Below are 111,990 nucleotides of genomic sequence, written 5' to 3' on the forward strand. Positions count from 1 at the left end.
ATTTATTTTTTTCTTTGTCCCGGGATAACTTGCGGGTTGCTCTTTGTCCTGGGGAGGTGGGGGGTAAAAAAAAAAGCTATCCGAGGGGCTCGCTCGCCTCGGCGGCAGGGGAAGCGCCGTGTTGTGAGAGCTTTCCACCTGATGCGTTGCATTTAGCGAAGCTGAAATATTCACACGCCGCGTCGGCTGACGGCTCCTATAGCCAAAGTCCCGGAAAAAAAAAAAAAAAAAAACCCAAACCCAAAATAAACTTATTTTTGTGCATATTAAAACCCAAACCGAACCCTGGCAGGTTGTTACCCTCCCCTTTCTAGGGCAGCGCTGCCTCTCTCCGGGCAAACCCCCTCAGTAACCGCAGGTTTGGGTTGATTCCTGACATTTGCGCTTCTTTTTGATTGGGTTGATAGAAATAATTGCACCTGGGTTGGAACATGGTTTTGGCCGGGCGGCCCTGCCAAGGGGAAAAGCCGCCCGACGGCTTCACCCTCTCAAATGCCCCCCGGGGGCCGGCAGCGGCCAGCCCCGGCCCCGGGCAGGGCTGGGACCCGGCGGGGCCGCCCCGGGGCCGCCCCGGGCTTTGGAGCGCAGGACCCGGCCTTTGAGTGCTTGAGGAATTTGGGGGCCCATCCTTCTTCCCCCGGCCCTTTACAGCCCCTCGTCCCCATGAAAATCAAAAGACCAAGGCTAAGGAGAGGGCTCTAAGCTCCGACACAGCAGGACTGGGTTTAAATCCAGGCGAGATTAACCCTTTGCTGAGCCGGCAAAGCTGCGGGCCCCGAGGGAGGGGAGCGCTGAATTTGTGGGGGCCGCTCTGGTGTCGCCTTCCCGGGGGACAGGGGTGGCTGCGGGGCTCCCGGGGCTCGGCGGGGCGGGGGCGGCTGGGCACCGTGCCTGGCCGGGGAGCGGGTTTGGGTGCGGAGGGGGGAGGCTGCGGCGGCAGAGCCCCGGAGATGCTGCAGCCTCCGCCGGGGGGGGCCCGGCCCTGGGGGGAGGCGGCAGGACGCGGTTGCCGTTGCGGGGAGGTGGGGGGGATCCACTCCGGCCCCTTTCACCCGTGGGCACAATTCTCGGCCTTTCCCACCTTTCCCTGGGAAATGCAACGGGGATGCGGGTTTGGGGACCGGCCGGGCTGGAGGGTGCAGCCGGGCGAACTTGGCCCTGGGTGCAAGCGGGGCCCGGCCCCGTGGCACGGATCCCCCCGGTTCCGTGCTTGGGGACCCTCCCCGGGATTTGGGCGGCAGCGCCGGCTCCTCCCGGGGCCTCCGGTACGGACCCGCCGGGCCGGGGATGCGGGGCACAGCGGGGAGCCGCGGCGGCTCGGAGCTCCCGGGGAAGCCCCGTCCCGTTCCCCCGGGGCCGCGGGGGCCAAACGCCGGCGAGCAGCGGGGGCTGGCGGCGTCGGGGCCGCCGATTTCGTTGTAAGCGCTCAGCGGCCCCAAAGCACCGCGTTTTCCCCCCAAAACGAGCGCGGGGAGAGGGAGGGGAGCGGGGCCGTGCGGGACCGTGCCCGAGGGTGCGCCCCGTCCGTGGGGCAGCGGGGCGGGATTTTCTGCCGGTTTCGTTGCTTTTTCGCCCTGCCTGGGGGCAGGTGCCCGGGTTTGGGTTTGCCTGAGCCGGTGCGCGGGTATATGTGTGTGTAAGCGTGTATATGCGTGTGCATGTGTGTGTGCTCGCCGCGTCCCTCCCTCCTCCAGCCACCCCACCCCCGGGGAGGGGAGGGGAGGGAGGGAGGGAAGAGGGGGGGGGGGCTCCGACGGCTCGCCTCGCTCCGGCAGCCCCAGTCTCTCCGCCAACGTCAGGGAGGTCATTAATAACCAATTAGGAGGGTCAATGAAGCTCATATATAGCCGGGCGGGAGCCGCCGAGCGGCACGGAGCCCGGCCCGCCGCCCGCGCCCCGCCGAGCCCGGCCCGCCCGCCGCCTCGCCCCCATGATGGGCTCGGTGCTGCCCGCCGAAGCCCTGGTGCTCAAGCCCGGGCTGAAGCCGCAGGGGCTCTCGCTGGCCGAGGTGATCACCTCCGACATCCTGCACAGCTTCCTCTACGGCCGCTGGAGAAACGTCCTGGGCGAGCAGCTCTTCGAGGAGAAGAGCAGCCCCAAGACCGCCTTCACGGCCGAGGTCCTGGCTCAGTCCTTCTCCGGAGGTGAGTGGCGGCCCCCGGCCCCCCCCCGGCCCCCCCCCGGCCCCGGGACCGGCCCCCGCCGCCCGGCTGCGGCCCCCGCCGCCCCGCTCTCCCCCGGGCGTGTAATAGCAGTTGACTGGGGAAGAAGGGTTTTAAATTCATTTGGTTAACTTGGGCTTGACCTGAGAAAGTTCCCACTTAAACCGCGGGCTGGGGGGGGCCGGGGCCGCCCCGCATTCAGCCGCCCCGGACAATATCTTTTCTCTCGCCCCGGCATCGCCGGGGCGTCCCGGCTCCCTTTTCCCCCTCTCGGATTTCTGTTCCTCTCTTAATTTACCATGAAGGCTAATTCCATTTCCATTCACGATATGTCAACCATCTCATCTCCCCATTTTGTAAGAGGAATTCCTGGGCCCTTTTAAACAAGCCCTTGCGCCATTCAGGCACAATGTACCGCTACAGCATTCCTAAAGGACTAATGAATTTAGAATTAGCAATTTCTTTCTAGTTGAGTTTAATGAATGCAGATCACTTTAACAGCATGACAAATTGCTGGATGGGCCGAAATAGACACCATTTAACCCCCTTTCTCAGCCCCGCTCCCTCGCCCAGCCCGGGCTGCTTTTCCCAGGTACCTCCTCAATGCCCCGGGGGGGAACCTTGTACCGCTTTGTAGGAGCTCGGCTGGGCGTTTAAAAGGCTCAGCCCCGGGATTTGGGCTGGGGCCGGGGCGGGGGTCCCCGCTGCCCCCCCTCCCGGGCACCCCGGCCCTTCCCCGCGGTGGGCTGGGAGGCGGCGGGTCCCTTTTCCGAGCCCGCTCCCGCCGCCCGCAGAGGTGCAGAAGCTGTCCAGCCTGGTGCTGCCGTCGGAAGTGATCATCGCCCAGAGCTCCATCCCCGGGGAAGGGCTCGGCATCTTCTCCAAGACCTGGATCAAGGCTGGTACCGAGATGGGACCGTTCACGGGCAGGGTCATCTCGCCGGAGCATGTGGACCTGTGCAAGAACAACAACCTCATGTGGGAGGTAACGACACCCTCCCCGTACCCCCAGCCCCGGCTGGCCCGAGGAGAGGCAGGGACGGGGTGCTGGGGCCCGGGGGCTTTGTCCTGTGCCCGCGTGCTGTCAGGCATCCTCCCCGTGCCTCAGTTTCCCCGTTCACGCAAAGATCTGGCAGGAGAAGGGCAAGGCTTCTTCAGCCCTCAGGGTGCAGCCAGCTCTCGGACAAGCCCCAAAACGCTGCTGCCCATGTCCCGTGCTGCAGGATCGCGCCCTGCCCTTCCCCGTCGTGGTGAAACACCCGGCTGGCAGCTGCCCGCACCGTGCATGGCGGGCGAAACCAGCTCTGCCCCGTCCCCCGCTTTGTCCCAGCCCCGGTGTGGGTAACCCCGAGTGAAGCCCCCCAAACGGGGGGATCTGAGCTGCCAGGACATCACGCATTAATGCCCACCTAGTAGAGGGGGTTTTCCTAATTTTTTTTTTCCCCACTGAGTGTCAGACTTGCATTTTTTAGTTATTATTAATTATTATTATAATTTTTATGCCTAATAGAAACTTGCCTCACCTTTCCTGCCACCCTGCCAAGCGTCTTTGCCTGAGGGCTGGGTCTGGCAGGCGCTTTCCTCCTCCACCCAGGGATGCCCCGCTCCTGTGGGCAGCTGCAGGAGGCTGAGGAGCCCCTTCGGGGCCGAGCTGCTGGAGGGGCTCTGCCGAAAGGGGGGATCGAGGCAGGGAGCTGGGTTACCCGGGTGGGCATGGGCTGGTGGGGCCAGCCGTGCCTGCCCAGCGAGAGCAGGGCACCCTTCCTCAGCCCCGCTGCGGATGCGCGGTCCAGCGCCATGAGCAGGAAGGGTTCAGGCAGCTCCCGGCCGCAGGCAGCGGCTCCCGGCTGCAGTCAGGGTCTCAGCCCCGAGGCTGAGGTGGCTTTGAGCTTGTCCTCGGCCGGAGACTTTATCCCAGAGGCAGGAGGTGGAGGGGCTCAGTCCGTTGCGGGCAGCATCGCTACCAACCGCTCTCTCCCCCTCCCAGGTCTTCAACGAAGATGGCACGGTGCGGTACTTCATTGATGCCAGCCAGGAGGACCACCGCAGCTGGATGACCTACATCAAATGTGCCCGGAATGAGCAGGAGCAGAACCTGGAGGTGGTCCAGATCGGGAACAGCATCTTCTACAAGGCCATTGAGGTAAGCGGGGCCGAGAGGCAGCCGGGCAGCCGCAGGAGGGGAGCAGGGTGCCGGGACCCCCCCACCCCACAGACCCTCCCTTGTTCTGTGGGCCATTGCTGGGGTGCCTGTGGGAGCACAGGGTGGCTTTGCTGTCACTGGCACCCAGATCCCCTGGGAAGGGCCATTGCAAGGGGTTTAGGGAGATCCCAGGGAGCAGCGAGTGGCCTTCCTCCTCTCTGTCCCCTTTCGGTGGGCTCATGGGGTGACGTGTGCTGAGCAGAGGGAGAGCAAACGCTGCCCAAGCTTGTTTTGGGGTGTAAAGCATGAAAAGAGCTGCAATCCTGGCCCAGCCGGGGCTTTGGGCAGGAGCGGGGTTTTGATGCTGTCTTGAAAAACAGGATTTTGTGCCGAACCTGCTTCTCTGTAGCAGGGAAAAATTTGGGGGGTTTCTGTGAAACCCAGGTGCTGAGTGCAGGCTGCACCTGACTCTGCACAGCTTTCGCCCAGGGGGTCACAAGCGGCTCTGGCTGTAAATGGAGCACGAGAGGGGGATCGGGGCTGCCGGAGCCAGGCAGGGAGCCGCAGAGCGGGCAGGGTGCGGCGCTGGCACAGCCGTGCCTTGGGCTGTCTGCAGCGGGCTGTGGGGAAGGGCCTCATCCTGCCTGCCTCATCCATGCGCTCCCTTACGAAGCGTTGGTGGGCACGGGCCCAGCGGGGAAGCAGGGATGGGCACTGGGTCCCAGGGCACAGGCTGCCGTGCTGCGGGGTGAAGGCTGGAGGTACCCCCATCCCACAGCTCCCCGCAGGAGATGCTGGAATGGAGGCTGGTGTCCAGCTCCCTGGCAACGTTGATGCTACATGCGTACAAGTCGCGCAGTGCCAGCGGTGTGATGGCGGGGACCAGCCCTGCTTGTGCACAGTGTCCCCACAACCCAACGCTGTTGCGGGTGGAGGAAGGTGGTAGCTCAGGGAGGTGTCCCTGTGCAGCTGCTTCAGCTTAGAGTCGTGAGAGGGAACATCTCCCACTCCGCTCCATCCCAGACCAGCACTGTGGGACCGTCCCTCTCCAGTATCGGGGCTGGAGTCTCGCACGCTCAGGAGGGTGGGCTCCCGTGGCTGCTTGCAGTTGGGAGAGGGTCTTAGCTGGGACAGAGCACAAGTGCCCGCTGGTTCCGTGGGCAGGGGCAGCTCCCCGGATCTATCTGGGCTCCTGCGCTGGCTTACAGAGGAGCAGATGCTTAAATGCTCCATGGCACAGGACCACGGCTCAATCCTGCACTGAGCCAGCATTGGGGCTGGGTTTAGGATGGCCGCAGCGGGATGGGAAAGGCGAGTGGGTGGGTAAGAAGAGAACAGGTATTTTCTGCTGCGGGAGGGTCCTGTGTGCCACCTCAGGGCTCTGCCGCCTTTCCCCGTGCAGCGCTGCAAGAGCCCCAAGTGCTTCTGTGCTGCTCTCCCCATCCTGGACACCCCTCCATAGGCTTCAGCCGTACCTGGTTTTAAGACCCGATATTCTTGTGGGCAGCTGTGCCTGTTGTGACAGCAGCTTAATTGCTTTTTATTACTGCTCTTAAATTATACAAAGAAGTAAAATAATTCCAGGTAGCCATGGTGTAATTAGGAATACAGCCATGTTTCTCACACCTTGTGCGTGCATGGACGATGGGGCAGGTGAGCCGATATTTGGGGAGGTGCATGTAGAGGCCCCGTACCGTCGCAGTCAATCTGCAGGCTTGCTCCCGGGGCTGAAGCACCGAGTGCCAGAGCAGGATGAGTTTAATTCCCTCAGCACAAGCAGCAAAGTTGAAATGTTGAGAGTGCTGAGGCCTGGGTGATGGGGAGGTGAAAGTGGTGAGGAAGGGTGCGTGCTGTCACACTGCGGCGTGCTCCCGGGCACGGCAGGCGCCCGGCGGTGCTGCTGCTCCTGCTGCCACCGGGTCGGCATGGGTCCCTCCGTGCCAGAGGAGCAGAAGGGGCCGGGGCTTTCCATGTGAAGGGAAGGGAAGCATGGAGTGTGTGAGGAGCTGGGTCACAACCGGGCGCGACAAGTCAAGGATCTGCGTCTTTCCTGGGCTTCCCGTTCCCGCCTGTGCAACACGCCTGCAGGCACGTGTGCATGCACGCCTGCAGTCCAAAATCCATCTCTTGTTCAAACTCACTGGGGTTTGCACCCAACAAGAAAAGGAAAAGCAAGAAAAGATTTTCCTTTTGTGGGTCTCTCTCTCCGCTTGCTAATCCCCTAGCGTGGAGTCGTGGGCACACAAACGCAGCATCTCCGACCCATGCGAGCTCCCCGCTTGTTACCCACGCTCCTGCCTTGTTGCCTCCCTCACCACAAACCCTTGGACGGAGAGCGCAGCATCAGGATACGCAAACACCGATCGGATCTTAGCGGCGCCCGCTCTCAGCAGCACGTGCGTCCATGCACGGGTGCTGTCACCCTCCATCCCCTCCGCAGCCTCCTGCCTCCGCCCGCAGCATCCCCTCCCCGGCGGGCACCGAGAGCTGCCTGGCTCCCGTCGCTCTGCACCCACCTCTGCTGCACCGCGACTCCAGCACAATATCCCTGAGGATGCTTTTCTTAGGATGCCTTTCTCACTTACCCACGACAAAATCAGATTTAGTGGGTGCCTTTTTCACTATTTGCCTTAATATTTTTACATGCTTTGCCCGTTCCTGCCCTTACTTGCTAGTTTGTTTTTTTTTTTTTTTTTTCCCCGTCCTCTTCCTCAGCAATTTCAGGTTGCCGCTGCTGGAAAATAAAGTGAGGGCAGTGAGTTTTGGCCTTTGATCTGAAGGCCATGAGATTCCTGGGGGGGGGCAATTTAAATTGCTTTGGGGTGCATGCACGTGGGTGCTCACCCGCTGCTGGCATATGTACACCAGCTCCAGCAGAATATAGACATGCATGCACACGTGCAATGTGTTTTATCCTTTTGGCAATATTTTATTCTATTTGCTTGTATTAAAAATAACTCATTTTCTGTTAAGAGAAAATGACACCAAGAAACAGCACCAGTTTGGGATGAGAAATGATATCAGCTTCTCCTGCCTCCCTCCCAAATTCCTACTCTGCAGCCCCAGACGGACACTTAAACATATGAAGCCAAATTCCCACTGCTTTCAGGTGCTTAAAACTAGGTACATTTTCAGTGCTTACGTGATCTAACTTAAGATCTGTGTTTCATGCGGATGATGCTTTTCTTGGACTACTCTGGGTATGGAAAGCTGTCCTCTGAAACGGGGGACTTTCCCATTTCTAAATTAGGTTCTTAACACTAGGGACCTGCAAGGGAAAAATATGTGTATTTTTTTTATTAAGTGATGTTGTTATCAGTGTTGCCTGAAGCAGCTGCTCCGGTGTGAGAGCATCCATCCTCCCAGCCACGGCTGCTTCACGTGGGGTGGCTTGAACGGCGTTCCCAGGCTGCTCGCTCCGGCCGCCCCGGCAGAGCAGGAACATAATGGGAACAACAGGGGAAGAAGAAGTGCCATCGTTTCAGGGAAACAGGGGCAGGGGTAGTGCAGAGCCCTTTCCTGGCCCTATAGATCTCCTTGGGCTGTTGCAGGCACCGGGGCTTTGGTCTGGGATGTAGGCAGCATCTTGCACCCGAGCCATGCTCTCCTATAGCAGCACCCGAGCTCTCCTCTGATCCCCGGGCTGGCGAGTCCTGCACGGGTGCATCTGCATTTCCACCTGCTAAAATAAGCCCCGGCGGGGCTGGGTGGGAGATGCTGCCTGTGCCCTACAGCAGGAGGGTGCCAACGGCTCCGTCCAGAGCCGAAACGCTCTGCAGGAGCACTGAGCCAGGGCTCTGTGTCATGGCTCCCTGCTTTGGTCTCTGTCCCTTGTGCCTTGCTGCAGTTCCTGAGTCCACAAATGGCTTATTTCTCCGTGTGCCTCCGTGTCCTTGTCTCCCTGAGCTGCAGGGACCTCTGGGTCCGTCACTCCAGAGGCCCCAGCTCTGTCTGTGTGCTCTGTAGCTGCTTATTTGCCTGTCACATTTGTGGCCCAGCCTGGGGGAGACCCCGGTGCCGGTTTGTGCTGGTGGTGGATGGTGCTGAGCCGTGCCATTGCCTCCAGCACTGCAGCCTGGGCTGTGCTGTGCCTGCCTGGGGGGTGCTGGGGACCGCTGGCAGGTCCCAGACGGCAGCAGGGTCTGGCAGGAGATGGGGTATGGCCAGTGCAGGTCTGAAGTGACTGGCGGAGGATGCACAGGGAGCCATTCACCGTCCCCTGCTGACACCCCTTTCTGTATCTCTCTTTTTAGATGATTCCTCCAGACCAAGAGCTGCTGGTCTGGTACGGGAACTCCCACAACACCTTCCTGGGCATCCCGGGTGTGCCAGGGCTGGAAGAGGAGCAGAAGAAGAACAAACATGGTAGGTAACAACGGAAACAGCCGTGGGTGCAGCATCTCTGCCCGTTCTCCGTTCACCCTGTCCCCAGCCCTGAGGCCCTGTAGTGGGCATGGGGCAGGGAAACCCCAGGGGATATGTCAGATCCCCCAGCTCTCTGGGGAGAAACACACAGACTATGAGGCAGATCCATACAGCCTGAGCAGGTCCTCAGTAATTTGAGGGGTGGCCTCCGGGCTGGTTTGCCCACGGCTATTGCTGGTGTGGTGGCCAGCAGTCGCTGCCTGACCCAGCCGGGCAGGGAGGAGCAGGGCAGACGTGTGAGCGGGAGGAAAGCAGCCCCAATGCACTGCGAAACGCTGAGTGGATGCAGCTGCCTATGTCCCCACTCTGTATTTAACAGATCTTTCCCCAAATCACCATCGCAGGAGGCTTTTCTCTCCCGGAGCTTTTGCTCTCTGCTTGAATGGTCGTTCCTCGAGGTGCTCCTCTGTGGGCAGGCACCAGAGCTCTCGGGCACTTTTAGGGGATGCTGTGTTCAGAGCCAGACCCCATCTGTGCTCCCCAGCCCCGCTCCTTGTTCTGAAAGAGCTGGGCCGGAGCCCGGTGGAGCAGGGGGAGAAGCCGGGACCAACGCAGGGACGGCGTGCTGCTGCCGAAGGGCCCAGGCTGGAGGCCAGGGCAGCGCGGCCGTGGGCTGGGGGTTCCTGTGCTCACTCGCTCCAGCTCTACTTGCAGCCTGGGGAGGAGAAAAGCGCTTTTTGTGCCCGTCTACGGGGGAGACAGGTCAGCTTGAGTTTTCCCCCTCACCTATATTTGGGTGAGCCCGTTCCCAACTCTGGCCCCGTCCCAAAGCCCAAAGTGCCAGCCTGCAGCCCCGCTCTGCCCGGGATGGGGGTCTCTGCTCATGGGCATCCTCAGCGGGCAGAGGAGCCAGCATGGGGCCATGGGGTGGTTATTTAGGACAGTCGGCATCTTGGGGGCTTGGGGGTGAGCTGCTGTGCCGGAGGGCAGTGCCTGACCGTCCCCTGTTGTCCCCAGAGGATTTCCACGCGGTGGAGACGGGGGCCAGCACAACGGGACGCATGCGCTGCGTCATCTGCCACCGCGGCTTCAACTCCCGCAGCAACCTGCGCTCCCACATGCGCATCCACACCCTGGACAAGCCCTTCGTGTGCCGCTTCTGCAACCGTCGCTTCAGCCAGTCCTCCACCCTCCGCAACCACGTCCGCTTGCACACCGGCGAGCGTCCCTACAAGTGCCAGGTTTGCCAAAGTGCCTACTCCCAGCTCGCTGGGCTGCGGGCACACCAGAAAAGCGCCCGTCATCGGCCCCCCAACGCCTCCCTGCAGGCTCACTCGCCGGCTCTGCCCGTGCCCCATCCCGCCTCCCTGGCCCATCACATCCCCACCATGGTGCTGTGAAGCCCTGGCGCGGCAGCAGGTTTTCGGACAGCAAAGACTGGCGCTGAGACATGCGATGAACTGGGGGGTGTTGGCCCTTGGCAGAGCTGGGGGGCAGAGGCAGGGCTGCTTTCAGCGTTGAAGGGGATGTGCTGGTTTATTTTTGGAGCATCGGGGGTTGGCAGGCTGTTCAGTGAGCGAGGGGACCCCCCCAGCTCTGCAAGCCGCAGCCGCATCGTGGGGGATCCTCCCCGGGGAGATGCGGTGCAGGGTGTGCTGCTGGTCCCCGGGGCTGGCAGGGGGAGAGGAGCGAGGGGACGCGGCAGGACGTCCTGCGTGGATTTGCTGGTGCACTGGGCGAGGGCTGGGGCAGCCTAAAAGCTGGGCCTGGATGAGTCGCGCCTGGGTTTTACAGATAATTTGATGGAAAGAAAAATTGCTCTTATCCTTCCTTCTGCGCTCCAGCGAGTGTCCAGCAGGCACATGCGCCCCGTTGAAAGGCTGGCACAGCCCTGTTGCGGCCACCTCCATTCATGCCCGTTTACCCCTGGGGCAGCTTTGGCCCTGGTGGCTCTTTCCAAGGGACACATTTCCCTCCTCGGGAGCCCTGATTTAGCAAACGGTTGCATTTCCCCCCCAAAATCCCCTTGCCTGCCCTCCTCCAGCCCGAGCCACGCGTTGGGGTTTGCCCGACACCTCCGAGCGATGCCACGGGCAGAGGGGACAGGCCCTGTGCCACAGGGACACCCCCAGCACGATGTGCCGGCTGGAAATGCCCATCCACAGGCAGGTTTTGTAGGGGACCCTGTGCTCTGCCAGGCTGTGCCTGCTCCAGCCCGGGGAGCATCATCGCTCCTCATCGCTCCCCATCGCTCCCCGCAGCCGTGAGGGAACATTTCGGCTGCTAATTCTGCTGCCTGCTGGGGACAGAGAAAACCCGTCCCTGGGCCAGCTCTGTCCCCAAGGACAACTCTAAGCGCCCTCTGGAGTCCTGCCACATGCCAGAGGAGGGCTGTGTATCATAAAGCTTAAAAGAAGGTATTCTAATATTAATTATAAGTCTAAGATGTATAAAGTTCTCACAAACTGTGTTTTACTTCCAGAAAAAAAAACAAAAAACAAACAACTGTCACTTTAACTTTGTAAATATTTATGTAAACATTATTTACAGAACTTTGATATTATATATTATTTGATTGTATATGTACACAGTGTAAATACATTTGTACCTCTCTCTTGTATTCTAAATAAAAATTACTTGGAACATTTATCATTTAGAAGATGGACAGTTTGGAGAGCTTTATTTCGCTCTGTGCCGGGGGAGGGATGGAGGAGCGGGGATGAGCGACTGTTTAGACTGGTACAAGGTGAATAAAGGGGTGCAGCACCGTCTGTTGGACCAAACAGAGTGGCTGGGGCGAGGAAAGATGGGCTTTGGGCCACAGAAGCCCTTTTCAGGTGCGGAGGAGAAGGGGTGAGCGCTGGCAAACCAGGGAGCGGGTGGCGTTACCTGGCCTGGTACCCCCCCGTCTCCCCGTGTGCAGCCTCTATCTGAAGGAAGAGCTCTGGGTGTCCTTTGGTATCTTCCATGGATTAAGGGTCACCTTGCAGCTGTGAGGGGCTTCAGGTGCAACTCTTACTTGAAAGAACAACGTTTGATTTTGGTCCTGAGGAAGCAAAGCGTTTGCTGGAGGTCGTCGCTGGCTTCTTGCTCCTTGGTATTTTCTCAGCGGCTCTGAAAGTCCAACTGGTGTTGGAATTAAATGAGTAAAACTTCCACACGAGGGTATTATTTACCATTGGAACAGCTTTGCCGAGGGAAGGGGTAAATTCCTCGGCGATGTTTAAGCCAAGCCTAAGCGCCGTCCTGGCGTAACAGCGAGGGGAACAACTCGTGTGCGCACACGGGCACCCCCAGAAAACGGGAGGCGCTGCTTCCCTCCAGGGCAAACGCCCCCGCCGCCCGCAGTGCGGCCCCCCGAAGCGGGGTGCGGGGGGCGCAGGGAGCGGCCGCCTTCCCCGCCCGGCCCCGCGGCCCGCCCCGGCCGGGCTGAGGCGCCTTGCCCGCACTAAACATGGCCCCCCCTCTCCCTTCGGATCCCAACGCAGTGAAGCCCACGATTCCCTTTCCCGCCAGGAACCAAAATGGCCGCCCAGCAGCCTCACGGTTTTCCCATCGCCGCTGTCCTCACTCAAGATGGCGGCGGCGGCGGCGCTTCAGGCGCGCTCTCGCCAGCAGCCAACATGGCGGGCGGAAGGCGAGTGCGGACGGGATCGGCGGCGCCGCGCCGCCCGCACTCAAGATGGCGGCCATCACCATGCGGCTGCCGGTGGCTCGCAGGGCGGTGGGGCCGAGCGCGCCCCGGGGCGGCGAGAAGCACCTGGTGGCGCCGGGGGACACCATCACCACGGACACGGGCTACATGAGGTGGGGGCAGCGGCGGGGCGGGGGGACGCGGGCCGGCCGGCCTCGGGCTCTCCTCAGGCGGCCACTCTCTCCGCAGGGGCCACGGCACCTACGTGGAAGAGGAGAAGCTCATCGCCTCGGTGGCCGGCGCCGTGGAGAGGGTGAACAAGCTGGTGTGCGTCAAAGCGCTGAAGACCAGGTGAGCGTGGGCGCCTCACCCGCGCAGGGAGCGGGAAGCCCGCCATCTGCGCTGCGCGAGGGCTGGGCCCTTTTCCGGGGAGGACGAGGCGTTTGACGGGCTGCGCTCTCTCTGTCCCGCTCCCAGGTACAACGGCGAAGTTGGCGATATCGTGGTCGGGAGGATCACGGAGGTAAAGCTGGAGTTTGCTGACCTGCGGTGGAGGAGGAGGGTGGCCCGCTGGCCGGCTGCCAGGCTGGCGTGTCCCGGTCCGATCCGGAGTGCTTCTGACGTTCCTGAATCACATTCGTGTCCCTGCACTGAGGCCCTGCGAGTGCCTGGGTTTTAAACAAGATGAGGTGGAAGCAGTCGGCAGAGCTGTCTGCTCCTGCAGGCTCAGCTGGCTGCAGGACCTCCCGCTCTGCTGAAGAGCTTCTGTTCAATTTTTGAGTGTATATCAAATTATTTTTCTTCTCCAGGTTCAGCAGAAACGATGGAAAGTGGAAACGAATTCCAGGCTCGATTCAGTCCTGCTGCTGTCGTCTATGAATTTACCTGGTGGGGAGCTGGTGAGTGTAGCTCACGCAGAGCGGTGCCACAGCCCTGTCGTCTTGCGCTGCCGTGGCAGAAGCTGGGGCACTGGGAAGCTGGAAAGCCCTGGAGCCCTTCCCACAGTCAGCACAAGGGTAGCGCTGGGTTTTGTGGGTGGGTCTGTAGTGCTGCGATATCTTTAACTCTTAGTGTTATTTAACATAAACACATCAGGGATCTAAAGATGTGCTAGTCTGCCTGATTTTCCTTTGGTGACCAGATTACGTTTTGCATGGCATCCTAAGGTCCCCCCGCAATGTAGGTATTAACTGATGTTTTCTCATCCTGAGCTACACGTAACTTTTTTTTTGTGCATTTCAGAGAAGGAGATCAGCAGAAGATGAGCTTGCCATGAGGGACTATCTGCAGGAAGGGGACCTCATCAGCGTATCCTTCTGCTGCTTGCACTCAGACAGAAGAGCCAAGGGTGTGGGGAGAACAGCCAGACCTCAGCTAGTCTGTCTGGTCGTGAGAGCTCTCCGCCGGGGGCAGCCGGCGGCTGTTGGCACTGGGCAGCATTAGGGACCTTGTTTCCTTAAGTGGCACTGACAGGCGGAAGTCCAGTCTGTATTTTCTGATGGGGCTGTCTCACTGCACACCCGGAGTCTGAAATATGGGAAGGTAAGTTCAAAAGCACTCAGTCTTGGCCTAATTCTGCTCCAGTTCACTTGTATAAGGCCTTTTGGAGGGATTTTTAAGAAAAAAGCTCTGGAGTAGAGCAGGATGTCATTATAACCCATTCCTGCAGGTTCGGAAGAATCTTAGCTCCTACATGGGGGCACTGAGCAGAGTTTCCCCAAAGCAGAGGGAGTGCCCTTGAGTTGCCCTTTGAGCTGCTGCTCTCCCTGTCCACAATTACAGCCTGTGAGTCCCGTTTCCCCCACTAGCTGCTTGGGAATTAAGCCTTGGGGAGAAAAATCTTCTGCCTCAAACTTCATCACTACTCTTCTGCAGGCCATTGCCCCTGTGACTTGTTTCTCTCTCCAGGGCTCTATTTTAGGCTTTATGCAGTTGGCATTTATCTCTGGTTTTGTGCACTGAAATAAGCCAAGGGGCCATTGGAGCGTACACTGCAGTTTGGGATTACCAGACCAAGGGTATTAGCACTTAAAAGATGAAAGCAAAGTGTGCTTATTGCACAAAGGGTGAAGGACAGCGACTGGATTAAGAGGGAGAGTGTTCTGCTAAATTGGGCCTCTCACTTCTCATTTTTCTGCAGGGATGGTTGATGTGTAGTTACGATCAAGATATTATTAACATTTGCGCTAAGCACTTAGAGTATTCTTCATCTTCAAAGGACTGCACAGGCATTAGCTAATCCTCCCAGCACTCCCAGAGGCAAACAGGTCTTATATTCACTGTTTCACAGGAAAAGGTGCTAAAATTGACTGGTTCCTAGACCAGAAGCGGAGTGCATGTCGGTGATTTGATGTTATCTACGGTGGCTCATGTCTCTCATGCTGTGTCTCGTGGTCTCCTCTTCAGCTTGGCCAGGGTGTGCTCGTTCAGGTCTCGCCCTCCCTTGTGAAACGCCAGAAGACTCACTTCCACGACTTGCCCTGCGGTGCATCTGTGATCCTCGGCAACAACGGTTTCATCTGGATCTACCCAACGCCAGAGCAGAAAGATGAAGAGGCAGGAGGCTTCACCACCAACTTGGAGGTGAGGGTTCAGGGAAGATGAACTTTCTCCTGCCAACGATGTTTTGTTAGTCAGAGGCACGTGAATAACCTAAGACTTTCAAGATTCAGTATTAGGTTCATGGCAAAGCTTTTTTACAGTAAACTTGCGTTATTTCCCAGTGTATTCATCTCTATTTCCTCTGTCCTTCCTCAGCCGGTTCCCTTGTCTGACCGGGAGGTGATCTCACGGCTCCGAAACTGCATCGTGGCTCTGGTCACTCAGAAGTTGATGCTCTTCGACACCAGCATCCTGTATTGCTATGAAGCATCCCTTCCTCATCAGGTACAGAAACCGGTGTTGTTTACTTTATTCCACACTGTGGGGAGGGGGTGGAAAGGCGACATCAGTTGCTGCTGAAGTTGGTAAGTTAGGTGGTCGGGCTTCCTTTCGGCTTCCCAAAGGATCCTGTAGTAAGTGACAATATGAACCTCCTCCCTTCTGCATAACATAAATTGCCTGGCACGTTTTCAGGGATAGTTTGAAGGGTTCTGCCTCTGGCAAAGCCCAACTAGTCCTGTAGAGAAATAGTTCATTTTTTTTGATATGTATCCCTTGCTGGGATTATGGACCCTCTGTGATTCCTGTGAAAATTATGTTAAATTTGGGATTGTATGAGGATAAGGTGCACTTTCAGAACAAATGAAAAAGCAAGTGTCATGTCTCGTACAGAGACCGGTCTTCTGTTTTTATCCACATCTTGCACTGCTGGAAGGTGCTCTCAATTTGACCTCTTGCTGTACAGCTTTTCTCTGTGATTTCTGCCAGCACGATCACTGGCAATTCTCTTCTCATAAATGGCTAAGATCTGAATTATCTTCTGCCTTCATTCGCAGTGGCAGCCTACTCAGCTAGGTGGGATGTTCTTTTGAACTATACTTCTGTTTAAGTCGTCTCTTCTCTTCCCAAATACTCGTGTGTGTCCTTCAGGAAAGATTAGGAGTTGTCAGTAGCATCTCCTTTGGTTTCTTATGGTCTCTGTATGAATTGCTAACTCTGGCAAAGTTGACTTTACTTTGGACACTCTGCCACGATAGTCTCATTTGACGGCAACCCTCTAAACTCGCTTGCTGCTCGTTGCTGCGTGCCAGGGACCCTTGTCCCCACAGAGCGTGCGATAGTAGTAGTTGCTTTTTGGTGCCAATGTTACTCTTCTTTCCACTCCAGATCAAGGACATTCTCAAACCAGAGGTGATGGAGGAGATCGTTCTGGAAACCCGACAGAGGTTGCTGGATCTGGAGGGATAGGGCACGTGGCCAGAAGCAGTCATTTGAAGTCCCAGCATGGCAGCTTTTGATTCTCAGTACTTTTTTTTTTTTTTTTCCTCCAGTGTTCTGGTCCCCAACATTCATTCCATGCTTCAGAAACCACCAAAATTCCTCATTTTAACTCCTGGGATACCTCCTGAGCCCTTTTAAGTACAATAGTACTAAATAGTACTTAAGTACAATAGCCTTTTAGTGCAGCAGCCTGAAAAATTGATATCTGACCTTTATGAAGATGCAGGCGCAGCTGGGACATATAGCACGTGTTGCTGTGTCTGGTGCCCCTGAACTTTGTGCAGAATGATAGAGAGGATGTGTTCTGTGATGTTTCTCTCTCCCCAAAGGCTTTCTAAATGGTTTTCATTTTTGTTTACTGTGATATAGATCTGCCAGTCTGTCCTCTGACTGAGAGCTCTTGTTTTTCCCTTTAAGACGGCAGATCGCAGGTACAGGTCTTTAGAGGCCAGGAGTATCCACACCCTTGCTAACCACATTTTGGGTCTGGCTGTTCGTGGCTTCTATGTTTCAAGGGTATGAGACTGGATGTGGCATGATGTGAGTGTCCACATGAGCCAGGAGCCATGGGCAAGCAGTGTCTTCTCAGTCTGTGTGCATCCTGCTGTTCCCTTTTTTTTATGCCTGATGTGGTGAGCTCCTCCTCTGAGGAGGCTCCAGTATTATTTTCTATTAAATATTTTACATTTCAATAAATGTTTTGAGACAGCTCAGTCATTCAGGAGTGTGTACATTGGCTTGTCTTTCTCCAGAATGAATTGGGTCTAGCTTGAGAGCTGTGGTTGGCTCAAGTTTCCTTGTGCCAGGACACTCAGAATGGTTGCAATGTCCTGGTGTCTCCTCTTCAGCTGTTGCTCCTCATCCCATTAAAGCAGGACTTGACCTTCCTCTTCAGCGTATCTTCTGTGCAGAGTTCCTCTGTGAGTAGATTGCCTGGCATTGCTCACGGTGGCTCTCTCAACATTGCTTCCCTGCAGGATCCCATGGAGAGGTGAGTCATGCAGCAGCTGTGTCTGGGGGATGATGGGGAGCCCAGTAAGACACTGGTGAAGATCCTCAGGCCAGTGGTTAGAGGCGGGCATGCTGAGCCAGATGTTGGCAATCAGTCACTTGCCTTCTCTGTACAGAATGGGTGCGATGCTTTCCTTGGGACATCCTCTCAGATCTCTGGTGCTATATTAGAGCCGTTTGTATTATATATGTATTCTGTGTATATATTGTATTTGTATTGTATTAGAGCTGCTTGCACCACAGTGCTGTAATTCTTTAAAAAAAAAAAAAAAAAAAAAAAAAAAAAAAAAAAGGCAAAATGTCTGCCCTAATTGTCCCTGAATCTAATTCTAACGTTGCAAATTCTCATGCTTGCCCCAGGCAAAAGGAAAAATTATTTGCTCAATCTTTTCTTGGGAACTAGAAATACCCTTCGTTGCAGACTGCTCTGCCTGCGGTCTAGAGTAAGCACTAGGTGGCAGCTTCGGATCGTGTTTGTAGTATTTCTCTTCCCTGGCAGCTCTGCCTCATTGCCCTGCCAAATAGCAAAGGCTGGATGTCTGCTACCTAAATACTAGAGCATTATGGAGCTCAGTGGCTAAGGACAAGCAAGGACATGGTTAATCCATTCTGCTGCTGCACAACTCAAACTTCTGCCTGTGCTGCCTCTCTAAAATAATACCTAACTTCCTGGGGATATTGGTGGGATGCTCCACACAAGACCTGGGAATTCTTATTTTTGAGTTTTATGAGGATTCCCTAATAAGCATTGCAACAATCACATCCTCAAGATGACTTGGGAAATTGAAAACTAAAGCTTGATGGTGACACTTCCAGGTCTGTGCACGAGGCTGGTAGCAGCATTATCCACATCTCTGTGGACAGGAACAGTGCAAAAAGGCTAAAAGCTTTAGCAGCCTCTACATCTTTCAATTAGAAAAGTACCTCTTTTTTTCCCTACCCAATTGCTGTAGTTTAGCAGCTGCTTATCTTATTACCATATGGGGAGATTCGGGGATTTCTGCTATGAGGTTCTAAGTATAAGCAGATTGGGGATATACAAGCAATGAGATAAAGTATCTTATGTTCCCTTTTTTTAAAGCGTTTTTGAAGGCTGATGGAGAGGTCTTTATTTAATCTAGCAGATCTCTTTGCATCTCTGCCACTTAAGTTTAAACAACTTTATGTCAGTTAAAGGGCAAAGGGGTGAAGAGACTGTACCTTACTACCACCCAGAGAGAGCTGATAGCTGGAAACGGTTCTGCTGAACAGGTACATGAATGCAAAATGCTTCTCTGTCCTCAAGCAACCTCTCTGCAGGCATCTAACAGGCCAGAAAGGGGTTGGGGGGCTTACGAGGCTCTTGAAAGTGCTGTTGGTAATGTGGTGGAAACGTGCTGAGGAAGTGTGCTCTGGAGGTGGTTAATTCAGAGCTGGATCATGCTCCTGGGTGCCGAGCATAAGCTGTCAGACCTGCAAGGTGAGACAGTGCCAGGTTCTCATAACACAGATCTTAGGAAAAGGGTGCTGATCTCTCTACAGCAGGCTGCGTGGGCTGCACAGCTGAGTTGTTATATATTTTTTTTTTTCTTTTCGTCTCTCTTTTTTTTTTTTTTTTTTTTTTTTTTTTTTCCCCTCTACATAGCAGTCTTTAAAACCATGGTCTATTTCCAGGCTTCTTATGCCAGCCCTCTCTCCCCATTGTGAACCTTTTTTGGTCATTTATGCTCAATAAATGAGTATACAACCTGGAAAACAATGAGCTCAAGATCTGGACTGCTTCAGCTCTGAGCTTTCTGATTCCTCCTGTTGCTACAGCATTCCTGGTATTTTGGCCTTGGGGATGTATTAAATGGGAGAGAGTATGTGACTCATCCAGTTCCCGTGCTCCGGAATACCTGGCACTGTTTTTAAGCCTGGGAACAAGAGCACCAGCTGGTCAGGTTTGGTTATGGACCTCTGCTGATGGGTGGGGGCAACTGAAGGTCCCGGTATTTTCCTCCCTGGCCACGAGGGGTCATTACCGTTCTTCTGCAAATTCAGGCAGGGCTTTGCCAAGCCCAGACCTAAATTCTGTACAAAGCTTCAGCGAGGGCATTGCTGGCAGTTCTGCAGCCCTGTTAAGCAGCGCTTTGCAAGCCAGCAGGTGACAAGAGATGAGAGCGACAGACTTGTGTGAGGAGGGAGAAACTTCCTGAGCAGTTTCAAAGGTGTCTAAGAAAGGTACCAGGCCAGCTGCCAGTTACTGGTGATTTGGCTGAATCCCTGTGACTTAGAATCATAGAATTGTTAAGGTTGGGAAAGACCCTTAAGATCATCGAGTCCAACCGTTAACCCAGCACTGCCAAGCCCAGCACTAACCCATCTCCCTAAGTGCCACATCAACACGTCTTTTAAATACCTCCAGGGATGGGGACTCAACCCCTGCCCTGGGCAGCCTGTGCCAGTGCCTGACTGCCCTTTCGGTGAAGAAGTTTTTCCTAATATCCAACTAAACCTCCCCTGGCGCAGTTTGAGGCCGTTCCTTCTTGTCCTATCGCTTGTTACTGGGGAGAAGAGACCGACCCCCACCTCGCTACAGCCTCTTTTCAGGTAGCTGTAGAGAGCGATGAGGGCTCCCCTCAGCCTCCTCTTCTCCAGGCTGAGCCCCCCCAGCTCCCTCAGCCGCTCCTCATAAGACTTGTTCTCTAGACCCTAGACTTCTTGCTCTCTTGATGAATGTTGAGGGCCACCAGTGCTCATCCATCTCGAAAGCAACCGGGTGTGCTGCTGGGGCTCACGGTTCCCATATGGAGAGGCTTCGAGTATCGCTGTTTGGTCGTGACCCACAAGATGGCAAATGACTTTTCCTCAGAGATGAGCGAGGAGTCAGACGGGGTCTGGGAGAGGCTCTGGCGTCTCGGGTAGGTGGGGGAGCCGGGGCCCCTTTTTCCGTAGGTGGGTCTGCACGGGACTATGGGCAGGCTATATAAAAAATGCTTTTGAAACGGGAAGTGCTCGAGATGTAAAGGACTCCTCCAGCAAAAGCAGTGTCCTCTTGAATTCTTGAAATAGTCTGTGGGATTTTGCTAGGCAACTTTAAGCAGGAAGGGTGAAAAGGAAGAAACTACGGCTTCTCTGGTTTAAGAAAAAAAACATAGTTGAAGTGGTGTGGGAAAAACCTAATAAGTGTTCATTTTTATATGGGGAACTAAAACGCCCATGCAGGCATTAAAACAGCTTAATTCGATTTGATTTCTTTGGTCACCAGTGCCTGACGGCGTGGAGTCTGTTTGTAAACCAGCTGTAGCACCTGCCTGTGCTGCTTACGCCTGGGTTAATAGATGGCACAGACGTGCTTGAAAGTGGAGCTAGTAAATGGTTCCCTTGCTGGTGAGTGCTGCCTGCAGAAACGAGAACACAAAATCACTCGTCTGTAGAAGTAATTTTCCTGTTTCTTGGTGGCCGTGTTTGATTCATGTCCTACTATGAGGAATGGCAACCCCTCCCTTTACTCCCAGTAATAACCACTGGGATTTTAAATTTGTGCTAATGGGTTATTAATCCAATTACTGCTGCTTATTATGTTACTTCTGTATCATCCGCACGCAGTTTTGCTGTTCAGTTGAAGTGAATGGTATAAATACAAAGCTTTGAGCAGACCCTAGAAGATATTGAAACCCCACTGAGATTATAGGCAGTCTTGAAATGGTTGTCTCAGGTTCCTGAGGATTGCTGATTAATATGCTAAGGTTTATTATTTGGTAAAGAGGTTGAAGCTTTAAGATATTGTTATGGAGGAAACATCACTGCAGCTGTGGGGCGTAAAACCCCACACTTAATTGGAGGTCTTAATAAATAACTTAATAAAAGAAACAGTCTGTAGATTTTTTTTTTTATTTATTCTGCATTCACACAATCTTTCTGTCTCTGTCTTCTCTAATAATTTCTGAACCCACTGGGAAGCTTCAAGTTTGTTAACATGAAACAATCATGTTCACAGAAACTGGCAGCAGGGTAGAGGACAGAAAATATAATACCCTTCAGGAAGGAAAAGAGGGCAGATTTCTTGCTACGATATTTGGGAGTGACCAGCTGGCCCATCTGTCTGTGTATAGCCCCAGATTATCTACAGCACTGCTTTGGGAAATGGGAAATGCTTTCGGAGCAACTGCTGAGTGGAAAGAGGTTGGGGACTGCTGGCAAAGAACCTGCCCCGCTTTGCTGCTTATGGCTGCAAAGCGTCAGAAGCAATACCTGACTGTTGACCTGAATAATAAATTCACCTAGTCTGTTAAATAAAAAGTAAGCACGTTCATTTGTATAGATCTCAGGTGAGGCAGGGAGAAGCGTATATACAGCCTGTATTGTCCAGAACACGAGTCCTGCTTATTTGCGTATTTTGGTCAAGGTCTTCTGAGTACCGCGGACCTGTGGTAGTCTTCTGGAGTTCACTCTGCTTCGGCCCTGCCATGGTAGGAGAGATTTATCCAGGATGCTCCAGTCAGACCCAGAAGGGAGTAACTTTTTCAGTAAAGGATGGTTGGTATTGTTTTTTGTAACCAGTTTCTCTCAGGCTGCTCGGCCTGTGTTGACAGACAGCTTTGTTTCCTCAGTTTCCTTCAATCCGTGGGAGCTGAGCAGGGGGTTAGATCACAGCAGTGAGCAGCTCATCTCCATTGCTGAGATAAACCTCAAGAAATTCTGCTGAGTTCAAGAGACGTGACCCTGGATTTGTCTCGGCATAATGTACCAGAATTTCTCTCTCTTGCGTGTGTGTAGAACAAACAGCCTCAGTCCCTGCAACTTGAGTCTCTGATGGAGAAATGCAATAGAAAAGGTTTGGGATCAGTCTCCTGGCTAAGAATTAGTGGTGTAAGAGCAGACCGGCACAGCAGAGGTGGAGGGTCCCGTAGGGCCGTATGAAGTACTACATTTCAGATGGTATTGTTGGGAAGATGAAAAATACAGTCTGCCAGGGACCTTGAATATGGCTTAGGAGACATGGAGTACGTTTGGATTTGTCACAAGGGAGGAGTCAGTATAAACAAGCCGCTCTGTGTCCAGATGGTTACCCTGAGCAGGAGGCTACTGCACAAAATTGCATTTGTGTGTTCCCCCGTTGTTGAGTGGGAGCAACCACAGACCTTTGACCAAAGCACCCTGACCTCAAGCTGCTGCCTCAACCCCCTTCTATTCCCAAGGTGAACTGGAGAACGTACGAGAAACTAAATATCTTCAGCGTCACCGTCTGTGCTCTTCAGCTCAGGGAACGCTCGTGCTGCACATCTAAGGGCGCCACCGTGCAGGCTGAAGAATTTGGGGGTTTAACTTCATCGTTGTACCAAATGGTGCCCGAAAGTAGATCAATAAAATACTTGTTTTATTGTCACGTTCATTGGCCTCTATGGCTGGTTTTGGTATCAAGTTCTGCATGTGCTCTGACAGCATCAATAAGGAAGTGAAGTCCTTTGTGTAAGCGGGGTGACTGATCCCTGGTTGTGGAAAAGCTGACGGCTGTGCACACAGCCGGCCCAGTAAGGATCTCTTCTTCCCTGTCCGTCTCTGCAAGAAATCCAGGGTCCAGAGCTGGCCAGGGGCCTCAAGGCCCATGCGCAGGAGGGGGTCTCTAGCTGGCTTGAGGGCCAGCGAGCTCTCCTTGTCAGATCCAGGGGAAAACAACTTGGGTGGCCCTTGCAAAGGGGTAAGGGATTCACCATGAGCTTTCTGGGTCCTTGGCTAGCATTTGTTAGTGATGTTATACTAGCAAATCCCTCTTCCACCTGTCATTTCCACCATCTTCCCCTTCATCCCACTCCCCTCATGGCTCCCCTTCAGTTCCCCTCATCTTCCCCTTCGTGCCCTCTCCATCCACCTCACCTTCCCCTCAGACCCCTTCATGGCACCCCCGTTTCCCTCACGGCTTCACCCTGGAGACATCCTCCTGTCCCCCAGCACCCTGTTCCTTCATCCGCCCCCCCACTCCCCTCATGGCTCCCCTCACCTTCACCCCCCCTTCTCCTCACGGTCCCACCAACCCCTGCTCGGCCCCCTCACAGGTTTCCCCGCCATCTCCTCAGGGCCTTCCCCCTCGGAGCCCCCTCACGGCCCCGGCTGCCCTCGCTGCCCCACACCGCCCCGCTTCCCCCGTGGAAAGGCTCCCGTCATGGCGGCGGGCGCGGCGCCCGGCCAGGGCCGGCAGCGGGAGCGGGCAGCGGCCGGGCCGGGCGGGAGGCGGGGGCGGCGGAGGAGGAGGGGCCGGAAGGGGATGTGACCGCCCGCCCCGCCGGCCGGGGACGGGGCTGCGCCGCGCCGGGGGTTCCGGGATCTCCCTCGCCGCCTGCAGCCGCCCCCCGCCGCTCTCGCTCCGCACCGCGGGTGCCCCCGGCGGCAGCCCCCGGGGTACCCCCTCCGCCCTGCGGCCCTTCGTTCTCCTCCTCCTGCCAGGCCTGGCGGGGCCCCCCCTGGGCGTGCGGCCGCCCGGCCCCGCCGCCCCCCGCCCGGCCCCCTCCGCGCGTCCCGCCGCGCCCGGGCCGGGCTCCACCCCGCTGCCGCTGCCCGCCCGGGCCTTGCCCGCCGCCGGCCTCCCCCGCGGGGATGCAGCCGGCCCGGTCACCCCCGCTTGACCTCTTCTGGCTGCTGTGCAGGAACCGGCCTCCCGGAGCGCGTCCCCGGCCTCGCACCCCGTCCCCGGCGCCGGGCTCCGCCTGAGGCGGGAGGCAGGCCGGGAGGGCAGCCACCTGCGCCGGCCCGGCGGCCCCAGCGTTGCTTCGACGCCACCATGGCCCCCCAGGCCCCGCCGGCCCGCTTCGCCTCCGCCGGTGTGCGGGAGAGGTAGCGGCGGTGCGGGCGGCCCGAGGCCTGCGATGGGAGAAGGCGAGGCGCTGTGAGGCCGGACCGCAGGTGCCCCCCGTCCCGTTCCCTTGCCCCAAGGAGCGTGTGGAGCCTGCCGGGCCCGGAGCTGCCTCTGCCGCGCCTTGCGAGCTGGCATGGTTTCAGCGTACTTGATCCTGCTCGACTTCAACGATACTTGAAGCCAAATACGTGGCTCTTTGGCCTTTGCTAACTCAATGCTATGCAAAAGAAAAGGAGGAAAAAAAAAGAAACCTTGACACTGGTTGCAGTGGGAATGGCTGTTTCCTGCCCTGGGTGAGCCTACATGTGGTTTCTTGCTTGTGAGACGAACTAATTCTCCTTTACCCGGTGGAAGACGCACTACATATGGCAACCTGAAACTTTGGTAACTCTTGGTCATTGCTAAGCAGTTGGAACTTGTACTCATTTTTTTTTGCGTAAAGTCACCTAAGGAGCCTTGTTGCCATCTTCAAAAGCATTGGAGGGATCTGCACTTGTCTTAATTCTTCACCTCAAGTGACTTTATCACGCAGCGAGTGCAACCAGCGCACCCACCTTAAATACGCTCTCCTTCAAAGCTCCTTCCCAACCTGGAAGATCAGGGATCACAGACTTCTTCAAAAACTTCTCGTCCTGGGAAAGGCTGCCCATAGTTACTTTATGGGGCAGCAGCCTGGAAAAGTTCTTGGGGACCAAAGGAGGCCAAGTCTGCCTGCCCTGCACTTTATCAAAGGAGCAGGGAAGAAGGAGTCATCGAGGCATGGGGGCCCACACTGTAATGTCTTCGTTGAACATGGTAAGAGGTTTCTATTGGTATTTCTTTTGGTTTAGTTTTGATTTGCCGAGCTGGATGCAATATGGATTTATTCAAGGGCATGGCGCAGATACAGAGGTACTGTACTTTATGAAAGTCTTGTTTTCTCTCCCTTGCTTCTTAAGGCAAATCCTCTGTGATTGTTTATTAAGAAAATACTTAACTTGGGTCCGATTGCTTGAAACCTGGGCAGAGGTTATTACACAGCTGAACGCAAAATACGAGGAAGTAACTTTTTAATGTACAAGTTTCTTATTTCTGCCTTAGATATGTTCCGTTCAAAGTCTGGGAAAGTGTTTCATCCTTTTCGAGTTGTCTGTTTTGTAGATATAAACTAAGCACACCTGATGGTGATGGTCAGTGATAAGTGTTCTTTAATTTATGAAAGGGACTCTGCTACTTGGGGGGAAAAATAGGCTTCTTTTGGAAAGTTTGTGGATACTGCTGTTGTGACGACTGGTTGGAATAAAATAGTTTCTTGTTAATTTGCATGGTGTGTTTACAGCACCTCGGGTTAGTGGCTTCTCATAGCTGGTTAAGCCTTCATCTCATGCTGCGATGGATTTAAGTGCTAGAGGCTAAAAGTGGCCAAGCTAGGGGTACAGCAACCCTGTCACCTGCTCGTCTTCCACAAATAAGAGGGACCTGAGAATTTCAGGAAAAAAGCTGAGTGAAAAGCTCAGTAGGAGCCAGAGGTAGGTTTAGTAACTTTCAAATGTTGGGTTGGTTTTTTTTTTTTTTTTTCCTTCTATTAAAAAAAATTACTAAAGAAATTATAAACTGAAGGCATCTCTACAAAAGTGAGATGCAGAAATGTGTTGTTCCATTAAAACTTTTTGGAGTAATCCTTGCATTTGCATAATGCCCTTTCAGTTCCAATGTTCTGTGAGAAGACATGCTACTGGCCGCTATCTTCCGCTGGAGAATGGGATTTTGACAAAGCTTCTTCAACAGTTTTGTCCTCTCGAGGAAGTTTATCTGTGAACAAAAGAAAACTGCATTTATAATCATCATATAATTAAAAATTGAAATATTTGCTGTGTCTGAGAGCGCAATCTAGTAGTTAATAGAAAAGTTTTGATTCAGTTCTGTTTTAGCTGGCCTTTGCTTTCAAACTTTCTCTCATCCTTTGTTTCTAGAAGGGACCAAGAAATCCTGTGCAGTGCTCAGCACAGACACAGACAGAGATGCTGTGTATGTACTACTGTGTTGAAATGTTGTTTTGAGTTACATCAGTGTTATTTCTTCTGATTTCCCCCACAATGTTTGTGCGCTGAGGTTATTTGGAAATGGAAGGTAGTTAAGAGAAGGTTAGAGAATGTAAGGGCTAACTTGGCCCTCTGATGATAAACCCACGGCTGGCTTTTTCCAAGCTCTGCTTTCAGTCCTGTGACATACCCACTCCTCCACCCCCAGTTTGGTTGCTGCTTTTACTACTTTGGACAGAGTTTCAAGGTCAGATGAGATACAGTGAGAGCGCCGACTGCAAGCAGTACAATATTCTACCTACCTTCGGTGTTTTGATGTAGTAGAAGAGCCAGAAATGCTCCTTTTTGATCATCTAACAGGAATAGGCAGATGGTAACTTCTTGCCGGTATGACCTGAGGTCAGAAGATCCTAGCACATTTGCAAAGAAAAAGAGCATCTATAATGTCCATACACCATATGTCCACAAGAGACCTCAGTGTCTTGATTTAGGAAAGAATAAACTTGAAAGGGGACATCAAGGCCAGTACATCTGTTAAGAGAACTGCAAAAGATCAGCCTCGCTTAGCCACATGAGGAAAAGTTTCTTCCTTTGAGGGTATTAAATGGTTCTTCGAAGTGCAGACAGTAGGAGGCTGTACCACCATTGTTTGTTGTTCAGCTCTGTTCTGAGTTTGAGCTGTGCCTATCCTGAAAAATGCTGTCTTAAAATACCTGGAAAAATACAGAGGAAAGAACATTCGTTTTAGAAAGTTCATCATCTCCCTCATTTTTTTTATTTGATAACTTGTCTTATATATAGTCTGACATACTTTATAATTAATGGACAGAATAGTATTTAATGTTTTCAGTCCTATTCAGAAATGGTTCCATAGGCTGTAGTTCATAAAGATAGATTGGCATTTTTTCCGGGCTTAAATTTCTGCATGTTTGTCTTTCAGTACTTTGGTTACACAGTTGCTTCTAAATGCCAAACACTGTATCTGGATTCTCTGCCACACTGTGGGAACTAGCTTGTCCCAGGAAAATCATGTTTCTTGCTTTTCGTAACTAAGAAATGTTTAAGGAGAAATTCCAGGGTGGGCTGCTTAAAGCAAACCAAGCAAACCCCTTGAGACAGTCGAACTCTTAAAGGTACTTGTTTGAAATTCTTGTATATTAAAACCCACGATAAAACAAAAAAATGCAGAGTTGGTAGTAACGTGGCTCTCCTGTTATGGTTGTGTTTTGGTAAAGCTGTTTCATAACCCTGTTTCAGTGGGACCACGACCTGCTAAGCTCTGCTAAGGCTGATTCAGCAAACGCTTAGCAGTGATTTTTCAGGGCACTGAAGATCTTAATTGCTTCAGTGGTATTGAATCTTAGCTGAAAGGGTTAGTAAATATTATAGGCAAAATAACTTTCGGGAAGTTATTTTTTCTCAGTCGTCGTGCTCTCCATAGCACTCAAAGCAATGCATTGAGAGACTTCTGAAAAGCAAGGAGGCAACTGGCCAGAAATAAGCTCTGCTGGTGGTCAAATGTTCTGTGAGAATAACACAGAAAGGCTCTAAATTTTGTCATGAGTTGACAATTGAGGAGTGCATTAAGGGAGAAAAAATAATCTATGGGCAAGTTTTGGACTTCTTTCTTTGTCTTGCTGCTTTCTGCACCGAGGGTGTTTTGCAAGCTGGAGTTCACTCTGATGTAGTTACCCTGGGCAGCAGAGTAACCCTTGACGGGATTTTATAGATTTCATCTTCACACAGATTGCTCCATTTCTTAGAATGCTTGCAAGCTTGAAATCAAGAGAAAGTATAAAGGCAATGTTTGCCTCTTCCCCTGTGCGGTTCTTGGCTGAGAAATGAGTCTATAGTCACTGTTTTTTGAGAACATCCAACTGAGAGAAAAGCTGTGGTCAGTAGACAGTTAATGGGAAAGGCTTTGTAAATGCAGATCGAAGTTTGCACACTAGTCTGTCTTGTGCCTTTCCGGAACATTAATTTCAGCAAAACTCAGACTTCTGAAAAGAAAGAAACAAATTGTTAAGGTATATTCCCACAGGGCTCAACTCCAATCCCAGGGTTGGAAGTAGTTAACTGGAGTGATCGGCGAACGTCACACCTTCTCTGACTGTCTTGGATAGGTGCTGCTGTGCTGAATGATGAGCAGATCCCCTGAATCATCTTGGTAGAACAGTATCTCCCAAGAAAAAGCAGCACCTGAAAGCTTAAAAAATGAATTCTAATCATTAGACCTGTGATGCTGAGGTGAAGAAGAGATGCTAGGATAACTGTTTAGCAAGGTGGTAGATTTGGTCCACAGCTTTGAATTCCAGTCACTGTGCAATTGACTGTCGTGGTGCTGCTTGGTCAGCAGCAGAACAGTGTTCTGAGAGGTGAAATCCTGAGCAGCATCTCTGCTTGTGCGAGCCCAAAAGGTTGGGTTTTATATGTATTCTTTAATGCATAGATTGTGATGCTGACTGGGAATAGGGACCATCTTACCATGGGCACGTTGGTGGGAACTGGAGTGTGACTTTTGGATTTAACAGTGGGAAATTATGGTAAATAATATCTTGAAATACAGGTTTTTCAAATGATGCTACAGCTTGGATGTACATATTTGCTGTCATTGGTGCCAGTTTTGCTTTGGCAGTCAGAGAAATAATTGATTTGGGAAGAAGGAGAAACCTTCTGAAGAGGTTTTGAATATGAGACTTTCTTATATGCTGCTTCTTGTGACATGCAATGGATCGCTGATAGAGATCAACCTGATCGTATAACTTTTTCATTGTTTTGTGTTTGATACATTCTGCAAAGTAATACAAATATGGCTAACTGTAAAGTTGGTAGAAAGAAAAGGAACTTTCTTATTGAATCTGTGTTATACCTTTATGCTACCAGGGAGTGATAGCTGTTCAGCTTTGAGCTTTATTTTAAGTATCTTTAGAATATAGTTGATAAAGCACTCACACAAGAATGTTCTTTTCTTATTGTCTCATAGTGATAAAATGTGGTCTTTTTGATAGTTCATCTTCCAGCAGACAAGCGATAGGGAAGCTTAAACGAGCTGCTCACATTACTGTAGAGATGAACTCCAGGAACTGGATCCATTTTTCTTATACCTTTAGTGCTGAATATAGTTGAAGTAAGCCTACTATACAGTCTCTTTCATATTAGATCTGAACTTTTCTTCTTACAAGGGTGCTGAAAGTTTTAGTGCTTTAACTAGGAAATAATTGTACAATATAGATCTATAGCATAAGCTTGCCACAGCTACCAGTTGGAGATATGCCCTATGAAATTCACTATTGGAAAAAAAAAAATTAAAAGTATCTTGTCCTACATTATTGATTAAAAATTGATTTTTTTTTTTAAGAGTCTCTAGGTTTAATTATCTTGTTTTATGCTGTTAAATTTCATGTTTCAGCTGTTTGGATTGTGAAAATGAGTAAATTACTTTATAACTGGTTCCTTCCTCAGTACTTAGTGATTGATGAGCATATACAACTATATACTACAATATATACTGTTATAATTATGTTGGTGTTTATTATTTTTATGAAATGCCGATTGTTTTCATACCATGTAGGAAAATGCATAATTCCAAGAAGTTTTACTTATATTTTTGTTGCGAGTAAAATGTTATTAAGAACTGTACGGCTTTGGAATGTACTTTTATCAGCTGGGTGGTCCAGAGCAGGTTGTGATCAAGCAGTAATATATGACTTTGTACTCATCATCCTTTATTGTACAGGTGAGGTCAATATATCTTATTTATATGCAATATACATTTATTAGATAGTCCATTGCCCATACATGAAAATGATTTAAATGAGAGTCCGTCCATACTAGAAGTCTGTTTCTTTAAACCCGTGTAGTTACAAACCCTGCATTTATCTCTTCCCATTGTTCCTTAGGGCATTTTTATACTCTGTGTCTGCTTTACCAACGGCAAAACCTGAGACTTGAAAGAAGCTGCTTTACTACTCCCGACTCTGCTTTAGACCATTCACCTGAAATTGTATCGTTAGCATCGGCCTAATAGGAGTCCATTATTTAGAGCCTGCCTTCAGTATCGCAGGTCTGCCTTCTAAACTGACAAAACTTTCTTCGTTGTTAGGTTGGAGATTTGGCAGCTCCCAAACTTTAATTTCCCTCTCTATTAGGAGAGACTTATCCCCAGCTTTTGGGATCACTGCTTATGTATCCGACTTGGATGTGCTTCAGTATTAGTCTGGTTAATGCTGACATCTGCTGCACACCAAATGCAGATTTGTTTACTGCCTCTGACTATATCCCTTTTCATCATACAAAGCTCTTGCTGTATTTTTTCCTGCTCCAATTATCAAATAGTAGGTTTTGCTAAGAAGCTCCTCCACAAAACTTGATCTAGGGTTGGAATATGTTAAGAAAGAGACCTAAGACTTGCTAAACTGCTTTTCCACACACTGAGGTGGAAGATGATGATGATGATGATGATGGGGAAGGCTAATCCTTTTCCTGGGCAAAAGCAGTTCTCTTTTGTGCACTGGCTAATCTTTGATAACTTGCCATGTTTAAGCAGTTCATCCCTTTCATCACGGATAGGTAGTGGTTGCTCGTATGCCAAACTTTCATTAATAGATTGTGCTGGTTCTGCATTCTTATTTACAAAGTTTAATAGGAAGGCTATGTGAGAAGATCGGGACAGGGAGGCAAGAGAAAGCTGCAGGGTACTAGAATAGAAATCATTGCTTGTAAGCGATCATCTCTTTCAGCACGCTTCAACATTTATCAACGAACTCACAGTATTTTAAATTGAAGATTTAAAATCTTAAGCTCGAAAGTGAGGAGTTGACACGGTCCCCTGGCCGAGAGTTGGGAATCCTGAGTGTCACCCCTGGTGCCCTCTGCGATGGGCTCTGTGGGACGTGGCAAATCATGAGGGCACAGAAAGGTGAAAATGGCCTTGGAAAGTCTTGTCCTGTTGACTGTCATTTCAGGGTGGGGATGCTGTTGTGTTGTGTCTTGGAAGAACAGGGTTGTGTTTCCAGCTGTGCTGATAGGAACTCTGATAAAGCAGACGAAATAAATGGGTGAGTATTGTCAGGCCTGGGTGGTTGTGCTGTGTTTACTCATGTGGATGCGACTGTAGCCAGTGTCTTGGCAAGGTGTCAGATTAGGAATGCTGGTAACTGATACCACGCAGTCTGAATGTGTGGCCGCAGTCGTTAGTCCAGCTCTTAACATCCAGCCGACACCAGTCGTGTGTTCAGTAAAGGTTCATCGTGTGCTGCCGTAAGCCTCGTTCCCTGTTTGGAGCATTGTAGCATCTCCAGATTTCCTGGAACGTTACTGCAGCTCCATCAGTGTACTCGATCCACACCGTAAGGTTTAAAACGTGTATTGCCGTGGTACTGTGTGGGAGTGGGCGTTCGGTGTGTTACAGGTGCCATCCTTCAGCTGTATAAAATGCTCTGATTGATTTGCATCCATGCAGACCGAAGGAAGCATTTAAAATACTACTGTCCTTCTGGAGTTATTGTGGCAGATGGACTTGGCTTTCCTTTTTTTTTTTTGGCAGGGGGCTGGGGCTGCCTTCTATCTGCAATGACTGTTGATAGCTGTATGAAGAGCGCCAGTGTCTTCACCCGGCAGTCTTCTGTCATTTCAGATGTACTGTGCCATTCTTGTGAGAAGTATTACGTCTCCTTATAAAAAGGTCTGTTGTGAATCGCAGAAGTCCATTACTGTAGGAACGTGCAGAGCAGTTTCGGCAGAAGCAAGAGGGACTCTTGTTGCTTTGCTTTTGACTGTCTTATCAGTCAACTCTTACCCTGCTCTATGCTGAAGAAGATCAATCTAAACAACCTGTAGAGGTCATTAATCTGCTTACCAGAGTATCCATTTTATCAGTTTAAAGAGGAATCTTGGGCAAAAAGGGTAATGAACATCCAGACAATTGTAGTGAGTAAAGCCACCTAAGGCAATGTCTTTCCTTAGTTCTTAACTAAATTAGTTCTTCATTAGAACTTTCCTTAGTTCTTAACATTGTTCTTTCTTTGAACTTGCACGTTTAATGCCAGTTCTGCACTTAGATATTAAGCATAACTTTTCATGAAATGGCTGGAAGTTGCACTGCCCTGATGGCAAAATTTGATACGAGTCTGCTGAAATGGCGTGTTAGGCTCTGGGAGGAGTCCCTTTCCCCAGGTCTCGTTGTAATGATGGGGCGAGTGTGTCCTGAATACTAGCTTGCTTTAGTCTTTGCCTAAGGTACTTTCTGAAGTTAGTGTTGAAATCAGATTTAGGTTTTCTTGTTCTTTCCCAGCATTTCTTCCTTGCTATTATCGGTTAGGTTGTGAAAAGCATGAGCTTGCTTTTCCACAGAGTGATTGCTGCTAATTTACACGGACGCAAGCAAGATCATCATTCTTTCATGAGTGAGGAGACTGCCTGATTTATGTTGTGTCATCTCTGTGCACTGTTTTTACCTAATGAATAGAATTTCACAACAGATTATTAATCATTAACACTTAGGTTTCATTGTGTGTATTAAAGAATCAATATTGCTAGTCGTTGCCAGCCTTGAGAAGTTTCTTATCCATTAGTGCTGCTTTTCTAAGGCATTTTGGTGCATTCATCTTTTAGACTGACTTCAGTTCCTACCTTATTCTTACCATATCAACTCGGTGCTTCTCGTATGCCTTTCCAGGGCCTGAGTTGTGTTTGGTTTGCCTCTCCGTAGACTCGTCCTTCAAAGTGCCGTCTGATCAGTAGCAAATCCTGTTTGGTCCAGTCTCCCCATAGAGCTCATAAAATAGTGAACTGCTGAACCTTATTCTGCTGTGCTTTGCACTCCACATTGGCATCAAAGAGGGAACGGTGGCCTCAGAAGCTGGGAATAAGGTGGGATGAAGACTATATTGAATTACGTATTCTGCTGCCTGTTAAATGCCTGGGTTTTGGGATGGCAAAGCTTGCTGAAATACAGGATTCCCCCCTTTGCTGACCTGCTCTTTGTTCCCTGCCCAATGTCCATCGCCGTTGGAAGCACAACGTGACCTGGGCATGTTCCCTGTGTTTCCCGTCACCCTGATGCCATACAGGAGGAAATTTCACTTACTCTACGCATCCAGAATCTATCAACACACACACATCAACTCTCTCAGGTTTTTGCAGTGACCCCGATGGGCTGATCAGCTGCCAGTCCGCACCTGGTGTAGCTGATGGCTTTTTCATGGCCTTTTTTTTTTTTTTTTGGTATTTGTTCCCAGAATAAACAATGTTGTTTTTCCAGAGGCTGAATGTGTGAATGGTAGTGGGATAAGAACATGGAAACTTTAAATAGGAAATTGCTTGGGCTTTCAGGAAATGTTTACTATTTCATTTGTGTTCAAGTTGCCCAGTTTCAAAGGCTGCTTTTTAGGTGCCGTCTCATTTAATGTAACTGGTGAAGGGCTGTTCCTGAGTTCTCAGTTTTCTCAGTTTCTGCTATGACCACAGTGGGTTACCAACAGGGCTCTTATGCAATAAACGTAGCTGGTTTTGCTTGGATTTTTGCGATACCTTTATAATAACCCTTGAGAAAATTAAATTGTCATTTGATGCACTGGCCACCAGGTGTCTTCTTTGAATCTTTTTAATAACTTGCTCTGGTTAAAATGAACCCTCTGCACTAAGAAGTGTCTTGGAAATGAGCAGAAGTTAATGGCAAGAACCAGGGTGAGAAGTGGCAACTGTGAATTTCAGGAATAGTGGCTGTCAAGTCTTTTTAGTTACTTTTAGAGCCTATAATCTTTCTGAGCTTGCTTGCTGATGAAAAAGAGGTTGGTAGGTGATGTTTGCTTTTGCTGTTAATGGGAAAATCTTGCTCCCTCACCTCCTCAAGCTCCATTTCAGCCCATTCTTCATTTTTTTAAAACAGTCTTCAGTGCTGCATTCCTTTTCACTTATTGCTGTCTTCTGCATTTGATATCGTACCCCTACCTCTTTTTTTATGCCACACTGACTTTTTAAAACTATATACATATTTCTTATTTTTTTTAATAGTAAATTGTGTGGTCCTCTCAGTATAGAAACTGATTCTGTAAATCCTCTTGTAGCATTGTGTCCAGCATTTCTAAACATGTGAGCTTTTCCTGGCAGGGATGCTCAGGGAATAACTGAAAACAATATTCAGCCTGTTACAGCTATTTACACAGTTGGCGTTGTGTGAATATCAGAATTGCTATCACAAAACTAATTGTGGAGTTGAACTTTTATGAAGTCATAACAATGCTAGCAAAAGCGAAGCTGTAATCTAGTAATACTCTATTTTACTCATATCTCTTTTGGGTGGGAGAATTTTATAATAATGAAGATGATTTAGTGCATCTAGCAAAATAGTTTAAGGTATAAATATGTATGCTTGAACGGGTTTTTATTATTTTTATTAGCTCTAAGCTCTCTTCATATCCTCTGTAAATCTGACAACACATAATGTTCGTTTAAAAGGTACATTCTAGTTTAGCCAGAATTACCGGAACAGCTATTAGAGCTATTGTTGTCTGGCTACACCTAATGTTTGCAAATAACTTAGGAAAGCTCAAATGAAAAATTTTGAATTAATGCCAAGCTGTTATTTCTTCTTAAATATATTTAACTTGATGGATAAGAAGATGCATTTAAAATTCCCTGCAATCAAACCTTTACGATTGATGGATTGCACTAAATGTGTTTGCTATATACATTTTTTCCAAATGTGCAGCTCTTTAATACGAAATAGATGTCCTTTACTGGAAATTAACTGGCGGGAAGATGAAGCTATTCCCATCATTTGATACTGTTGATGTAGTAAGCTGCAGTTTCTTTGGGTTCTGTGGATTGTCGGTTATGTCTAAATAGTGCCTCCCACACAGAGGTTTGGATGTCAAGGTGCTATCATGTTTCAGGTATTAAGTAGTAATTACTGTTATGAGGTGATCACTTAAGACAGTGTAAGTGTTGCTCAACCCTTCACATTCCATGTCATTCGGAAAAAAATCTGTTGGGGAAACCTCAGTCTAATTAGACCTCACTGCAAGAATTAGTGGTGCTTTTCACCTTGCTCTTGCTAGAGAGTGGGTATGCAGCAAGGCTTTGTATGACAACAAGTACACCAGCAGATGCCTTGTGTGTTTTGTATTGCTCGCTAAGTACAGCTTGCAGATGTATTCTAGGAGTTCATTCCGGAACTGCTGCAGCGATGGGTCTGGAAAGGGCCAAATCCTAAAGGCTGTTACTGGGTGGCAAAATGCACAGTGCTAATAACACCTCTTAAATAAGTAGGTAATATTTTGAGCCAAGCGAAAGAATGAATTAGAATAATAAAAGTTGGATTTTTGGAGGCAAATGCTAGCTTTAGATGCTAATATAATCATTTTGGTTACTGCAGTTTTGCCTCTGCAAAGCAAAGGTACTGCATGACATTTCACTGAAGACCTGCCGCAATGTTGTAAGGAGACCTCTCCTGAGCGTCATTGCAAACTTCACTGAGCAGTAGCATGGCTTTGTAATCGTAACAACACAGGATTTGAAGAACATTAAATGAAAATAGTGTTCAGTGCTGCATTTAGTATCAGGTAAGGATTGAAAGAACCACGAAATGTTAACATGAAATATTTGCATTCCACTCATTGGAATAAGTAGCACAAATCCAGTGAGTATTTTTGTTCTTATTTGATAACTTAGGTTACTTTTCCCCAGAAGAGTGAACGTTAACAGCGTGTTGGCCATGTTCACGTCATTTAGTCTTGCATAACTACAGAGGCATTAAAAACATCAAGGTGAAAGATGCAGTCACCAACAGAGCAGATGCTTTCCAGCTCAGAAGCCTCCCTCATCTGCAGCGTTCCCAAATTAGGAAGTGGTGGGCTTCAGCTGGACTTCAGAACCTGATGATCTGGAGCCCCTGGTATGAGACACGTTTCATGGCCACCAGATAGGCTTGAATCACCCAGGGTTCAGGGTGCCTCATCCCCCGGGCTCGGTGAGTCACGGCAGCGATGGCGGAACGCTGTCTGCCGGTTGATAAAGAGTGGATGTTGTGGCTGAAATGGGGAGATTGCTGGTGACCGCATCTGAAATAACTATACCGTGTGGTATCTGGAGTGCTTGGTTGGGCTGAAATATTTTGGCCGTTCTGCCTTTGAATTAGTTTAAATAGCTCCGTGGATGTCACGGTTTTCAAATTCCAGAATTAGAAGGACGGCAGCTCTTCTGTGGTTCTGAGGCTTTCATCTGCTGAAGTTGTATTTCAGAAAGTTGATGTGCTGCTTTGTGAAATGCTCCCCTAAGGCAAATCAAGCCCTTCGGGGAGGGGGACTGAGGACTGGAGCGAATCAGACAGGCATTTTACATTTTAATTATTAATATAGTACTTTTTATGATTCTCAAATTGGAATTGCTAGCAGCTGAATTTTAAAAATGTACTACTTCTAAAAATTTTAGAAGTAAAACCAACCCCATGTAAGTAAAGGTGTTCCCTTCTACCTCGGAGACCTCTTTACTGCAGTCTTACACAATCACACTCGGATTTGAGTTCTCTTTATCCTTGCTTTGGTGTGTACTGTGGTTGTATCCATAGCCAGCCACCGTGGAGGCGCCCGTTTGTGCAGTGTGCGTAAGGAATGAGTCCATGAGAGCTTTGCAGCTTCCTTTGGAGAGGAAGGTCTTACTTAAGGGTAGGTGCATTGAAAAAGTAATCATAGGGTGCATTCCTGACTTGTAAAGAAATTCTGATTTATTCAACATGGATACAAATATGCAGTACAGTTAAAAATTATTATCACAATGCTGCTGAATGCAAAGCTGTATGGATTTCTTTAGACTATAACAAATTGGAAGAGAGTAGGTTGGGCACTTTCCCTTGCTCCTCTCTCCTCATCAAAAAAGTGTTAAAAAAAATCCGTGTAATACTTTAGGCAAAAATCAAAATAAGGGTGGGCAGGGGGAGGTCCGTGGGTGAGCTTTTGCTAAGAAGTTCTGTCCATGCACCTAAACCCTGACACTATTGCTGTGGGCCCAGCTGTTTTGCAAAGTTGTGTGGATGCAGGTCCTGCCTGAAGGAAGCCCCAGCAGAGCCAGGGACCTGGGTGCTGGCAGCTGCCTGTATTCATCCCCTTGCACGATGCAACACCTCCGACTCCTCTTGAGTACAAATCGCCCATCCTGGCTCTTGATTTCGGAGGCTAACGCATCAATCTGAGCATCCTGGGTTTGCTGCTGCGGTGAGAGAACTGCTTTTAGCCTGGGACGTACCTGGAACGTTTTATGAAAGGTTTGGCTTGAGGAGCTGGCCTCGCCAGGGGTTGGCCTGCGGGTGTTTTATGAGACGCGCACGTAAAAGCAGATAAGGCGGACGGGGGGAGGAGGACGACGGAAATGTGCGCGGCTTCGCCGGGGCTCTTCTGCCGCTTCCTGCTGCGGGGGCGGCTATGAGCCAGCCTGGATGACAGAGCTCCTGTTATTTTGAAACGTAGTGTACCGCAGATAAACCACGACAAGGACCTTCGCTCCTACTTTCCCTTATGCCACCTACGCTTTTCCTCCCACATCTGGCTCTTGCACACAGTAGAAATGAAAACTCTTGCTACCAAAACCAAACCAAATAAAACCGAAAAAAAGCCCATCACATGCAGCTTTTTCTTTCTGCCTGGCATCAGCTAGTGTTACGTTTGAAAGAATAATTGAGATTCCCCCCCCAATCATTTCCCCTCAGTGCGGGGATTGTCCTTGGATAAGAAAAATGTATATTTTCAGGCTGGGTAATTGAGGTTTGTGTAGGTAGTGATTCCAGGGATGCGCCAGTGCCAAGGCAAATGAAATGCTGCGTTCTTCCTTGTAGCATGGGACAGCAATGCACATCGTGGGTAGTTACCAGGTACCTGCCTGGTTTGTTTGTAAGTCAAAAAACAGATCCTTTGACTTTATGTCATGGTAAAACCGCAACTTCCAGCTCTATGAGCCCATGTAAATAGGTAATAAGACTCCTTCACAGGAGTGTTAGAGGGTTAAGAGAAGGGTGGGAGTGCCTGAAGGTACTCAGGGATGGGATAATTTGTGTTCGCTGGTTTAAATTAGAAGCGCTGCCTTTTGTAAAGGTAATAGTGCCCATAGACAGAATGCGATGCACATTCATTTTGCTTTGATTTTTCATTGGGGTGGGTGAAGAATAAACTCTTCCTGTAGAACACTTTCTGGTAGATGCCTATCCGATAGCAAATTTGTGTAGTATATCCCCTGACATTTCATGCTCATCTTGTAGCTGCTCACCTTTTGTCTTCATGTGCTAAAGCTGCTTTTTTTTGTCTTTGATTTTTTTTGTTTTGCTTTGGTTTTTTGTCTCTACCAAATTGTTGCTTTTTCTCTTGGAGAAGCAACTGTCCATCTTCAAATTGGATGCTCTTGCAGGTTGGCTGATTGCTTTCTATTCCGTCGGACTATGAAAATCCTGCTATTGAGCTGAAGGAACTGAAATCCTTGTTTAGAAAAGAAAATTATAATTTCTTACTGCCTGCTAGAAAAGCTGTTGGCCTGCACTTGCAGGTGACCTGCCAAGGATTTAAAAAAATAAAAATTTGATTTTATCCTTTTTTTTTTTCCCTGGTTTTAACACGGTCAAAGCTGGCATGAAAAATGGTGGTTTTCTGAGAGGGGCTTTGCCTGCCCTAAGCAGCAAAAAAGAGCAAACCTAATCTTGTTTTTCTTCTTGGGTCAGCTTTTAAGCTCTTGGCTTTATTAGCTTGCTATTGAAAATAGTATTTCTTTCTTTCTGCCCCTTTATGTAAAGGGAAAGAGATGCCTTGCCCACTCAATTTGCTATTTTGACATCTGCTTTCTATAGTTCTGTGTAGTTGTTCTTCCCTGCTGCATTTTGGGAAGATGGTGCTTAGAGGCTGATGGTGTCCTTTTTGGGGCCGCTGTACTTGAAATGCTGGTGGCACTGGGGTAAGTCGCTGTGCAGACATCGCTGCTCTCCTCCCACCGCAGCCTGCAACTCTTGAGCTATTGCTCTAATCACAAGTGTGTTGCAATCTCAGATTGCTGCTGCTTTAATTAAACATGTAAGTTCGTGTAACTCGTGAATAGTCTGATTTTAGTCAATACTTTGTCAGTCTCTAATGTGCAAAATATTGCCTCCAGCTGCTTAGTGGAAACAAAAAATCAGACCTGTGCTTGGGAAGCTTGCTTTTCAGCATTCTTGATGAGACTGATCAAAGTTTTTACCCAAACTCATCTGTATGACTGGATCATACTGTCCGAGTGGTGGACAGTGGACTGTTGTGCATTATAATAAAAAGCTTTCTTTTGAAAACCTGTATTTTTCTCTTAGATTGCGATACCGTGGGATGGGTCTTTGATTTCCACTTTGTTCTCGCCAGTTGTTGAGGTCTGACCTGGAGCTTGCTGGCAGGCTGGTGCTGTGATTGCAGCACTTTGGTGCGGGACAGACACTCACGACTTCCAGTTCAGACACCTTCTTTCTCGTTCAGCCTGCTGGTTTTTATTTCTATTAACAAACAGTAGCAGAAATTGAAGAAGCAACACACAGGTCCACCTCTCGGCAATTTCCCGTCTTCCGTCAGCCCTCACCAAAACATCGATGGGACAGAAGAAACATAATTGTAGCATAATGTTATGTGTCTCCTTCATACGTAAACCCTGTACTTGAGGAGACGTTGTATTGCTGGACTCAGTAGTCCAGAAACATTGTCCTTCCATTTTTTTCCATGTTGTCCCTTTCCTGCAAATATTTTCATAAGATGCTGTCTGAATTCATACCTTTTTTTTTTTTAAATGAACGATTGTCTTTCTAGTGTCGTAAAAAAATCCTTCCAGCTGAGACTGAGTTCGTCGTTCAGCATCCATGTTCAAAGAAAACATCGTAAGGATTACAGAAAGCTAAAAGCCAGGAGGAGGCCATCTTGCTTTTGCGATCCTTCGGGCTTTGAGATTTTGGTTCATAGCACTTGGTATTTTTTTTACCTCACGTCTAGGGACATTTTATCATCCTCCTCTTTCCCGTTCCAAGCAATTACGTTTATTTTATCTTCAAGCAGCAGCCTGTGGCAATAAATTTTAGGAAATTCCTTCCCGCCCTTTATTAAGCCCTACATAATAGCTTCCGCTACTCACTCATACATTCATTAAGAAGAATTAAATGAGTGCTGGCGGCCATTAGCAGAGCATTTAATAACCTCTCCAAGGGAAGGTGCAGCAGATTGGAATAAATGGACAGGAGCAAAAACAAATGAAATAACTTCATAGAATTTGCTCAACTAATTTGTTCTTTAAAAAAATAACTTATTTACATGAATGTAGTACTTTAAAAGGTGCCAGTTTGAGACCCCTGGCAGAAGAGTCCCCAGTTCAGAAGATCCGCAGGCAGTGACGGGGAGCACTTGGCTGTGGTGCCTGGTGGAAGGGTTGTGGGCTTTTTAGAGAGAGAAAGGGCATTTTAGTATGTCCTGCCCACCTCCCCAGCTGCTGAGGCCGTCAGCAAGGCTGACGGCTGTGCTTACAGACTGCAGTGAGGACGTCTGTCTTGTAGGACCTGGGCCATAACTAATAGCTCATCTCATCTGGTACCAGCCACGCAGCACCTTCGGACGCTAGTGATGGCTGATCCCTGCCAGGCTGCGTTACGTGAAAAGCTGAGACCTGTTACCAGTAAGCAAATTGCCCCCTCCTCCATCGGTTCTTAACTTCTGTTTTAAGGAAGATTCGCTCTCAGCTGACGTTTGGCATATGAGGGAGTCTAAATACCCCTGAATGGCTTTTCTGAAATAAAAGATAATTTAGCAGGTATCATTGCAAGCAATTTGCTTAGGAGATCTCAACTTGTAAAGCAGTGGGATGACTGATAGACCTGGAGCTGCATGTTGCAGCATGTGGAGTGGCTGAAGAGTTTTGCTACTAGCTCTAGTCCTTTCCGCTGTTTACACTATTTTAATGTCCATGTGTGTAGTCTGATCTGTGCAGATGAAGGACAGTTGCTGGGACTCGTGTGGATTAAAGTGCTCTTTTAATAGTTTGCGAGGGTGCTGAGCTGGATACGCGCTTCCTCTGGTCTTGACGGAAAATAAACAGAGCTTTAAGATGACACCAGCTACTGTTTCACCGGTCTACTCCTGTGTGTAAATTGTGATAGCTGGGCACTTAAAACAAACACTGTACACACACTGGGCTTCCAGTGTCATAGTAAGTGTATCTCAACCTTGCTCAGTAGGCTTTAGTGCTCGAGGATCTAATACTGGCACGTTGTTTTAGCACACTTCAAAGCTCCAGACTGACTTTTACTTGAAAAATAGAAAAATTCTAGTGAATAAAAAACGTGAAGATTGTACAGTAGTAGCTTTTATGGCTAGCGTTTCATAACCGAAATGCTGACAACCTTAATTTCATTTCACTGTTACCTGTTTTAGAGGTAAAAATATCGCGATTCAAATGTCATTCAGGTATTGTGGATGACAGATTTTTGCTGAGATTTTGTCGGTTTGTGTTTTTTTTTTTTCTGTAGTCATTTCTGATCTCATTTGAGGAGCTTGATGAGTTGAGAACAGTGACACAGTAATTGCTGTTATTGAACCGAAGGTGCAGTTTAAGACTTTTACCTGGATCACTACATTTGATTGATATTTTAATTGGGTTTTTTTGGCAGATGAAAGATAATGAGAATGAGTTTGCAGTTGGAAATATTTGCACTGGAGAATTCCTAAAATTTTGTATTATTATTTTTTTCCCCTACTTCCTAGTACATATGCAAGGTTCCTGCTTTAAATTCTTAAGCATCAACAGTATATGAAGGGAGCGAATCTGCACAAATAATATCAATATGTGATATGCTGCTAATAGGCTCAGAATATCTTATTCTAGTCTCTGTGCCAGATAATAACTCAGATAATAGCTTTCAGGCACATCGTAAATAACATTGGAGAGGGGTGGTATGGACATTTGTTTGAGGTGGTATGGACATTTGTTTTTAATGTACAAATGTATATATGAACCTGGTTATTTGCATTGCTTTTTAAATGGTCTAATCACCTTTCGTCTAAGGGAAGAAGTAACTGGGAGAGGGGAAGATTTTGATTGAGCAGATTGGTTTTGGATCTGTCTCGTGCTCTGAACCATGGACAACAAAGCGTTACTTACAGCAGAAATGAGCTGCAGCTTAGCAGAAGAGCAGGGCGAAATACTGATGATGAGCTAATGTATTCTTATGGGGTCACTCCCCTGCTAGTAAATAGCAGCGTTGGTAATTCTTGCTATTTTCTTGCAAGTTTGCAGTATTTCACAGTTAAGCCCTGGCTTCTGAATGCAGGCAGTAAAAAGCATTAAACACAACCAGCGAGCAGCCCTACCTCCGTCTCTGGTTGTTGCTTCTCTCCCCACCGCTCTCCTTGCGGTGTGAGCTGGTGGTACTGGAACAGATCTTTCTCCATTTTAATTACGCTGGAAGCTTTTTGTCCCGGATTTGAGAAACTTAGTTAAAGGGACAATGTAAATTGCAAATGGTTACCCTCATGCTAATAGAAGCTAAAAATTGTAATAATATCTTTATCAGTTTGAAACAATTCCCCGATCCTTTCCTCCCCTCAAGTAATATAAGCCATTCAGCACTCTGACATTTGATCAGGAGTTCAGGCAGCCGCAGAGGCGAGTGGCAGCTTGCTAATGGATTTCTGATTGTTCTCCTGGTCCATTCTCCTCCTGATGAATGGTGCAGAGTCGGCTCTCGCAGTCTGGGGAACTGATAAAAAACACTTTGCCGTCATGTCATTACATTTCCCCGGGAGAGGAGAAGAGCAGATTTCCTCTGCTGTCCCGATGGCTTGCTATCCTGCTCAATTAGAGAGAGATATATAGAGGTGCAGCCTCCCTATTTGAAGCTGAAATTAGTTTTACAGCTTATGTTACGTCTTTCCTGGACAGCTGGTGGAATCCCTGCTTACTCTGGGGAGGCTTGAGCAGGCTTTCCTACCCCCGTTTCCCTTCGCAAATGCCTTAAAGCGCTGGTGTTCCATAGCTGACCGATGTAGGGTTTCTCACGGGGAGGTGTGCGTTGGGGGGTTGTTTCTCTGCCTCCTGGACAAAACACCTTTTTGTGCCAGACCTCTACATTTCAGGCGAATGTAGCCGTGTCTGCCTGGGGTCAACATGCGGAGTCCCCCTCCAGAACTGCCTTCAATAGGGCTATTATGCAAGGAGCTCTTAAATGGGTTGTGGCTGTTGGTTTAGTAACTCGGATTATATGGGTTTGGGATGCCTATTTGAGGACTTGTGGGTGCTAATGGGGAAATTCAGGATGATCTTTTTATTTCAGTTGTTACAGGATAACAAGCATCTTTAAAATAAAATAACAATGTAGAAAAAACCCTTAATCTTAGGAATGATTCATTAAAATGTTTTTATCACCTTAAAAACAGCATTTGCAGCCCCTTTACCATCCCTAACAACTTTAACCAGCTCATTCTGTTCCCTTGAAGGACTGATTCCCTTCCCACTACTCCTGGTGAGCTGTGAAAGTGAATTTCGGGCTTTGTAATTAAGATATCTTGAGTTATTTCTGATTTGTCAACATGACTAATGAAAGGGTTATGCGTTACGGCTCCTTTCGCTGCTACGCTCTTGCACGTGGAGGCATTCCGGGGGCTTTGTGGCTGTAAATCAGCAGTGTGCCAGCCTGCCGACTGCTATTGCTGGAGTAATGGCACAGCTTAGCCCAGTCAGATCCCCTTCAGGCTGTGCACCTGTGTGTTTTGTTTTCTGGAAGACTCCGGGTTAATTTAGGCATGGGTTTTGATGTTGTTGAAGGTAGTTGGTGATAAACTGTGTTGTAACAGACCTACATGATAAACATTAATAATGCTTTGCAATACACTTCATTCCCATGCATCTGAGAGATAGCTGCTGTGTGATTTAGCTTGTATTTCAGTAGATATATCTTCTTCTCCCCCTCCCAGCTTTAGAAAAAATAACTAATGAATTGTTGGCTTAGTCAGTGCTGTTTTGTGGCTTAAAGATTCAGGCTGCGCGTTTCTTTCCATCACAATCTCATTATATTCCACAGCTACCTCTGTTGGCCTAGTTCAGCTAAACAGTATTAACTTGTATTAAAACCCAAACCCTGTATGCGCAGACTGTCCTGCCTTTCCCTTCCGCGTATGAGTTGTACCAAGGTTAAGTCCTTTCCGTGCAGGCAGTTGCCTCTAGGGAGAGCTGATGTACAATCCAGGAGCTCCCCGCGCTCGGTGGGTTTTCAGAAGCAGTATTTATTGGACTCATCTTCTCGTGAGGAGCGCGTCGTTTGCTCAGCAAATGCTGTCTGTTGGTAGGATGTTGAAATGCTAACTCCCATAGCTGTAAGAAGCTTTTAAGCGAGATCTTCATGCTTCTCTAGAAAGAAGGCCAGTTTATCTTCTTCTCTTGCTGTTACTCACTTGTTTTGACTGGTATTCTCACCGTTCCCATTTTTCCTCTTTTCATGATCTTTCTGCCTCTTTGTGTAATCTCTAGTCGCTTCAGAAAATGCGAGACGGCATGATTTCCTGCAAACCTAGTACGGCTCATGGATCAGTTTCAAAGTCATCGAATCTGGACCTACTGAGCACTCGTCACAGGAGGGCTAATGTTCAGGACGTAATATCTGACGGTGTCATGTTGCCCAGTCCAGTCCCTGCTGCGATACGCAGCTGTAGCTCTCCTCTCTGCTCTTTTGTTTGACTCCTTGATAAAAGCAAGTTGATTATGTTAACTTGTAATAGTTATACGCCTGTCCTGTGGACAGGCTAATACCAGCTATCTGTACGGGCTTCCAATATCTCTTCATTCATAGTGCAGAAAATGTGAAGAAATGTGCTTCTTTGTCCTGTGGATCCATAACGCTTTGGTTTAGTAACTGGTTTGGGCCCTTGTTTGCTGTTTGAACTACAGCCATTTGGGTTTTTTCTTTTTTTGAAAGGATGCCAGCAAAGTGGCATATTCAAATGTTTCCAAACTTTCCCAATTACGTAGAAAATAATCACTGTGCCAGAACCACCAGGAATCTTTCTTATCATACGTGTTTTTTTTCTTTGATTACAGTCTTGCTGAAAGGCAGTGTTTAGGCAAACATTCCTCTTTGTGTTCCCTGGGATGGGTTGTCAGTTTGTTAGACTTCCAGCAGTCCTGTTTATTCACGTGTGCCTTTGGAAGAGTTGGGACGCAGCAGGTCTTTTTCTGCCTTTGTTCACTGCTAAGCAATTAGAAAATAATTTATGTCTTTGTTTCTGCTTTCGAGTCCCTTAAGAAAGTGATGGCATATTCTTAACTCAAGAACTACGGCACTGAGACCGCTGCATCAGAGAGAAGCTGTTCCTCATCTGCGTTAGTACAGCACTGGGGCACTCTGCTGCTGATTGGGTCCTTTGGCTGTTACTTAAAATTAAATGAATAATGAATTTTCCCATTCAACCAGAACTGGGTAAGTGGTAGAAGTGATGTACGTGCTAGATCCCTGCCTGGGAGCAGCAATGTGACTGAAAAATCGAATGCAGTTCAGGCACGCTGGCTGACGTGCACGAGTAGTTGCGCGTACGTGACATCGTTACTGCTCAGGGTCTGTCTGCCCCCCGCTAGAAGGTAGTTGCTGCATGTAACAAGCAATTGAGGTTTTATCCTAACCCAGTAAAACATTTGTGTTGTGGGTATGGAATTAGTGCCTAGGTTTATTGATTATCTAATAGCGTGGTCTTCGGCTGTTTAACCTGTTGAAGGTTAATTAAAAAAAGGAATGGCCAACATAGTGACCTTATTAATGTGAGTATGACTGGGCAGAAGTAAGAAGTGCTTTGTGCGCTGAAATTGGTTTATAAGCCTTTTCTAGATTGCCTTCCCTCCGCCCCCTGCTCTGTGCCTGGCATTTTTTTCCCAGCTTGACATAAATATTTGGCGAAGGCTAAAGGGATGAACAGAATTACATACTATCAGCAAAATTGGAGGGGAAAAAAAAAAAACTACTTCTGCCAATCACATCACGCGCTGGGTAAAGCAAAGACTTGACTTAATGCATCTTATTGTATTTGGCATATGCTAAGCAGGATGAAGATACAGTGGGTGCAGGTCATCGCCCACCGCGCGTTTCCCAGGCTTTGGGAGAGCCCTCCATCCAGGAGTTTCGGCAAGCCGCGGGCTGGAACGAGCGGCATGTGTCGGTACCCGCTCTGCAATGTGACCCCTGCTGCATTCCCCAGGCTCATTCCTGGCATAACTTGGCCTCTCCATCCCCACCCCCTGTCCTGGCTGGTTCACGGTCAGGCTGGAGAACCGTGGTAACCCCAGCAGCATGACTGCTTCATGGTAGAGCCAGACCTGAGGCACACTTAACTGTTTGCTTGGAGGCTAGAGATCAGCTCAGGGTCTGAGCCCACCATGGCACAACAGAAATGTTGTGACAGGAGGGGCTGGCAGATAGAAAAGGCTCTTGTCCTGTGACCGTTGTGTACCAGGTGTGCTAAACCAGACAGCCAGCGTTGCTGTCCCTGTGGTGTAGAGCTCATGTAGCAGGAGAGGTGGAGAACACCTGAAAACTGCCTGGCTTTGGCAATGACTGATGTTAAATTTTATTTGCGTGGAAGAAAATAGCTGACTGTACCTTTGTTGGCTTGCCAAGCTTTAGACCTGTGCAACCTCACCATGTGAAGATGCTTATCCTTGTTAAGGGTAGGGTAACCTCTTCCAAAGTAATTTAAACAAAACAGAAAAAGAAATCCATAATGCCAAAGTACGTGTCAGATAATGGGTTATGTGTCTGTACGTGTGACCTTTGGATTATAGCAAAATGTCTAGCAGGCAAGACCTTTTGCCTTGGGTTTTCTTCTCAGGTGTGCTCATCGGCCTGAGAACAGCTGTTGGTATGAGACATAATTAAGACTTAATTGGAGATGTCCATTAGGAGGATAGAGAGGGTAACACTGGGAGAAAATAAAGATGAGAATACTCTGTGAAGGTTTGACAGAAGGAGGAGGTTTAAAGAAGAATAAATTGAGAAATGGAAGCTGATGCAATATTGGTGCAATGGAGGAGCAAAAAAAAGGGCTGAGGAGCCACGCTGGAGCCAAAGGGCATTAGAAGAGCTGAGCGGGCAGATCAGATCTCAGAAGTACAATTGCCTGAATTATTCTGGGATAGAAGAGAAGAGGAGCTGAGGAACATCAGGGCATGAACTTGAAGAGCTTGGAAGTGAAAAGGAGTGTTTTTTGGATGACAGAAGTATAAATGGAGAAGGGCAGGAGGCCTGCTGGGGTGAAGTGGCAAGTGGGAAAGTGGTTTGCTGGAGGGCCCTGCAATTCTTGGAGGATGTATGGTAATGCTCATGCCCCTATGAATAGGAGTGGGCGTTGAATTACTAGCAAAAATGCCTTTTCTCCAAAATATCACTGTTAATCTCCCTTAGTGTCAGTGCTGTGTTTAAATAGAAGTTTACAGCCCTTGTTTTTGTCACGTCGGAGTTTCAAGGGGGTTTGTTTATGTCAAGCATATTTGCAGTGGCACAAGGGAGGTAAATTGCTCTTCAAGTGGAACATGTCCCTGGTGCTGCTCTGGGAAAACAAAGCAACAAAACCCTACAAACCAAAAGCTCCACAGCCGATCAAAAAAATATGCTCCCGGGCCCTGCTTAACGGGCCAGTTTGTCCTGGTAGGAAACAGGGGTGGGAAAACCTGAGTGAACACTCCTTATCTTCCTTGTAGCTCTGCAGAAACTGAGTCAATGAGAAGTGCAACGGCTTGTCCTTGGCCGTGCGGGTAGTCCAGATTGGGACGAATTGAAGACTGACGGCTGTTGCAGATTGCCTAGGATGTTTTGCCCTATAAGTTCTAGCCAAAATGAAAATAGTTCCCTTAAACAAAATATTTAGGCAGACTCTATTTAAACATCCCCCGGAGTTTCCTTTCTTTTAAATTGCATGCTGAAATATGTTTGAAAATTCTGCTGTTGAAAGTGGAAAACTGCACGTTAGCAGTTTCCATTGAATTTTCTAATCGTGAGCATGTGCATTTAGTGCCTTCAGATTTTCATCGCGCCCTTTAGCAGAGCTGCTTCAAACTCTTTATGGAGGGAAGTGCCTTTTCCTAAGAATCCGAGAATGTTTCAAATGCTGAGAACAGATTTAGTATCTTTTGATGAGAAGGTTAGCCTGGTGCTTAGAGCAAAGCCCTGGGAGCTGTAAAAGTGCAGGGCTAGTGGAGCCAACTGACTTTCCTCTCTGTATGACCTCCAGCAAGTCCGCGGACCTCTTTGCATATCCTTCAACCCAGCTGGAAAACCCAAGTAAACAGCAGGAACCTTGCTGGAAGCCAGAAGCCTCGACTGACTGAGTTATTCTGGGGAAATGAAATAAGTCATGAATTAGAACCAGGTAAACAACGTGTAGATTGGATTGTTTTAAAGAGAAAATAATTCTGTAAATATCCAAAACCGCTTTAATTGGGCTTAGTTTGAATGGGTGAAGTGATTTCTCTGTCCTACTTTACAGCAAAGGGAAAAAAAAATTGTAGTTACAGTTTCCTGTTTCATCAGACTGTTTACAGAGTCTGTAGAAATCGAGTTAATCAATATTTCTATTAGACACATGCTTGGGCCCCATGCCACAAGCACTCAGTTTTAAACCCTTCAATCTTGTATCGTTTATGGAGATTGTATTGTCAGAAATAGTGCTGTAAATAATTTATGTTGCTGCCAGTGCTTTTCTAAAGGTCTCTAGGCGTGATGCAAGATTTCCTCCAGGAGCTGTAAAGCTTCCAAATCAGTTTGCTCTATGGCAAAGGGTTTTTTTTTTTTTGAGAGACAAGTAGGATGGTAGAAATGATTGGTTATTTCAGGGAGTGGCTGGCAGTTGTTTCTTTTGCATCGTTATTGTAATCTAGAGTAGAGCAATTAGTAAGTGAGGTTATTGCCATCTCGTCGTTTCACGGGTTGTGTGGAATGAGTGAAGTTTCTCGGCGCACACAACCTCCTGAACCCGCCGACGTCCCTGTCGGAGCGGGTGCGTACGTGCGCGGCCAGGACAGCGCGCGGCCTGCGGATGCGCTGGCTGGCTCGGGCGCTGGAGGTGGCCGAGGGCCGGCACGTGGTGGGCGCTCAGTCAGCCTGCTGTCGGCCCTGCTGGGCTGGGATGAAGGTATATTCATGCTGTAACAGGTAACACGTTTCAGCGTAGCAGATTGTGTTTTTCAAATTGTGTTGTGCAGCTACAGCAGAAGCGTAGAGACTCCAGTTTACATATTTGATGTTTCCCTCTCTCTCAAGTGACACCGTTTCTAACTAGACTGTCAGTTGCAGAAGAAATGTGGCACCGTCTCCTCTTTGTATTGTTCAGTGCAAATCCTTTGTGGGCTGCCTGGGTCCCCCTCCTCCACGCAGCCGGTAAATGCTCATCCTCAGCCATCCAGACCGACTGCAACTGGGTCTTCCAGCCTGCAGCAGAAGATTGAAATCTGTCAAATTTCTGTAACTTCCCAGAGACTAGAAACTTGCCTGATTTGAAGAGAAAACCCTATAGTGGGCCTAAATAAACATCAGCTATGGACTGGGAGGCTTGCAAGAAAGTCACTATTTCCAATTTACTCTTGAAAATCTTCCCAGGTTTGTTACGGATTTCTGGGTAATGAGTAGAGAGTGCAAAGAAAGCTTCACATAAACTGACTTGGTTTACTCTCCAAACAAATTAGAAGGCAAGTATCTAACAGAGAAGCAGGCACAGGTAGCCGAAACTATCTCCACAACCTTCATTTAGACCCAGAGAGCTGATTGAGCATTAGCGATGGTATATCAAAGCTCTTTGTAAAGCATTGACAGCCGGTTGTCCAGAGACCACTGGGGTATCGCGTGCTCCATCAGTGTGCTCTGCCAGTCTATATCCAGCGATGACCCGCAAAGATTGGTTGTTGCTGATGTAAATCTTAGTGATTCCTGGAAATGCCCTTGTCTGTCCTTACCTTCAGTTATGTGTAGAGAAGTCAACAACTTCAAATGAATTAAGACAATAAGCAATTTAAGAGAGAAACTCTGGCTTTTTGCTTGGAGGAATAACAAAGAGCACGGCCTGGCTGCTCTTCTATTGCAGATGACGATTTATGGGTGCCAGATGAAACAAAGAAATCCTGTAGTTCCTACCTGGATCGTGATGTGCCCGATGCAGCTGAGGAGCCCCCGTCCCCGTGGGCACGTCAGTGTCGTTTGCTAACAGCTCAGCTTGATTAATAGATGAATCCTCAAATGCCTGTTTTGCGTAGATGTATGTATTCTTTAAAAATTGCCTTTTTTAGTGCTTTGGGAAAACACTAAGTATAATAGTTAAAAATAACTTCTATCACTTCATGTCAGGTGTAAAACATTGCATTTTGACTCACGTTGTAGATTAAAGTGGGACGCTGTGTCTTTCCTTTTGTTTTAAACAAGCTGCATCCTTTATTGGCCTCTCCTGTGTGCCTCTGCTTAGCCCCCAAGGCGGCTGTTTCATATGGAGCAGTATCGTTAGACTTTGCTGTCAATGATTTTTATGCTTCAGACGAAAGGATCAGAAATTGAATTTATCAGTTTTTCTACTGAAAGAACAAACCTCACAGTATTTGAAGTTTTCTTCTTGGATTTGTTTTTTCAAGGCTTATTTTGGTTTTGTTGCATGATTTATCCCGACATTTCCATCAGTGTGCTTAGATGCAGAGGGCGTCTTGGGACGGTGGATTTTTTGATCCTGTCACTTCAGCTGATGGTGTATTTGTGGCTCTGCTTTTCCGAACGCCGCGGTGTGGTCCGCTGACCTCAGCGCAGCGGTTCGTAGCTCTGCCACTTGGTGACAGTCTTTCAAAATAAAACCATCACTGGTGAAATGAGGGTTTGAATTTACTGAGTAGTGTGCTTCTCCACAGCAAATCTCAGTATAAATAAGTACTGATATATAATAATTTATTTGTATGTGAAGTAGAGGTGTAGATACCTAGCTCTCCGATGCCAATTTGCTCTAAATGCCATGTTATCAGTTCCCATTAAATCACTCCCTGGAACACGATGTGCTGGCAGGACTTTTTTGTAAATAGCAGGTCTCCGTCGCTGGAGCGTTGCTCAGAGGGGTTGTCACCAGGGGTGACACGTATGTTCACACCTTGCGAGCAGCATCTTAAGGGCTGTTCAGGCCACCTTGCTCTATCTCTCCATAAATGCACACAAAGGCACGATCCAGGTGCCAGTGAGGTTTTTGCTAATTTGCTCTAGGCAATGAATCTGTTAGCTGGCCTTTTTTCAAATGAAGAAGATATGTTTTAGCCAGGTTTCCTGGGAGCTGTCTTTCTGCCTGTGTAGCTAGTCCAAAGCTAATAACTTGCAGCCAAATTTAACCCAGGAATAGAGGGAGAAGCAGGGAAAATTCAGCTGTCAACCTTCCTGCCCAGGTAGAGCTAGTCAGTCCAGCCTATCTGTCGTGCTGGATTAACCGCAGCATATCTTCCTGAAGTGGAAGGCCAAAAAGTCATAGGTGTTGGGGCAAGCTCTGCGTCTTGTACTGTGGCGAGAAGAGCCTACCAGGGAGTTGAGGGACGGGTGTGAGGAGAGACTGACAGCAGTCCCTCTCCGTTTCTCATGTCTTTTGTACAGCCCCAGAAAGCTGCTTTTTCCATGGGACAGACAGAGCTGGGGCTGTTTGTTTGGGGAGGGGAGTATGGATAAGTCTCTGCAGGGCAGGACTTTTGGGCAGTGCTTGCCCTCCTGGTCAGGCTTTCTGCAAGCTTTCCACGTTCCCATTCACCTTCCCACTCCCGCGTCTCCTTTTCCCCTCTTCCAGTGGGCCAGGCACATAGGTCCGTCCTTAAACTCTGAAATCTACCCACAGCCTGGTTTGAATTTCCTGGTAGTGCTCAGGACTTATAGTCTCTGTGCTCTCTACCTAAGGTTAAAGAATAAAAAAGGATGAGGGTTTTTTTTTTTCCTTTGAAAAAATCATATGTTGGCCGTTATCTAGGTTTCAAATACAGTTCCTAATAAAGGACAGTAGGTGCAATTACTCTGACAGAGACCAGTTGCTGTCTGAGTTGTGGAAGCGCTGAGGTCCTGCTTTTTAGGTCTTTTTTCCATTTATCTTCTCTCATCAAGAAAAACTGGTGCAAGTGTTTGAATCGCTGTAAGGTCACGGAAGATGGGTCTTGCAATGTATCCTCTGCTTTGGGGGGCTTTCATTTTGAGAAGAAAATGACCACCATTGTGTGTGTTTGTCCTGGGATTTATTTTGGCCACCAAAATTGCACGTATTTATTTTCCACCTTCCTTCTGTTTGTTGCACGTTTAACTCTTTCATTCCACTGTATTTTATGTTCTCTTTCCATTCAACTCTGGTAATATTCTCCCAGAATGTCAGAGCAGTAGAAGAAAATAAAAAAAAAATTAGCAGTTTGCTCTTTTTGTGCTTCTGTACAGCAACACTTTGGCTGTTGAAACATTCATGAACCCATCTAGTATTGAGCTATTTTAGTGGATTTTCTGCTGGTGGTGCCAGGAGAACCCTTCTAGCAGATATAGTCCTGGAGCAAATCAGTAATCTCAAGAATTCGGGATCAATTTACTGAGGTTCTGAAATCCAGTGTGCTACAAAGTGAGATAATTTGTGTTGTATTCAATTCAGCGCAGAACTGTGCAGCCACACAGTAAAGTCAAAGCACTAGTGCTTTTAGTATTGTTTTGTTTTGTTTTTAATTTGCAGCTATATCCCAGGATTATAAGAAAGACAGAAAGAATAGCTGGTAAAGACTAGAGTTTCTTCTAGAAAAAAACCAGCGTAGTGGGCTTGCTGAAGGCAACAGAGATTCTGATGTAGGGTCTGCTTCTCACCTATTGCAAGCCTTCGATTAAAACATAAACATTGCAGTGGCAGTTTCCTTGTTTGATTTTTCTTGTTTCTTAAATTCCCAGGGCAGGAACATTGGCGTTACAGAAAATGATTTTCCATTTTCAGAGCATCGCGAGACCTCTGTTTTTGAGCTGTGTGACCGGGGAGCGCAGATGCCCGCACACCACTGGCCAGTTGAGCAAGATTTCTCACTTAGCTGAGGGCTGGGCTTCAGGTGAGCAGGAGAAATTCAGGCTTCTGCAAACCGTGAGAGCAATCCCCTTAGGTTTCCATCTTGCTCAATTCCAGACAAAAGGTCATTCCCAACACAAACTCTGAGGGAGTCTTGGTTTTTTGCAACCTGAGATGCACCAGCCTGTCCTTGTGGTGTGCATGTCTGCTGGTCTCTGACGCTGGAGGACAGCAGTCTCTCTAAGCCGTCTTTATGTCTCTAGCAGCAGTGTATCCTCTGTCTGGGCAAAGCATACTGTCTGCTTCAGCTGCTGCTTTCAGACAGCGTCCGCTCTCGGCTTCTGATTCGTAATGGTTTGGAGAGGACAGAAGAGGGAGGAGGGGCAGAAATCCGCCATGCTCCTGATTTTTGACATGGCACCAGTGGTATAGGTTGGTTTTCATGCTGTATGTTTAAGGTAGGGCATACTGACTGTCGTGGTTTAACCCCAGCCGGCAACTAAGCCCCACTGCTGCTTGCTCACTCCTCCCCGGTGGGATGGGAAAGAGAATTGGAAGGGTAAAAGTGAGAAAACTCATGGGTTGAGATAAAGACAGTTTAATAGGTAAAGCAAAAGCCATGCACGCAAGCAAAGAAAACCACGGAATTCATTCCCTCCTTCCCATCGCGGGCAGGTGCTCAGCCATCTCCAGGAAAGCAGGGCGCCATCACGTGTAAAGGTTACTTGGGAAGACAAAATGCCATTGCACCGAACGTCCCCCCCTTCCTTCTTCCCCCAGCTTTATGCGCTGAGCATGACGCCATACGGTGTGGGATGTCCCTTTGGGCAGCTGGGGTCAGCTGTCCCGGCCGTGTCCCCTCCCAGCTCCTTGTGCCCCCAGCCTGCTCGCTGCTGGGGGGGTGAGAGGCAGAAAAGGCCTGGACTCTGTGCAAGCGCTGCTCAGTGATAAGGAACCATCCCTGGCTTGTCAACACCGTTTCCAGCACAAATCCGAAACACAGCCCCACACTAGCGACTATGAAGAAAATTAACTCTACCCCAGCCAAAACCAGCACACTTACCTACTGTAAATCTTCTGATGCAGAGAGTAATACTCAGAAAACAGATCTTTGTTACTGAAGGTGTAGGATGCTTTAGGGTTATTGTGTTGGAAACTCTGAGCTCACTACAATAAAGTGTATTTCTGGGAGCTGTGGATTAGCAGCACCAAGGGCACAGCCTGACCCTCTTTCAGGAGGCTGGTATCTGACTTTGGGTTGTGTATCTAATTAGTTTGGAATGCTTGGCACATGACCACAGTCAGAGGATGATATATTGGATTATTTAGACGGCTTGATGTGCCAGAGCTGAATTTTGACTCCATTCCTTTCAATCTTGCTCGTGCCTGTACACTGGAGGAGCAGGGGAGCAGCTTCTGCAGCTCAAAGCTGGTCTGCTCCAGGTGACCCGAAAGAGCACTCAGTCGTGGCAACACTGGAGACTCAACCCACTTGGAACCCAGGTCGTGAAGGATAACACTGTACCATTTTTTCTGTGTTCTTCCTCTTTTCTGCATTTCCTGAAATATTAATAAGCCGTTTTGAAGCAATTGACATCGGTTTCTAATCAGCGGTGTCCATGAAGCAGCGCTCCGTCGCTAGCCGTAATGACGTTGTTTGGCACGAGCGGCTGCCAGGTGAGTGAAAGTTGATCTGGAGTTGTGGAGTGAGTGGAAATAATGTGGCCCAGGACATGTGTATGTAATTTGTTCAGATGATTCAAGTGAGAACCATGGCAACTGAGATAAACAGAGGAAAAGATACTGGAAAACCAGCAGCAGCTTCATTTTAATAGCACAGCCTTTATTCCAGACAGCTCAGATGTTTACTATAAGAGCTCCATCTTCCTGTGCGTCTCTTCCTCCCCACCATCCCCATCGCTTCGCATGCACTTAGTCATGAGATCGGATGGCTCCTTGGGTAAAGCACCGCAGGCCAAATTCCACAGTTTCTACTGGAGCAAAAAGCCATCGGCTGTCTTCAAATATGGGCTGTAGAATTTCTCTCTCTGTTTGCACATCCATGATCCAAAGGACCCTAATAAAAACGCATCTTATTTGAGTTTCTTGTGGATCAAAATACACTTTCTGAAAGCTGTACGGATTATTTGGCGAAGCGTGTTGTCTGAGCTCAGGATGTGCTTTTGCTAGAGATACTGGGCAAGCATAAAGTCTGTGCTGTATAAAGGTAATGTCTGAAATGGAAAGAGTGGAATAAAGCGCACCACTGCCGCTCTTCCCGTGTGAAGTTAGAGTAAAGTTGGCTAATCTGTGGCTGTTGAATAACAAACGGCTCTTGAGAAGATCGAGTAGGACTTCCATGCCAGGGCTCTATCACGTGCTTGGCAGCGGGGCTGTGCTGGTGTGTGGGCTTCTGGGCAACTGAAGTCTCAAGCTGCAAGTGGAAACAACCCAGCAAGAGCAGCAGATGCCTTGCGCTGTGCTGTGGAGAGGGGATTGGGGACGAGGACCTGAGCTCTGTCTCCAAGTAAATGATCCTGATGTCTGTGTTTGCTGCCCGGGGGTTGTGTAATCTTGCGTAGGGCTACAGTTGGGTGTGCTTATCCCAAATCCCACCCCCCAGGGGAGCTGGTGGTGATTCACCTCCCTGAATCATAATTCCTGACACTCTTCTAATCGCTGTCCTTAGTGTGTCCTTGCTTCATGGGCTGCAAATCCAGTCTGATTGGAAGAAACAAGCTTTCAAGCAGTTTAAAAGCTGGCCCATTTCCTACACCAATACATTAATTCTGCATCAGAGTTCTCTCTTTGTGGCTCATTTCTTTTCTCTGTTGCTTTAAGGGTGAACTAGGAGACACAGAAATTTAGAAAAAGAAATTTAGTTAGCTGTAGAAATGTGATAAATGTCCAATAATTTGATTGTGAGAAAAAGCCTGCCATGTATACAGTTTTCAGTTCACAGTTTAAAACTAAGTGTATTTATCTGTTTAGCAAATCTGCTCTTTTTGTCAAGAATTGGCAGGATCCTCAATTCTCTGTCGTTCCAAGATATTGCAAATACCAATTTAAAAAAAAAAAAAATCTAAATCAAGTTGTTTGAGTATACTTACGCTCTAGATAACCTTTTCACATATGGTTCAATATATAACTCCCATCGTCTATACAGAGAATGTTAAGCTGTGTGTGCTTTTTTTTTTGAATGACTGAAAATAAGGATTAAAGCTAATTTTGCAAATATCCTCTAAGTCGTCATTTTGCAGTAGGAATGGAGCCAGGGCGCTGGTTGCTGAACTCTCGGTTAACTAACCATGTGAAGCCATCCTGCTTTTCTTAGCACGTCCATGCTCCAGTCCCTCTGCCTGCTTGCTGCCTGCTCTTCTGGTAGCTCCAAGCTCCCTGTCTGCTCCATACTCTTGGTCACAGATACTGCAATGTCTGTGACAACACTGCTTGTGTTGCTCTGCAATGGGAGAAAATGAGTATTAGGTGCTGCCAGTACGTCCCTTGCCTGCCTAGGTGCAGGGCTGGTGATGCTGCCTTCACTGTGGCTGCCGGCCTTGAGCCTGCAAGGCAACGGTCATGAACCCTCCGCTAGCAAAAGCGTTTGCCTGTGTGTTGCATGCTGTAGGGAGTCAAGTGTGAACAAGTTTGTCTTAGACATTTATCTTCCTTAACTTGGCTTGAAGGGAGTAAGCAGGCATCTCTAGCAAGGATGCCTTTTTCCTAAGATGTGTGTTATCGATGTTAGTGTAGGTGATAAAACGAGACACGTTCATCTCTCTTTCTGAATTTTTTCTCCACTTCATTATTCAGTTTTACATTTTTATGTCACTTCCAGTTCTCTTATCACAGCGAAATCTTTCAGAGTGGATAAAAGCTGAAAGCCACAAGCAGAAACCAAAATTTTTCAGCTGCCTTTGCTATCAAGCAGCAAACATAGGTCAGAAGCCCAGTGTTTATTTTGCTTTTGTTACCATTCCTGTATGAAAAAATGTACATAAAAGGTCTGTTTGCTGACTTGCAGTGCTTGGGGGAGCACGAAGAGCTGAGTGAAGGGATTCAGAAGGAAGAGATGCAGAGTTCAGTCTTGTCACGGAAGATGCTTTCCCCGATCCAGTGTTTTTGCATGCATCTGTCCCCGTGGTGGCTTCAGGTACCTTCACAGAGTCCACCCACTGGCACAAGTGCTCGGTCTGTTTGAGTGTTCCCTAAACGTTCCCTGCCGGAACAGATTTTCTCTTCCTTTACCTGCCTGCCCTTGCTGGCAGGTAGAATTGAGAAACTGGGAACCAGCATGGAGAACTTGGGAGGGATTTTAAATTTGCAGGGTGCTTTGAAAGGGTGCAGCTTGAGGTTTGCATGCACACTCAACGACGGAACTGGAACCACAAACCGACAGGGAGAAGGGGCTGAGCTGGACGGGTCAGAGGAGGTGGTGCGCCAGCTCTCGTAGGTGTTCAGTCGGGAGCAAACTATTTTCCACAGGATTTCAGAGTGGAAACATAAGCCTTCCTAGAAGTATTCCTGAGGAGCAGAAGTGCCAGTGAGTAATACATTTCCAATAAGGATAGGAGCTGGTTTGCTCCCTGCTTCGCAGAGGTGATGCCTGCTCAGGAACAACACCTGATTTATCTGGTTCTTTGGTGGCCAGTTTCTGACTGGAAATATTTGGAGCCTGTTTTGAAGCTGTGCAGAAGAGCGTGCTTGCGTCATCCAGAAAATGCAGTGAGTCAGTGGAGTCCTGAGGGAGCTGTAACGGCTCAAACAGAAACTTGGAAAACGAAATGGGGACGGATTTAAAGATACAGGATTTGTGGCCGCTGCTCTGTTTAGGGATGGTCTGCATTCGTCGAAGGCGTTGGTGATGAAGGGGTTTCAGTAAGGACTTTGCTGCTGTAAATACAAGTGGAGCTTTATAAGAGTGATCCACCCGGGGCAGGGTGTGGAACTGGAAGAGGGTGTTAAGCTAGTTCTGCTTGCCATTATACTCAGTATTTTGGTATTCAGGGAATCTCCATGAATTCTTCATTGATATGTGTGTTTTGGTATGTTAATGAATAACTTATTGCGAGGGACAGGAAGGAAGGCGGGGGGGGGGACACAGCCTCTCGGTTTGGCCCCCGCTCATCCTTTTCCTCAACATTTTCAACCGCCTTCGGGTTTGGGATGGTTTCTGCAGCATCACAAGCTATGCTATTGCTGCAGCGCAGCTGTGCTGGGATTGCTCCTGGGCCGTTTCAGCTGCCCTGGCAAGGCAAGGTCCTGTTAAGGAGCCAGCGTGTGGTTTGTAAACGCGTGCCCTGACCCCAGCTGGGTGGCAGGGGGTGGTAGAAGCGCTTGCTGGTGCCACCACCTTGGGGAGGTTTGCTGTTAATGGACGCTGCTCTTTCCCTTCACGTCCACCCACAGCTAGACAAAACGGACATGGGATACCTCCTACCTTCAGACCAAATGTTGATTCACAGGAGGTCATTTCAGGGATTAGGTGTGCTCTTCTTAAAGTGCTTTTGGTTCCTATTGCAGGTAAAATAGCCAACGTCTGTTGTGATACTGTTGGTGCATTGGTTGTTTTCTTTGAAAACTTCCTGTGATGCTAACCACTCTAGTATTTGGGCACCTCAAAACCACAGATGAATTAATCTTTAAGATATATTTCTGGAGGGAAAAAGTATCCATATAGTGGCATAACAGCGAATGATAAATGAAAGATAATGTCTTGTGCTTCATATATTCCCTGTTGAATCCCTATTATTTTTGCTTCAGAATTGAGAGCCCGTTTTCCTCATTTACAAGGCCAACAGACTGAGGCTGTTTCTCCCAGCAGAGGTACTAGAACGCAGCAAAAAACCCTGACGAATCTCCCCTCCAGGTAGGCTTTTCTACTGCTGGGACGCAGCACTTGTAATGCAGCTTCAGGTGCTGAACTTTGTTGATTTTATCTGAGCACGACAGCGTAAGATGCATCAAAGCTAGCTGTCCCTTACAGGTGAGGTGATCCTCTTTTCCGAAAATAAAGGAACCAGTTTCTGGAGATCCAAGAATGAAGAAAAGTGAGAAAACATGGCTTTTCCCATTTGTTTGGGTTTTTTGAGCAGGGTGGCTCAGTCTCTGGGCTCCCTTGAGAGTCCGGCCAGGGTGGGTCAGTAGCTGTGTTGCTTAACAGGGTGCTGAAGTGTTTTGAATGAATGTTGCTGTCTGTCCCACCAGCCTGGCCTTGTCCTGTTCTGCAAAGCTAAATCAAAAATCTTCTAGCTCCCAGGGTTTGCTGCTGTCTCTCTATGGTTAGCTCATGTCAAACTGTGGATGGTTTTGAGTGCAGTGGGATTCCTCGCTGGGCCTTCAATTCCCCTGTATTTGCTAATTCGCTCCAAATATACCTGTTCCTTGAGTTTGCTGCCCTTGGGTTGTATACTGGCCTATGTAGTCTCCTATGTGTATAGGCTCTTCTGACGCTTTATTATCAGGAATATAAAAATGTTTTGTGGCTGTGATGTGCATGCACTTCAATGTTACAGTTTAGCTTTTATGCTCTTGCTGTAGCCGTTATATTCAGACCATGAAAGCTTCATTAGTTCATTTTGATTGAAGAGCGATATGGTCCCCAGCAATGCTTATGCAAATTGATGACTCATTTATATCTTTAGATTTGACTTTAAATATCTACTAAAATTTTAGACTTAGGCAAGCAATTGCCTTAGTTTTGCAACTTGTGAGAGACTTTTTTTTTTTTTTTTTTTTACACCTAAGGCCATATTTCAAACCTGTGACCTCATTCCCATAGAGCAAAGCTATTTTATTACATCATAGCTGTGCAATTTGACTTTTGATAGCTGACATTTGCATTTATGTTGGATCCATTAAATATTTGTCTGCTTAAAAAGCTGCCAGGCATTTACATGTTAGCATGTAAATGTTAATAAAAAAAAAAAAAGTAAAAATTGGTATTCTTTTGGCCGCCTTGCTGGCAGTTTCGTTGAAAACAAATGAATTGTAGTTTTCCCTTCCATCATCACCCTCTGCTTGGTTTCCAGAGCAAATGATTAATGATATTTTTGCCTTTGCAGCTGCAATATTTGATTGCAGTCTGCAGTGATACATACGGAAATATTTCTGCAGTTAATTGGACGTTATCAGATCCACAGCAGATGACAAAGACCGTACTCAGCTGTAGTTGTTCTCCCTCTGTTGCAGTGAGCGGGATCTCTGAGGGCAGGTTGCCCTCCGTGGCACTTTCCCCCTTTGTATAGTGATACCAGTTCACAATTTACTTTTGTCTAAATAAATACTTGAGGAGCTTAGTGTCCAAGATCTGCTGCCATTCGCTTTGCTTTGAGGCACTGTGGTTTCCATGCTGCTCCGATTAAAGTTAGATTTCAGATAAGTTGGATGAGACTTGTATGAATCCTTTGGGGTGGGAAAGGATCAACATATATTTGAAACAGTACAATGTGTCAGTCTCTTGACAAGGTGCCTGTTTGCAGGCTTCATATAAATGTTGACTGTTTTAGCTTAATTTTTATTATCCTTAGCAGTGGCCAACCATCTTTGAATCCTACTGAATTCCAGCACTAGCTTCCCCTGCTGAAATGGGTTAAAACACATCTTTGATCACTCTGTAACTTTAAATTGCCTTTTTTTTTTTTTCCTTCCCTGAACCTCTTTGGTCACCTATCTTTTGCCAGCAAGTCTTGTGAAAGAAGCATCCCTTGTGATTCAGATCAACTGACTGTCTGGCACCAGGGACTGACGCAGTGCTAGGGAGGACCCCTCCCGCGGGGAGTGAGCCAGGGACGATTGCCTAACCCCCTGCGCCGGACCACACGTTGCTCTGTAGTAGGATGCTCGGTGAATGGGATTGAGAAAACCTCTGAGCACGCTGGAGAGGGCAGCACCGGGATGAATAGTAATGTTTTCTTGGCACTGTAGGCTCTAGAGCTGCAGAGTTAAATTCCTGACTTAAGCTTTTACCCCCTTGGTAACACCTCCATGCCACTGATTATTCATATTAAAAACAAAACCAACAAAGGGATAATTGCCCAAATTTTGAAAAATGGCTATTTTTGCACATTCAGCCTCAGATGGCGTTTGACCCTTAATACAGATGGTTTCACTTAATGTATTTTGTTTGAACAATCCCTGTTCCTGGAAGTGGTTTCAGAATAGGCTGTTCCTCATTGCTGTTCATGTTTGCTTTTTCTTATGATATTACAAGAAGCTTGAAGAGAATGGATTCAGAAAAGGGCAGTAATCGGTGTTAACAGGCATTTGTGGAAGCCTTTGTATTTTCCAATTAAGGTACTGCAACTTTGTTGACTCCTCACAGCTTTCAAGACTGAAGTGGTTTGGAGTCTTTTTGTCCTTAGGCTGTAGAGCTCACTACTTTTCTGTTATTCCTCCGTCTGTGTTAGAGACCCCAGGGAGTCCCAGCACATTTATGTGGAACGGCTTGTCATCTGAGATATCTGCTCTCCCCTGGCTTTTCCCCATGGGATAGGCTTCTTGGTGCTCCGACACATAAAAATCTTCTCTTTCTCTTGGATACAGACGAAGCGTTTCTGTGCGAGGGGAAAAAAAATTGTCTGTTATCCTTGGATCTAGCTCCTTTTCGTGTCTGTTGTAATTTCTGCATGTGCAGACTTTTCACAGATTGTGCAGGATGTGTTGTTGATATTGAACACGTCCTGGGCGAGCTGTGAAAAGCCTGCATCAAGCTCAACATCAGGAGTCTTTATATCCTGCCCTCTGCCATAGCCACGCTGCCGCGAGGCAGCTCCACTTGATGGAAAGAATGCGTGTGCCATTGAAGTACGTGGAAAATGTGTTTTATAAACTGGAAGTTGGTGTATCAGGCGTGTTACCAAATGTTTCACATTCATATAGTACCTTCTAACAGTGGATCTCAAGGCTGGGGCATGAAAATATTTTACGTTTGGAAAAAATGGAGGCACAAGTCGGGTAACTGGATTTCTCCTGTAATTGTAGATAAACCAAAGAAGAGTTGGAAATAAAACTGCGGCATATCTATTCCTACAGCATATGAATGGTTAATTTTCCCTTTATTTATTTTTTTTTTCCCTAAAATTATTTTAATCTTAAAATCCAGTCCCCGTTTGAGGGCTTGACAGTGTAAGCAAGCATGAACCAAGCTATTATCAGCTCTTTCCAAAGCAATAACCTGCTAATCCTCCTGATGACATCCTTTATATAACACTTCAGGTACAATTAAAAAATGAGAGATGACATAGTCTGTGGGGTTTTTCCTCTGTGCTTTTTCTTGATCTAATAAATGGTATGTTACATGGCTTAAAATCCTTTTGCATTATCTCTTCGGTACCTTCTATTATCCATGCAGTATGAAGCGATGCGTTGGCTTCATCCCCCACCTTGACTCCAGAGCTGCTGGAGATTTCTAGTCGTGTTTCTTTCTCCAAACCTTCCTGTGCTTTGAGGTTAACTTTAAAATAGGTTCTCCTGGCACCCTAACTGCAGTGCCTGTTGGAGGGAGGGATTAGGGGAACACAGCGTCTCTTTCACCCTGTGAAAATCCTCTGGCCACGTTCCAGGCACGAGACTTGCAAAGACTGAGCTGAACCAAGAGAAGGGAGGAAATTGGGACGTGTGGCCTAACAAAAACCAGTTGGCTTTTGCTCTGGGTTTTCCCTCCTCTTGTTGGTTCAAGCCAGCGCCTTCCTTCTCCTTTAGTGGTACACGTTCTAGGCTGCTTTTGTTAGTTCACTGCTTTTGTAGGCTTTAGTCTTTATTTTTGTAATAACTTGATGTAACATATCTAACTTGGCTGGGCAGGCAGAGGAGCTTGCACAGGGAGTCTGGAATACACCATGGACTAGTGAAGTTAAGTCTGGGATTTCTGCACTACATTTCAGGTATCATCCAGGTAAACCCTAATTTTTATATCAGATGACACCTGGTAAAGTCAAACAAAGGAGTGTCCATCGTATCCTACCTGGGAAGTATGTGGCGTTTTCCATTCCTCTTGCAACATGTTGGGAGAGAGATACAACTTCAGAAAGTGTTGGGTATTGTTTATTTTTACTGAGAGTGTTGCATGACTTTTCCTTCGTGGAGAAAGTAAGAACAAGAAAATATCGCACCAGAGGCTCACAATCTGTCAAAATAACATGGGGTTTAGCTGATCCATGTATCACTGACAAGACTTCAATATGGATTGGTGTTCCATCAGAAATAGGAAAAAGCTGTGAATTTAATTAGAGGGTTGTATCTTCTACTTGGAACTTCGTGGAATTTCATGGAACACCCCCAGAATCAGGAGAGGCTTACAGGGAAGCTACAGAGAAACTTCCCACCCAAGGAAGGGTTTCTCACAAAGCTGTATTTTCAGAGTGTTGTCTCTATTGCAGCACTGTTGCATATCTGGGTATCTGTCAGCTCTCTAGGAATTTGAGGCATTGCCTTCCCCAGATCCAGACTGGAGCACAGCCAGTTACTCGAGGCTGGCTGACGTATTTCCATTTCAGGTGGGAGCAAGTATCCCAGCGCTGAGTGACTCTGTGGTCCATTTGATGGTCTCTGAATGATTAATGAAATGAATCTATATCTGGTCCGCTCCTACATTCACATTTCTTTCTTTTGGCTTTGTTTGTAGATCTTTCAGTTGGAAGGGTCAGTAAGATTAAGCTGTCCATACAACTCAGTACTTGCCAGTACAGATGATTTTCTCAGTATTTTGAATTAAGAAACAGCTCTCCTGGCCCTTTCATGATGCCAGCACTGTTATTTGTATGAACATGTAGTGAGGAGAGTCTTCACGTTCTTGAACTGAGTCGCCACACGGTTGTGTGAGCACCGGTGCCCATAAGAGGAGGGAGAAAATGGGAAAGGTGGGACCAAGGCACTGGATTTAGATGGGGTTAACTGGCTGAGGACCCTCAATCCGTGTCAGCCTGATCTCTTCCCAACTAATCTCGATGTGTGCCCGTAGCACTTTTCTGCTTCCTGCCATTGTGCTCCATTGTGCAAATTTTCAGAGCAGTGGCAAGTATTTTACTTAATTTTTTTTGTTTTGTCTGATCATTTGTGCAATTCCTCAGAATCCGCTTCTCTCCCTGTGAACAGCGAAGTGACTCAGCTGAGCCTGAAATGCAAGATGTGGCAGCTATAGGGCCAGGGGGGAGCAGGGTTGGATAGCTTATAGGGTGCCAACTGTTGCTATTCATTTATACTTCCGCGCTTTTCTTTATTTTCTGTCTGGTATGCGGGCAGACAGAATCGACAATCTTTATTCAGGCCAACAGCTGTAAACCTCAGACCACATGTAATATATCTGCTCTGTGAATGGCGCTGATTAATGATGGGCAGGTAGCGTAAAGAGGGAATGAATAGAAAGGAACTTTGGGTTTCTCAAAATATATGGAGACGCAGAGTTTGGGGTTACTGGAGATCAGTAGCACTGATTTCTTTTTTACACCTTCCTTCCTTTATCTTGCCTCTTTTGCCTGGAAAGGCAGAAAAACATGGAGGTATTCCACAGTCTCATGCCATTTTCTAAATCTAAATGCAGATATGACAAGCATTATACTCTAAGCATACCAAGGAAATTCATCCTGAAAGGGTTTAATTTAAGAACTTTTGCCCCTGATGAATTTAGCATCAGACTTTTGCTTTGTCTTAATGGTGCAACCTAGAGGGAATATTCTCTAGCTTTTCCAAAAAAGTTCAAATTAAAATGCTTCTTTCAATGTGTTTTTATGTTTAGGAATTGAGAAACAGTGTTTTAAACCCTTGTGAAAGTTTAGCACAAGGTCTAGCACTTGAACTGCATCCGTCTACGCTCAGCAGTGCATGAGGAAAATGGATACCTCTTTCTGCATCTTTGCTCCAGTTGGACCAGGACGGAGGTGTATATATATATATATATATATATATATATACATTTTTACATTTGCCTTTCTTCACAGTGAAATAGCTTATTTCTGTCTGAAGTTTCTGCCTGTTGGCCCCAGTCTTCACAAGAGAAAATACTGGTCCTGCCTTTACGTCATAGTCCCAGCAGGACTCTTAAAACTTCTTATATGGTGTCCTGACAACAAAATAAAGTGCTGAACTGTTTGGAGGGAACCATTGCTGCAGGCAGTTCTAATTAACTGGGAGCTTTTCCTTTCTGGGAGTATATATTTGATTTCTTATACTGGGAATAATAAACAATTAGTGCTATGGCACACCAGGCACTTCACCTGCAAAGCTGAGGGTGGATAAACACTGTAATTCAAATCAAACGCTTTTAGATTCTTTTATATAGCGTCTTTTATATGTATATAGATGATTTTCTATTTGTATAGTTACAAAGGGCTTCTACTTTCTCAAAAAATATGTACTCCCCTGTGGATGAATTAGTGGAGTCTTGAATTCCTATTTGGAAGGCACTGTTTGGTTTTGGTGTGGGGGGGTTTTGGTTGGTTGGGTTTTGTTTGTTTGGTTTTGGTTTTTTGTTTTTGTTTTTTTGTTTGTTTGGTTGGGTTTTTTTAAAGTACATTCATGACAGTGTCAGGAAATGTGTATGCTGTGATCCTGTAAAGGTTTCTGACCATCGATATTTATGCTATTCAGAAGCATAACTCTGTTTAGGATTAGATCCCTAGGGAAAAGTGATCCTTGCAGTTGAATTTATCCTAGTCTCCTGTTGCTGTGTGTGTTACTTGAAATTTTCTGCATTTCAGGAAACGATTGTAATCTTTGCTGAATTTGATGCTGAAGCAGCTTAGGTGAGCGAGGCCTAGAGGAGCGGTGTATGGTGGGTAGGGAGCCCTCGCTTGCCATGAAACAGCTGTGAAAATGTTAATGCTGCTGCGAGGCCTCCTTTACGTGATCAACCTCGAGGCAAACGAGTTGAATTGCTGCTAGGTTTGATGGCTTATTTGTTTATTGATGGATTATTATTTGTGTCTGCTATGCATGATTTTATTTTTTTCTTTGTTTTTCGAGTACTTTGGTGATTCCTAAACCTGTGGCAGCAGCAATCGTTCTGGCCACGTCCATAGAGCTGTGCCCCAAGTTAAACTCCCCACTTGGGAGAGAAAATGCAGCACAACTGCGTAGGCTGGATGGAGAGAGCAAGTAGGAGACAGACGTTTCAACTGTTGCAGTAATATTCGTTCCATAGCTGATGCACAAAAAGGTTTTTCATATTGGCCAGAGTTAAGGTGTTCAGTACAGGTCGATGTTCCCCAAATGTGCATGACGATGCGGGTAACAACCCTGCGTGTTTACAGGCACCTCAGCTGCTGCCGGGATAGCGCTGGGTAAACCTCGCCTCCTCCATCTTCCTCCTAATCCCTGCTGGGTCTAATGCAGCAGTGGTTCAGTCATACTTGTTTTCTTTTCTTCTTCTCCCCTTCCACCCCCTCCTCATGTGTAACTTGATCTCTTAGGCCTGGTCTTCTGCTTTGGCAGATTTTTCAGCTCTTGAATGGAAGAAATTAACCACTTAGTTACTGTCGGGACTGCACCGGGGTTCGCTGGTCCTCCTGGCTCTTCCTGCGGACATGCTCAGAATTACACAAGATAGCCCATGCAGTCATCAGCTTTGAGCTCCCCGTTTTAACCTCTTGTTTTAATTTTACTTTTTCATCTGCGTTTCCTTGCCTTTTCATTTGAGAGAGATACGGAAACGCTCCCACTCAAGATCTGAGTCAGTATTTGGCAAAGAAACTTCTCTAAAATTTATTTTCTGATACTTTCCGAGTATGTATCTTTTCTGATTGTGTCCTGGCTGGCTGTAAGCCCTCTCTGCTCTGGCAGAAAGTACTGAACTTCAGTAGGATCCCTAAACTGATGTGGCTCTACCTATCGCACAGAAACTCTCCGTCCCCGCTCCCTTTCTCGCAACCTTAATAAACCGACCAGACAAGGAAAGTAATTGTAGTAAGCAGGAGTTTGTGGGATTTTTGTGTCCGTAAGGTAAGCTGCTATTTTTTTCAGATCTGAAAAGTGCTAGATGCTTCTTTCTTTGCCTGCAGATGTTTCAAAAAGTGTTTAATGGAAGAGGCCCAAAACTTTCCATGATTTGTGAAGAGCCCCTTTGGACTTGAATTTAACGGTGCAGGCTTCAAATGCTAATACCCCAGGCAATTCCCTGCGGAGCTCCCAACCCATCTTGCTTTTTTACGTGAGCGTGGTGAAGACAGACCACCATTGCAGGAATTCAGTAGTACCCTCTGCCTTGTTACTACCTTAAAAAGAAGGCTTCTGCCCTGTTGCTTGAAAGGAATTTCGAATAGTTGAACATCCCATCTCTGAAATCCCACCACTTCTCAGCCGCCTCCTTCGCTCATGAAAATTGCAAATAACAAACATCTGTTAAATCAAGGAGAAAAAAACAACGAACGCACATGCTTTATTGCAAAATCTTTTGATTTTCTCTTGATGTGTACAGTGGACTTTTTGTAACCTGGCTTTTTTTTTTTTTTTTTAAAGTTTCTTCCTGTGAGAGTGCGACTTGTGAAGCCCAAGTGCCAGAAGTGTTAATATTTCATTGTTTGTGCAGATATCTCTCTGTGCTCTTGCAGGGCCGTTCCCGCCGTGCTGGAAGGTTTCCAAAGAAAGGAAAACACTCTTTGCCCTCAGGTGTTAACTAGCCTTTGTTCAAATTCATGTGTGGGTTTTGTTTTTTTTTTTTTTTATTTATTTACAATAAAGCCTATTGTAGAGTGGTCAGAATAGTAGCAAGAGGCTTTTGTTTTTAACATGCTATTTTAACTAGCTATTGTAAACATGTCGGCTGAATTTTGAGAAGAGCTTCAGTGGAGAGGTAGAATATTGGTCTCTGTAAAAATGTTTTGTACAGGAGGTGGAAAAGGAAAGGCAGAGATGCCTACAGAAAAAGCGGGAAGAAAACAGGCAACGGTGGAGTGGTTCTGAGGCAGGGCAGTGCTGGGAACCTCGGGGCGGCATTGCACGGATGGCTGAAGGCACGAAGGCTTATCCGAGCAAGGATGCTGGGCAGAGCGGCGAAACCACCTGAGCCCTGTCTGGGTATACTTTATTAATGGTCTTACTGATTCCTAGTGATCACCAGAATAAGTGGTAGTCAGAGATCCTTCAGTATCTTGGTCGCTTGGGCTTTCTTCTTAGGTGCGTGAACAACCTTGGAAGGTTTTAATGGCCTAACGTAGTCAGTCTATGTGCAAACACCAACAGGGACTTTTCTCACCCTCTCCCTGTTACGTGGCAGGTATTACGGATAAATCACAAGCGTAATTGCCTTTTTGTGTAGTGCTGTCATTGCCAAGTAAGCGGAGAAGGTCGGAGTATCCTGGAAGACTTGTTTTCACTTGTCGTTTGGAGTAGTTACAAGGTGTCAGTGAACAACTATTGAGACTAGGAGGTGAGTGACTCAAGAGACAGTTGTTTAAATCTGAGGTGGCTTTTAAGGGCCTGGCTGTGGGATGTGCACTCAGCTCTAACCCTGCCGATCTTGGGCTCAAATTCTGCCCTGCTTTCCTTGGAATACCATAGCAAAGCTCTCCTGACTTCATGTGCACGACCCACTGCAGTTGCCTTCGTTGCAAACAGTTTTACAAGACTCCAGCAGACAGCGTTTTGTGCTGCGTGTGCCCAGAAGGCAGAGTTTAGTAGCCAGGATTTTAAAGCTGCTAGTCCTCTCAATCTAATACACACTGGTATCTTCCCAGAAGTTTGGCACATTGTATCTAAGAGTGGATGGAGGTGTTTAATGGTGGAGGATCTGAAAACCCGAAGGAAAATTGGAATCTGTCGGCCAAAGCTGGACCAGCCCCCAGGAAACCAGGCAACGCTGCATTTGCTGTCGGATCAAAGCCCAGCTTTGTTACAGCTGTGTCCGTAGCACATGCTGTGGTCATTCATGGATTCAACATAGGCTTCTTTGATAATTTTCATATACACATATATTTTTAATCAGGTAATGGTGTTATTTCACTATGTGAAAGATGTCATCAGAAGAGAGCTATGTAGTATGGTAGCGCTCTGTGGCATGGATCTGTTTTCGATTGTAAAGACAGTGACCTGTGAATGCCCAAAATCATGTGTAACCTTATCACTTACTAAGAAAAATGCATCCTACAAATGATGCGATTCCACATTCCATTGCTCCATACATCCAGAGACAGCAAAGTGCTTTACAGCAGGCATTGAATTAGTCTTCAACACCTGTGGGGATATTCTCAGCTGCATTTAAAGGAGAGCAAGATAAGGCACAGGTAACTCATAACTGTAAGCGAGAATTTGTTCTTTTTCTTGCTCCTTTGCTTTAACCACCAGTTTGTGCTGTTTCTGTTTCAAGTGACTTTTTCCATCCCAAACCAGCTGAACGTGCCTATCAAAAAAAATGCCCAGTGTTTGGGGCTTCAAACGCTTTTATCTTTCCATGTTTCAGAAGAGGATTTTAAAACAAAATTAAGCTCTGCTTTTAAATGAGTGACGAGCACTCAAGCTGTTTTTAATGGTATTGCAACGAAATTCAGTCCAGCTGCTAACGTCGTGGGATCATGCCAAAACTCACTTTCGGCTCATGGAGTCCAGTCCTTTCGCTGCCACTGTCGTGCATGTGTGTGATTGCTCTCTTTTGGAAAAATCTGTCCTCAAATTTTGGGTAGCTTTAGGAAAGCAAAGAATAAATACCTAGAAGAATAAATCTGCTAGAATAAATCTGCTCGAAGAAGCTCAAACATGAAGGCAGTTGGCTAAATAGGTTTATGCTCTTGTATGAGCATGAACAGTAAAGGCTAATGGATACTGGATTGCATTAGCAAGAGCAGAGCCAGCAGGTCGAAGGAAGTGATTATTTCCCTCTTTTTGGCGCTTGTGAAGCCACATCTGGAGCACGGCGTCCAGCTCCCTCCTTCCCCCGTGGCAGACGCTGACACGCTGGAGGGAGACTGGCAGGGCTGGAGCAGGCGCTGCCCCCCGGGGTCGAGGGCGCTGCCTTCGTCCCGTCGGGGAAGAGGGGGCTGAAGGGGTCCCAGCGCGCTCGTAACCACCCGACTGGTGACCCGAAAGACTCTTCTCAGAGGTGCGCAGCAAAACGAGGAGAAGCAACGCTTACAACTTGCAGCAAGGCAAAGCTGGATAGATACAAGAGGATAAAAAATGTTTTCACACTGCCCAGCAGATTCGGTTAAAGTTTAGCTGCAAAAAGCCTGGAACAACCTGGTCTAGACAGATAGCTGCCCTCTGAGCAGGAGGTTGAACTGGAGGCCTTCTGAGCCTGCTCCCAACTAAAACTGTTTTGCCATTCTGCAACAGAAAGCCTCAGTTGAAGGTTGCATCAGTCACTCTGTAGTCCAAAAGTCTGCACGCTTTTCATGACTGATTTTATTCTAAGATGTGTATATGACAAACAGACATGAAAGGGATTAATAGATGTCAGCCGTAAGAGTAGCAGAGTCTGTGGGACGATACCAATATGGCTCTTATTTCTGTATCGCCAGTTAATTTCATGGCATGCAGGAAAGGCAGAGGGTATTTGCTCAAAGGATTTACAGCCTAGTTTGCCCTGACACAAAAGAGGAAACACTGAAGGATGAAGCTTGTAGCAGAAGGACCACACAAGCTTGTCTGCGTGGAAACATAAAGGGAATTAATTTGTTTATCTCCAGAGGAAGTTATCCCAGGATAGCTCTTTGTGTTTAACTCCCCGAGTGGATGCCTTTCTCCTACAGTGAGGTTCTTCTGCAAGAGGGTTAATTTAATTTGAGATGAGGCATTCTTCTTCTGGAATAAGAACCCCAGGAGTTCATCGGGAATGTAATCCGCATTAATTCTGCCGGCGCTCATTGTATTAACCTTAATTGTAATGGCTGGGTGGTGTTCATGGGGGGCAGCCTTTGTACTGCCAGGGGAATGCTATGGGGACTCGGCATTCCTGCAGCTGCAGCTGAAGGAGAAGCGGGATAGGGATGCTCCTCACGTGGAAAAGAAGTTGCGTGCAAGATGCCTGGTCTGCTCTTCGAATGTTACTTCATCCCAGTTCCCTAAACATGACACTGGGCCTAAACACGTGATGACTGAGCTCCTCCTGTGATTTATATAACCTTTCTCCTCCAAAGCTGCTTTTAACTCTTTTCTTCCCCCCTGTCCCCCCGGTGCAGTTCTGCCCAAGTTCTCTGTTGCAGCCTCATCTGAAGTTAGGCGGGCAGGGAACAAGTTAGGTGTTGGTTTCTCTTGAAACTCTCGTGCTTCCATAAAATAGAAATCCTCCTCCAGAAGTGGAGGGAGGACGGGAGAGCGTGGGGAGAGCTGCATCGTTGTCTTTCTAATGCCGGTGCAGGCTGCCAGAGGTGCGGGACCGGGTCTGCAGCCTCATCTCTTCGCCGGACTGTCAAAGTTAAGGAAATGTGCAAGTTCCCTCGCTGTTTCCTGGTTTATTAAATGGGGATATCCGTGTTCATCTTTTCTGAGAAAAAGCGTGAAAGGGCTTTGAACATCGCGCTGTCCTTACCGTGGTTATTTCTCTGCTAGAAATGATGTGACTTGTGGCATTTAAAAAAGACGCAAATGCTATTATTGCAGTTCACTATGGGTTGAAAGACCAAGGATTTCTTTCTAAGCTGTCTTTCACATGCGCACCCCATGGGTCAGAAGACTGAGGCAAAGTAATGCTGTAAAATAATGTTTAAAGAGTCTGAGCAATGTTTGCTGTTTCAGAGGCATGGTCCTCAGATGCTGGAAGCATGCAGAGTTTCCCCTAAAGTATTAAATGTTTGAAAACGTTGGAGGGCAAAAGAGCACTAGCTAGTCAGTAACCTTGCCAAAATAAACTGTCAGATGTGGAGGGAAGCTTTCAGGGACAAAAATGAAGATTTGCTGCTTTGTTGGTCCCGTGTGTGACACACCAAGTGCTCCACATGTTGCGGTGGAGTTTGTGATAGGGTCGGCTTCCCAGGCCGGTTTCCCCAGCCTCTCTGTTTTGCACCCCTGATGAGCTCTGCACCCTTGAGCACCTCTTGCTCTGAGCAGCAAAAGCACCCCAAGGTTCAGGAAAAGCACGGGGATTTTTGAGTGGAAAAAAGTGCAATTGTATACACACCCAATTTGCTATCTCCTTTATATGTGTGTATATATATAAAATATATATACATAACAAAAGTGATGGTTGTTTTAAAAAGGAGATACACAATAATGCTAGAAAGTAATGTGTAAAAAACGCAGAACTGGAGAGCGGTAATTAAGATGTAGCCTTGAGAAACCTGCAAGGGAAAGGCACAGTTCGTAGGGGAAAAGAACAGTAGGTAGCGGGAGAGGGAAAGCTTTTGGCCCTTTGTGCAGGAGGAGCAGCATCCTCAGAGTGTAATTGCATCGGCTGAGATTTGAATCTGTTTGCCTGTAATTGTCCCAGAGATGCTAAGACAGCATCTTTTGGAAAAGGACCTCCAGCTCCCCTGCGGTTTTTGTGCTGGTTTACAAATGGGCATAGCTCTCAGTTTGCTTCTCCCTGTTACCAGGCGCAGTATTTAAACAGTTCCCTTAATACACTGTGAAATGACACGCTTTTAAGACTTTGACTATTGCCTACAATTCTCTTGGTTCAACAGAGCCATGCCCAAAGTGCCACAAGGACCAAAGCAGCAGCGTTATTCCTTAATCCTGCCTTGTCCCCCCCTTCCCAAAGCAAGGAGGGCTCTCCCAGGCAGGGGGAACTTGTTGATTTTCCCCCTCACCTGTCTCTCGCCTTGGGAGAGGAGGCAGGCAGGGTGCAGGCAGGAGGAGGGTTAAGGAGCGAGGGCGTTGCTCGCCTGCCTGATGTCATGGAGGCAGGCAGCGGCTGAAGGGGGCCCTTTGTTGGCAGCGGAGCCCCAGCAGCCCTGCCTGCACCCAGCACCCGCCGGCATGCGGGCAGCTGCCGCGACCTGCGGGCAGAAGTGACTCTGCCCAACTTGGTTGGCTTTGCTTTTTCCTTCCTTTTTTCTTTTCCCCCCCTTTTTCCCCCCTCCTCCTCTCTCCCGCCAAAAGAATTGGGAAGGAGGGAAGATGGCTGGAGTTAACTCCCCGGGAGAGGAGATGCGGGGCCCCAGGATTTTCCGCCTCTCGGGCTCGCCCTTGTAATGGTTTTCAGAGCGCTGGATTTCCTAGACTTTTCCTGGATATTTTGTTTTAGACTTTTCCTGGATATTTTGTTTTAGACTTTTCCTGGATATTTTGTTTTAGACTTTTCCTGGATATTTTGTTTTAGACTTTTCCTGGATATTTTGTTTTAGACTTTTCCTGGATATTTTGTTTTAGACTTTTCCTGGATATTTTGTTTTAGACTTTTCCTGGATATTTTGTTTTAGACTTTTCCTGGATATTTTGTTTTAGACTCTTACCGGATTTTTTTTTAGACTTTTTTAGACTTTTACCGGATAATTCAACAGCGCAAGAAGAAGCTGAAAGGCGGGGGGGGGTGGGGGGGTGGGGAGGGAAACCGGACAGCCGAAGCCAAACTCTAACAAATGAAAATGTTGGAGATTTGCTTGAAATTGGTGGGTTGCAAATCGAAGAAAGGGCTTTCCTCCTCCTCCAGCTGCTACCTGGAAGGTGAGTACCCAAGGGGGCTGAGGTCGGGCCGTGGCCCCCCGGGAGCGCAGCGGCCGGCTCCGGCCGCTGCACTCCCGGGGGGCCACGGCCCGACCCCACCGCCATCCCAGACACAACTTTTATCCCTTGCTTGCAAGTTGGGGCCAGGCTTGGGGAGACATTTGGTCCCGGCCAGCTTTAGGCTGGGCTTTCACATGCAGGGGCGAGGGAACCAAGCAGTGTACGCGGCACCCAGACCCCAGGTGACTTTCATTAACTGCAGTATACAAAGGGAGCGCGGCTCTACCATTTATGGTTGTAAAATGTCAAGTGATCTTATTGCTGAGCCCATAAACAAAGCTGTATCTTCAGGCCTCGGCTTTATTTTTTTTGCCCAGGGAAGGATCTCCCTTATTTTGGACGTGAGAGGAGGGCGGTAAAACCAACGCCAGGCTCAGGAGGAAAATTTAGATGAGTCCATCAGTAAAATATTTTCAGCATGCATTAGTTCATTTTGGTTATCCCCTTGTAAGTTTGCTTTCCACAGGCATTCATTTTACTGGATTTTCTTGCTTTTAAAAGATGATTTTTGAGTCACACCCATGGTTGTTTGTAGACACTGAGATGTTAAACACGCGGACCTAATGAATTCAGAGTGAAGGCCTTGGGCTGGGGGACTTTAGGCTGAGGTCTTGCTTGGTATGACCTCAAGCAAGTTCTTCACCCTTGTGTGGCTTCGTACCCCGCCGGCGGAGCAGGATTACGGGTCCCCCCGTGCAGCCCCGGCCCCTTCGCTGCGCTGGCGGGGCTGCGTCCATCCCGCCGGGGCGGTCTGGGCTTCTTCAACTTCTTTTGTGTTGCTGGATGTTGCTTCAGTAAAAATAATCCGCGTGCCAGGAGGACCGTGCTAACTCATCAAATCAGAGGCACGAAAGGCAGCAGCTGATTTCCCGGGGCCTATCGCAGGTCGCTGTTGCTCAACTCTCGAATATTCAGTGGAGAAATGGTCCTTGGAAATTCATAGGTTAGGAATCTCAAAATCTACAAATGGCTTCTTGCGGCAAACCCATTTTGAAGAAGTTTCGGATCAAGAGTCTGTATTCATCAGATGCATTTAGTGGGTCTGAAGAATTTTCTGTTGTCTAAAATCAAAGAACAGTTTCCAGAGGACTCTTTTTATTTAGTTAAAGTTTCAGAAACCTAACGGTGGGCAGATGCATATGAATAATTTTGATCTTTCCTATGTGATTGAATTCTTCTGTGATCTTTTATGTCCATAAAACCTCTGTCTGCGTCCCCTGCCTCTGGTGTTGCTGAGGCAGGGCCGGGCTGCGTGTCGAGGAGGGGCTCCCAGCCCTGCTGGGCCTCCTGTCTGTGCCGCTGGATCTTTCAACACAGCCCTGGGAGAATAGGCAGAGCATCTGGGGGCCTCTCTTCCCTGCAGAAATGAATGCTAAAGGATGATGTTACAAGGGTGTTACCCTGACTGTTTTTGCAAGTTTTCTCGTGTGTGTGTGTTACAACCGCTCCCCCCCTCCCCAATTTGCAATGCAGTTACAGAAGAGGATTAGACCATAGTTTGACTCATGCCATATAGGCAGTATGGAGTTAGGAACATGATCGTTGCCACAATAAATATTGTAGCGTTCCCCCCTTCTGCTTCCCTGAGATTGTGGTTGCATATTTATTTTTTATGATGGAATGGGAAATGAGCATTGAAACAACTTTTAAACAATCTTCTATCAAAGTAGCTCAGTCTCATTTCTCAGCTCAGCATGGGGCAAAACCGAAGCCAGCATCCAAGCAGCGTCTTAAAGGTGAACAAATGTGGCAACTGCAGCCTTAATGCTGTGACGGTTGGTTAGGACTCAGGCAGCCCAGGACCCACCGTGATTGACTGTAGGTCTCTTGGAAAGCAGGGTGAGAAGTGAGGATCTATACTCATCGGGGCGGGGGGGGGGTGTAAAAAAAAAAAAAAAAGTACGCTTTTGTGTTATTCCTTTCTAAAGCTGCAGGTCCCCACGTGGTATTCCTAGGCAGCTTGCTTATTAAAATTGTTGTGAGGTTGAAAGTGCTGTTGAGCACTCTTCAAAAGAGTAGTGGTGGCTTGCCCCAAACCCCTGTACTGCAAGGGCACAAGGGAAAACCATTTGCTTGCATTACCCTTAAGAAGATAGCAAGTTTTTACAAATGGATTTATTAATTTTGGTAGAAACCACTTAAGCGCGGCAGATGGTGAGAGGGGGGCAGGTTTGTGTCAAGGGCCACAAACTAGGGACCGTTCCTCCTGGATCCCTATGAGCAGTGCGTGATGGCCAGTCCATTCCCATGCGCGTCCCACAGCCTCGCTGGAGCTTCTGAAAGGATTAAGGAGATGATGGTGATATCATTGGAGGATTTAACTCTGCTCTTGTTATCTTAGTTGTATGGGAAGCTGTTGAGAACATGAAGGGAAAGCTGGAAGTTTCTTTGCTATAGTAGACTATGAAACCTTAAACATAAATGCCTAAAGGATGAAAGGTCCATTAGTTGTGTGGAAAACCAGTTGCAGCCAGGAGGATAGATTAAATTTTACCTAAATCAATTTCTTATTTTGGTTGTCATGAGTTAACAAAAGCACAGCAGTGTTTGGTTGATGAATAGCATGGGACTGTAACAAAATCAAATCTGTTTGTTGTATTTTTAAACACACTTCTTGAAAATACTGAAGTTGGGTTTGAGACAAGGCTGATTTAGAATCAAGTACATGTGTAGGTGTACGTGTCTTTTGACCAAGTAATCAGAAAGGTGTTTTTTTTTTTTTCATGGTGGTCCTCTTCTGAAAGGCTTTTATGCTCTGTTAGTTTGCAGGAGCGAGGACTGTTCGTAGAGTCCTCTTCGTGGTGCCCATCTGGCGACGGGCAGGTGCTGCATCCCGTTGCTGGGTGCTTTGCTGTGCGCGGGCAGGCTTGCCTGCTCGCTGAAAAAGTTGAGACCTTTTCTTAACTAGATCAAAAAGAAGTTTAAACTGGTTCTAACGATTACAGAGATTTCATATTGATGTTTGAGCTGGCCATTTTTTGCCTTCGTTTCTATTCCCGCTGGTAAATATTATTTTAAAATGTGAGCGATCTGAATTTCTGTCATCTGCTTTCTCCTTTCTGCCTTTGCCAAACTGAATAATTCCTCACCCTCTTCACACCAAGAAAGGGTAAAGAGTAGAAGGGAAGAGGCACAGCAAGTACTGCTGCCAATCTGATCTGGAAAACAGAACGTGTCCATGTCCCAAATAGGGGCTGAAATAGTCTTGCTGCCTTTTTGGGCTTGCTCTACCACTGACAGGCAGAAGCCTTGTTTAAAACCTGTCAGTGTTCTCTGTAAAGTTTACTAGTGTCCCCAAAACAGTTTTTAAAGTCCTTTGTTTTCCAACTGAAATGATTTCTGTCGTGCCAGCTGTCAGATTGTCTGTCTTTTTTTTTTTTTCCCCCCCTTTTCTTTAGCATGTCTTTGTTACAGCCAGAGTGGCCAAGCCTGGGGAGGAGCAGCCGCCCGTAGCCATTGCCCTGTTCCTGGAGAATTTCTTTTTGATGCGTTTGGGCACGTATTGAGCCAGGCCGGAATGTGCAATGCCAGGGACTCATCCTGCCCCGGTGTCATTGGGATCAGCAGGCAGGTCTTCAGTCAATCTGTTAGGAAGAGCGAGTGCATTAAGACGGCGTTGCTGCCTCCCAGGGAAGAGCCTTCTGTTTGTTTCCTCTCTTCCTTGGCTATTTTCTGCTCCTCACCTCTTGGCCTCTCATCTACCATCACTCAGTAGAGTTCTTGTTTGTAAATATGTTTCTGGCTTTGTAATGGCTTGCTAGTTATGTGCTTGCTCCAGCGGTTCTCGCCTGTCCCATCCTTATTAAAAAATCTGGCTGATGGTGCTTGCTACCATTTCCCATGGGTTGTGGTGAGGAAAGGATTGTCATTTCATAGGAAGAGCTGTAACTGTCTTTAGATCTAAAACTGATCATCCACATACGTGTTCGTCCTTCCCTGAGCAATCTGGGGCTGCTTAGTAAAACAGGGAAATAGAACAGTAAATCTCCATGGTTCTTGCTTGGTGCTTCCCCTCCCCAGAGCTCAGAAACGGGCAAACCTTCTGCTCCCTTAGTAAGGAAACCGAAACAGAAATTGTAAAGGTAAAAGTTTTCAAAAATACGCAAGCATCATTGAAATTCACTTGGATCTGGTTACTTTCCCCTTCTTCTCCCAGAGGTTATAATCCAGGGTCAGGCAGCAGTTTAGTAGCAGATTTGGGAATAAAATCCAAATTTCTGCCATACCCGCTATTCCGCTCCATACATCTACAACTGTGATTAGCTGGCGGGAGAAAGATGATCTTTACCATGTCACTAGTGGGTTATAAATGGAATAAACTCAGTGAATGAACTCAAGTGGAACCTGCAGGCTAATATAAGACTGAACTTCCAAAAAAAAAAAAAAAATTCCCCCCAAACAAACAAAACAAAGCTCCAAAAACCCATCTCGTGGAGAAGTGGGAGAAGCCACATCATCAGGGGTGCTTAGTGTTAAAGATAAAACACTACAGTTGACTGTGAGGGCCCGTTTGTGCACGGGCAATGAAGCAGGAGCTATGGGTGGCCTTGTTCTCTGGTGTTTGTGCCTTCAGCAGTCTTGGTTTTCAGTATTTAGAGTGCCGGAGGTTGCTGGTGGCCATGCAGCCTGCCTGCGGGACGAAGGCGCCTCGCTGGGGGTGGAAATAGGGTAGCACAACTTGGCCCAGCACAGGGGCAGTGGGTCTGGTTGAGAGAGGCTGGGTCTATTTTTGCAGTTCTTCATCTCTGTATAGAAATACACAATATTTAAAAAGTGGTCATTTGTCCTCATGCTGGCTGTAAGAACGCGGACTTTGCAAGTATCAGCCAAGACCAGAAGCGACAGCGATAGCCTTTGTTGCAGAAGGTGATACGGGCCTGTGCTATGCATTGGGTGACAGGAGAGGCTGAGCATGATCTCATCGCAGGAATGAGTCCGAAATAAAACACGAACCCTTCCTTCTTCTTGGAAAGATGTGGTTTACAGATTTTTATTTTTTTAAAAGCCATATTCCATCAGGCCTAAGGAATCCGTGAGGGCCACTAAGGAAATACTGGGACAGAGAGGCAGCTGCTCCATCACACGTGCTCAGAGTTGGGAACATTTGGATGTATTAAATCTGCATAGCTATCCTGCCATTTATCATCATTTCTTGTTGGAGGAATATAGGGAAAGGAGAAGCTTTAGATAGCATGTGCTGTACCTCCAAAGAGATTACTAGATGTGTTCTGCGCTCCCTCGCTCTAGAAACCTCGTGGAAAAAATGCCAGCACAGTTTGTAAGACCACAGGATGTTTGTTTTGTAGGGAGACAGGAGGTCTCTTCCTTCCCTCGGGACTGCCCTGCAATCAGCTGTGGAGGAGCCGAGTGCAATTCTGTGCTTCTGCCTGTTTTCCAGCCCTTCCCTTGAATTACTAAGGAAATTTGCTTGCGTTAGTCTAGACCAGAATTGTTCCTATCTGAAAACTTCTTACATAGTCCCTAACAATGATTCATCATTTCGTATAAACAGTAATTAGCAGGAGACGGTTATGAAACCTTTTAGTGTGCAAACATAAATATCTCCTGGTAAAAACTTAATTTAAGGGGGAAATGAAGACATTCTTAGGGTTAATGCCTCAAAATAAAAGCTGCTGTTGTCTTATTTCGAAGTCTGCTCCGCTTTAATTAAGAGTTGTCATTTAGTTGGTGTTAGTGGAGAACTGAATTACAGCATTGCCTCGGGACTCCTCCCAGGAATCCAGGTGTCACCCGGAGCACGGTATGATCAAAGTCATAAATTACAGTCTTGCTGGGAAGCAGCAGAAGACAAAGTGGATGCGTGGAGGGAATCACAGCGCAGAGATAACAGATTGAATTACGCCTGCTTCCTGCCCCATCGCCGGCCAGGATACCCTCCTGTAGGTATAGCAGCCAGGCTGATTTATTAGGAGGAATCTGGCCGATTGAAGAGCTCAGCAGTGCTGTAAAATTGCCGTTAAAACCAGCAGTATGAGGTGAAGAAGCTGTAGTGTGTTGAAAAAGACTCTCTGTATGTATGAACAGCAATGTCTAACTCCTGCTCTGAAGGACTGTAATGTCTGGGCAGATTTACCAGGGAATAACTCCGAGGAATAAATACTGCTGACAGCCGGCTGTACGTGGCTCCCAGCTGGACATGTCCTGTCTGCTTCTCTCGCTTCATGGTTTTGTGTCCCGAGTCTGCTGACAGCCTCCTCTTGGGGCCCAGACCTTTAAAAGTGTGTTTTGTCACGGTCTATCAAGCTTCTGCTACACTCGGGTCACCACAACTCTGCTCTTTCCTTTACACTCTTCTCCGTGTTGACTCGAGACCTCGTCGTCCCTTTCTTGCTGCCCTTCAAGCTTCATTCAGTCACCGCCTTCCCCACCCCAGTTCTTAACTCGGGTTGCTACCTTCTGGAAACGCCAGCCCTAACCCAACCCAAGAGTTGGGTCTTGCATTGCCCCATCGTGCTCTCCTGCATGGCAGCGTTCACACGCGGCGTGCACCTCCGTCGGGGTGTCAGCGCTGAGCAGGGGGGAGTCGACTTGGAGGATACAGAGGATACGAACCTGTGTGTGCGTAGCATCCTATGTATTCACTGGGGCGACTTGTGTGGTTTGCCAGCTTAGCAAAACGTTTATTTAACAGCCTTTGCTCTTGCCAGTCCTTGGGTTTGCAGGCGGTTATCACTGAGTCAGTGCTTGTAGGAATGTCATCAAGCAAAACCAGCCTTCCTTGACTTTCGCACTACAGCTTGTGGGTGTTTTCGGTGTTTGACACAGTGTTGTCCCATGGTCGGAATTGAAGCGCATACCTTGGCATCCGTGTGTAATGAGTCAGTCCCAGCATTGCCGCGGCCTGGGCGCGAGGGAGGGATTCTTGCGGAGCGCTTGGCTTTCCTCCCGCATCCCCATCCGTGGCCGTGCATGAGCCGTCCTTCGCTGGGCTGCGATCGCGCTGGAGTTGGAGGGGAGCCTGCCTTGGATTTCCTGCCTTCCTGTCGAATCAGTCCCCCGTGGGGGAGGCATTTTCCTTCCTGACGGAGGTTACGGTCCATCCCACCCTGCAGCATGTACTGGTTTGTACCATATTTGGGGGAAGAGCATCACGGTCGCTCCTCGCTGAGGTTGTGTATCTGCTACTTGCAGCTCTCTGCTGTCTGTCTGTTCCAGGTGTTTACTGATGGTGTAACTCCTTGGAGTATCTCCAGTCACTGCAGCGCCCTGTGTTTGATAAGGGAGCTTAATGGGCTTGACAGGATCAAAGCGTTTTCATGGTAAAATGATTATAGCTTAATTTTCTGAAAGTGGATTTTCTGTTTCTTTTCTCATTGTCCCTCTTGAAGCAAACTCAGGCTATTAAAATGTATTCTCCTGCAGGAAACAGGAGGGGGAAGCAAGGGTGTCAAGGTGCTGTAAAAAACCAACCAACACAACCTTTTCTGACTGTGGAATCATTTAGAAGGCAGAATTATTTGACTTCTCTGATTCACTATAAAAATATATCTCCCTGCAGATACGGTTTGGCTAGGAAAACAGGCCCAACACTGTGTAAACTTGCTGTTTTGCTCTCTGCCCACATATATGATATTCCCTCTTCCAAAGAATACAGTAGTACTTGTGTTCATAAATAACCACCCAGAGAGCCTTTACCAGTGCTGATCTGACCAACACATCGAGGACGCCAGATCGTCTGTGGCTGAATAGTGGCACTTTCACCACCAAAGCTTAGAAAATAATGGGATTTGTTATTGTTTGTAGGGTTGGGGGGTTGGGTTTTTCTTTTCTTTTTTTTTTTTTTTTTTTTTTTTTTAGTATTTCCCCATTGGGAAACGTATTTTGGACCTGTCCCAATCCACACCTGACTTCCATATATTTTCTGGTGTCAATTGTATCAGTTCTTCACTGGTTTACTGGTGCAGCTTATACTGGATTTCTGACCAAACAAGCAATAGTGTTAAAAGCATATTTTGGTGTGATTGCATCTATGTAGCAGCCCCTTGCTAGTGAGTATTACAAGTATAAAGAGAGAACTGTGCTCCCAGGTGGCTTGATAATGTAGAAAACGCTTGGCCTGGGATTTTTCCCCCCGAAGCCCTGCTGCATTTGCCTGTGCAGAAGAGGGATTCAGCAGTGAGCGGGGGGAGCAGGCAGGGGCTGATGGAGAGGAATTTGGTGGCGCTGGGTGCGATAGTGCCGCGTTCCCTGTCCCCGTAGCTGCACTGACGCAATGGTTCGTGTGTGGTGCTGTGACCTCGCTCAACGAACTCATCCAGATGGAAAATAACCCTTCAAAAACCAAGATTTTTCACAGCTTATTGTCCTGTCTTTGTGGCAGCACGGTCACCCGCGGGGCTGCCATGTTAGAGTGAGCGGGCACAGCTACCTGGAGCATCACTGCCCCAAACTCTTGAATCATGGTGCGGAGGGGAGGGTTTGCCGGAGCGACTACAATAAAATTCCCTGATGTACTTGGACTTGCCTGATACTTACTGAATATTACACGCCTAATGTGCTGCAGCGTACAAAAAAACTTTGACGGTGGGTTTTTACTCACCTGTGAAGCTCAGTTTTTAGGAATATCTTTTTCTGGAGGTGTCTCAGGGTTCCTAAAAATGTAGAAAGCTCATTGTGCGAAGTATGCTCGCCACTGTGCTCTGGTTTCAAGAGCAGCAGGTGGGAGAGAGGGCAACAAAAAAGGCACGGCCTTGTACTCAAATAAGAAGAGAAATTATTAAAAATACTGTGGAGAACAGAAGTATGTGTCTCATTCTTAAATACCATGTCTTATAAATCTCGCCCTGCCTGGCTCTCTGTGCTGCACATTCTGGCGATTTCATTTATAGGATAATTAAGGGATTTACCTTTAAAAGGTCTTGGGTTTGTTTTCAAATCTAACCATTCCAGCAGTTAGGCATGAGCCAAAGGATTTACAAGCAGCAAACAGCCTACGTGAGCAGCATTTACTGGAGGGAGGGAGAGGGGCTTTCCCTCTCCGCTTTCTGTGCCGTGGGAGGCAGGAGCTGGGGGCTCGAGGCGGGCTGGGGGACAGCTCTGGAGCAAGGGTGTCCTGCCTATGTGGCAGGAGATCTGCGTTAAAGAACTGCCCGTATCTGTCCTCTGACGCATGAAGAGCACACATGTCAAGAAACAATGCAAATTAGAAAATTGGAGTGCGTGGGTTAACCAGATGGCTTTTATCAGCAAAAATGAACCTGCTTTTTCCTCTCTCTCCTCCTCCAGAAGCCCTTCAGAGACCGGTAGTGTCAGACTTCGAGCCCCAGGGTCTGAGCGAAGCAGCTCGCTGGAACTCCAAGGAAAACCTTCTGTCCTGTCCTAGTGAAAATGACCCCCATCTCTTTGTTGCACTGTATGATTTTGTGGCGAGTGGGGACAACACTCTCAGCATAACTAAAGGTAAGGTCGCTGGGCAGCATGGTTCTGGGAGTGTGTGAGAAGGCATGGAAAGAAAAGTCACTGTGGAATAACTGAGTTATATGCTAAACCCTATGGAATTTTTTTTACTGTGGGAATTCTTCTTAAACAAATAAAAATATTTCACAAAGTCATAACCTTTTAAAAGGTTAAAACTGTCTGAAGTTTTTGCATTGGGCAAGAAACTGTTTGCCAAAACTAAGGTCTCCATTAGGAGCAAAAAGTTGAAATGAGAAATTAAACTAAGCTGATTTTAGAGCCTGGCCTCTGTCATTTTCACAGTTCTCCAAAACACAGTCTGTATGAAAAAATGACTGTACAAATATAGTGTTTTCTTACTCAGTCCTTCTGTTCCTTATGTGTACTCCAAGTCACATCTGCTTACCTTGCTAATTGAAATGATTTTTTTATTGTTTATCCACTCCTGTTCTCTCCCAGCCTCGTCAAGCCAACTCAGTTCAAATAAAATTCACACGATTCATTTTTTAAGCTCAAGCAGTATCAGAGCTGGTGCAGAACTGCACGAAAGCCTAACAAACTCCTGAAGCATGCGTGTGACTTTATTTGGCTTTGAGGGGTCCACTCAAGCTTAAAGAAACACACGTGCTCCGTGCTCAGTCAGACACCCATTCTTAGAGGAGATTATTTAATGATCTGTTAGCCAGAAAGAACCCATCTTTGTCCTCAGCTCCCAGGTTTGCCATGTCTAAATATATTTCTTTTTGCACTAAGGTGAAAAGCTCCGTGTCCTGGGCTACAATCATAACGGGGAATGGTGCGAGGCCCAAACGAAGAATGGACAAGGCTGGGTACCCAGCAACTACATCACCCCAGTGAATAGTTTGGAGAAGCATTCCTGGTATCACGGACCAGTGTCACGTAACGCCGCTGAGTACCTTCTGAGTAGCGGTATCAACGGCAGCTTTCTTGTGCGAGAGAGTGAGAGCAGTCCAGGACAGAGATCTATTTCACTGCGATATGAAGGAAGGGTGTACCACTACAGAATAAACACTGCATCTGACGGAAAGGTAGGCTGCAGGCTGTCCAAACCATGAGACAAAACCTTGCCTGTATACTTTGTCCACTGACTGCACAAGGTCAAGTAGTAGCAATTGAACTGAGCAATTCCGAACCCTGATCACAATGTGTTCATCGTCTGTAGATACAATAGACCGTGAGATTCCAACACGGCTGTGACAAACCAGTTTTACTCCTTTAGCAAGCTTCTGGTGAGGTGTAATACAGCTCAGTAGCGAAACACTTTAAGGTGGGAGATAACAGAGTTACAGCAGAGCTGAATGTAGTAGATATCATTAATAAGAGATTCTGAGGATGAATTCTTGTCCCATATGTTCAAAAGATAATCTCTTTGACTGCCAAATCAGAGGAGTCAGTGCCTGTTGCTACTAATCCTGTAAATATTAGGGACAGAGTGCTTTTTGAGCTATTCTGTAGTATTTTTAACTACTGTTTTGATTTCTCTACAGTATTTCAGCGTGATCATTGGAGACGGGTAGGCACTTTCACTTTTATATGGGCCCTGTCTCTAGTTTCTTCATTTTTTTTTTCCCCCTAGATTGTTGTGTGCTGTAGCAGTGTTGCAATGCCGTGCTTTGTGGATGCTGCAGAGAAATGTTAGCATAAAAGTGTAGTTTTCCACAGATTTTTATTTGAATTTCATGGAAACATTTCTATTGGCATTGGATTTCGGAAAATCTTGGTTTTTAACGAATCTATTTTAAGCAGTGTCTCTTTAGATCCTGTGCAGAAGTTGAAGTGTAGGTCTGGAGCATGGCTGCTGAGGCTCTTCTTGCCAGCATCTAGTAGATGACAGGTTCTGTGCCATTAAAGTACTTCAAAAGGAAAAAATAAAAAAAAAAATCTAGTAGTGGCCCACCATGACCAATTTTCCTTTGTTCTGCAGGAACTTTATTCTTACAGCAATGTTGACAGCAAAATCTGTAGTATGAAAACATAGGGAACCAGTACATAGTGTTTCCTATTTGTCAGACTCACCACTCTAAAACCTTTAATAAGATAAACAGCTTTTATTCAGTAATGAAATACTTTTTGTCTGCTTTCGCAAACAGATTGTAATTGAGACAATTCTGACCATGTTATTTAAGGCGACGTATTTCCAAGTTACGGTGCTTTGATTCTTCCTTTTTCCTCCCATGTAGACATACTCTGTGGTCAGAATCGGCACTGTGAAATGCTGACGTGCAGCATACTTGAAGGACTACATGGCAATCTGGAATATTATTCCTCCTCCTGTCTCTGTAGTTGATATTCCTTCTATTCATATTGATGCTGGCAGATGAGCAACGTTCACATGTGAACATTTTGAACCTGGGCCTCCTTCAGTTGGTGTAAATAAGCATGTGTCCATGATGCGATAGCACATGTTCTTCATTTTAGCTGTAAAAGGGTTTGGCATATGAAGGCTTTCATCCCAGCAGAGCTGTTTTTATCCCAAAAAAACAGTTCTGCAGAGCTACAATAATCCGTTCAGGTCTGTATTAGCCAGGTTAACTGTTCATTTTCCACAAAGTTGCTTGAATTGGTGTTTTTGAGAAAAGGTGCAGGTCAGCACAATTCACTAAAGCAGATCTGCAGTTGATGGTGGTTGAAAATACAAATTCGAGAAGCGGCAGTGACTGAGAGCTGTGGCTCCTGGGCTTTGGCTGTTCGTGCAGGGGCGAGCAAAGAGGTAGCCACAGTCCTCCCCGTTGCCAGCATCCCTGCAGAAGGGGCAGTTTGCCATGTCCATGCATCAGGCGCTGCAGTTTGCAGCCTGGTGTGTTAAACCACACCGGTTTCAATTTGTGTTAATGAGCTGGGCAGTGAATTGCAACAGCTTAACGGCAGACGTGCTACCCGCTCTGCTGCTTCTGCTGCTGGGCTGGGGGATGCCGTGCTCTTCCAGCACCCTGTCCCCGGCTGTCAAAGCTGAGGAGCTAGCAAAGAGAAACAGCTAATATCCCTGCTTTTCCCTCTGCGAAATGGAGACTGCTGGAGCAGGTCCCCCGCTCTGAGCTGCTCATGTCGCACTCTATTACCCGCTTCGCATCAGAGCATGGCTCTGCCGAAGGAAAGCTCTTACCTTCAACTCCCTGAGCACCTGGGGCCTTCCCAGCCTGCTGTATCATTAGTCAGCCTGTCCGGGGAGCTTAATATCTGCAAGTGCTGCAGTAAGGATGAATGGCTTTGGTGGGATCATATCCTGGGACTGAGAGAACACGCTATCGGGAGAAAGAGGTAGTAAAGAAACGTGTGGAACAACTTCTGCTCGGCGCGGAGGTGTGCTGTGCGTTGCACAGCCCTACCCAGGCTGTTTCCCGGGGAAAATTGAAGGGTCTAGGAAGAAGATCAGAGGTGTGTATGTCTTAATTTTAGCACTGTTCATACTAAACGCATTGGGGTTCAACAACTTAAAAAAAAAAAAAGAAAAATTCGTCAGGGAATTTTTTCTTTATTTTCCAGTTTAATGGATCATATTCTTCTGGACCAGCTTTTAATGTTTTGTTGTTGGGGTTTTTTTTGTTTTGTTTTGTTTTTTAAGGAAGGCATTCAAAGTGACCTTTCTGGATTTGGCTGGCACGGTGCAGCTAGTCATCTGGTAAACCACTTCTGTGGTACAGAGGACTTGGTTTTCCTGACCTGATAGTACTTGAGGCAAAGCCTCCCATTGAGTAACCCAGCGGAATAAACAGCCTTGTCCAGCCAGCTCTTCAAATCCTGCTATCCTCAGCATTAAGGACATGGGACGGGTGTCCTGCTTGAGTCTCTTGGAGCCTCCAATAGCTGAACTGGATGCAGACTCGTTCCTTTGTCATGGATCTTGATGGATTTTTTTGCGTGGATGTTCAGTTTTGTCTGCTGACTGGGGAGGGCGAATCCCATCAGGTTAAGGATGCGTTGGAGGTTAGCATGGGCCAGTTTAACCACCCTTCTAGAATATACTGGCCAGGAAAAAGAGATGTGATCTGGTGACAGAAGCTGCAGATGAGCAGCTAACTTGTGCAAGCAGAGCCCCTTGGAACAGGACCGGTGTTACAGTTTGACTGATGATATGCAAAAATTGCCCAAATAACGTGTCAACAACATAGCCAGGAAGCAAAGTGTGTGAGTCCCTGCGTAACCTCACACGGTGCCGAAGCGCCGAGCCTGTTACCTCTGTGTGAGTACAGTTAGCAGCACCAGGCGCTTTTCTTGGGGGAAATCATCCAGCAAGCAGCTTGAATTAAGGCTTGGTAATCGGGGTCAGCGGAGAGGGGAGGTTGCAGTGAATAGTCAGAGGGTGTATGTGGCTTGCTGGGCTGCATCGGCAGCATGCCGTTCATAGCTGCTCCTTGCTTCATCTTGTGATACATGCTTCAAATTCCAGATGAAGATTTAAACACAGCACAACTCTGATTTCCAGTAGTGCTGATGGGAAGTAAGGCCTTCAGGAGTCAGTGTTGAGATTTAATCACTGAGAGGTTAGAAAAGCTCTTGCCTATACAATGACCACATTTAGTGCGTGGATGCGTGGGGTTTTTTTAATGTAAATGGAAAACTTCATGTGCGTTAAGGCATGGAGGGTTGTCCTGTGACCTGGACAGGGTGATTCTGAGTTCTGTTCCCCATCTTGCTACAGGTTTGCTGTGAAACCTTTGGCCATTTATTTAACTTCTTTCTCCATCAGTAACAAGATCATATAATCTGTCACACAGAACACAAATATCTCTAATTTCCATGAGATTTTGAGATCGTGAGATCTAAGCCATCCTAAAAGCACGGGCAGCTTCCTTCTCCATACTTCTCTAATACTTCCACGTGATCCTGGAGTTCAGCATAATTTCCTACATCCATACTTCTATATTTTAGTCCTCAGTGTAAGATGTGAACTGCTCATACCACGGCTAGTACTACAAGTCCTTCCCAAACAGGTATGGCTCGTTTTAAATTGTGGTCGTACTGGCTAATGCTTGGTGGTCCAAGCCATGCAGCTGTAAAAGCCTCTCTTATGTTGTCAATTTTCTGTTCTCAGAACATCAGTTTTTAAGGTGATTTCACCTCTTTGACCATGAAAGGTGGTTTGTTTTTTAATCATAGTGTTGAAATGAGATTTGGTCCAGTTACTTTACCAAAAGAATATCCAACTCATTTTGATAGAGGGTTGAGAACATGCTCCCCAGGAGGATGCCTTTATTTTCTAGAGATAAAGTTTCCATAGGAGGTGTTTTTTTTTTTTTTATCAGCAACTGTGCCGAAAGAAAAACCAAGAGCGAAGGAGAAGTAGATTTCTCCAGCCCAGGGTGTAAAACCCTCCACTCTGAATGCCCTTGCGCATCCAAAAGTGTATGTGTTGTCACCAGAGTAGTTAATGACGTGGTTTTAGCCCAAGTGGCTTACAGACAGGTTGGCCACTGTGCATCTTCTCCCACTCCCCCAGGCCCAGGTGCTATTGCCACCAGAAGAAATGCCATTTTAACCAGGGGTTATGATTTCCCAACACTGGAAAGGTAGGCTTCTACAGCACAGTTGCCTTTTTTGGATGCCGAATGCTATGTAATGTTCATTTTCCAGAAACCTTACTGGGGGCATCATTCTGTTACAAAGGCCATAGCTTGAAAGCCAACGGCCACCCTACACCTTGCAGTAGCCTAACCTGTTTGTGACTGATCTGTGGGGTCATTCACATCTGTGTTTGGTTTGCCCTTTCTGGGTTACACTGTGTGCCTGAGCTGAGCATTTTACCTTTCTGCAGTTCTTTCAAATAAGTCCATGACGTACACAGATTGGTGGTTTTTGCCAATTCTGACCATAGCAATTGCCATACATACACAAACATGCGGCTCATTCTCATAAAGTTAAGTAGGGATTTAGGCAAGCAGGATGCTGAGGAGGAGAGGCACTTTCATCTGTCGCTCTGACTGCCGTGGATGATACGGCTGCTCTTTTCACTCACCTTTTCTTGTATGTAGTGCCTGTGCTCTCATATGCTTCAGAATATTTGATCTTCTCCAGTGCCTCTCATTTTGGGTTTGTATAGTAAACAGTCTCCAGTCCAAAGGCTTTACTCAAGTTTGAGGGTGGTTTTATCCCTCCCTGCAAACATTTCTTTCTTTTTTCTCTTGCGAATGCATGTCCCTTTTCTGTTGGACATATTCACTTATTGCTGGAGCTTCACAGATGCATTTTCTCTTTCCATCCAAAAATTCTGTCTAGGTGGAAGAAGCAGAATTTGACCCTAAGTCTGGGATTTTTTGGATACCTGGCAGCCCCATCAACTTCCCAGCCTCCTGAAATCCCAGACAGATGGCCATTGCACATGCACAAACTGTTGAGTGCATATGTAGCGAGTCAGAAGCATTGGAGAAGTTTGGTCATAGCTATTGGCATGTAATGTGCACAGCAGGACCAGTGCATTGCACTCATTTCACAGTGCGTGGACTGGACAGAGATCTGGGTGGCTAACAACACGCTGCTGCTCATCCTGCAAGGTTCCCTTGCCAGACCTTGGTCTTTTGTGAGAAATGGAGCTCTTCCATCATTTGTCTGCTGCGTCTAGCATAGGCTGTTGCACTTTGCTACGAAGATTTCTCCCTCTCCTTCAGGTGCTATCAGCATCACTTTTTTTAAAATTAAATTTTTAACTTTTGTCACCTTGCCTAGCAGGAGGCTGGGCTTGAGTGCGAAAACGGGAAATACAAAGCTCTGGTGGTAGGGCGTCACTTGCCCGTTATCTTTAGTAGGCTTTTAGGCTTAAAATGGATCTTCTGTATAAATGTTAAAAAGGTAACAAATATCGGTTATCATGCCTCACAGCAGGTTTTCATTCAGCGGTAATGATTTTACTTCTGTGTTATTGATCGGTGCCCATCACAAGAATGGAGCAGACCAGCTGCCTAACTTCATGCAAAATACTATGCAGAAGCTTAGGCCAAAAGCAGGGAAGCCACCAGTTTGCTCGTGACCCTTCAAGGAGAATTTAGGCAGGTGAAAGTGTCATAACCCAAATAGTAATAATGGAATCAAGACACTGAGGTTGACAACCCCCTGCTCTCCAGGAAATGTCCCACAATCTTTACTGACCAGCCTTTTGAAAAAAGACGTTTCAAGCAACAGCATGCCAATCTAATGCTATTTGCAGTCATTCCTTCCACATTGTTTTAGCGAAGTGCATGTATTTTCTCCTGAATCCATGCATTTCCCATGTGAGCGTTGATTGTTCTCAGCTCTCGGAGCTAGTTACAGAGCTTGCGGAGCTCATAGTACTGCGGCTTGAGCAGAAGCAATGCAACACTTTACTTTCACGATTTTATAATGTAGTTTCTACGTACGAATGCTCCGATGTGCGTTATGTGAATGAGCTTTCTCTTTCTCTTTGATTCCTAGCTTTATGTCTCTTCAGAGAGCCGCTTCAACACCTTAGCAGAGTTGGTCCATCATCATTCAACTGTCGCAGATGGACTCATCACTACTTTGCACTACCCGGCGCCCAAACGCAATAAGCCCACTATCTATGGCGTGTCTCCGAACTACGACAAATGGGAGATAGAGCGAACTGACATCACGATGAAGCACAAGCTTGGTGGAGGGCAGTATGGAGAGGTGTATGAAGGAGTCTGGAAGAAGTACAACCTTACGGTGGCTGTGAAGACTCTAAAGGTAGGACTCAAGTCTCTGAGCGTTCCTATTCATCTCCTTTCAACAGGAACCGAGTTCAGGGAGGCTGCCTGCCCTCAGCCATAGTTAGACAGTTTGGGGCGGTGATGGCCCTTCCTTTCTGTGCTGTAGGCTTGGAACAGAGTATTTTTGAAAGTGCTTGATCCTGTTACGGTTTTATGTGATACCTGAAACGCTTGTAACTAAACAAAGGAGGACGATATCAGCGTAATTTTTACTTTAGAACGATGAAGCCTTAGAAATATAAATAGTGCCATGATGTCTTGCATTCAGGGTGTGGCAAAGGTGAGCTGTTTGTGGATGAACACACTTAATGCAAGCCGGTGTATTAAGGAAAATTGTGGATTGTGAGTCAGGCAACATAAAATTCAAAGGCTGTGCTTCAGGGAGGCTTTACATGTTTTGATTTTCTATCTTACATGGCATCTTTCCCAAAATACAAGCTGCCTGTGTACCTGGAAGTCTTAAGCAATTGTTCACAGCTGCTTCTTATCAAAAGATACAAGAGGAGGAAAAAGTGTATCCAAGCTAAAATATATTAAAATTCGTAAGTGGCTTTAATGAGGAACTGGATAATCAGTTCTGTTTCTGGCTCTGCTCCCTGATTTCTGTGTCTTGGTTTCCTTGTCTCTGGAAATGCAAATAATGCTCTGTGAGTTCATAAGGTCGTTGCTTAATTCATTTGTGTTTATAAAAATGTCTTGAGATCTTCTGGCAGCATCCACACACATTGCATTCGATTGCTTAATACGAGTTTATGCTAACTTGACACCATGTTCTCTCTCCTCCAATGGGGACGTGGTTTGGTCTTGCAGAAACAAACAGAACGGGGTTTTTGGTTTGTTTCTTTTTCGTTTTTGCAATGGAAATTTTCAAGTGGAGAGAACTGTGTAGATACCTTAGTGTCAGGGGAAGAACGTTTCCTTGATTTGGGGAAAATATTTCTTCCTTACGTGCTGAGCAGCGGCTGCCTCGGTATTTCTGGGTTGCTATGGCTGCAGAAAGTATTTTCATTTGGGTCTTTTTTGTACTCTGGAGATTCCTGCTGCTGCTCCCCAGCGGAGGAGAGGCCAAGCGCCTGCTTGTGCAGGGAGCGAGTGACACCTAGTGTCATCCCTGCTCGGACTTGGGGTGCTGGGGAGCGCAGGGCTTGCTCGGGAGCATGGCAAGGCAGGTGGAGCTGGGATTTGACCAGGTCGAACAAAATGCCTGTTTACAGTGAGAAGGAGAGACCGGTTCTTTCCTGGAACGTTGTTTGCCGTAACATCTCCTTGCCTCCTCCTGCTTGCAGCGTGAGGATACCCGACGTCTTCAGGCTTCTCATTTTGCTCCAAACTGTAGCTGCTGCTTTCATTCTCTTGTCTCTAAAACCCATCAACAAAGGCAAATTGCGTGTTATCCCATAAAATCTGTTTGTGCATAAGGAGAAACCTTAATACAGACCATGGATGTTTCAAGTACATCAAATAAATATTTAATGAAACATGACTAAAAGTGGTTCATAATGTAGTATGGAGCAGCATGTTCCACGGGGGAATGTAAGAATAACCAAGAGGAGAGTTGAGAAACACTTCAACCTGCAATTATGCACACTAAAACCATCCTTAAAAGCAAATTTATAATCCGCCTTCCTTAAATCCATCAGTCTGCTGCCTGACAGGTGGGATTATAGCTTTCTTCAAAGTTTTGGGAAACATTTTAAAATCACGTTTATATCCCAGTTCTACTGGGGAAAACAAGCCCTCCGCAGCTTCTGCACAAATGTTCAAATGACTCACTTTATTTTCCTCTGAGAGAATATTTTTCAAAACTTTATATGGCTCTTCTTGTTCCTTCCCCATCTACTCCAGATACCTCTGTAAGAAAGGTAAAGGGGAGGGAAAACTAAAGGAAAAAAAAAAAAAATCTTTCCAACTTCTTTTTGAACAGCGATGCTTACGAACACCCGTTTGTTGTTCAGTTTTCTGTCAAGTGTCTAAACGTAGCTCAGCTGGCACAAAACACTAGCTCACGCAAGAAGGCGATCAAGGCAGCACACACTGTTCCTCAGTTGCATTTAACTGGGAAGTGCTAGACAGTGTTTTGGTGCTTAGAAGTTTCCCATTAAAATATATCACTGGAAGCTCAGCGAGTTGCACAGGACACATCAGTTATTTATAAGGGTCTGTTGTTATAACACAACACACTCCAAATTTGTGTTTTTTACACCTGATGTTGATGGAAAGGGGCATGAGGCGGGCAGTGGCTGCAGTAGCTGGGAGCGGAGCTTTGTGACCTGCGTATCGTTGGATCAAATGCAGCCTTCTGTGACTGTGGCCAAAGCTTGTTCCCCATGAGGGACGTTTAATGGCTGAACTGTTGTGAGCTGGGCATCTCAGCACATTTCTTACTGCAGATCTCGAGTCTGCATCCATTAGGACCGCCTCTTCTTTTCTTATTTTTTTATTTATTTTGTTTTATTTTTTTCCCCAGCAGCGAAGCCTGTGTTTTAAATTAGGCGACATGCATCCCTGGTATCCCTTAGTACCACAGCATGGTCCTGTGCTCTGCTAGGAAAATACTGCATAGCCAGAACTGTTTTATTTCTTCTGTGGTTTTGTACAGTGGAAGATGAAAGCTGGTTAAGCTTGGTCTTTTGCATGAGATCAGATTTTCAGAGAAATCATTGTTACAGTAGTTCCCTGTATGTGTCCTTCCTATTAATTTGGTCACTGAGAGGTAAGAGATTTAAAACAGTGGAACAGCTATGCAGAGGAGCAACCTTTCAGAGTTTGTATAGCGTGCGTAAGATAAATGCATATTTAGGGTAATTTTGCAACCTGGATTATTAACCCAGTTTCCTTTGCCAAAGAAAACAGTTTAAGGTTCTGCTCACAAGGACCTTTGGGCTATTAGTTTTGATGGAGTGTGTTCAGCAAATCACAGCTGCCAATCAAGCTAATTGGCAACAAATAGTAAATGATTGAATGAAACTGTTCGAAAAAGGTTCTAACTGCAAAGCAGAGAGCTGGCTGGATCTTACAGCGGCAGCCCACTGTTCTCGTTCTCACCAGCAGCAGTAAATCCTCTCCAATCCTTCCTTAAAACACTTCGTCCATGTAGCCTGTCAACATTAATCCACCAATGAAAAGAAAATATGGATATAGAAAGAAACGTTGCTTTAGGAATAGATCTGTATTTTTGCACCACTTTGAAATGACCTTCCGGCCATTTGGGGCATATTTGCTTCAGAAAATATGTCTTTTGAGCAAGATTGTATCTTCCTCGGTTTTGTGTTGTGCCAAGCAACTTTACGGCGTTCAACAAATAGGTAGGGACACGTCTGCCCGGAATGGTTACGTCATGGGTCAGGATCTAAATGCCAGAAACGAAATCTGTGAAACCTCGGGCTTTCGATTACAGAGTGGCTGCCATCGGTCATGCCTCCCCGGCTCAACGGGGGGATTTCTTGCTCCTACCCAGTGAAACTGGGGGCCCCCATTTCAGCAGCTTCTCAAGCATTTGATTGTGGCGTATCCTTCCTTTTATGTTCATTTATGTTTCTTTTCTTTTCTGTACTTTTTATTTCATGTTATCTTGTTTTCTGTTAGCAACAAGCACATTTTTGCTTTTCAGCTCCTGAGTGGTCCTGTGAGAGGCCCTTCACAAAAGGGATATGGATTTTCTTGCCCCAGAAAGCTCTGTTAGAATAAGAATGATAAAAATACATTTTTTTTTAAATCCTACAAAAAAACCAACCTTCCTGACTCCCTGGCATTGTGATGTGGCTACAGGGAAAAATTACCTTGAAAGAACTGTGGCTTATGTTGTCAGTTTGCAGTTCTTTTTGTGTCCTCAGACAAAAATCTGTTCCTCCTTTGTGCGCGCTGTCCTTGCCAAAGCTTTACCATTGTTCTGCAGGAGGATACCATGGAGGTGGAAGAGTTCTTGAAAGAAGCTGCAGTAATGAAGGAGATCAAGCATCCCAACTTGGTGCAATTATTAGGTAAGTGATAAATACCAAGCAGAGGGATTTGAACTAAACCCTTGTGCAGTGATATGGATGTTAAGGAGCAGATAAGCTGCTTACCATACCAAGGCTTTAAATACAGACACTTATTGTCTGGCAAAATTCACAATTTGTACCACTAATACATGATTTTTAATGATCTCGTCTCCCTAATGTTTAAGTTGCCAGAGCCTGAAGCAGGAAATTAAAACCCTCTATTAACCAATTCCAAGCAGAACTCGTTCTTTCTGTGAGCCCTGTATTTCTACCTTCTAGAGGTATAAATTGCCCCAGAGGACAAAACCTGAAGATTCACTGATATTCTCAAACATTCATTGTAAACTTTATGTTGGTCCCTAGGGGTGTGCACGCGGGAACCTCCTTTCTACATCATTACGGAGTTCATGACGTATGGGAATCTGTTGGATTATCTGCGCGAGTGTAACCGGCAGGAGGTGAACGCTGTGGTGCTACTGTACATGGCAACTCAGATCTCCTCAGCCATGGAGTACCTGGAGAAGAAAAACTTCATTCACAGGTAGGAAGGACAGTGAGCACCCCTGAATCTCAAGCACAAAACACCCCTTGATTTATTTTCCTGCTTTTCCGATTATCACAGCATTGACTCAAATGCAGTTGGTGTCCTGTGTTTAACACACTAGTGCGTTGTATTCTGATACAGTACATTAACCTGTCTATGGGACGGTCGTCTAATTGTTTTTCTCTGTGTTCTTCTCTCACCTTTGAAGTAGATGTAGGTGAAAGACATATCAGTACTTTTATATTTTGGACAAGGGCCTTAAATGTAAATGCTTCCCAAAGTAACGGGCTCTTAGTGGACCAGATAAGTTGCTGCTCTTCCTTGATTCTAACAGCCATTAAAAACTGCTGCAATTGATGTTGCTGGATGCGTGCAGGTGCTCACAGCGAAGCCACCCTCTTAGTGCCTTCGTACCCCATGTTCTTTCTTGTTTGTTTCACTTCGTTTCTATCCTCTGTAGGGATTGTTTCCCACTATTGTCCAGATTGCGTATTCGCTTTAATAAGCATCTCTGCAGTCGTAAAAGTCTCAGAGACTCTGACCTTTAAGTGTGCTGCAATTATGGCTAGAGCTTTGCATTCTTCATCTGAAGAAATGGCCTCCTAGCAATATAATGACACATCCTGCGCGAAGGTTTGAGAGTCGCTGAGCTTTATACAAGATGCTCTCTGTGCCATAGCGTGACCTTTCCTGCCCAATTAACTGGAATATGAATTAGGACATGTTTTTTCGTAGAGACAAATATGAAGATCGTGTGTAAAGTTCTAGGTGCTCCTCTAAGTCATGTGTTGCCTTTGCTGCCTGAAAGGCCTGTTTAAATGCTTCTGTCAGTCAATAAAGTGAATAGTGAATCTACAAATTAAAATCTCCAGCCTTTGATTTGCTCTGTTGAAAGTATTTCATCCCTTCAGCCTGTAGGAAGCGAACTTTAAAAACTGCTTTGTGTGAATCCCATTTGTCTGCTCTCCCGTTCATTGCATTTCCTCTTATTTCCGATGACCCATTTATCTAAAATAAATAGTAGCGTTTTTCCTTATCAGCCACCCCCATACCCACCTACCCAATTATTTTAAGACTGTTGTCACAATTCACATCCATGGATTCAAATGCTGCGCTGTGACCTCATTTAATGAATCAGGAAGGAGGAGGAATTTGATTATGGAGAGGAGCTTTTATTTAGACAGACATTGTAGTAATCAGCATTGATAAGAAGGTATATTCAAAAACACTGTGAAAATTTAATGGGCATCTAGTAAGACACACTTTTTTTTAATTTATTCTGATTGAGTGGAACAAGCAAAAGAAACAGTGTCTGCCTCATATCTAAAGATCTCACTCGAGCTTTCTGGTAGAATCAATTTTTAGTTCAACGTGACATAATCTGGAAAAGTGTCTTTAACGAAACCTAAGCCAGGGTGGAGGCAGGTGAAAAAATGTGGAGGAAAAGCTTAATTTGCTTATTACCCGGTCCTTGAAAAATTTAAGTACTGATAGCAGAGGCTATGACAGGTTTGAAAAGGCCAAACCATGGTATGAAAAAGTTGTGTTGTAAAACGTACGCCTGGGAGGAAGAAGAGCATAGCCGGGAGCTAAACCTGGTGCTTGAGCAAGGACTGGAAAAGGAGTTCTGGAGAGCAACTGGTGTTGGCTGGGGCGACTGGAGTGCTGGAGAGGTGGGCAAGAAGTGAGGCATCGAGACTTCGTTTATTCAGTGCTCATCCTCAGCTATTGATAACTTGAGCACTGACATTTCTTTAAATTATTTTTATCCTGAGGGTGGCAGCTTTTATTGAAAGTGAGGGGGCTTCTTGAAGCTTTCACTTCAAATTAAAAAAAAAAAAAAAAAAGTTTGGATGACAGTCTTATAAAGCCAGAATGGAAAATAACTTTCCCTCTTGCATGTATGTGTATAACTACATAATTTCTGTGTAATACTCTGATGAAAATAATCACACACGGGCCCAGGTTTCTTCGAGAACAGCAGGTTTCCTTGCTATCACTAACAGTGAGATAGTAAAGACTTCTCATTGCCTGGTTTTGTTCTTGTTTTTAGGGACCTTGCTGCCAGAAACTGCCTTGTAGGGGAGAACCACTTGGTGAAGGTGGCAGACTTTGGCCTGAGCAGGTTAATGACAGGCGACACATACACGGCCCACGCCGGAGCAAAATTCCCCATCAAGTGGACCGCACCAGAAAGCCTGGCCTACAACAAGTTCTCCATTAAATCTGACGTCTGGGGTAAGAATTCGCATGTATGAATTAATGCAGATTATAGTCGTCTTTTCCAGGGCTGTGAAATGAGGACATTGTGAAACATTTCAGGAGGGAGCACATTCCCTGGTTTGAGCCATTTTGTTCTAGGAGCTTGTCAGAGTGCAGGAACTAATCTCTGTTAAGTCGGTCTTTGAGTGGAGCACTGAGGATGCCGACCTGACTTTATATATTTGAATCGTTGGCAAGTATGGAAATAAAGGATAATGTAGTGTTTATAGAAATGTATGCAATGGGGCTGGAGGGCACCGATACTACTGCCTTGATAGAGTTGTGGCACAGGACTATGAAGCAATATAGTATTATATAGCCAGGAACTTTCTAACTACTTCAAGGAGGAAAGTGAGAATCTGGTTCATTTTATGTTAAAAAATTATGTGTATATCTGCCTAGTGATAGCTCCAAGCTCGTCTTTTCTGCATTTTAAAAGAATAATCTTTGGAATGAGATGAGGAGAAACAGAGGGAAAATTTGATGACAAATGGTTATTGAAGAGCCCTGAGGTGCTGGTGATAAGAGTAAGCTTAGCTAAATGGAGCTGCGTTCTATCAAATCTGACCGCAGAAAATCTCATTGTACTTTTTATCAGCCTTTCTTTGGGTTTTATATCTCCGCCGTAGCTGTTGGTCAAATTCTCAAAAGTGCCCTGTGACATGAGATAGAAGTTTTGTGGGACGTGGTCCCAAAGGCACTTGGAAAATGTTATCCTGAGCATCTTCTCTATATATAAAACAACAGATAGTAGTGAAGGAGCGATGACGTTTTCTGGAGTTTTGGGGAAACTGTGCAGAGAAAGGCTTTATTTTGAAAGAACTTTTAGGTAGATGCCTGATGCAAAATGTTTTATAGACAGGAGAGGAAAACTCAAAACAGCCTCCCAAGGAGTACGTGATTGCTGACCAAGGTGTTTCTTCTGCTTTGGACTTGCACATGGTGGTGTTGGCTGCTGCCGGGTATCTGCCACGGTCTCAAGGGTGCTGCTGTATCACTGTGGTGGCTGCAGGATCCCTGTTGCATTTAAATAGTAGAGTACTGGGGGAGGAAAGATCCAAAAGGAGTATTGGATATCTTTTAATTAGGGTTAGCATAACCTTGCATAGTGACAGCTGGGGCAGTGGACTTTGGGATCTGATTAGAGCAAGCCGGCCATCCCCGGAGGCCACGGCTGCTGCCGGGCATGCCAGAGTTTAGACGCTTTCACCTCACTGCCTCAAGACAGCAATCAAAGAAAATTGTGCACAGAAATGTCTAATGTAAATTGCCCTTGGTGGTGTTACCATGTAATGTGATGTGATTTCCTTACTTATGCAGAATTGTAATCGCTTTCTCTTCAGGTTAAGAACAGAATAGGGTGACTGAACTAATTACATGCAGGTTGCTGAACTGGTGTTGAGTCTATTCTGCGTGCCCGACTCCTGGGTTAGCTGCCTGACCCTGCTGCTGACCTGCATCCCCACCGACTTCTGGGACTTGAATGCCTTGCCTGTTTCAAGACCTTTTTTGAGCTCTCCCTTCAGCTTTCCGCGTAACCAAAATGTCTCGCCCTCACCCTGTCTTGTTGGTAGCAACTGCTGAAACTTTGCTCTCACCGCTGCCTCCCAGGTTTCCCCTCTAGACCATGCTGCAGCTAAACAAGGGCACCCTGAAAACACTGAGCTATTAAAATGTGCGAGTCCTCTAGGGAGAGGTTGCAGATGAGAGGAGCTGTCAAATTGAGGGAGAGACTGCAGTGCAGCAGTGAAACGGTTTCAGCTAATCCACTGTGAAGTCTCTTAATTGTGCCTTTAATAGGACTTGAAGGATCTCAAGGCGTTCAGGTTTGAGACAACTGATACATTGAAAATTAGTCTAATTCTACCCTGTCATATCGCAGGAGACTTGTCTGTGCTGACGAAGAGGCTTGTTACGCTTTCTTAACATTTAGGCTGCTGCTGATCACGGGATCTCAGCCACCCAGAGCTGGTTTAAGTGTGCAGCACTGTTTAGTAACCACTCCCACTAAACGTCCTCTCAAATTTAAGATTAAAACAAAGCTTATTGGTTTTTTCTTTCTTTTTTTTTTTTCCCCCTCCACTGCAGCCTTTGGCGTCCTGCTGTGGGAAATCGCGACCTACGGCATGTCCCCTTACCCTGGGATTGACCTGTCTCAAGTCTATGAGCTGTTGGAGAAAGACTACCGTATGGAGCGCCCCGAAGGCTGTCCTGAGAAAGTTTATGAGCTCATGAGAGCGTGTAAGTGTTCCTTAGCCCTGCAAATGCTGCTTTTTAGCTCTGCAGGGGTGCAGTAAAAGTGCCGGGATATGGCCACATACAGCACGGCACGAGAAACCCCCTGCCAGTTCCAGTGAAGGTGCAATGCTGCGTAGAAGTGTTTGGTTAAAACTGCTTTCCTCAGGGGATGAACATGCTATGAAACCAGCCGTTCTTCTCTATTGGGAGCACATAGGCCTGGGGGAGAGATTTGTTGTTCAGCTCAATGTTTTCTTTGTCTCCTTTTTCCTGACAATTTAAAGAAAAGCTTGGGCTCTAAGGATGAAGCAGGAGCTTCATTAGGCTTTTTAAGGGACTGACTGTTACTCTTCCACTGTGGCCTTTTGGTACGTGACTTACAGCGTGATACATTTTTTTTCCAGCGTTACTTTGGCTCAGTGATGGTTGCAGATACCCAGGACCCTTCAAATGAGGTTTCCATGTCATTATTTTGTCTCACCCGTGTTATAAAAAAGGAACTGCGATAGCTAGCTGCTCCTGGTGTAGTGTACTGAATGTCTAATGCTGGCGGGAAGTTTTGAGTGGTGTTGTTTTTTCAGGCTGGCAGTGGAGCCCTTCCGATAGACCCTCCTTTGCTGAGATCCATCAGGCCTTTGAGACGATGTTTCAGGAATCCAGCATATCGGATGGTAGGTCTGGGTCCTTTTTGAAGTGGCAATTCCAGGGTTGGGAAAAGGGCCAACTGCATCCTTAACTCTGCATTCTTTTCATAGGCTGCTTTGGAGTGAAACTCAGTCCTAGGTTATACCGCCTGGTGTAAACGGCGTAGAAAGCAGAGATGCATTTCCATTTGGCCTTTTTCTGTGTATGGGCACGAATCTGATTTTAAAGGGCCAAATGGCTGAACAACCTCAAGGAACCTCTACTTTGCTTGCTTTTCTTTTGGGCTATTAACTCTGAAAAGCACAATAGTTTTAATCTTCTGTTGATTGTAGTGATTTTCTTCTGTGCGTTGCAGAGGTGGAGAAGGAATTGGGAAAGAAGGGCATGAGGAGCGTCGTGAGCAATTTCCTCCAGGCCCCAGAGTTACCAACCAAAACACGAACATCAAGGAGAGCTGCTGAAAGCAAAGACGCCAACGAGGGCTTGGAGACTACACATGCTCGAGGCCAGGGAGAATGTGGTAGGTTTTAATTAAAGTCATTATTCCTTCAGGAAATACAGAGGAAAACAAAATACATGTCCAGCTCCAGGTCTTCACCTAGGAAAAGCTGTGTCTAATAACAGGTGCCATCTTTCTGTACCAATATTGTGTTTCTGGGTGACAGGCTGCTGAGTTTGCTTTGCTGGGTTCAGAACTCCTTTTATTATTTTTTTGCAAAGGTAGGTTGTTAATCTTGGGACCAGATACACACAGAGCAGCTGGGAATGTGAATCCTTAACTGGCTGAGGGATTGGCGCTATACCTGCTGTTGCTTAGAGAAGCCCTAGGAGTTCTTTTAACTTAATGGCTGTTGCCTGCAGCTCCCTATAGACCAGAGCCTGAGCACAGAGCTCTCTGATCATATCCTCTTCCCATTCCCTGGTAGGAGCTATCAGTGGGATCTCCCACTGCATCTGAGTGCTGGATAATCTGCTGTGTTCAAGCCACTTTACACTACCACACTGCATAATTTAAAGCAGGACAATTGCTCGGGTTTAGCAAGCCCCATAAGGGAGGTTTCTTCACTGTTCCATCCTACCACGTTTGTGCTTGCAGCACTGAAGAGTATTACTCTTGGCAGGTACCAAATATAATTTCAGCAAGGGACAAAGAGGTATTTACAGAATCTTCCGTGAAATTAAACTCTCTTTCAATCAGTTTCTTTAACAACTTACCTTGCATTCTGAGGTAATAAAAGCAGTGGTAAAACGCTGAATGTATACAATAGATTTGTATCTAGTTCATTTGAAAAATAATAAGGTAAAACAAAATACAGTGGTTTTTTCCAGCTCCTGTTGAGGGTGCCTTCTCTAACCATTCATGTGACTGACCTTTCCTGTGTAATGTCAAATTCACTTAGTAGTACATGTTTCAGTAGCAGATGTATGTACATCTAGACAAAAAGGGGAAAAAAAGAGGGGATGTAAAATGTTGGAAAAAGAAAGTATCAGTGACTTAAAAAGGAAGGTTATTTACCATATATAGGAGATATAATTGCCTAGTGTTACAAGCTTTGAAGTAAAATAACTTCATTTAAATACTTAAGGGCTTTGAGAGATTCAAGTGCAGCGGGAATAATATGATTTTAACATTATGCTGGGAATCATTTCACTCTTTATTGTGAAAGAAAATATTTCGCATTAAAGTTTTATTGCAGTTTCCCCTTCAGTTGTCAGTGTTTCCATAGCAAGTCCAGCAGCTGGAAGCCAATCCTCAGTGCAAGCTGCTGGTTTTCTCTGGATCTCTAGCTCCACTGTGTCTAGACACAGTAAGGCCATGGCCTCCCAAAGTGCTGTGAGAGCTCTTCTGATTGTCCAGGTCCCCAGGACTCGTTCTGTGGGAATGGTTTAACTGCACGTCGTCCTGTGGAAGCGTGCTGTCTTCTCAACGTACACAACTATTTTTCTTCAAATCCCCTCTCCTCAACCAAAATCCCTTCCTCAACCAAAATCCTACCCATAGCATGATGATCACCAGTACGTGACTAAGCAGCACCCTCCTTTTTCCCTATGACTCTGCTTCATCTCCCTGCTTACTGCCTGCTCGAGCTGTAAATGTATATGCTGCCCTGAAGGCATTCCTCTCTTGAATTAGAATGCCATCCAAGTGCCTGGTCTGGGAATGAGACCCCCTGCCAATCAAATACAGAGACCTTCAGGACTCTGTATAAAATTATTATAAACCACTATTCATTTTTAAATACCTCTTGTAAGTGGAGAAAGGGTCACCTCATCATTTCCTTCTGGAGCAATGCTGCTGAAGGAGACTGTTACTACCACTTTCCTCCGTTGTTGTACAAAGCTGGCCATCTTCATGGTGGTAGGACCTGAAGTGTTCAGCTGTCGAAGGGCATCTTGATTTCTGCTTGTGAAAAAGTTATTTCCATTCCCCACAAAAGATGACAGCAGGAAGGAGGTTAGGAGTATCAGAATCTAAATGAACAAGGAGACTGGGGATGGAGGTGGGTTACAGAGGCGTCTTATTAATTCAGAGGGTCAGCTATTCAAAAGACAGCAACAGCACAGGGACGAAAGCAAAGCCCTCTTAATATTTATCTTCTTTACAGTGTGAAGTTTAGACAAGTCTCCAGATATGAGGGCGGGAATCTGAACATAAACATTTTGTGTTTGTATGTCGCTGTTTAAATCGGAAGCCTACAGGGAAAGTAGTTTGGCAGCCGAGTACTGCAGAGGCCACCTCAGAAATTGTTTGCAGGGTTAGGGACCACGTTCAGTCCAGGCTTCCCTGCAGCTGTATTTGCTTTACTCCTGGTCTGACACTGGCTCTCTTTACAGAACCTGCACCTTTTTGAGGTGCTGCAGTAGTTCAATCCTGGAAGAAAAGTGATTATTTTGGCTGTTGAAGCAATGCTCAGTAGACTCTTTTCTTTCCCTTGCAGACCCTCTGGATCATGAACCTGCTATTTCTCCCTTGCTCCCACGGAAGGAGAGGGTGGCCCTGGAGAGCAGTCTGAACGAAGATGAGAGGCTGCTTCCGAAAGACAAAAAGCATAACCTCTTCAGCGCCCTTATCAAGAAGAAGAAGAAGACTGCTCCTACCCCTCCGAAACGGAGCAGTTCCTTCAGAGAGATGGATGGCCACTCGGACCGCAGGGCAGGTGGGGAGGAGGAGTGCAGGGATGCTGGCAATGGAGCTTTCATTGCACCCCTGACAGACGCAGCTGACCCCTCCAAGTTTCAGAGCCCAAGCAATGGGGCTGGTGTCACCAATGGGGTTGTCGCTGGGAACTCTGGATTCTTATCTCCCCACTTACGGAAGAAGTCCAGCACGATGAGCAGCAGCCGAGGGGTGGCTGGTGAAGAGGAGAGTAGTTCCAACTCCAGCAAGCGTTTCTTAAGGTCCTGCTCAGCCTCCTGTGTGCCCCATGGAGCAAAGGACACAGAGTGGAAATCTGTGACTCTGCCTCGGGATTTGCAGTCCACGGGACGCCAGTTTGATTCCTCCACTTTTGGGGGACACAAAAGTGAAAAGCCAGCACTGCCTCGGAAGCGGGCAAACGAGGCCAAGACTGACATTGCTGTCAGGGGAACAGTGACCCCTCCTCCACGGCTGCTTAAGAAAAATGAAGAGACCACTGATGATGTGTTCAAAGATGCAGAGTCGAGCCCTGGCTCCAGCCCTCCCACTCTGACGCCAAAACTTGGCCGTAGGCAACCTGCTGCCCCTCCTTCCTCCAGCGTGCCCCACAAGGACGACGGAGTCAAATCCAGTGCCTTAGGTACCACTGTAACCATGGACCAAGGTTCTGCTGCCAAACCCAACCCTGCTGGGTTTGTGGGTGCCAGCAAGGCTTCCTCTGAGGAGCCACGACTGAGGCGGCTCAAGCAGACCTCGGAGTCGGCAGGGAAGGACAAAGGGAAGTTATCGAAGCTGAAACCAGCCCCTCCGCTTCCGCTGTCTTCATCCTCCATTGGCAAGCCTGGGAAGGTTTCTCACAGTCCCAGCCATGAAGCAGCAGCAGATGTGGTGTCTGGGCCTAAATCCAAACAGTTGACTCAGGTTGCAGATGCTGCGAGCAGCGATGCTGTCAAGCCAAACCAGTCAGGAGAAGGTGTGAAAAAGCTGGGGATCCCCTCTGTACCAAAGCCACAATCCTCTACAAAGCTGCTGATGAGCACAGCAGCCCCAGCTGCCTCTTCCTCATCTGTACCCTCTGCCCCAGGGGGGGACCAGCCATCATCTACAGCGTTCATCCCTCTCATATCCACCAGGGTCTCGCTGCGGAAGACCCGGCAGCCCCCGGAGAGGATTGCCAGTGGCACCATCACTAAAGGGGTGGTGCTGGAAAGCACTGAGGCTCTACGGATCGCCATCAGCAAGAACTCTGAACAAATGGCAAGCCACAGCGCTGTCTTGGAGGCTGGCAAGAACCTCTACACCTTCTGTGTGAGCTACGTGGACTCCATTCAGCAGATGAGGAACAAATTTGCCTTTCGGGAGGCTATCAATAAGCTGGAGAATAACCTACGGGAGCTTCAGATCTGCCCAGCAACAGCTGGCAGCGGTCCTGCAGCCACCCAGGACTTTAGCAAACTTCTCAGTTCAGTGAAAGAAATCAGCGACATTGTTCAGAGGTAGCAGAAGCCAGGTTAAAAAAAAAAATCATGACGGGCCAAAGCCAACTGTGGAGAGAGTAACATGTGTGGACTGACAAAGGACCGGGGCGTTCAGGTTAGAGCTGCGCAAAAGACACAGACTGTGAATGGATGCCCCGGCTCCAAAGGGCAGGGCTGTGCTCAAGAGGCACGTTCCACCCTCCTAACTCAGATTCCCTGTTTCATATACTCGTAATCGTCTTATCTGTGGAGTTCTTGCCTTGTGGACTACAAGTCTAAATGCTGATGTCACACCATGCCTTTTTATTAATATTTTATTGTTCTGGAGAGACTATTAAGACTGAAGCCAGACTGATGGACACTGAGATGCCATCCTCCTCAGGAGGACTTTCTACTGCATTTTTGTCCCCTCCCTCTGCCCCACTGTACACAAGGACGAGTGTTTGAATAGCAATATACCCACTGCGTTTCCTGGGAGAGCTGCAGCACATATCCCTGTCCCGAGTCTGACATTTACCTGCCATTAATGCAACAGATTTGGCACTTGGGAGGGTAGGGGGGAAAATTGTTAATGTAAGTTGTTTTTTGGGTTGTTTTTTTTTTTTGATGACAGAATGCTACAAGTGATGTTTACCTAAATTTTTACTATGATTCCACCTGCTGCCCTTTGTTTCTGTGTTTTCAGCAATTTCTTGATGTTGTTGAGCCCAAATGAATTGCTTGGGTTCAAAATGTTGCAGACAGCACCTGCTAATGTAGTGGCACAGGAGCCTGTTTGCGGATCTCCCTTGGTAGCGAAAAAGGACTGGAGAAGGTCTGAAGAAGGACGTTGCTGTTGCACTCCCGTGATATCTAACATTAATCGGGCTGACGTTTGGGGTGGAGGGTTGCAGAGCAGGGCTGGAGCAGTAGGTGCTGGTGCTGAGCAAGGCATCGCTCCCTGAAAGACAGGAGGGTTGCAGCAGGGGGAGATGCAGCTGAGGATGAGTTCAGAGATACCACTGTGCCTCCAGCAGTTGTTTCAGCTGAGCTTGCACATCGCAGATGGGTGAGAACCGCTGTTTCGCTAGTTGAATTTCCAGACTTTTTTGTTCTGTGAGCGGAGATGGGACCTGGCTTCTGCGCTCCCTTAGAGACCTGTGCTTTGAGGGGCTGTGGTGCCTCCCTTTCCGTGCCAGTGCTAACTCCCCGTGAAGAGCTCAAATGCCAGTACTTTGGAGTTAAAACTGTCATACCTTCATGCCGGTGTGGTTCCATCCAGCATCAAACAAGGATCTGTGAAGACTGCAGACACTTCTCTTGGGTGCATCTCCCGAGGAGAGTGCCACAAAACGCTGACAGCAGGATTCCTGGGCTTCCTTTCCGAGGTCCTGTGACCTTCCCAACTAATGAAACACGACTGGGAACTAACTGTGACTTGTGACAATAGTGAAAGAACAAGGTTTAGGGCTATTAACAGTGCAATTTAACTCCTCTTAACAGTTCCAAACATGAGAAAAAAAGCATTTTCCATGTCCTGTTCCCCTGTAACTCTTGTGACCCCTCTTGTGTATCTTAAACACTAATTGCCTTCAGTTGTATTTTATGCCGTTCTCTTTGGAACTGTTTGTTTTGTATATGATTTCTAGCAGTTCACTCGTGTGTGTTCACGCCACTTTTCGCCCTCACAAACAGCCATGACAACACATGACAAATGTTCAAAAGAAAATACACACTTCTGCCACAGGCTGCCTTTAAAAATGTAAGGAAAAAACAAAACAAAACAAAAAAAAAACCAAACAACCCTTGGACTGTCTCTTTCCTGGAGGTACTGTTTTTACTTTGATAACATATTGTGCCACTATATTATACGTTTGTATCTCGTTATTACACACTTTTGTAGACTTGTCTTTTTTACAGTGTGTAAATAGCTCTGTCCTTCATCTCTGTGATACTTAAGGGGGCTGTTTCCCCTTTAATTTGGTCCAGTACAGATTGTTTCTGTACACGACTTTCAATTCTTCCTCCTCTCTTTCTCTATTTTTCATTTTTTTTGATTTATTTTTTATTCCAGTCTCTCTTGCGTAGTATATTTAAAAATAAATCAATGTTGAGGAAAACCCGTGTTTGTCTGTTAGCAAGGCTTTTCAAACCCAGTTACCTCCCCTTAGACTCCGTCTCCGAAAAGAGGGGTTCCCCGTTTGGGGGGTTCACCGGGGCCCTTGGGCGCAGCGGGCTGGTCAGAGCCAGGCACCAGCACCTTTCCGTGCCCTTTTGATCCGGCTCTGAAAAGTCAGGAGAGAAAAAAGATGCACAGGATAAAGACTGTGTTATCACCTCTTTTGAAGCAAAGACTTTGCTGTTGTCTTCAATGAGATTTAAATCAGAGACTTGACTTTAGACTTTTCTTCCTGTTAATTGTTTGTATTCTGTAATTCAGCTGCTCTTGTTTTTTCCTCCTCCTCTGCTATGAAATGACCCGTGAGTTTCTCTCCTCAGATGGTTCTGGCTGCTCCCTCCCTCATTTCTGGTTGTCCATCCTTATTTTCTGCTTTCAGGCACCTTCAGCCTTTCCAGCAAAGCCTGAGGGAGGGACGTACCCAGGTACTAAGCAGCCTCTAAAATGAGATACCGCCTTGATTAATGGAGATGCTAAAGACTAAAAAAGGATGAGAAGGAAACAAGAGCAGATGACAGTGAGCGGTGTGCCCGAGGCCCCGCGGTTGCTCAGCAGTGGTTTCGGGTTATAATGCAGTTCGCCCCATTTCTAATCCCCTCGACAAGTCCCTGGTAAAATCCGTCGGTCCTGGCGCAGGGAACCGCTCGCTCGTGGGCCGTGGGAACAAGGCTCATCAGAAACCTTGTCTTGCTGCGACTGTGATTGCATTGAGCCGCTTCTAAATGAGCCTGAAGATGAAAAGAGGAGCAGGAGGATGCTATTGGCAAGTATAAATGCAATGAATGGCCTGCACTCCGCAAGGCTCGGGCTACTTTTCACTGAAATGGTGGTGTCCGGTGAAGGCACACGCAGAGCTACACGGGGTCCCTGGCTGTTCTGTGACGATGACCCTGGTGAAGAGCAATGTCCAGGCGGCTCTTTGTGCACATCTCTAGCATACCAACTTGAACATGGTGGATAGTTGTGGGCCGGGGGAAGATGGAGAAGCTTAACCTGCCCCTAAATACAATCACTCCTGGTGATCTCCATCTCTGCTCGCTTAGGGAGCGGTCCGTGGTGTCGTGGGAAGGTGGAGGCCGGTTGACCTGGCTGGGGAAAGCCCTGGGATCTGCAGTGCTGGGAGTGAGAGAGAGGGGATTAAAGGCTAAATTTAGCTGAGTACAGTAGGAGTTGATTTAACAGATCGATGCATTTAACAGTTTGATTGCTCCAATTTTCAAGGCTATTGAGCTTGAAAGCGAGAGTGCTCTGGGGGAAAAATAGCTGTGTTTGTGTTTTTGTTTTGGTTTTCATGTCTTTGAAATTACAATGTTCACTCTTTTAAGTTTTCCTTGAATGTCATCCTGCCTGTTGTTGCGAAGTTGCTTGTCACAAGATGTAAAATGTGGTCAGCCTGCTACGCTCGCTCCTTTTCTCAAAAAGAAGTATTAAAGGTAGGCTGGTGTGGTAGCTTTTGTGGAGATGCCGCTGGACTCGTGGCACTCTCGGGTGTGCAGGAGTGCTGCCTACCCCCGGGGACGATCGGGGGCCAGCTGACAGCCTCCTCCTTGTTTGACATTAATCCTTTCCCGCTTGAAAAGAGAGGAACGTAGCCCTAAGTGCTGTGTCACCTCTGGAGAGAGGGTTCCTGGCATCATGCGCGCACCTAAAAGCAGGCTGGCAGCAGAGCAGGGCTCCTGGTCCAAGGGTGAGCCTGGGCGGGTTGCTGGGAACGATGATTCTGGATCAACCTGCTTTTCTGGTCAGCCCTGATGCCTTGGGTGCCCCTAAAGCTGTGGGTTGGGGACAGCCCTGCAAGTCATTTGACTGTTTAGGCTAGGCTCAAAACTGTCCTTGTGGGAATAGAGCGCTGCTCCATGTTTTTTCAACGGTAGATCCAGCTCAGCAGAAAGTTCACCTGCAAACCAGGCTATGCCAAACTGTTGGCCTGCAATCGCCCCCCTGTTGAAGGTTACCTGTTTGTCCTAATGTCCAGTCTGCTGATAAAGGTCCTACCTGTGCTCCTGGAGCCGCAGTGCTGAATGACCCGGTTATGATGCGTTAGCCCCTTCAGGAGTCCCTTGGATGCGATTAAATTGGCCTCTTTCTCTGCAGAGGATCCACTTGGGTTTCTGAGATCTGCTGCTCCCGTTGTGTGTGTTTGCAGGGCTGCAGGTCTGCTCGGGATGGAGGAAAGATGAGGAGCAGCCTACAGGAATGGAGCAGATGAGCGGAGATGGGGCTGGGGCAAGGACGAGGGTTGTACCCTGGTCAGAGATAGATAACGGGGCCTTTTACAGAGGGTCCCAGCAGCGGTGAAGTTGGCAGCAAGTGTCTGCACTGGTCCTTGCTGGCTGGGTCCACTGGCCATGGGCGGAAGAATCCAGTACCTATTGGATGCTGTCCCGTTGTGAGCTGGCTTGCACAGCAGGCGGTGGTGCCGGTGCTCCAGGCAAGTTGTCCTGCCTTGCTGACACTCCGCTCTGCCGCCTGCCTGGCCATGCCGCAATGAATCCGGCTCCTTACGGTGCACTGTGCGGGTAGGGTCCGAGCTCTCTGGCTCTCAAAGGTGTTGGGGGTCTGGGTGTCCCCCCGGCAGCTGCCCTGCAAAGGGACCCAGGAGGGGAGGAATTGGGAGGGGGTGTAGGTTCCCACAGGAGCTGGATGGGAGACGCCGTGTCCAGCATGCAGGGATGGGCTTTCCAGCCTCTCGGGGGTCGCTGCTGCCATGTTCCCCTCTCCTTCCTCCCAGACAACACCCCCAGACTCCAGGCAGTTCTTTTCCATTCACTTTTACCTCCTCCTCCCCGCCAGCCTCAATCACCATGGAGCAATAACGAAGAGCCTGGAGCGCTGCCTTTTCCCAAGTGCATCAGCCATCCCACTGCCTGCCAAGGGGTGCTCCGGGGGTGCCGCGGCCCCTCGCCTGCCCCGCGTCGCAGCCTGCCGGGAGCCCCTTTCCTCCCGGCGGGCGAGGAGGGCGATGGCATCGCCCCAACAGCACGGAGCTGCCCAGCAAGGAGCCCCCCGGCCGCACGGGCTGAGCCCGGCTCTCCCACCCGCCAGGTAAGCGCTGTAGGAAGCACTGGCTTTTACTTTTAAATAAGTTTTATGCAGAAGGTTACTGTGCTTCAATCAAAGCCTCGTTATACGTGGGGTTTTATCATGCTGCTCTGACCCTATTCTTCTCCTGGACCTGAGAGCAGGAGCCCAGGCGTCCCCCCCGGCTCCAGCACCGCTCAGCAGGTTTCCTTTCCCTTCCCGCAGCAGACGGTGCCACTTTTCCCTGCAACGATCCATCACGGCAAAGCCAGGGATTTACCCGCCCTCACTAATCCAGCGTTGCTCCAGAACTCTTTCCCCCATCCTCCCTCCCGTCCCTCCCCCCCGACTCCAGCGCAGGGTAAAATTGATCAGTGCATATTTATTGATGGTTTGAACACTCAAAAGAAGGGGGGCGGGGGAGAGACGTTGCCATAGAAACATCGATAAAGCTCCCGTCTCCGCTGCGAGATGCGAGCGCTGCGCCTGCGTCCCCCGAACCGGCGGCCTTTGGTGGGGTGGGAGTCGAGAGGGATCGGAGGTGGGTTTGGGGGTGCCCAGGGTGGGGGGACCGCGTGGGCTCAGCCACCCCGAGTGCCACCGGGTTTGTTGGTCGCTGCTGTGGTCCCCGCGGTGCGAGATGGTTACTGCAGCAGAGGTGCAGGGGAAGGAAAACGCCGTTCCACTCCCTCGCAGCCGGCGCCGTCCTCGTGCGAGGGCCAAATCCTGGGATCATCCGTATCCCTGCAAATCCCGAGTCCCTCCCGTTCTGCACCCGTGGGGCTGTGACCCACGCGCAGCTCCCCGGAGGAGCCTCCTCTTGCGCCTCCATTGCTCCTCGCTAGCCCTGGCCGCCCCATGGCTGGTGTTTGCCTGCCGGTCCCAGCTCTCCTCCATTCAACCTTCTCTTACACACCGCTCCTGCTGCCAGAACAGCTCGCACCGGTCCCGGCAGCACTGTATTAAATGGTCTGTCTGCCTGATGGATATTACAATGCATCTCTTGGAGCCTGATTTTTGGGTTTTTATTTTTTTTTTTTCCCCCCAACCAAGTCCTGCCACGGTCTTTGATTTTGAGGGTGCAATTTAGCACTTGCAAATAATTGCCCTGCTTCATTTTTGTGCCTGCAATGAAATATTAGCAGTCGTTAGGTGTCTAACTTGCCGTTAGCGCCTGCAAGCCAGGTAGTTAGACCTCTGATTACTAATATCTCTGCCTGCAGTGGCAGGCACAAAAGCAAACGTCGTCGTTGGCATTGGCAGAGCTAAATCTGCCCAAAGGAGGAGAAGGCAGTTGCTGAAGAGCGGGGCTTGTCCTTCGCAGCCGTGGCTGTGCTGGCTTCTGGGGCTAGCGATTCCCCAAGCTGCACCGTTGGCAGCAGAGGGGACTGGAGAGCAGGAGGACAGCGAGCACCCATTGGTGGCCCTGGGTAGGTGCAGGGGTCCTTGTTTCAGCCCCTCTGCCCCCAGGTTGCTGCAGCAGCTACAGGTGGGAGTAGGTGGTGATGAGGCCAGGAGGGGGTTAGGAAGGACCAGCTTTCAGGCAAGTGCTGGGGTGATGTGGCAAGGACACTGAAGGTCAGTCATCACCATCTCAGCCTCACAAGGACGCTGGTGGCACCTGAGGACGGGTCTCAGGGTCGGGGCGTGAGCAGGGCGGTGGGACTGCAGCAGGACTGGTGATGCCAGGGCAGGTTTCCATGCTCGCACCAGGGATTTATAAGGACAAGATTTTCTTGAACCCTGCTGCTCTGGCCT

At 47.3% G+C, this 111,990-nt stretch overlaps 3 protein-coding genes across 5 annotated transcripts; all 3 read left to right on the top strand.

Moving 5' to 3' along the window:
- Positions 1-1,930: 1,930 nt before the first annotated feature.
- On the top strand, positions 1,931-10,206 carry PRDM12 (PR/SET domain 12). The gene is made up of 5 exons (XM_087753238.1): positions 1,931-2,144; positions 2,957-3,147; positions 4,150-4,305; positions 8,559-8,670; positions 9,688-10,206. Exons 1-5 carry the CDS (start codon positions 1,931-1,933, stop codon positions 10,068-10,070), a joined length of 1,056 nt encoding a protein of 351 aa, XP_087609364.1. The 3' UTR covers positions 10,071-10,206.
- A 2,030-nt stretch (positions 10,207-12,236) lies between these two features.
- Positions 12,237-16,899, top strand: EXOSC2 (exosome component 2). The gene is made up of 9 exons (XM_087753237.1): positions 12,237-12,477; positions 12,554-12,655; positions 12,782-12,827; positions 13,114-13,203; positions 13,547-13,612; positions 13,778-13,846; positions 14,711-14,887; positions 15,062-15,190; positions 16,073-16,899. The coding sequence occupies exons 1-9, from the start codon at positions 12,353-12,355 to the stop codon at positions 16,151-16,153; spliced, it is 885 nt and encodes a 294-aa protein (XP_087609363.1). The 5' UTR covers positions 12,237-12,352; the 3' UTR covers positions 16,154-16,899.
- Positions 16,900-23,710: 6,811 nt separating this feature from the next.
- On the top strand, positions 23,711-107,155 carry ABL1 (ABL proto-oncogene 1, non-receptor tyrosine kinase). 3 transcript variants are annotated; one of them, XM_087752984.1, is made up of 12 exons: positions 73,464-73,590; positions 80,827-80,930; positions 82,897-83,070; positions 83,821-84,116; positions 90,472-90,744; positions 94,663-94,747; positions 95,111-95,288; positions 97,345-97,529; positions 99,642-99,794; positions 100,373-100,462; positions 100,792-100,956; positions 103,376-107,155. In XM_087752984.1, the coding sequence occupies exons 2-12, from the start codon at positions 80,900-80,902 to the stop codon at positions 105,073-105,075; spliced, it is 3,330 nt and encodes a 1,109-aa protein (XP_087609110.1). In that variant the 5' UTR covers positions 73,464-73,590; positions 80,827-80,899; the 3' UTR covers positions 105,076-107,155. The 3 variants fall into 3 exon arrangements, with proteins under 3 accessions (XP_009475235.2, XP_087609109.1, XP_087609110.1); XM_009476960.2 differs by lacking the exons at positions 73,464-73,590; positions 80,827-80,930 and adding an exon at positions 23,711-24,806; XM_087752983.1 differs by lacking the exon at positions 80,827-80,930 and having other exon boundaries at positions 73,455-73,590.
- Positions 107,156-111,990: the final 4,835 nt, after the last annotated feature.

This window comes from Nipponia nippon, unplaced genomic scaffold (assembly GCF_047370975.1).
Source record: "Nipponia nippon isolate SJK-2023a ecotype South Korea unplaced genomic scaffold, ASM4737097v1 scaffold_16, whole genome shotgun sequence".
In the NCBI taxonomy this organism is placed as follows: domain Eukaryota; kingdom Metazoa; phylum Chordata; class Aves; order Pelecaniformes; family Threskiornithidae; genus Nipponia; species Nipponia nippon.

Coding starts and splice junctions, on each gene's coding strand:
- PRDM12 (XM_087753238.1), top strand. CDS start 1,931: ATGATGGGCTCGGTGCTGCCCGCCGAAGCCCTGGTGCTCAAGCCCGGG. Junction 2,145..2,956: donor GGCTCAGTCCTTCTCCGGAG/GTGAGTGGCGGC, acceptor CGCCGCCCGCAG/AGGTGCAGAAGCTGTCCAGC. Junction 8,671..9,687: donor GCAGAAGAAGAACAAACATG/GTAGGTAACAAC, acceptor TGTTGTCCCCAG/AGGATTTCCACGCGGTGGAG.
- EXOSC2 (XM_087753237.1), top strand. CDS start 12,353: ATGGCGGCCATCACCATGCGGCTGCCGGTGGCTCGCAGGGCGGTGGGG. Junction 12,478..12,553: donor ACGGACACGGGCTACATGAG/GTGGGGGCAGCG, acceptor CTCTCTCCGCAG/GGGCCACGGCACCTACGTGG. Junction 13,847..14,710: donor GGAGTCTGAAATATGGGAAG/GTAAGTTCAAAA, acceptor TCTCCTCTTCAG/CTTGGCCAGGGTGTGCTCGT.
- ABL1 (XM_009476960.2), top strand. CDS start 24,671: ATGGGGCAGCAGCCTGGAAAAGTTCTTGGGGACCAAAGGAGGCCAAGT. Junction 83,071..83,820: donor CACTCTCAGCATAACTAAAG/GTAAGGTCGCTG, acceptor TTTTGCACTAAG/GTGAAAAGCTCCGTGTCCTG. Junction 94,748..95,110: donor CAACTTGGTGCAATTATTAG/GTAAGTGATAAA, acceptor GTTGGTCCCTAG/GGGTGTGCACGCGGGAACCT.